Below are 144,179 nucleotides of genomic sequence, written 5' to 3'. Positions count from 1 at the left end.
TATCATGCCTAAGGGGAATAGGAGTAGTGCAGCAACGGGGGCCACACCCGGATACCGGACCCCAAAACCTGGGGTCCCTAGGAACAACATTAGCCACAGCCCTAGGCCTGGTACATCCAGTGCCCTGGCCACACCTCCCCCAGCTCCTGTTGTCAGTGGCAGTCCCAGCTCAGTCATGGGCGCAGGTGGTGGCTGCAGGCGTTGACCCCTGCAACAACAATGCTGGGGCCATGCCCTGTGTGAGCAGGAAACTTGGGGTGAGGTGCCCAATGTCACCTGGCCTGAACATGGAGATCTATGTGAGGGCTGTGGCTGATGTGGTAGGTGCCTCTGCTGTGGTGACAGCCAGCAATATGTATGGGAGGGGCGTTTTCTTCCTCCATACGCTGGGTGCCACCCACACCATAGTGCAGAAAGGCATTGTGGTAGGAGGGACCTACATCCCCATAGAACCCATGGAGGGGTTAGGCACCAGGGTCATTCTCTCCAATGTGCCCCCCTTCCTCCCAGACAGCCTCATACGCCCACCCCTGCAAGCCCTGGGAGACATTAAGTCTCCTATAACAAAATTACCTTTGGGCTGCAGGGATAGAGCGCTGAGGCATGTGCTCGCATTTAGGCGGCAGGTACAACTGCTGCTGCCGGGGAGCGCAGAATCTGTGGAAGGTTCTTTTGGGGTGCCCTACGAGGGCATAACATACACCGTGTACTATGGCACGGAGGGGGTTAGGTGCTATCTGTGCAAGGAGCGGTGGCACACTCTTAGGAGTTGCCCCAAAGGGAACAGAGGACCCATCCCAGCTCCTGCACCTGCCCCTCCCTCTGCCAAGACACCCGGTGCCGCTGTGCCCACCACAGCGGGGCCCTCGAGGGCCCAAGTCCCTCCAGGGACCGGAGGAGATGTTGCTGTCCCATCTCGAACAGTGACATCTGCGCCCACCACAGCGGGGCCCTCGGGGGCCCAGGCCCCCCCTGGGACCGCAGGAGATGTCGCTGTCCCATCTCGAACAGTGACATCTGCGCCCACCACAGCGAGACCCTCAAGGGCCCAGGTCCCCCTCAAGACCCCTAAGACCTCTAAGACCCCTAAGACCCCTGGGACTGCGGGAGATTTCACTGCCCCGTCTCGAGCAGTGGCATCTGCACCTCTCTCTGGGGAGCGGAGGGAGGGGGTCGCCCTGGAGTGGCCACCCTCTGCTGTCGCTGTCTCCCCCTGGGAGAGGACACCCTGTGCCGCTGCGCCCACCGCGGCGGAGCCCTCGGGGGCCCAGGTCCCCCATGGGACGGCAGGAGATGTCGCTGCCCCGTCTCGAGCAGTGACATCTGCACCTCTCCCCGGGGAGCAGAGAGAGGGGGAGGGGGTTGCCCTGGAGCGGCCACCCTCTGTTGTCACTGTCCCCCCCCGGAGGAGACAACCTGTGCCGCTGTGCCCACCGGGGCGGGGCCCCCCCTGGGACCGCAGGAGATATCACTGCCCCATCTTGGGCGGTGATTTCGGCACTTCTCCGCAAAAAAAAGAGGGAGAAGAAAAAAGTCACCCTGAAGAAGTCACCCTCTGTTGTCGCTGTCTCCCCCCAGGAGCACCCTACCCCCAATGTAAGCACCGTGCGGGGAAGCGGTGGGAGGCTCCTGCTGAGGAGGTAGCGGTACCCTTTTTTGGGGAATCAATCCCCAGGAAGAGGAAATCAAAAACTAAGAACAAGAGGGTGATTGAGGAGGGCGAGGAGGGTGAACCGTATTATGTTCACCCTCAGAAGTCTCCGAAGCGGAATGCAACATCAATTCCGCACAGGGTGGCAATGTCCGGCCCACAGGTAAGGATTAGCCAGTGTGAGCCGGACCCCATAAATATGCAGCACCCCCCCCCCCCTCGAAGATCTGGAGACAGTGCAAGGGGAAGAGGAGGTACCCGGCGTCCCTGGGGTGGAAGATCAAAGTGCTCAACAACATGAGGCTTTACCCCTAGAAATGGACGTTGGGGAGCCTTCCAACACCCCTCCCAGTTGGAGAACATCCCCCGGGGACTTGTGCTTCGGTGAACCTGTCACACCGAAATTCGCTGTCTTCAGAGACTTGGGGGTCGACCAGAATCCGCCTCCGGCTGTACCGCCTTCGGAGGCACACCTGGGGCTAAAAAGCCCCGGTTTGTGTCACCGGAGGGAGGAGATGGGCTAGGGCTGACACCTTGGTTGGGGGTTTGAAAGATGGAGCGGGGGAGGCGGGTGTGGGTGAGGGTGTTTTAGCGAGCACTTCACTTTGCATCTGGGAGATGCCAGATGTGAACTCTCCTGGTGAGGAGTTTTGGTCGGGCACTTTGTTGGAGGCGACTGCTGGGCTGGACCCTCCCTTTTTGGTACTTGCTGAAAAGTGCCCTCCCGCGATTAATACGAACATCCGTGGCATCCCGTTAGTTCGCATGGCGGTAGAGGAGACCAGGAGGGCACTGTGTGCCTTGTTGGCCCCCGAGGACAATAGGGAGACCGCTACCTCCGCCATACCGCCACCAGCTACCCCTGAACATCCTACCCCGGGGTTGGATGTGGAGGATATAGTGGACCATCTCGTGGAAACACCGAAGAGGGGGCCCACTCTAAGGCTGAGAAAGGCCCCCGCAGGGAAGGGCGAGGGTCTTGAGTTTTTCAGTCAAGAGGAGCTCAGGGAGTTGGGGCTCAGTGAGGAGTCCTCTGGCACCGCGGAGGCGGTGGACTCTTTGACCAACGTTATCCCTGCCCAGGAGCTAGATGGTTTCCTGGAGGATACCCTCTGCAAACACGGAACCACGAAGGTGCAGTTGGCCCTTGGAAGGTGGAAGGATGCCTTGGTCATTCTCCACTCTCTCTTGGTATACATCAGGGCTAACCACAAGGCCAAAATCTCTGGGCCTATCCATCTTCGTGTCCTGAAATTTCATAAATTGATGCGAGACCACATAAAGGCTTCTCGGGGTGTAGCTCCCTGAGCGCCTGTGGAAAGCAAAACTCCTGATTACCAATGGCTTTGAGCATCGGTACACTTAACGTGAATGGCTGTAAGGACGGGTTTCGCAGGTTCCAGGTACTCTCCTTTTTACAGAAGGGAAAGTATTCTGTGAGTTTCCTGCAGGAACCCCATACCACTCCAGAGGCTGAAGCCAGCTGGCATTTGGAGTGGCGAGGCAGTGTCTTCTTCAGCCACCTCACTTTATCATCTAGAGGGGTGGTGACCCTGTTCTCTGAGTCCTTTCAACCAGAGCTACTGCTTGCCAAAACCGTTGTTCCAGGTCGCCTGTTACATCTCAGGGTCCGGCACGAGGATTACACGGTTAATTTTTTAATGTGTATGCTCCTGCCACCGGAACCCTGAGAAGGCAGTTCTTCGTCAGAATGTCTGAATACCTGGAGACAGGTGACGCGGACGAAAACGTGGTGCTCGGGGGTGATTTTAACTGCACCCTAGAGGCTCTGAAAGACCGGAATGGCCCGGAGCCACACCCGTGTTCTGCGTCGGCCTTGCAGGAGGTCATCACCCGCTACTCCTTGGTAGACATCTGGCGAGAACAACATCCCGAGGCATCAACTGAGTTCACCCATGTTAGGGTGTTTAGGGGTGAACGGATGTCCTGGTCCCGGATCGACAGGCTGTATATATCTAGCCACAGCCTGTCACGAGCCCAGTCCAGTGCCATTAGGCTGGCGCCGTTTACGGACCACAATTGTGCGTCCGTGACGGTGGCGCTACTACCAGCAGCGCCCTCGGCCGCTTATTGGCACTTCAACAATACGTTGTTGGAGGACAAGGGGTTTGCGACGTCGGTCCGAGGCTTTTGGATGGCCTGGAGAGGTTGCAGGTCAGACTTTGCCACGTTAGAGCAGTGGTGGGACGTAGGCAAGGTTCATCTGAGCCTCGTTTGTCAGGAGTACACCAAAGGTGACAGCAGGCAGCGCGATGCTGAGATCGAGGCCCTTAGAGAAGATGTGCTCGATCTCGAGAAGCGGCTGTCTATGGCAGGAGACCAATACCTGCAGTGTGTGTACGTGTAGAGGAAGTGCGCTCTCCGGGACTTGGAAGATCGGAGAGCTCGGGGGGCGTATGTGCGATCCTGCATCCACTTCCTTCGGGAGATGGGTCGCGGGTCGCGTCTCTTCTACGCGCTGGAGAAAAAGAGGGGAAACCATAAACATATCACCTGCTTGCTAGCAGAAGACAGTACCCCTCTGACTGACCCGGAGAGCATCCGGGACAGAACCCGGAGATTCTACGTAGACCTTTTCTCTCCGGAGTCCATCCAGCCAGACGCATGCAGGGTCTTATGGGAGGGGCTTCCCACGGTCGGCGAGGGTGGAAGGGAGCAGCTTGAGTTACCTTTGACTCTGGCCGAGCTCTCTGAAGCCCTCAGTCTCATGTCCCGCGAAAAAACGCCGGGACTAGACAAGCTGACTGTGGAGTTCTTCTGGTTTTTCTCGGAGATGCTGGGACCTGATTTCACCCAGGTCCTGGCCGAAGCCCTGGAGACCGGTGAGATGCCCCTTTCGTGTCGGCGGGCAATACTGTCTTTGCTGCCGAATAAGGTGGATCTCCGCCAGATCTCTAACTTGTGACCAGTCTCACTGCTAAGCACGGACTATAAGATCATAGCCAAAGCGCTGTCGCTGAGGCTCAAGTCAGTGCTGGCAGAGGTGATTCACCCCGACCAGTCCTATACTGTCCCGGGCCGGAGTATTCATGACAACATTTTTCTGGTCTAGGACCTGCTACATCATGCGCAGAGGACTGGTCTGTTACTCGCCCTCCTGTCCCTAGATCAGGAGAAGGCGTTTGACAGGGTGGATCACCGTTACCTCATGCAGACCCTGCGGGAGTTTGGCTGTGGCCCACAATTTGTGGGCTTTCTCCAGATGCTGTACGCCTCTGCAGAGTGTCTGGTGAAGATCAATTGGTCCCTGATGGCACCTTTTGTGTTTGGTTGGGGAGTACGTCAAGGGTACCCCCTCTCTGGGCAACTGTACGCACTGGCCATTGAGCCCTTCATCTGCCTACTGAGGAGGAGGATCACCGGGCTGGTGCTGCGGGAGCCCGACATGTGGGTAGTCCTGTCGGCTTATGCCGATGACGTGCTCCTCGTGGCCCAGGACCTAGATGATCTAGAGTGGGTGCAAGCATGCCAAGAGGTCTACACCGCGGCCTCTTCTGCTCGGATCAACTGGTCCAAGTGCTCCGGCATTTTGGTGGGTCCCTTACAGGTAGACTCTTTGCCCCCCACGTTTCGTAATGTCTCGTGGGGGAGCGATACTCTCAAATATCTGGGAGTCTACCTGTCTGCTGCGGAGAACCCGGCCCCAGAAAACTTCAGTGATCTTGAGGAACGAGTCATTGCTCGTCTGGGGTCTTGGGTGTATCTGTCGAGAATGCTTTCCCTCAGGGGAAGAACCGTGGTGATCAACCAGCTGGTGGCCAGTCAGCTATGGCACCGGCTGATAGCCATGGGTCCGACCCCCGAATTTATCAACAAGATCCAGAGGAGGTTGATGGATTTTCTCTGGATGGGGAAGCATTGGGTCTCTGTGGGAGTTGCGTTCCTCCCTTTGGAGGAGGGTGGACAGGGAGTGGTGTGTGTCCGCTCCCAGTTACACACTTTCCGCCTCCAATACCTGCAGAGATACCTATTCGCAGATCCGTCTCCACAGTGGTTCCAGCTGGCAACCAGTTTCTTTCGCCAGCTGCACAATATGAGGTATGACCAGCAACTGTTTATCATCAGGCCCGAGGGTTTAGGTAGAGACCTCTCGGTGCTGCCGGCATACTACCGGGACTTACTTAAGGCCTGGAAACTGGTCTCCGCGACCAGGATGGAACAGGCGGTGGGGGTTTATTTCCTCGCCGAGCCCCTGCTGTATAATCCGGAAGTGGGGGCTCGGATGTTGGATTCACCCTCTATTTGCCGCCTGCTAATCCTGGCGCAGGTGACCAGAGTCGGGGATCTCCTGGACTATGAGCGGCGAGACTGGGTAAGGGCAGAGGTGCTCGTGCCCTGTATGGGTCTGCGTACTGCCCGCGTCCCTCATCGTTTGATCCGGGAGATTAAAGATGCCATCCACCCCGACTCACGCACCTTCATTGAGGGGGTATTGCAGACCGGAGAGCCTTGTCAACCTATCAACTTCAGCTCTCCAGATCTTTGCGTGGAATGAGGGCGAGAGACCCCGGTGGAAGGAACTCTATTCAGGTTTGGTTCCCCGCCCGCCGGGGATTTGAGTTGGAGGGTCCTCCATGGTGCACTGAGCACAGGAGAGTACTTGGCACACTTCACGGACTCCCCCGCCGCCTGTCCCTTCTGTGGCGAGCGGGAGTCCGTATATCACATTTATCTGAGCTGCGCCAGACTGCAGCCCCTCTTATCCACTTTGAGGAGCCTTCTCCTGCATTTCTGGCTGCATTTTTCCCCTCATCATTTTATTTTTGGGTGCCCAGTGTCCCAAGACAATAAGCCTAGGGATCTCCTAGTCAACCTACTCCTGGCATTGGCTAAGGTAGCCATTTGTAGTACCAGGAAGCAGTGTTTGGAGGGGGTTGTCCCAACGAACATCGTGGTCATGTTCCGGGCGCTGGTGCAATCCCGTATTCGGGCAGAGTATTCGTACGCCGAGTCCACTGGGACGGTTTCAGAGTTTGCCTCCCAGTGGGCGTTAGGCGGGGTGCTCTGCTTGGTATACCCCTTCATGGGTTCTTTTAAATTAACCCTTCTGTTTTAAGTGCACATTTTACAGTGCACTTGTCGGTTTCATTTATATATTTGTTTGACTGGTTTTTCTTTGCTTTGCTTCGCCGGCCAATCAGTTTTAAACCAGATCAAAATAGACCCACTTCTGTCTCTACTCCTCCCCTCTCTGTCATTGGTGCACCTTCCTTTATAATCCCTGGCTGTCAACCTCTTCCTCGCTCTGCATAGTTCCTGTTTCACTGTGTGTACCTGTCCTATGCTGTGCTCCCTCTGTGCTCCTGTGAATACCTGCTCCTGTGTTACTTTGGATTTCCCTGGCTTTGACCCATGCTCTCACTAGACTTCTCTGCTCTCTGGTAACCCCTTGAACCCTGCTACGCATACGACTTCACTGACCTCTGGCTTCCTAGGACCTGGCTTGCTCTCTGACGACTCTACCCTCTGGACCCCTGAACATTGGCAAACGGACACGACTATTCTCACGGACACTCCCCAAGCGTTGTAAGTATATACTAACAACTCTTCCAACAGGCCTAGCAACGCTATACCACACTCCGGGCTTGCTCCCACTGCTGTGGGTGTTTGGTATCATACCGTTCCCACCTCAGTTCTGGGGTCTAGCTTGGTCTATGGGTATACAGGCGTGACATTATGCAGAGCCCAACAAATGCAGACCCCCCTGAGGTGGGTACAAGTATTACCATAGAGGCCTTACGCTTTGTTAGCGATCAGCTGTCCACGGTTTCCCAGCAATTAGCCACCTTCACCCATCAGGAGGGTTCCACGGCTTCTGCGCCAACAATGGCCAATACTTACGCCAGCCCTGGCCCACGGATTCCCTCCCCGAATCGCTATGATGGGAACCCCCTCAACTGCCGCGGTTTCTTAAATCAATGTGAGGTGCAGTTTGAGATGTCTCCCTCCCTGTTTCCTAATGGTCGTGCTAAGATTGCTTATATTTACGCCCTATTCACCGGAGACGCCCTTGCCTGGGCCTCTCCCCTATGGGAGCGTGGAAGTGAAAGAACGCAAGATTATACTTTATTCAGACGTGAATTCCAATTTGTGTTTGATACCCCTGCACGGCACGAGACAGCCGCCTTATCCCTCTTCCATGTTTCTCAGGGTCGAAATTCAGCTGCCAAATACGCCATCGTGTTCCGTACGCTGGCCGCCGAAGTCCAATGGAATGATGAGGTGCTCACAGCTGCGTACTGGCATGGACTCTCAGATACATTGAAAGACGATTTGGCTACTCACAAACCCGACCTACGTCCCTGGAGGAACTCATCACCCTGAGCGTATGCATGGATCAGCGCACGCAAGAGCGACAACACGAGAGACACTGTACCCGTTCTTCCCCCTCTGTTGTTTCTCACAGGTCAGTCGCTACTCCTCTCCTGGCCCTGGAGGCCTCAGAACCTATGCAGGTCGGCAGTCAACAACTCCAGGCAACCGAGAGAGCGCGGCGGTGCCAGAACAGGCTGTGTTTCTACTGTGCTTCCTCGGAACATCGTCTCCAGAATTGTCCCTTGAAGCCGGGAAACGGGCACACCCAGTAAAGGTAGAGGGGCTTCTACTGGGTACGGTCTCTTCTAACCCCTCTCCTTTCAAAGCTCTCCCAAAGAAGCTGATGCTACCAGCCACACTGGAGGGTCCCAACCTTGTCGTAAAGGTCGAAGCGTTCATAGATTCCGGATCGGGCGGTAATTTCCTGTGCCAGAAGTTTGCAGAGGAGAATGAAATCCCCATGGTCAGAAGGAAGAGCCCAGTTGGCCTTGAGGCCATCGACGGACGACCACTCCAGCCGGCTTTCATCATCTGGGAGTCTATTCCTCTTACCTTGACCCTGGCTGATGGTCACAAGGAGGTAATTGTCTTTGACGTTTTCCAGTCCCCTTCAGTACAAATTATATTAGAATTGCCTTGGCTTCAACTCCACAATCCGCGCATTGATTTGTCCGGTACCTTGCCCATCCAGTGGCCCTCGCCCACAGATACTACGCCAGCGGATCCTCCCGTGGTTGTACTTGCTGGTCTGGACTCCATACCTGCCGACCGTTCTTCCCTGCCTGCCGTGTACCATGAGTACCTAGACCTGTTCAACAAGGTACAAGCAGAGGTTCTCCCTCCTCATCGCCCGTACGATTGCCCGGTCGACCTCATCCCTGGGACTGTTCTGCCGAAGTCTAAGTCTTACCCACTCTCCATCCCGGAGACCGAGGCCATGACTACTTATATTCAAGAAAACCTGGAAAAAGGTTTCATCCGCAACTCTACCTCTCCTGCCGGTGCTGGGTTTTTTTTTTGTGAAGAAGAAGGATGGATCTCTAAGGCCTTGCATAGACTTCCGCGGACTCAATAAGATCACGGTGAAAAACAGGTATCCGCTCCCGCTCATTTCTGAACTGTTCGATTGTCTCCAAGGGGCCTCTATCTTTTCAAAACTTGACTTAAGGGGTGCCTATAATCTCATTCGCATAAGGGAGGGAGACGAGTGGAAAACAGCATTTAACACACATTCGGGACACTATGAATACCTTGTTATGCCCTTTGGGCTGTGTAACGCCCGGCCGTGTTTCAGGAATTTATGAACGACATCTTCCGTAACGTTTTGGGAACCTTTGTCATTGTCTATCTAGACGACATCCTCATTTTTTCTAAAAATCTGGAGGAACACATTCAGCTTACCAAACTTGTGCTCTCCAGGCTGCGTTCTAACCGTCTTTACGCCAAGATGGAAAAGTGTTTGTTTCACCTGGCTTCCATGGCCTTCCTAAGCTATGTTATCTCCAACCAAGTTTTCTCCATGGACCCAGAGAAGCTGAAGGCGGTTCTCGATTGGCCGCTCCCTAATTCGCTCAAAGCTTTGCAACGTTTTCTTGGCTTCGCTAATTATTACAGGAAGTTTATCCAAAAAAATTCTTCCATTGCCCTTCCCATCACCGCCTTGACCAAGAAAAGCACCGATGTCTCATCCTGGTCACCAGAGGCCATCACAGCCTTTGAGACTCTCAAGAAGGCATTCGTCTCTGCCCCCATCCTGCGTCATCCGGATACCTCCCTCCCCTTTACTTTGGAGGTTGACGCCTCAGACGTAGGAGCTGGCGCAGTTCTGTCCCAGAGAACTTCTCCCCAAGAGAAACTGCATCCTTGTGGGTTTTTTTCACGGAATTTTCAGCAGCAGAAAAGAATTATGATGTCGGTAATCGTGAACTTATGGCCATTAAGTTGGCTCTCCAGGAATGGAGACATCTTTTAGAGGGTTCCAAAGAACCAATCGCCATTCTCACCGACCACAAAAATTTGTTACATATTGAGGGTGCTCGCTGCTTGGGCTCCCGCCAGGCTCGCTGGTCACTCTTCTTTTCCCACTTCAACTACACCATCTCTTATATCCCTGGTACCAAAAATGTTAAAGCGGACGCCCTTTCTCGTCAGTTTGCCTCCGAGACCGAGGTTAAAGAAATCTCTGAACCTATTCTCCCGGCCAAGTGCATAGTCTCGGCTAACAACTTTGATGTATTGGACGAGATTCACAAGGCACAAGCACATATCCCCAGCAGGTTCAGGGTACCAGAAGGACGCCTCTACGCGGCTCCACGTTTCCGCCATAAAGTGTTACTTTGGGGTCATTCCTCCAGAGCAGTTGGTCATCCAGGCTTCAAGAAGACAGCTGATCTCATTAAACGGACTTTTTGGTGGCCCAAGATGAATCAAGATATTCTCAATTTTACTTCCGCCTGTCCTGTTTGTGCCCAGAGTAAAACCCTCCATCATAAGCCTTCTGGACTTCTGCTACCTCTTCCCATCCCTCAACAATCCTGGAAACACATTTCAATGGACTTTATCGTTGAACTGCCAGTGTCCAAAGGGATGAACACTATTTTGGTCGTAGTTGATAGATTTTCAAAGCAGGCTCACTTTATTCCCCTCAAGGGTCTTCCCAACTCGGCTACCTTGGCAGATGTCTTCTCCAAAGAAATCTTTAGGCTACATGGCGTTCCTATTTCTATCGTCTCAGACCGGGGGTCCCAGTTCATCTCGAAATTCTGGCGAGCGTTCTCTCAAAGATTGGGTATCTCCCTCCTGTTCTCCTCGGGATATCATCCACAAGCCAACGGTCAAACTGAAAGGATGAACCAAACTCTAGAACAGTATCTGAGAGGCTTCATTTCCGACTCACAAGATAACTGGGTGAATCTTCTACCATGGGCCGAATTTGCCATTAATTCCTTAAAGAACGAGTCCACTCAGGAGTCTCCTTTCTTCATCAACTGTGGTTTTCACTCCAGTAGTCTCCCTCTCTCACCTTCTCCTTCTGGAGTTCCTGCAGCCGACTCTCATATCACCAACTAACAAGAATTCTGGAAAAAGATTCTCAACTCCTTACGGACTGCGGTGGCCAAGCAAAAGATCAAAGCTGATCGTCACCGCCAAAAAGGTCCTTCATTCAGGCCTGGTAATCTGGTCTGGCTCTCATCCAAGAATATTCAATATCAAGTCTCCTTCACCCAAACTGTCCCCTAGATTCTTGGGACCTTTTAAAATCCTAGAAAATGTTAATCCTGTAGCCTATCGCCTCGAGCTTCCCCCCTCAATGAAAATTCCGTCAGTTTTTCACGTTTCCCTCCTTAAGGAATTTGTGTCCAGCCCTCATTTCCAGGATCCCTCTCGGAGACCTAATCCAGTGTCCACCCTGGGTCAACAGGAGTATGAGATACAGTCTCTCATAGACTCGCGTATCTCCAAGAAAGGACTCCAGTTTCTGGTACACTGGAAGGGCTATGGTCCTGAGGAACGGTCCTGGGTACCGGCACATCACGTCCACGCCCCAAGGTTGCTTTCCCAGTTTCACCAGAAATTCCCCCTTAAGCCATGGTTGGATCACTCGGAGATTGATTCTCAAGGGGGGGATACTGTGATGACTCAGGAGATTCCTTCCTCTCCCTCATCTCCTGTTATCCTTTCTGCCCCTTCCCACTCCTCTCCTTCACCGTCTACCTCTCTCCCGTTGCCGCAGCGCGTTCCCCGCAGGTATCGCATACCCACACGCTCCCTTAGCCCCTGCTGTAATCCTCCCCGCTCCCTCTCCCCCGCGGTAGCTCCTTTACCTTCCCCTGTGGTGCCATCCGTCCCGTTGCCTCCTCGCGTGATGCCTGCGGCGCGGCATTCCGCGCGCCTGGTGACGCGTCCGATGCGCGTGGCCCCTCAGCCCACGGGGGACGCGCGTGCATGCTCCTCTCTACCCTTGCTGGCCATCGCACGAGCACAGGCCTCGCCCGCATTCCCTCCGCTTGGCTCCGTCCCCCTCCGGCTGTCTTTCCCTGCTCCGTGCGGGCCGCGCCTGTGTCGCAGTCTGTGCGCGCGCATCCCCAGCTTACAGGGGACGCGCGCACAGACTCTTTTTATCAGGATTCCCCTGTCTCCGCCTCCCAAGCTGTTCAGGCCATTCCCCTGACTGCCCCTTCTGTCTCCTCCTCTTCTCTCCATGACCTATCTCTAGCTTCTCACTCAGAAGCGTGTGTGAAGAGCTCCCAGGCATTTGGTAAGGAATCAGCATTATTCTTTCTTTATTTGTTATATTTTGCTGTGGATCTGTGGGGGAGTATACTGTGAGTATAATGTGAGTTTTTAGAGGGTTTTGGGTGCTTTTTCAGGTTTAAAAACCTTTTTTGGTTTTCACCAAGAGGCTGCAGTGATTCAACCCAGCAAAGCTACACTGTGGCTGGCTGGAAACTGTAGTCTCAACCCCTCTCACATCACCCACCCCTGGTTGTTTCTTTTTCTTCTAATTTCCCCTTAATTTAAGCCTGATTTCCTTTTGTCATTTGCATTTTTGGGAGCTCTGTGTCTTACTTTAAGACCTTCAATATTGTGGTGTGGTTTCTTGTAAGAGAGAGTTAAATAATAAGGGGAGAAAAGAGAAGATTACAGCAGGTTTTAAAAAGCTGTTTTTCTTCCCCTCCCTGTGCAGAGATAGTTAATTGGTTCTGTGAAAGCTGTGAATAACAAAACACAAGTCTGAGGATATATTTTGCAGAATAGACAAATAAGTTTATTGCTTGTGCGGTGCACACGCAGAGGAGAGTTTCAAAATAAAACCCTCCCAAAGACATGGTAGCATACAGGCATTATTTATACACAAAATACTAAACCCACGCCCCCTCTACAAGGTTGCGTGTCGTCACTACGTAAGCGTAAAAGGTAAACAAACTTATGCACACGAACACATCGAGTTAAAGCATTATTATGGGATGCATAAATGAAATGAAATGACTCAGCTAATATTCCTTATACAAGCCGGTGACTTTTACTCTACATACACAACACATTGAGCCCCCCCCCCCCTTCGGAATGAGACACTGTGCTATCAGTCTGGCATTTCCATAACATTGACACTGTGCTCTTCTTCTCAAGGTTTTGTCAGTTAGCTGCTTGGTTTATTATCACTTTAAAATTTGAAAGCAAAAACCTCATTCAAAAACGTCCATCTCATAACCCGTTCACTCAGACAAAACCTAATATGGATACTGACTTAAAATGGTTGCATAGATCCCAGTGCTGTTATGTCAGACCCCCCCCCCCTTACGTCATATTCTCACTTTGTCACTCCCTCCTTTTTTATTCTTAAAACATAGCTTTTGAGAATTAAGTTCATGATGATAGTCCAGGGATAACTCAAAGGACAAGGGCGCGTGCCCTTCATTGTCATAGTCTCGTAAGGCGCTGCGGCCAATATGTCTTTTGGAGTTAAATAACTGTGATCGGCATCTTCTTTCTTCAAGGGACTGCTGTTTTCTGGCATCTGCAAAGAGTGGCATCCGATTGGGGGAGGGGGTCGCACACCTGTGGATCATACCTTTGCAACACGTGACACACACATGACAACAAGTAACACTCTAAACCCATCAAAGCATTCAAAAGTTTTTGCTCCAAGTGATCTAAGCCATTCACCTAACCCCAAGGGTGATAATCTGTCACTTCTCTTTGTAACCCTCTTTTGAATCTCTTGTATTTCATCTAGTTCATGCTGCACATTGCTACACTGATCTGGAATAAAAACACAACATTGTCTTTAATCAAACACATACCCCTCATGTTGAAGATAAAACATAGTCTAAAGCAATTATGTTTTGTAAGGCCATAAGGCTAATCTGAACCTGTTCTTATTTTAATGAAATTAAAAACTGCAAAATTAAGGCCACATCCTTCCTGTAAATTGTTTTCTGACTAAACATACATTTTTACACAGGTTTCATTGGTTGGTGGAGACACTTGACCCATAAATTGATTCTTGTTCCTAGTGTGTGATACACCCTTTAAAGAGGTTCCCTTAAAAAATTGGAAAAATACAGAAATTATACACATATTACTAAAAACCTTATTTTATGCAAGCAACCTTTCTTTGGATATGCAGTTGCTAGATAAAGGAAATGGCATCTATCGCTATCATCATATATTTTCAGAATCATCACAACATTCTATTACTGAGAATTGAGGGGGTTTGGTATCTGTGGAAGCGAATGCATGATCCTCACCCTGCACGCATTGTATACATCATTCACTCAGAATATCAGAACAGACGATGTCTGCGATGGGTCAAAATGGCTGACTTATGATCCTTTCCTTGTGGCTGACACATGCCCCTGGGTGACCCCCTCCTTTCGGTGGAGGTGCAACACACTTATGGATCAAAGTTTTGCTGCACATGACACATACATAGAGAGTGAAGAGTACTGCCAAAACACATACAAGAGCTTTCACAAGCCACGCTTCCAGGAAACCAATCCTCCCATCAAGGCTCAATTGTACATACACCTTAAATTTCTAACTTAACACACTCTAAAGAATAAAAATATTGAGTCTCTGAAAAAATGAAATGTTCTGATAAAACCTGGCCTTAGCCTGGTGTCTTAGTTTCCTCGTTGGTTAACGGTTAGAGTTTTGACTCGGCAAGACGTTAACTTGATGCGGCTGTGCTTTAGGTGACTTTGGTCTTTGGTGGTGCTGGAACGTTTGGTGGAGCTGGAACGAGCTTTACGTGGTTTGGGTCCAGGAAAATGACTCTGCCGCTTTAATTGCTGTATTGGTGATTACTTTAGGCCTTTTCACCTGGGATGAAGAGCATGCTTGCGCAGGAAATATGTGACTATTAACCCCATCTCGAGTAGGTGCACTTTCAACTTTGCCTAGAGAGACTCAAAAAATGTATTAGTTGCATACAACTTATTGTTTTATTACCAATAACATGGTCCTTAATTCGTTCCTTTGGACTGCTGATAGTCACAAGTCATCCCATATGTGTCTCATAGGGAGATAATTTATACCTAGGACTAAATTCTTGTATCAATGTGTTTACTCCTGTCTTAGCATCCGCATATAGACAGAGGTATTCCCTATTAATGTTCCTAATTAAAACTAAGTAGCCAATGTGAACCTGACTTTGATATAATCTAAGTTCCTGAAACTTTGGGGCCTCATCCCTTGCCAAACCCACTTGCTTCCATAATTAATTCTATCCTGTCTGCAGGCCATATCCCTAAGACCTGGGAAACTGCCAGAGGTTGTCCCAATCTTCAAAAGTGGGGACAAAAAAACACTGTCTCAAACTACAGGCCAATCTCTCCTCTTCCAATACTATCCACTGTTATGGAAAAATATTCCCTCCCAATTAAACCATTATTTTAACCATATAAATTTCCCTAGCCAATCCCTATCTGGCTTTTACCCCAAACACTCCACTGTAACTATTCTGTTAAAAAATTGAAATACCTTCTATATAATGCATACCTTATTCACTTATGTAACTGCTTTTGCACTTTTGACCCTATATTTAACCCTATACACACGACACACCCACAAATGAGAGGTGACTCCCAAATTCACCCCTTCCTGGCAAACCCATTCTAGATTACACAGCAATTTTTGACAATAACCACTGCTTGCGGACACCTTTGGAAAAAATAAATGGTTAAAAGTTATAACATACATCACATATTCAGTTAATAGACAAATGATTTTGTATAAGACTTCACACTAATGTCTTGCTTTATATAATCTCTTTGCACTGTGCCGAGCACATGGTCAGATTTATAATTTTAAAGACACTCTGCATATTCATCTGACTAAAGAAAAAATATTTTCTATAAGACTTGTTTCCGGGCAAAGAGCCATTTTGTTTCTGGGCGTTTCGCCAATTGACCCTGAAAAGATAAGATAACGGCACACCATGGCTTCTTCCTGAAAAATAATAATTATTGGATTGGAACTTTTGCTTAAAGTTTAAATACATGGAGCTTTATCCAGAGCCCTAAGAACTACATTTTTTATGGCCTCTCAAAAATTAACCAACGGGCTTTTATATAGCTATGGTTTATATAACTTCTTAACACACAAATAACTCCACACACTCATGCTATCTTCCTCCACTCAGTTCTTTTTAATGCCTTCTGTTTGAACTTTTATAGTTTCACTGACTTCATTCACTACAAATTTATGCTATCTTGTTGCAATTCTGTCCTTTCTCAAGCTACACACACCTATTTCTCTCCATTAGTCAACACTCACAAGTCTAACCCTCACTAACTCTTCCTTCATCTCACCTCAGGACTTTTCTGACTATTTTAAGCAAGAGGTTGAATCCATACACCAGAATATTCCCTCTTTTTCCTCCTATCCTACTTTGCTTCCTACTCTCTTACTGCTTTCCTTGACTCTTTTTCCACTGTCTCAAAAGAGTGTCAACATCACTGTTGATCTCCTCTTCTCCCTCTACTCTGCTACATTTCCATTCTCCTTAAAACATGTAATAGTTATACCATGACTCAAAAATAGCAAGCTTGACCCTACCTGTCTTTCTACTTTAAGTACTGAACTTGTCTTGTATTCTCTTGCTTGCTCCATTTTCTCAACACCCATTCTCTCCTTAACCCTCTACAATCTGACTTCTGCACTTCTCCCTCCATGGAGACAATTCTCACTAAAATAACTGATGACCTATATGCTGCCCCAGACAGAGGTCATTGCACTCTGCTCCTATTACTCCACCTCTCTGAAGCATTTGCCTCTGTGGACCACACTCTTCTCTTTTCTCTGTATACACTCTCTCTCTAGGTGACCTAATAACATCTCTTGGGTTTAAATATCACCACTATGCTGACAACACCCTCATTTACTTTTCAACCCCTGACCTTACACCTGCCATACAAACCTACGTTTCTGAATGTCTCTCTGTTATCTCATCCTGGAAGGGCCTCTTTTGCCTTAAATTTAACATGGCAAAAACAGAGTTCCTCATACTTCCTCCCAAACCTGACCCTATTATCTCCTTTCACATTACTCTTGAATCTTCCATCCAGTAGCTCAAGCACGCTGCTTAGGGGTCACTCCCAACTCCTCTCTCATATTGTCCTCTTTTATTCCAAACATTTCTATAACTGTCGCTTTTTCCTCCACAATATCACAAAGATACACCTGTTCCTCTGTTGCTCAACTATTAAAAACTCTGATTCAGACCCTCATTCTCTCCCATCTTGATTACTGTAATTCCCTGCTATCCCAGCTTCCTGACTTTCACCTGTCTTCCCTACTATCTCTCCCAAATGCTGCTGCCAGAATCACTCTATTCTTAAAACTCTGATTCTGCGTTTCCCCTCCTGAAATTCCTCTCCTGGCTTCTAATCAAATCCTACTGTTTCTGTATGCTCTCCCTACCTACCAATTAGATTGTAAGCTCCTCAGAGCAGTGACTTCTCTTTGCTCAACTTTTACTTTTATGTCTGGATCACTTATTCCATGACCTCTTACCTTTACCCTTTGCTACCTATATGATTACGACGTGCATCACTTCTGTGAAGCGCTTTGCATATTAATGGCGTTATATACATAAAAACATACAATACAATATATACTTCAAACAATGCTTATGATCTTTTCCCCACATTTTTAAACACAAAATATTCCCAAACATGTCCTTATCCCATAGAAATAAAATTGAAATGTGTTTTTACTAGTTAAACACAATACAGAACACACACAATACAAAAAACTTCTCTCATACACAGCCAAACAACATCACAAAAATAACGAACAAATAACAGAAAAACATTTCTCCCCTATTACCCCACAATTTCACCCTGCAACTATATTAATAAAAGTTCCCTTCTCTTTCTTTATTCTCATAAATAACCTGATTTTAAAACTACTCTGATGCTCCGGAGCTTTCTGAGTTAACTTTCGTATCTTAGCACATTCCTCGCGCTGGAGAAAAAAGTGGGGGGCACGCTCTGTGCTGCTGCGATTTTGATCCTCTTTCTTTCAGACCTTTGATTTCATTGTGAGCAAAAAATATTCATGTTTTTGTACGTACTTGCAAGTTTTTGGATGGTGATTTCTGCACACATGTGATACTTAGCATGGTTTATCTTTCACACAGGTAATCATTCAGGAAAAATTTATTAGGGTATCAAATCCATCTAGCCACTCTCCATTAAGGGCGCAACAATTTTACTTGCCGGCACCGAAACTTGAGTTTATATCAGGAAATGATTTATAACCACTTATTGCATGTGGGGAAATGGAAGGAAAAGCTTATACGTTCATAACTGATTTCTACAGCATTAGGTCAGCCGGGCTTGCCATGCATGACTTTTGCCACAAAAACCTCATAAAATTCAAAGATTTATACTACCACAGACACACAGGGATTACTGAAAGTTAGAAGGTTCCACTATGAGCCCTTGCGTTCGCATTCTTACGAATAAGAAAACCGGTGCGGCTGCTCATAGGTTCACGCTTCCTTCCATAGTAATTTATTGCAAACAAACTTTTTTCATTGGGGTGGCATGTTTTTCACTGGGACTTGCATGTGTATTTTCATTTGAACTTGCATGTATTTTCATTTGAACTTGCATGTATTTTCATTGGCCAACAAAACATATTTATATTGTCTCTTCTTGTTCTCTGTATCCATTCCTTATTATTTTTGTCTGCAGACACACAACCTCTAACGGCAAATTTTTAGAACTTTGGTTTCCCATTATTCTCCTGTTACAGTAATCACATTTAATTGACCTGTACAATACACCTGATACAATAATCAGCGCAAGCTGATTACGTACAACTCTTTTGGCATGTTATTGTTCTGATTTTTTCACCATAACTATACCCAAGAAAACACTTGAATTACTTCAGCGGGTCCAACCCAGTCCTGATAAACCTTATACTTTTATAACACGTGTAACGGGTATTCCCCCACCCAATCGCAAATAGGGTCTCCTAGGGGAAATGCTACTCTGGTTACAAGGCATAATAGTGTGGCGCACCTGCTGGCTTACAGGACTCCTGAGTCTCCCGCTTGATGGTATTATGGGGAAGGTCAGGACAGGCTTCTGGGGACATACCCAGTACGTACTCACGGTGACAGTGCCTCCATCTATTGCAGGCCCCAGGATATGGGGTGGAATCCCTGGAATAGAACGTCCCACTCAGGGATGAGAGATTCCAGTCTCACAACCGCTTCTTTATAAATCAGGAACACTTTATTGCACCAACAGCATTCACTGGAACAGCAGTACAGGAACACAGTAACACAGCAGTACTTCTCAGAATGACCCTGGCCTTTCACTCCCAGTCAGGGCCCTGGAAGCAGGCCTAGCTCTTCCACTACCCCCTATCAGAGTAGTGGGAACAGTCTACCAGCCTCTCCCAGGGGGAGGGCCTCAAGTCTGCCAGGTCCCTGACAGCTCGGTTAGGTAAGACTCAGCTCCTCTCAGGGTAGGAGCAACTGACTCAATACAGGAAATGCAGATCATTAAGACAGATACAACAAGAGCCCGCCCCCGTCCCTTATTGGACACAGGCCTGACTGCACTGCTTTCTCTGCCTCACTGATCTGCAGTGAGTGGGGAGAACCCACCTTAACTCCTGGCAAACCTGCCCTTACCAGGTATTATTGCACAGAAGGAGGACAGAATAATAGCCCAAACCTACCAGGGCTATACTCTCCCTCTGGTGGAATGCAATGGTCCCCACTTGGACCTAAATTTGCGTGTCCATCCTGCAGGTGAACAACCTATACAAAACAAAATAACATGACATATTATTTACCAAAATACAGTGTTATTACAGTACATTTGCAGGTTATACACCCTCCTCTGGTGGTGACACAAAATAACTAGGATTACTCCCAACGTGGGGAATCCGCTACTAACAGTAATGCCTGGGGTCAGGTTCCTTTACTACCCTACCCTCAGGATATATATTTACTTGTACTAGCTATACCCTTTTTGGGTGGCCTGCGCACAGCATGGTCCACTGGGTTTAGATCAGAAGTACCATAACACTCTGGGTGGCATACTGGACACCTACAATCATCCCATAATTTAGACATGGGTGCTAATGGTCGGAGAGGATCATGTCCATACACTTTCTCAAGGCATCTCCTGGAGATGTAAGGCACAATATGAACAACATCATTACCCAAATCCCCAGAGTCCTGAACCAAACCCACCCAGTCCTTGTAATCAGTGAATGGCTTGGGGACCCCATGTTCACCCAGTGACCCGTGGTGACTGTATCTGAAATCCGACCCAGATGGGACAGGGACAGGGGCAATGGCAGGGGTAATGGGGCCACAGACTGGGGCATAGGAAGCAACAGTGTCCGGGGCAAAGTCCTTGGCTTCAGCTAGGCCACGGCCTACCGCAGGGGACGTTGGCTGCTTGGACGCAGCCACGACAGGCCAGCGTTTCCCTCGGTCTACCACCCTGTAAATGTAGTGGTCCATTTCTCGCCTGGAGAGGGCGCTACTCACCGGAGCGGTCGCAGCACAGTCCCAGCCCGCTCCGGAGGTCGCCTTGTAAGTGATGTCATCCTCTCGCGAGGTCGCCTCATCTTGTGTCAGGTCCCGCACAGGAAGTACGCCATCCGCAGGACGGGGTACCGGGAGGTCAAAGATGTCCTTCATGCGGAAGTAGGCACTAGGATGGGCCTTGTCTCCGGACTCCTCCAACGCAGCCTTGGTCGGGGCCTCTTCTAAGGCCTCCTCCATCGGAGCCTGCTCCACATCACAGATAAGTGGCTCTCTTCTTGCAGCACCGCTGTAGGGGTCCGCCGGTAGGCGCATCACCCCCGCTGAACTGCTATCACACTCGTCGGCCAACGAGGCAGGTAGGGACATCTCCGCAGGGGAATAACATTGGGGCCCCTCGCCGTCACTAGTGGCAATCGGCGCGAAGCGGTCCCGCTTCTGCACCACCAGCGATAGCGATCCCCATCCTCCCTGGGCAGTCACAGTCTCTTCCGTGGGTTCCACCATCGTGAGTTCCGCCTCTGGAACCGGGGTGCACGGACCCCCTGGAACGTTTGTTGGGGCGCACGGGCCCTCCACATGGGTAGCATCGACATGGCCCACATTGCATAGCATAACCGCTGGTTCATCAGGCTTTGCTGACACCAGAGGACCGTCTCTGGCCTCGTCAGGTTCGATCACCTCACCTGGTAGCATTTGGGTTGCGGTCTCTGGAACTGGCTCGGGCCTTGTCTCAGCCATCGGGGCTTGGTACACCCCAATGGTAGACATTAGCGGGCTAGACACAAGATGGCTTGCCCCATTCACAAAGAAAATAGCCCCCCAAACAAGGTCTTCTCCCAGGCATACACAGTCAGGGCCCAAACACCGCAAGCTTGTGATCCCATCAGTGAGTACATCCAGGAAACCTTCTGGCAGCGAGTAATAGGCAAAGTCCATATCGCCTGCTCTTACTTTATGTATACACGGGCACAAAAGAAAGGGGTAACTCACTCCTCTGGCCCTCCATGTTCCATCAGTCTGAGATTGCGGAAGCTCGCATCCAGCTCCTCCTTCAGTTTGGGTAAAGCTCTGGGATTGTCTCTCATTGTGCCCCCTCCCTCTGGTGGAGATTAGAGGAGGGGCACTCGGTAGTAAGGCGTGACTCTGGCTTTCACTGTGACCCCTCCCTCTGGTGGAGATTAGAGGAGGGTCACTGGGTGTTACCTCATGATGTAGACTCTTCGCTGAGCCAGTCACTGGGCAGGGGGCCACGGCTCCTGCTTTCGTGCCACTTCCTGCACATAGGCGGGGCTCTAGCTTTCGCGCCAGACCCGGCCAAATCTCTGCAATTACTCTGCTCACAGTCTTTTTGCACGCAGCACGTGCGCCATCCAGACTCGGCGGGAACCGCCATTTTAGCTTCTTCGCACCGCGCGGTGCACTATCGCATATAGCAGCCGCCATCTTAGGTGAATCCACAATTTTCACTGTAGTGCAACCCTCACTGCTTGGCAGGGAACTCGCTCTCTTGTGAATACTGCAATACATGTAGCTTCTGGCAAGTGGTAAACTCAGCATACCCCAGGCTAGGCAAAACTCTTTCTTTGTATACTGCACACGATGACAGTCCATACACGTGCTCTGCGGTTCATAGTCTGGCTACTGGCTAGTAGTACTCTGGGCTCTTCCCTGTGCAGTACTCGTGTCTCCCCCTCTTGGCTGCCAGTATCGTGGATCCTATCCAGGGGTTCCTCTTAACTGCGTTAACCAGGCCACCCCCTAGGCATCCTGACTACCCGCCTCAGGTTTGACTAGAACAGCAATAGCCTTGTCTCCAGACCTATTCACCCTTTAGGGCAGTCTAGGGCATTCTCTGCGAGGTTTGTCGTTCTCCTGACTACCCCTAGACTTCCCCCTTTCAGCAGCACTTGTTCTGGAAGCATACTTTCAATCTTTCTGTTTTGTGTCGCTGAAAGCCTGTCCTGATTATCTCAGCAGTGCCTCCAATTGTAACGGGTATTCCCCCACCCAATCGCAAATAGGGTCTCCTAGGGGAAATGCTACTCTGGTTACAAGGCATAATAGTGTGGCGCACCTGCTGGCTTACAGGACTCCTGAGTCTCCCGCTTGATGGTATTATGGGGAAGGTCAGGACAGGCTTCTGGGGACATACCCAGTACGTACTCACGGTGACAGTGCCTCCATCTATTGCAGGCCCCAGGATATGGGGTGGAATCCCTGGAATAGAACGTCCCACTCAGGGATGAGAGATTCCAGTCTCACAACCGCTTCTTTATAAATCAGGAACACTTTATTGCACCAACAGCATTCACTGGAACAGCAGTACAGGAACACAGTAACACAGCAGTACTTCTCAGAATGACCCTGGCCTTTCACTCCCAGTCAGGGCCCTGGAAGCAGGCCTAGCTCTTCCACTACCCCCTATCAGAGTAGTGGGAACAGTCTACCAGCCTCTCCCAGGGGGAGGGCCTCAAGTCTGCCAGGTCCCTGACAGCTCGGTTAGGTAAGACTCAGCTCCTCTCAGGGTAGGAGCAACTGACTCAATACAGGAAATGCAGATCATTAAGACAGATACAACAAGAGCCCGCCCCCGTCCCTTATTGGACACAGGCCTGACTGCACTGCTTTCTCTGCCTCACTGATCTGCAGTGAGTGGGGAGAACCCACCTTAACTCCTGGCAAACCTGCCCTTACCAGGTATTATTGCACAGAAGGAGGACAGAATAATAGCCCAAACCTACCAGGGCTATACATGGATACAGATAAGACCTTCTAAACAGATATCCATAAATAACCTCATTTGGTATGTTAATGACAAAACAGAGCAAATGTACAATCAGGGACCCTTCCTGCTCAGACAACAAAAATATTTATCACAACCCAGGACAGTCTGAAAAACAATCCCTTAAGCATACAAACTCACCTTCATCACCAAAACACCAAAACTTTTAACGGGACTCTCACCTTAATCCCAATAAAACGTAACATCTACTGTATAACACTTTAAAATGGATACAGGAACAGACAAATAAACTTATTTGACACTGCTAGGTTAACCCGTCAACACAGAATGAGACAGCCTTCAAAACACATCTCTCTACACATCACTCAAAACAACTTTTTATACTCAGGCTTTCCTCAAAAGGTGCCTTTTACCTTGATTCTTACGAGCGCTCAGATTTGAGTGACCGAGGAGTGTTTTTTTCAGGTGCTCAGCTTCCGGTATTTCTGGGTTTCTATTCGGAGCGCCATACTGTGGAAGCTGTGAATAACAAAACACAAGTCTGAGGATATATTTTGCAGAATAGACAAATAAGTTTATTGCTTGTGCGGTGCACACGCAGAGGAGAGTTTCAAAATAAAACCTCCCAAAGACATGGTAGCATACAGGCATTATTTATACACAAAATACTAAACCCACGCCCCCTCTACAAGGTTGCGTGTCGTCACTACGTAAGCGTAAAAGGTAAACAAACTTATGCACACGAACACATCGAGTTAAAGCATTATTATGGGATGCATAAATGAAATTAAATGACTCAGCTAATATTCCTTATACAAGCCGGTGACTTTTACTCTACATACATAACACATTGAGCCCCCCCCCCTTCGGAATGAGACACTGTGCTATCAGTCTGGCATTTCCATAACATTGACACTGTGCTCTTCTTCTCAAGGTTTTGTCAGTTAGCTGCTTGGTTTATTATCACTTTAAAATTTGAAAGCAAAAACCTCATTCAAAAACGTCCATCTCATAACCCGTTCACTCAGACAAAACCTAAGATGGATGCTGACTTAAAATGGTTGCATAGATCCCAGTGCTGTTATGTCAGACCCCCCCCCCCCCCTTACGTCATATTCTCACTTTGTCAGTTCTTAAAGGGACAGTTTCCTCTCTGTATCTCTCTCCCTAAGCACTATTTCCTCCCCTTACTTAGAGGCTTATTTTATCATGCCTGGGGGGAATAGGACTAGTGCAACAACGGGGGCCACACCTGAACATCGGACCCCAAAAACTGGGGCCCCTAGGATCAATAACCACAGCCGTAGGCCTGGTACATCCAGTGCCCTGGCCACACCTCCCCCGGCTTCTGTTGTCAGTTTAACCCCTGCAGTCCCAGTTCAGTCATGGGCGCAGGTGGCAGCTGCAGGCGTTGACCCCAGCAACAACAACGCTGGGGCCACGCCCGGTGTGAGCAGGAAGCTTGGGGTGAAGTGCCCAATGTCACCTGGCCTCAACATGGAGATCTATGTGAGGGCTGTGGCAGACGTTGTGGGTCCCTCTGCTGTGGTGGCGGCCAGCAAGATGTATGGGAGGGGCATTTTCTTCCTCCGTACGCTGGCTGCCACCCACAGCCTGATGCAGAAAGGCATCAGTGTAGGGGGGACCTACATCCCCATAGAACCCATGGAGGGGTTAGGCACAAAAATCATCCTATCCAATGTGCCCCCCTTCATCCCAGACAGCCTCATGCGCCCACGCCTGCAAGCCCTGGGAGATATTAAATCTCCCATAACAAAAATTCCGCTGGGCTGCAGGGATAGACCGGTGAGGCATGTGCTCTCATTTAGGCGGCAGGTACAAGTGCTGCTGCCGGGGAGCACAGAATCTGTGGAGGGGTCCTTTAGGGTGCCCTATGAGGGCATTCAATACACTGTGTTCTATGGCACGGAGGGGGTTAGGTGTTATTTGTGCAAGGAGCTGGGCCACACTCGTAGTTGTTGCCCCAAAGGAAATAGAAATCCCACTTCAGCTCCTGCACCCGCCCCTCCCTCTGCGAAGACACCCGGTGCCACTGTGCCCACCACAGCAGGGCCCTCGAGGGCCCAGGTCCCTCCAGGGACCGCAAGAGATGTCGCTGTCCCATCCCGAACAGTGACGTCTGCACCTCTCCCCAAAGAACAGAGGGAGAAGGAAAAACCCTCGAGGGCCCAAGTCCCCTCTGGGACCGCAGGAGATGTCGCTGTCCCATCTCGAACAGTGATGTCTGCGCCCACCACAGCGAGGCCCTCGGGGGCCCAGGCCCCCCCCTGGGACCGCAGGAGATGTCACTGCCCCATCTCGAGCAGTGACATCTGCACCTCTCCCCGGGGAGCGGAGGGAGGGGGTCACCCTGGAGCGGCCACCCTCTGTTGTCGCTGTCCCCCCCCCGGGAGGAGACACCCTGTGCCGCTGCACCCACCGGGGCGGGGCCCTCGGGGGCCCAGGTCCCCCCTGGGACTGCAGGAGATGTCGCTGCCCCGTCTCAAGCAGTGACATCTGCACCTCTCCCCGGGGAGAGGAGGGAGGGGGTCACCCTGGAGCGGCCACCCTCTGTTTTCACTGTCCCCCCCAGGAGGAGACACCCTGTACCACTGCGCCCACCGCAGCGGAGCCCCCAGAGGCCCAGGTCCCCCCTGGGACCGCAGGAGATGTCGCTGCCCCATCTCGGGCGGTGACGTCTGCACTTCTCCCCAGGAAAAAGAGGGGGAAGAAAAGAGTGACCCTGAAGAAGTCACCCTCTGTTGTCGCTGTCTCCCCCCAGGAGCACCCTACCCCCAATGTAAGCACCGTACAGTGTGCGGGGAAGCGGTGGGAGGCTCCCGCTGAGGAGTTGGCGGTACCCTTTTTTGGGGAATCAATCCCCAGGAAGAGGAAAGCAAAAACTAAGAACAAGAGGGTGATTGAGGAGGGTGAATCGTATTATGTTCACCCTCAGAAGTCTCCGAAGCGGAATGCAACATCAATTCCGCAAAGGGTGGCCCTGTCCGGCCCACAGGTTAGGATTAGCCCGTGTAAGCCGGACCCCATAAATATGCAGTCCCCCCCTCAAAGATCTGGAGGGAATGCAGGAGGAGGTACCCGGCGTCCCTGGGGTGGAAGATCAACGTGCTCAACAACATGAGGCTTTGCTCCTAGAAATGGACGTTGGGGAGTCTTCCAACACCCCTCCCAGTTGGAGAACATCCCCCGGGGACTTGTGTTTCGGTGAATCTGCCGCGCCGGACACAGTTGTCTTCGGGGACTCGGAGGTCGGCCAGGATCCCCCTCCGGCTTTGCCGCCTTCGGGTGGCACACTTGAGGCTGAGCCCCGGTTTGTGTCACTGGAAGAAGGGGATGGGCTAGGGCTGACCCCTGTGGTTGGGGGTTTGGAGGATGGAGCGGGGGAGGCGGGTGTGGGTGAGGGTGTTTTAGCGAGCACTTCATTTTGCATCTGGGAGATGCCAGATGTGAGCTCTCCTGGTGAGGAGTTTTGGTCGGGCACTTTGTTGGAGGCGACTGCTGGGCTGGACCTTCCCTATGAGGTACTTGCTGAAAAGTGCCCTCCCGCGATTAATGCGAATGCCCGTGGCATCCCGTTTGTTCGCATGGTGGTAGAGGAGAATAGGAGGGCACTGTGTGCCTCGTTGGCCTCCGAGGACACTAGGGAGACCGCTACCTCCGCCATACCGCCACCAGCTACCCTTGAACATCCCACCCCAGGGTTGGATGTGGAGGATATAGTGGACCACCTTGTGGAAACACCAAAGAGGGGGCCCACTCTAAGGCTGAGAAAGGCCCCCGCAGGGAAGGGCGGGGGTCTTGAGTTTTTCAGTCAAGAGGAGCTCAGGGAGTTGGGGCTCAGTGAGGAGTCCTCTGGCACCGCGGAGGCGGTGGACTCTTTGACCAACGTTATCCCTGCCCAGGAGCTAGATGGTTTCCTGGAGGATACCCTCTGCAAACACGGAACCACGAAGGTGCAGTTGGCCCTTGGAAGGTGGAAGGATGCCTTGGTCATTCTCCACTCTCTCTTGGTATACATCAGGGCTAACCACAAGGCCAAAATCTCTGGGCCTATCCATCTTCGTGTCCTGAAATTTCATAAATTGATGTGAGACCACATAAAGGCTTCTCGGGGTGTAGCACCCTGAGCGCCTGTGGAAAGCACAAGAAAAACTCCTGATTACCAATGGCTTTGAGCATCGGTACACTTAACGTGAATGGCTGTAAGGACGGGTTTCGCAGGTTCCAGGTACTCTCCTTTTTACAGAAGGGAAAGTATTCTGTGAGTTTCCTGCAGGAAACCCATACCACTCCAGAGGCTGAAGCCAGCTGGCATCTGGAGTGGCGAGGCAAGGTCTTCTTCAGCCACCTCACTTCGTCATCTAGTGGGTTGGTGACACTGTTCTCTGAGTCCTTTCAACCAGATCTACTGCTTGCCAAAACTGTTGTTCCAGGTCGCCTGTTGCATCTCAGGGTCCGGCACGAGGACTACACGTTTCATTTCTTGAACGTGTACTGCACCGACACACTTTATTCGAGCAAATACCCGGTATGTACCTGGCAGATACCTGGAATGCGCCGCTCCTCACCTCTGACAAGCCCCGTTGCATTTGCCTTCCCAGCCTGGGTTCATGCCTGGCTGATGGGCGGCTGATCTGTTAAATGATAATGATTAGGATTTAATAGGCTGCAATGCTTCGCGTGTCTACCAGATGGCATAAATTCATGAATTGTAATGCAGTATATATATATGTACTGTGCAGTATTGCAGCCAACGGGAATAAAATGCTTCAATCCCTGCCGGAAAATAACTCAATGCACTCGGGCAGAAAACAGTCACAAACCTCAATACACCCGGGTATACCCGAATTCGTGGGACTAGCCGAGCTCGAATAAAGTGTGTCGCCAGTGTATGCTCCTGCCACAGGACCCCTGAGAAGGCAGTTCTTCGTCAGAATGTCTGAATACCTGGAGACAGTGGACGTGGACGAACACGTGGTGCTCGGAGGTGATTTCAACTGCACCCTCGAGGCTCTGAAAGACCGGAATGGCCCGGAGCCACACCCGTGTTCTGCGTCGGCCTTGCGGGAGGTCATCACCCGCTACTCCTTGGTAGACGTCTGGCGAGAACAACATCCCGAGGCATCCACTGAGTTCACCCATGTTAGGGTGTTTAGGGGTGAATGGATGTCCTGGTCCCGGATCGACAGGCTGTATATATCCAGCCACAGCCTGTCACAAGCCCAGTCCAGTACCATTAGGCTGGCGCCGTTTTCGGACCACAATTGTGCGTCCATGACGGTGGCGCTACTACCAGCAGCGCTCTCGGCCGCCTATTGGCACTTCAACAATACGTTGTTGGAAGACAAGGGGTTTGCAACGTCGGTCCGAGACTTTTGGATGGCCTGGAGAGGTTGCAGATCAGACTTTGCCACGTTAGAGCAGTGGTGGGACGTGGGCAAGGTTCATCTGCGCCTCGTTTGTCAGGAGTACACCAAAGGTGCCAGCAGGCGGCGCGATGCTGAGATCGAGGCCCTTAGGGAAGAGGTGCTCGATCTCGAGAAGCGGCTGTGTGTGGCAGGAGACCAATACCTGCAGTGTGCGTACGTGGAGAGGAAGTGCGCTCTCCGGGACTTGGAAGATTGGAGAGCTCGGGGGGAGTATGTGCGATCCCGCATCCACTTCCTTCGGGAGATGGGTCGCGGGTCGCGTCTCTTCTATGCGCTGGAGAAAAAGAGGGGATACCATAAACATATCACCTGCTTGCTAGCAGAAGACGGTACCCCTCTGACTGACCCGGAGAGCACCCGGGACAGAACCCGGAGATTCTACGTAGACCTTTTCTCTCCGGAGTCCATCCAGCCAGACGCATGCAGGGTCTTATGGGAGGGGCTTGCCACGGTCGGCGAGGGTGGAAGGGAGCGGCTTGAGTTACCTTTGACTCTGGCCGAGCTCTCTGAAGCCCTCAGTCTCATGTCCCGGTTTTTCTGGGAGATGCTGGGACCTGATTTCACCGAGGTCCTGGCCGAAGCCCTGGAGACCGGTGAGATGCCCCTTTCGTGTCGGCAGGCAATACTGTCTTTGCTGCCGAAGGGGGATCTCCGCCAAATCTCTAACTGGCGACCGGTCTCACTGCTAAGCACGGACTATAAGATCGTAGCCAAAGTGCTCTCGCTGTGACTCAAGTCAGTGCTGGCAGAGGTGATTCACCCCGACCAGTCCTATACTGTCCCGGGCCGGAGTATTCATGACAACATTTTTCTGGTCCGGGACCTGCTACATCATGCGCAGAGGACTGGTCTGTCACTCGCCCTCCTGTCCCTAGATCAGGAGAAGGCGTTTGACAGGGTGGATCACCGTTACCTCATGCAGACCCTGCAGGAGTTTGGCTTCGGCCCAGATGCTGGGTTGGGCTTTCTCCAGATGCTGTACACCTCTTCAGAGTGTCTGGTGAAGATCAATTGGTCCCTGACGGCACCTTTTGTGTTTGGTCAGGGAGTACGTCAAGGGTGCCCCCTGTCTGGGCAACTGTACGCGCTGGCCATTGAGCCCTTCCTCTGCCTACTGAGGAGGAGGCTCACCGGGCTGGTGCTGTGGGAGCCCGACATGCGGGTAGTCCTGTCGGCTTATGCCGATGACGTGCTCCTCGTGGCCAAGGACCTAGATGATCTAGAGTGGGCGCAAGCGTGCCAAGAGGTCTACACCGCGGCCTCTTCTTCTCGGATCAACTGGTCTAAGTTCTCCGGCATTTTGGTGGGTCCCTTACAGGTGGACTCTTTGCCCCCCACGTTTCATAATGTCTCGTGGGGGAGCAATACTCTCAAATATCTGGGAGTCTACCTGTCTGCTGCGGAGAACCCGGCCCCAGAAAAATTCAGTGATCTTGAGGAACGAGTCATTGCTCGTCTGGGGTCTTGGGTGTATCTGTCGAGAATGCTTTCCCTCAGGGGAAGAACCCTGGGGATCAACCAGCTGGTGGCCAGTCAACTATGGCATCGGCTGATAGCCATGGGTCCGACCCCCGAATTTATCAACAAGATCCAGAGGAGGTTGATGGAATTTCTCTGGATGGGGAAGCATTGGGTCTCTGCGGGAGTTGCGTGCCTTCCTTTGGAGGTAGGTGGACAGGGAGTGGTGTGTGTCCTCTCCCAGTTACACACTTTCCGCCTCCAATACCTGCAGAGATACCTATTCGTAGATCTGTCTCCACAGTGGTGCCAGCTGGCAACCAGTTTCTTTCACCAGCTGCGCAATATGAGGTATGACCGGCAACTGTTTATCATCAGGCCCGAGGGTTTAGGTAGAGACCTCTCGGAGCTGCCGGCATACTACCGGGACTTACTTAAGGCCTGGAAACTGGTCTCCGCGACCAGGAAGGAACAGGCGGTGGGGGTTGATTTCCTCGCCGAGCCCCTGCTGTATTATCCGGCAGTGGGGGCTCGGATGTTGGATTCACCCTCTATTTGCCGGCTAATCCTGGGGCAGGTGACCAGAGTCGGGGATCTCCTGGACTTTGAGCGGCGAGACTGGGTTAGGGCAGAGGTGCTCGAGCCCCGTATGGGTCTGCGTACAGCCCGCGTCCCTCATCGTTTGATCCGGGAGATTAAAGATGCCATCCACCCCGACTCACGCACCTTCATTGAGGGGGTATTGCAGACCGGAGAGCCTTGTCAACCTATCAACTTCAGCTCTCCGGATCTTTGCGTGGAACCAAAGCCACGGCAACCCCCTCGGGCTCCTCTCTCCCCCAACCTCAGCAGGTTGGGGGATATGTCCCCGGCATGTTTCCGCGGCATGCAGAGGAAAGTCCTGTATTCTCTAGTGCTCCATATAGTGCACTACCTCGCCCTTGTCACCCGCCCTGATACTATCTGGAGGCGGGTATTTCCTGCGAACGAGGGCGAGAGACCCCGGTGGAAGGAACTCTATTCAGGTTTGGTTCCCCGTCCCGCCCGCGATTTGAGTTGGAGGGTCCTCCACGGTGCACTGAGCACAGGAGAGTACTTGGCACACTTCACGGACTCCCTCGCCGCCTGTCCCTTTTGTGGCAAGCGGAAGTCCGTATATCACATTTATTTGAGTTGCGCCAGACTGCAGCCCCTCTTTTCCTTCTTGAAGAGCCTTCTCCTGCAGTTCTGGCTACATTTCTCCCCCCATCTTTTTATTTTTTGGTGCCCAGTGTCCCGGAACGATAAGCCTAGGGATCTCCTGGTCAACCTGCTCCTGGCATTGGCTAAGGTAGCCATTTGTAAAACCAGGAAGCAGGTTTTGGAGGGGGGGGGGGTCCCAACAAACATCGTGGCCATGTTCCGGGCGCTGGTGCACTCCCGTATTCGGGCAGAGTACTCGTACGCCGAGTCTACTGGGACGGTTTCAGAGTTTGCCTCCCAGTGGGCGTTAGGCGGGGTGCTCTGCTCGGTATCCCCATCAAGGGTTCTTTAGTGTTAACCCTTCTGCTTTAAGTGCACTTCAACAGTGCACTTGTTGGTCTTCTTTTGAATATTTGTTTGACTAGTTTTTCTTTGTTCTACTTGGCAACAAGTAGAATTGCTGTTATATTTTTGTGGGGGAGTATACTGTGAGTTTTGTAGAGGGTTTTGGGTGTATTTTGAGGTTTAAAAAACGTTTTTGGGAGGCGCATGCGTGACGGGAAAGAGCATGGACGTGTAGGTACACTGCTCCGTGCCCCGCTCGTGAAATTAAAGCCAAAAAAAACACAAAAACGAGTGCAAAATAACACACATAGCACAGAGAGAGAGATTGCACAATAGCCAAGGATGTCCAAGCGAGGAGTAAAAGTCACAAGAAAGAAGGGGCTGCCAGAATATTTCGGCAGAGCTCGGCCGGGCAGAGCAGAGACAGAAATGGCGCCGATTTCAAACGCAGGCTCAGATATGGAGCTGGATGGAGAAGGGGAAGAAATCGGCAGTCAGGCCCTGATGCCGGTTCGGCAGTGTGATTTCATGCGGTTGTATAATGATTTACGATCCATGCTACAATCTGAGATGAGGGATCTCAAAAACGAAGTAACAGGCCTGGGAGAGAGGACCGGCTCCCTCGAGACTAAGGTGGATCAATCCATTAAAGCCATCAAAAGGCAGGAAAAAAAGACTGGGGACTTACAGGCACAAATAAACAAAATCAGGGACAGACAAGAGGACGCAGAGAACCGCGACAGAAGAAACAACCTGAGAATCAGAGGAGTGCCAGAGACAGTCCTGGACTGTGATGAATACATCACACGATGGATGGCATCGATATTACCGGAGATGCAGCAAAACTTGCTGGCCATGGATCGCTGCCACAGGGCACTCAGGGCCAAACCGCTACAGAATGAACAGCCGAGGGATATAGTGATTAGGCTGCACCACTATAGAACGAAGGAGGCAGTGCTCCAGCAAACGAGACCTCTACCAGCAGTGGAGTTTGAAGGGGCCCGGTTACTAATATTCCAGGATCTCTCCCCGGTAATGTTGGCCAGGCGGAGGAACTTGGGCCCCCTAACCAAAACTCTGAGAGACAATGGGGTGAGATACCGGTGGACCTTCCCCTTTGGACTATCGGTAACAAAGGGTGGCAAGACCATGTTCATAAGAGAGCCGGAGGAAGGCCCTGCCTTCATGCATAAGCTTGGATTGGGAGAGGCCCCCACACGCCCAAGCCCCAGTGAATCAACCCCGGACCCAATATGGTCACAAAGCCCCAAATCCTCACGAGTGAGAAGAGACAATTAAAGACTCAGTAAATAAAACATAAGCAAGTTAAAAAAGTTACTCGGTTTACAAGTTTCTTATCTGACCCCAGCAGCCACAGACGCTGTGCCACAAATCAGCTAGTTTTAAGCTGATAATTACACGCCACCAAGGACACAACAAAGGCGACCTGCAAAGGAAATATAAATACCTGAAACCGCTGGCCCGCAGCCCCCAGGTGGAGAAAGCATGGTCCGAAAAGATGGCGGTGTAGATGGCGGCATCTGGAGATCCACGGTGAACCGCAGGAGCAGAGGTACAGGAAGGCGGGAACCAGGAAAGAGCACGAACACCTCCGTCTAGCTGAGAATCGAGATTCAAAATGGCGGCGGAGCGGAAGGACGTCACCATCCGGAGCCGGAAGTTCGGACGCCATCTTGGAGGTGGAACTCACGGACACACAAGGTGAGCGCAAGCGACGTCAGCCGGGGAGAAGCAAGGGCGCGAAGGACCCCAGAGGCGACCGGAGCTTGCCGGACCGGCTTTTAAGCATTTCGAAAAAGAAAGAAGTGGGAAAGCGAGCGAAGCGGAGAGAAGAGGAAAGGAAGGGACAGGGAAAGAGGCGCTTAACAGTAGGAAGAGGGGCGATGGGAGATAAGGGGAGGGGGAAGATAAGACAAGGGTATAGCAGGTGCACTGTAAGGTTAAGCAGGTAGACAGAAGGGCAGCGCAGGGGTTGAGGTAGGGGTAGGTATCATTGGAGGGGAGGAGGAGGGACGAGTTAGAGGGATACAGGGGAACTGGAAAGTATGAACGGCAGAAGGGAAGTTAGACAAAGTGTAGAACGACGGCGTAAGAAGGGCAGAGTAGGTTAGACGGAAAGAGGGGTGATGGTAGGGTTGGGTAAGCATAAGGATAATGAGGTGAGGGAGCAAGGAAGCAAGAGTTAGGTAAGTGATGTAGAAGGACGGTGGAAGGTAAGAGGTGGAGGAAGGTAAGAAGAGGGAGCAACGGGTGCATAGCAGGACCAAATAGGTAGACAGAAGGGAAGTGCAAGTGATGAGGGTAGGGGTAGGTAACGCTGGAGGAGAGGAGGCTGGAAGAATTAGGGGGACACAAAGGAGCTAGAAAGTAAGAACGGCAGTAGGGAAGGTCGACAAAGTATAGAAAGTCAGAAGTAATACGGAACACAACAATGCGCACAAAAGTAGTAGGGGGTCCAGGCAAAAAAGAGGAAGGAGCAGGACGCAGGAACGCTGGTGGCGAGCCAAGAAGGTGGGGAGAGGGTCATTAAGTTTATTGATGGTTTTAGTTTAAAGTTTAAGTTGTAGAGCGGGGCGGGAGTAGGAGGAGGTCCTGCTCTTAAGTCCGTTTGGGCCGCACGTTAGGAGTGGGGAGGGAAGATCTTCGCTGGCCTAACGAAGACCTTTGAGCCAGAGCAACTGGAGAGCTCAAAGGCATCAGACTCGGAGCCGGAGGAGGAAAGAAGAGGCGCAGAGAAATGTTATTTGGTGTTGCATGTGGTCTTGTCTTTATGTTCCCCCAGGTTTCCCCAATTGTGTGTTCCCCACTCATTGTTTCCTCAGGGGTACGGGCCGGGTGGAGCGAAGAAAGAGGAAGTGGAGCAGATCAGTGGCAGGCGAGCATAGCAAGAATACGACAGAACAACTGGCTGAAGATCATAAATGAGTAAGGAAATAGTCTTAATTTCACATAATGTGAAGGGGTTCAATAGCCCTGCTAAAAGAAGGGTTGCATTTAGGGACTACAAACAGAAGGGAGCAGAAATTTTGTTTATACAAGAGAAGCATTTTTCAAAGAATAACAGACCAAACTTTTTAGATAAAGATTTCAAGACGTATTTCTTGTCCTCTGCACATGTTAAAAAAAGAGGGGTAGCCATCTTAATCCATCACAGATTACCATTTATAGCTGACAGAACATTCACGGACAGAGAGGGACGTTACATAATAGTAACCGGAACTATTCAAGCCCACCCCATTACTCTGGCGACAGTATATGCCCCATGCGAATCCTCCATTGACTTCTTTAATGTATTCTTTACCAAGTTATAAAGTAGCGACAGGCAATATCATACTGGCTGGAGACCTGAACCGAGCACTTAACACTGACCTGGACAGATGCTCTAACACTAACAAGGCCCACAGACAGGACGTATTAACAATATCAAAAGGGCTGAAACAGTGCCAACTCCTGGATATCTGGAGGGAACAACATCAGGGAGTGAGGGAATATACGTTCTACTCACATCCTCACAACAGTTACAGCAGGATAGATTACTTCCTTGTGTCAAATAGATTGGTTCCTGGGTAGGGTGACCAGATTTTGAAAATGAAAAACTGGGACACAAAAAAAATTATTAATACAACAAAAAACATTACTAAAAAAGAATATTATAATGATATTTATCTAATAGTGTCACCATTGATGCTGTATTATTCATTCTACCTCTTCCCATTCTCTCTCTACCTTCTCCCCCATCACTGCCGCCAACAGAAATCATGTGCGCCCCCCCAAAGGGAGGGAGGGAGAGAGGTGACAGGGAGGGAGGGAGGTGACAGGGAGGGAGGGAGGGAGAGAGGTGACAGGGAGGGAGGGAGAGAGGTGACTAGGAGGGAGGGAGAGAGGTGACAGGGAGGGAGGAAGGTGACAGGGAGGGAGGGAGGTGACAGGGAGGGAGGGAGGTGACAGGGAGGGAGGGAGGTGACAGGGAGGGAGGGAGGGAGAGAGATGACAGGGAGGGAGGGAGAGAGGTGACTAGGAGGGAGGGAGAGAGGTGACAGGGAGGGAGGTGACAGGGAGGGAGGGAGGTGACAGGGATGGAGGGAGGTGACGCAGGGAGGCAGAGAGGGGTGACAGGGAGGGAGGGAGAGAGGGGTGACAGGGAGGGAGGGAGGTGACAGGGAGGGAGGGAGGGAGATGACAGGGAGGGAGGGAGGGAGTGACAGGGAGGGAGGGAGAGAGGTGACAGGGAGGGAGGGAGAGAGGTGACAGGGAGGGAGGGAGAGAGGTGACAGGGAGGGAGGGAGAGAGGTGACAGGGAGGGAGGGAGAGAGGTGACTGGGAGGGAGGGAGAGAGGTGACTGGGAGGGAGGGAGAGAGGTGACTGGGAGGGAGGGAGGGATAGAGGTGACTGGGAGAGAGGGAGGGAGAGAGGTGACTGGGAGGGAGGGAGGGAGAGAGGTGACTGGGAGGGAGGGAGGGAGAGAGGTGACTGGGAGGGAGAGATAGAGGTGACTGGGAGGGAGGGAGAGATAGAGGTGACTGGGAGGGAGGGAGAGATAGAGGTGACTGGGAGGGAGGGAGAGATAGAGGTGACTGGGAGGGAGAGATAGAGGTGACTGGGAGGGAGGGAGAGATAGAGGTGACTGGGAGGGAGGGAGAGATAGAGGTGACTGGGAGGGAAAGATAGAGGTGGCTGGGAGGGAGGAAGAGATAGAGGTGACTGGGAGGGAGGAAGAGAGAGAGGTGACAGGGAGGGAGGGAGGGCGGGAGAGAGGTGACAGGGAGGGAGGGAGGGCGGGAGAGAGGTGACTGGGAGGGAGAGATAGAGGTGACTGGGAGGGAGAGATAGAGGTGACTGGGAGGGAGAGATAGAGGTGACTGGGAGGGAGAGATAGAGGTGACAGGGAGGGAGAGATAGAGGTGACAGGGAGGGAGGGAGGTGAAAGGGAGGGAGGGAGGGAGGTAGGGAGGTGACAGGGAGGGGGGAGGTGACAGGGAGGGAGAGGTGACGGAGGGAGGGGTGGCGAGAGGTGACAGGGAGGGAGAGAGGTGACCCGGAGGGAGGTGACAGGGAGGAAGGGAGAGAGGTGACAGGGAGGGAGGGAGGGAGAGAGAGAGGGAGAGAGGCGACAGGGAGGGAGGGAGAGATAGAGGTGACTGGGAGGGAGGGAGAGATAGAGGTGACTGGGAGGGAGGGAGAGATAGAGGTGACTGGGAGGGAGAGAGGTGACAGGGAGGGAGGGAGGGAGAGATAGAGGTGACAGGGAGGGAGGGAGAGATAGGTGACAGGGAGGGAGATAGAGGTGACAGGGAGGGAGGGAGGCAGGTAGGGAGGTGACAGGGAGGGGGAGGGGGAGGGAGGTGACGGAGGGAGGGAGAGAGGTGACGGAGGGAGGGGGGGGGCGAGAGGTGACAGGGAGGGAGAGAGGTGACAGGAAGGGAGGGAGAGAGGTGACAGGGAGGGAGGGAGAGAGGTGACAGGGAGGGAGGTGACAGGGAGGGAGGGAGAAAGGTGACAGGGAGGGAGGTGACAGGGAGGGAGAGAGGTGACAGGGAGGGAGAGAGAGAGAGAGAGAGAGAGAGAGGGAGAGAGGTGACAGGGAGAGAGGTGACAGGGAGGGAGAGGTGACAGGGAGGGAGAGGTGACAGGGAGGGAGAGGGGTGAAAGGGAGAGAGATGACAGGGAGGGAGAGAGGTGACAGGGAGGGTGGGAGAGAGGTGACAGGGAGGGTGGGAGAGAGGTGACAGGGAGGGTGGGAGGGTGGGAGGGAGGTGACAGGGAGGGAGGGAGGTGACAGGGGGGGAGGGAGGTGACAGGGAGGGAGAGATAGAGGTGACAGGGAGGGAGGGAGGTGAAAGGGAGGGAGGGAGGTAGGGAGGTGACAGGGAGGGGGGAGGTGACAGTGAGGGAGGGAGAGGTGACGGAGGGAGGGGTGGCGAGAGGTGACAGGGAGGGAGAGAGGTGACACGGAGGGAGGTGACAGGGAGGAAGGGAGAGAGGTGACAGGGAGGGAGGGAGGGAGAGAGAGAGGGAGAGATAGAGGCGACAGGGAGGGAGAGATAGAGGTGACTGGGAGGGAGGGAGAGATAGAGGTGACTGGGAGGGAGGAAGAGATAGAGGTGACTGGGAGGGAGAGAGGTGACAGGGAGGGAGGGAGGGAGAGATAGAGGTGACAGGGAGGGAGATAGAGGTGACAGGGAGGGAGGGAGGCAGGTAGGGAGGTGACAGGGAGGGGGAGGGGGAGGGAGGTGACAGGGAGGGAGGGAGAGAGGTGACGGAGGGAGGGGGGGCGAGAGGTGACAGGGAGGGAGAGAGGTGACAGGAAGGGAGGGAGAGAGGTGACAGGGAGGAAGGGAGAGAGGTGACAGGGAGGGAGGTGACAGGGAGGGAGGGAGAAAGGTGACAGGGAGGGAGGTGACAGGGAGGGAGAGAGGTGACAGGGAGGGAGGGAGAGAGAGAGAGAGAGAGAGAGAGAGGGAGAGAGGTGACAGGGAGAGAGGTGACAGGGAGGGAGAGGTGACAGGGAGGGAGAGGTGACAGGGAGGGAGAGGTGACAGGGAGGGAGAGGGGTGAAAGGGAGAGAGATGACAGGGAGGGAGAGAGGTGACAGGGAGGGTGGGAGAGAGGTGACAGGGAGGGTGGGAGAGAGGTGACAGGGAGGATGGGAGGGTGGGAGGGAGGTGACAGGGAGGGAGGGAGGTGACAGGGAGGGAGGGAGGTGACAGGGAGGGAGAGATAGAGGTGACAGGGAGGGAGGGAGGTGAAAGGGAGGGAGGGAGGGAGGTAGGGAGGTGACAGGGAGGGGGGAGGTGACAGGGAGGGAGGGAGAGGTGACGGAGGGAGGGGTGGCGAGAGGTGACAGGGAGGGTGGGAGAGAGGTGACAGGGAGGGTGGGAGAGAGGTGACAGGGAGGGTGGGAGGGTGGGAGGGAGGTGACAGGGAGGGAGGGAGGTGACAGGGAGGGAGGGAGGTGACAGGGAGGGAGGTGACAGGGAGGGAGAGAGAGAGGGGGAGAGGTGACAGGGAGGTGGAGAGAGAGGGAGAGGTGACAGGTATGGAGAGGATGACAGGGAGGGGGAGAGAGAGACACACACACACACACACACAGACACACACACAGAGACACACACACACACACACACACACAGAGACACACACCCAGACAGAGACACACCCAGACAGAGACACACCCAGAAAATTATATAAATAATTTATTGACATTAATTAAAATTAAATAAAAAATGAAGACATTAATTGGACATTCCTCATTGTCATTCCTGACCTGACCTTGGGGCTTGTATATATAATATAAAAATGTGCTAAATAAATAGCAGGGGAAAGCAGAAATATGGTTGTGCATTATTATAAATATATATGTTGCTACTTACAGTACTTATTGTACAGACTGTGTCACACGTGCAGCAGCTCTGCCTCTGAGCAGCTCCAGACTGTCTGACACATCGTCTCCTGTGCTCCTCGTGGCAGTCACTGTCACAGGTCAGTGACATCACTGCCATCCCATGGATCACTGCGGCCCCTCCCACCCGGCATCTGTCCAATCCCCTGCAGTTTTCCTGAGCTGCTTCCATCCTCCTCAAATGGCCACCAATCTCCTGCACCGTTACTCCCTGGTAGTGTAGTGTGGTGTGCTCTGTTCATACTCTGCCCCCGCCCCTCGGCATTCTCACCCAGTCCCCTGCAGCCTAGCATTCTACTATGAAGGAGTATGCCGGGGCGGGGCTTTGTAGAACGCCGGCCGGCACGCAGGGGATTGGTTGAAGGATGTCTAAAGCCCCACCCCCCGGCAGCATTCTATTCTATAAGTGAAAAAACTCACCAGCTGAGTCCCGCATCCTCCTCGCGCAACTCCGCTGCCGCAGACTAGCGCACCGCCGCCCGCTCCACATCACATCTAAGTACCGGGGCAAAGGCCACAACCCGGGACATTTCCGGGACAGGCAGGCAACCGGGACAGTAATGAAAAAAACGGGACTGTCCCGGCAAAATCGGTACAAGTGGTCACCCTATTCCTGGGGTCACTCGTTCAGAGATACATGACATTTCATGGTCTGACCATGCATCTATAGAGCTGCTGTGCACTTTAATTCCACTAGACAGACCCAGAGCGAATTGGAAACTTAATGAGATCCTTTTAAAAATACCGGCTTTAGAAAAGGAGGTAGGGGAAAAAATCAAAGAGTATTTTCGGGAGAATAAGGGGAGTGTGAACGCACACTCCACACTGTGGGAGGCCCATAAGGCGGTCCCTCAGGGGGATATTAATGAATCTGGCCGCCAAACGAAGAAGGGAAAGGGAAAAAAAAATAAAAGAGTTAGAACAACAATTAGCCGAATGTTAGTTGCTCGTCTGGGGTCTTGGGTGTATCTGTCGAGAATGCTTTCCCTCAGGGGAAGAACCCTGGGGATCAACCAGCTGGTGGCCAGTCAACTATGGCACCGGCTGATAGCCATGGGTCCGACCCCCGAATTTATCAACAAGATCCAGAGGAGGTTGATGGATTTTCTCTGGATGGGGAAGCATTGGGTCTCTGCGGGAGTTGCGTGCCTTCCTTTGGAGGAAGGTGGACAGGGAGTGGTGTGTGTCCTCTCCCAGTTACACACTTTCCGCCTCCAATACCTGCAGAGATACCTATTCGCAGATCCGTCTCCGCAGTGGTGCCAGCTGGCAACCAGTTTCTTTCGCCAGCTGCGCAATATGAGGTATGACCGGCAACTGTTTATCATCAGGCCCGAGGGTTTAGGTAGAGACCTCTCGGAGCTGCCGGCATACTACCGGGACTTACTTAAGGCCTGGAAACTGGTCTCCGCGACCAGGAAGGAACAGGCGGTGGGGGTTGATTTCCTCGCCGAGCCCCTGCTGTATTATCCCGCAGTGGGGGCTCGGATGTTGGATTCACCCTCTATTTGCCGCCGGCTAATCCTGGGGCAGGTGACCAGAGTCGGGGATCTCCTGGACTTTGAGCGGCGAGACTGGGTTAGGGCAGAGGTGCTCGCGCCCCGTATGGGTCTGCGTACAGCCCGCGTCCCTCATCGTTTGATCCGGGAGATTAAAGATGCCATCCACCCCGACTCACGCACCTTCATTGAGGGGGTATTGCAGACCGGAGAGCCTTGTCAACCTATCAACTTCAGCTCTCCGGATCTTTGCGTGGAACGAGGGCGAGAGACCCCGGTGGAAGGAACTCTATTCAGGTTTGGTTCCCCGTCCCGCCGGGGATTTGAGTTGGAGGGTCCTCCACGGTGCACTGAGCACAGGAGAATACTTGGCACACTTCACGGACTCCCCCGCTGCCTGTCCCTTCTGTGGCGAGCGGGAGTCCGTATATCACATTTATCTGAGCTGCGCCAGACTGCAGCCCCTCTTATCCACCTTGAGGAGCCTTCTCCTGCAGTTCTGGCTGCATTTTTCCCCTCATCTTTTTATTTTTGGGTGCCCAGTGTCCCAAGACAATAAGCCTAGGGATCTCCTAGTCAACCTACTCCTGGCATTGGCTAAGGTAGCCATTTGTAGAACCAGGAAGCAGTGTTTAGAGGGGGGGTCCCAATGAACATCGTGGTCATGTTCCGGGCGCTGGTGCAATCCCGTATTCGGGCAGAGTATTCGTACGCCGAGTCCACTGAGACGGTTTCAGAGTTTGCCTCCCAGTGGGCGTTAGGCGGGGTGCTCTGCTCGGTATCCCCCTTCATGGGTTTTTTTTAATTAACCCTTCTGTTTTAAGTGCACTTTTTACAGTGCACTTGTCGGTTTCATTTATATATTTGTTTGACTGGTTTTTCTTTGTTCTACTTGGCAACAAGAAGAATTGCTGTTCAACTGAATTGGCCGGCTTTGCCGGCCAATCAGATTTTAAACCAGATCAAAATAGACCCACTTCTGTCTCTACTCCTCCCCTCTCTGTCATTGGTGCACCTTCCTTTATAATCCCTGTCTGTCCACCTCTTCCTCGCTCTGCATAGTTCCTGTTTCCCTGTGTGTACCTGTCCTATGCTGTGCTCCCTCTGTGCTCCTGTGAATACCTGCTCCTGTGTTACTTTGGATTTCCCTGGCTTTGACCCCTGGACTACTCTGCTCTCTGGTAACCCCTTGAACCCTGCTATGCATACGACTTCGCTGACCTCTGGCTTCCTAGGACCTGGCTTGCTCTCTGACGACTCTACCCTCTGGACCCCTGAACATTGGCAAACGGACACGACTATTCTCACGGACACTCCCCAAGCGTTGCAAGTATATACTAACAACTCTTCCAACAGGCCCAGCAACTCTATACCACACTCCGGGCTTGCTCCCACTGCTGTAGGTGTGTGGTATCATACTGTTCCCACCTCAGTACTGGGGTCTAGTTTGGTCTCCGGGCATACAGGCGTGACACTAAGAAATGACTGTATATATATTTTTTATATTTATATTACAACGGTATATATAATTTGTATATTTATATTACAACAGTATATATATTTATATTTATATTACAACAGTATATATAATTTGTATATTTATATTACAACAGTATATATATTTTTTATATTTATATTACAACAGTATATATAATTTTTATACTGCTGCATATTAATAAAACAATATATTTTCTTTACATTGTAGGGAGACAACTCTTCTGGTGGACAAAATAAGTGAGGAGAATGATGAGAAGAGTGCATTAAGGGTATCTGAGATAGTGCAATATATCACACGCGAGTTCCCAGATGGTCACCGCTTCTACCAAGACAACGATCCGAAGCACACCGTGCCAACAGCGCATATCCTTGAGCGCGGTATCAACTGGGTGAAGACGCCAGCGGAGTAAGTGCGGTAACCGTGTCTCATTTTTTTCCCACAGTTTTTACTGTGTACTGTATCTCTTAAACTAATTGTCCTTTTTTTCCAATGACAGATCGCCAGACTTCAATCCGATCTAAATGGTCTGGCATCAGCTGAAGGACCATATCCGGAAAGTGGTGAAACCCTCCAAAAAGGACGAGTTGTTAAAAGGCATAATTAGTTTTTGGAACGATGTACTCACCGTGGAACGCTGCAATAAATATATAGACCATATTGCGACTGTGTTGCCCATTGTCATCGCGCGTAATGGGCAAGCATCAGGAAAGTAGTACTTTGCTGTAGTATTGTAAGTACAGTATGATACAGGTAAGTATGGCACAGATTTTTTCTTTCCCAATAGTCACAGTATACAGTAGTTACAGTTTTTTCTTTACAGAGAGAGCAGCACAAGCCATCAGGTTAAATAGTATTTAACAGTAGTCAGAGTATACAGTACAGTAGTTACAGTTTTTTCTTTACAGAGAGAGCAGCACCAGCCATCAGGTTAAATAGTATTTAACAGTGGTCAGAGTATACAGTACAGTAGTTACAGTTTTTTCTTTACAGAGAGAGCAACACCAGCCATCAGGTCCCATAGTATTTAACAGTGGTCAGAGTATACAGTACAGTAGTTACAGTTTTTTCTTTACAGAGAGAGCAGCACCAGCCATCAGGTTCCATAGTATTTAACAGTGGTCAGAGTATACAGTAGTTCCAGTATACTGTAGACTAGTTTGACAGTAGTACAGTAACTGCGTACTAACTGCTCAATTTTTTTATTTCCAGAGAAAGCAGCACCAGCCATCTACAGTAGTACTACATATCACACAATGCCATAATACAGTACGCACATAACTGCACTAATTTTTTGTTTTCTTGTCGTTTCAGGAAAAAAGGGTGGCCTGGGGGGAGGTGGGGTGTTGTGTCAAGTCTAATCTGTTTGTACAGTCAAATGTACAGTATATAAACAGCAGTATTGATGTACACAAAACCTCTCCTCTCTCAATGAACTACGGAATGAGGAACAAGATAAAGAAGGAAAAAATAATATTACTATATTATATATATATTATACATTACAGTATATATATATATATATATTATTAAATAATATTCTTATAAATGTGCAGTATTCATGTTTCTCCATGTTTTACAAATGTTTTCTAAATGTTTATCCAATTTCAATCTACCAGAAGAACTTAATAAAGACTGCATTATGTATTATTCATGATTATTTTTATATTTGTATTTTTTGTTCCTGATAAAATAAAATAAATATTTATTTACATTCCTGATAATCATAATCATTGACAACAACCACCCCCCACCCTTACAGTACACCCACCAATGAATAAGAATGAATGACAAAACAACATGAATCAGTTAATGTTTTTTTTCACTCAATTCTCACAATGCACAATGCCGATTTACATTTCAAATTCGAGAAGGGATTTTCCAAAGCGTTACCATAAACAAAGCCTCAAAGGGTTGGGGGGGGGGGGTTGGGTGAGTCATGTGCAGTAATCAGCTAGCTCCCATCTGAGAAAGGATTACACGCAGGCACTGTGAGGCTTTGTAGCTCGGCTATGGACGGATTAAGAACACAATGGCAAGACTCAGAAAATTAACGACGCTGTGGAGAGGGGGGGTTGGGTGACTCATGCACAGTAAAGAGCTAAGCAGCTAACTAGCTCCCATCTGAAAAAGGATTACACGCAGGTGCAGTGAGGCGATTGACGCTCGGCTAGGGACGGATTAAAAACACAATGACTAACTTCAGAAAATTAATGACTGTGGAGGTGTCTGTCGAAAAGAGTTTGTGTGTGCGTGGGGGAGGGATGAAGGATTAGTTGTGCAGCAGTACAAAGAAATTACATACTGTAGAGTACAGTAATTTCAAAAGGCAGTTCATCATAATAATTTGATCAATAAACCCCCAAATACAACCCCCAAATACAGTACATAAAAAGCAAGTCACTTTATCTCCCTGTGCCTCAGGCACCAAAAACATAGATTGTGAGCTCCACAGGGCAGGGACCTGTGCCTGCAAAATGTCTATAGAAAGCGCTACGTATACTGTAACTAGCAGCGCTATACAAAAACATGCTATTATTATAATATTAAGGTGATGCTCTGTGCAAATCAAATTCGAGAAGGGATTTTCCAAAACTTTGCCGTAGACAAAGCCTCAAAGCTCCCGTCTCAAAGAGAATTACACGCAGGCGCAGTGAGTCTTTGTACTGTAGCTCGGCTATGGACGGATTAAGAACACAATGGCAAGATTCAGAAAATTAACGACTCTGTGGAGAGGGGGGGTGGTTTGGGTGACTCATGCGCAGTAAGAAGCTTAGCAGCTAACTAGCTCCCATCTGAAAAAGGATTACACGCAGGCGCAGTGAGGCTTTGAAGCTCGACTATGGACGGATTAAGAACACAATGGCAAGATTCAGAAAATTATTGACTCTGTGGAGAGGGGGGGATGGGTGACTCATGCTTAGTAAGCAGCTAAGCAGCTAACTAGCTCCCATCTGAAAAAGGATTACACGCAGGCGCAGTGAGGCTTTGAAGTTCGGCTATGGACGGATTAAGAACACAATGGCAAGATTCAGAAAATTAAAGACAGCCGCATGAAGTTCAAAGCTAAAGACATACTTTAATTTCAAAAGGCAGTTCATCATAATAATACACCCCCAAATACAGTACGTAAAAAGCACACAAATCAACCATGTGCAGTCAAACGCACAGGGTCGCAGTCAAAAGCTACAGCACAGATTGAATATCGTAATACAGTAAGATGGTTATTGCAAGCTTGTGGAGAAAAAAAAATTACAATAAAAAAAAATTACAATAAAAAAAAATTACAATAAAAAAAAATTACAATAAAAAAAAATTACAATAAAAAATTTTTTTTCACTCAAGCAAGCAGTGGTGGGCGAAGTTACAGGCGCATGCGCAGTAAATTCCTGCTGTCAAGCAGGAATGTGATTGAAACCAGACACACGTTCAAAGGAATGGTGTGGGAGAGATGGACTGCATTGTAGATAAAAGTTGAAATACCCTGCAGTGCAGTAAATTATCCTGAGCGAGGGGAGAGCGCTGTATACTGTATGCCGAAATGTGACACTGTTACAGTACCGTACACGCCTATGCGGTTCAACAATTTTCAAATGAGACATACTGTACAGCAGCACATCACTGCAAATGCATGTATACTTTTAATATGCAAATTTACAATTACTGCGCGCGCACACACAGACTGTGTACTGACGTAGGTTGAACCGCGAAGGTATTAGACTTCCAAGACAACAGCTCGCAAACGCCCCCCTGAGTTTTTACACAGCATTGCAGTATTGCAGACAGCGAGAATAAAATGCTAATATCACGAGCGCGAAAATAACGCAGTTCACTCCGGGCGAAAACGACAAAAAAAACGCACCTAACCGGGATAATCTGAGAACCGCGGATCTAGCCGACTTAGACTTAGGTCGGCCGCCAGTGTAATCAGCAATATCTAAATGCATAACTCCACATAGATAGACATGAAACAATACAAAAATGGTACAAAAGTATATATTTGTAGACCCAATTAGAAACAAAGACAGCATAAACAGTGATTGGTAGAGCATTAATAATCAAGAAAAATAAAATATAACAATACTGAATAACTATATAAATAAATTTAATAAATTCATTTAATATCGTATAATTAAAATAATAAACGGAATAAGATGAATAACTTTCTCAAGATAATCAGTATTACAAAAACTAATCAGTATTACAAAAAATGACTTAAGTCCCAATCAATGTTTATACCAAGCGGTGCTCTAGTTCATAGAGTGAAGATCCAATAAGCTTCACGTTTGTCTAATAGCTTAGTTCTATCTCCACCTCTTGGGGATAAAGGGATCTGTTCAATACCTTTAAATGTGAAAAGATCCTAGCCACCATTGGGACAATTTGAGAAATGTTTTAGTACTGGGTGATTTTGATCTTTATTACGAATGAGCCTAAGATGCTCCATTATCCTGAATTTTAAACGTCTAGTGGTTCTGCCGACGTACTGACGTCCGCATCCACATTTTAACAAATAAACAATGAAAGTAGAATTACAGTTGATATAGTTCTGTACATTGTAAGTCATTCTTGTCACAGATGACGAAAAGGTTTTATTTTGATTCATTCTCGGACATATTTTGCAATGAGTACAAGAGTATGATCCCTTGGGTAGTGGAGGTCTCCCCTCATCTCTGGGTCTAAAAAGACTGGGTGATAATGTATTAGCCAATGTTTTGGCACGTTTAAAAATAACATTAGGGCCTGCTGACACATAGGGCTTTAACACCGGATCCAATGATAAAACACGCCAATGTTTTTTAAAGATTGATTTAATGGTTCCGCCTGTCTACTGAAAGAGGTAATAAAAGAAGGGCTATCGTTAGATCTAGTTTTATTGATTGTATGTCTCAACAAGGATTTCCTATCCATAGCTGAGACCTCTTTGATGGATCTATCTAAATCCCTTCAATTATATCCCCTCTGCAGGAGGCGTCCATAAAGATCATTCGATTTGAGTTTAAATTCATCATCATTGGAGCAATTGCGGCGCGCTCTCATAAACTGGCTCTTAGGTATCCCCCTGAACATGGCACGTGGATGACAGCGGCACGCTCATAGGAACGTATTACGAGAATTTGGTTTCCGAGAAAGAGTGGTCTGTATAGAAAGTGCTGTGTCAATATATAAACCTAAATCTAAATAGTGTATGTGTTGTAAATGATAAGAATAAGTGAAAGAGAGATTAAACTCATTGGTATTAAGTGCAGAAATGAAATCAAGTAGTGTTGTGATATCACGCTCCCAAATAAACAGAAGATCATTAATATACTGTAATGCTTGTAAAATAGAATGTGCTCCCTATGTTTGGAGAAATGAACAAACACGTGGAACGACTCCCACCACCCCATAAAGAGATTGGCCTGTAGTTTGAGACAGTGTTTTCGTCCCCACTTTTAAAGATTGGGACTACTCTGGCAGTTTTTCAGGTCTTAGGGATATGGCCTGCAGACAGGATAGAGTTGACTATGGAAGCAATTGGTTTGGCAGTGGCTGGGGCACCAAGTCGTAGGAACCTAGATTTTAGTAAGTCAGGTCCACATTGGCTGCTTAGTTTTAATTTGAGGAGCGCTTGCGTAATCTCCTCTTCGGATACTGGGCCAAATTGGAAATTGTGGGCAGTGTTGGGAGGGAGTGGGGCTATATGGGTACTCCCAGGATGAGATTCAGGTTTGTGGTTTGGGCTGCGTGTCGCTAATAAGTTAGTGGCACACCCCACAAAGTAATCGTTGAATGCATTTGCAATGTCAGTGGGGTTTGTCAGAGTAATATCCCCCTTAGTGATGTTACTTGGTTGTTGATAGTCAGAAGGCTGGAATATATTGTTGATAACCTTCCAGAAGTTAGCTGGGTTTGATGTATTCTGGAGGAGATTGTCAGAGTAATATTGTGCTTTTGCATGCCTTGTGCACATGTTTCGCAGGCATCTGTAGTGATTGAGATCCTTGGTAGTGCCAGTTACTTTGTAGCTTTTCCACAAGGTATCCCTGAACTGGTAGAGGAAGGTTAGTTGTAACCCACGGAAGGTGGGCCCCCATACCCTTATTTTGCATAGTGGAGCATAGGTATCACAGAGTTTTAAGAACTCGGATTGGAAATAGTCGAGCGCAGAATCAGGGTCAGGAATTAAATCGATTCTGTGCCGAGGACAGTTGGTAAGGTTAGCCAGAAACTGTTGTGGGTTAAAGTTTCTAAATGTTCTAGTGAGGAGAACTTTAGGGCTTGAATGGGGCAGTATAATTTTCCTTACATAGTACACTATTGCATGGTCACTGAAAATGTCAGGAAGGATGCCAGAGGATTGGATTCTGCTGGGATTTGAGGAGAGAATCCAGTCTAGCAAGGAATGGTTGTGCGATTTCAGGTTTGTTCGTGTGGGTTTGGAGATGAGTTGCGTTAGGTTAAGTGACTTGAATTGTGTCTGAATTTTGTGGTTTTTAGGGTCGAGCCAATTGAAGTTGAAATCCCCAAGAACTTGCAGCTCACTCTTCTCATTCAGAGAGGAAATGGAGCCAAGAAACTGGGTGATATCAGTCTGGGATTGTAGAGGGGCTTTAGGGGGGCGGTAGATGCCAGCAAGCAAGATGGGCTTAGAAAAGGGGAGGCAGATTCTGCCAACTAGGATTTCAAAAGAGGGTGGGCTTGGGGGGGCAATTTAACAGTGTAAATTGTAATGTGTCTGCAATATAAAATAACACCCATCCTCCTCTTTTTGACCTCTCTCTCCTAGAAATGGAGTATCCCTGAATGGCGATAATTGCATCGGGAGTTTTAGGGGTTAGCCATGTGTGTTGTGACGTCTGTTGATATACTCTGTGCCGTGTGTGTAGTGACGTCTGGTGATATACTCTGTGCTGTGTGTGTAGTGACGTCTGGTGATATACTCTGTGCCTGTGTGTGTAGTGAGGTCTGGTGATATACTCTGTGCCCGTGTGTGTAGTGACGTCTGATGATATACTCTGTGCCATGTGTGTAGTGATGTCTGGTGATATACTCTGTGCCCGTGTGTGCAGTGACGTCTGGTGATATACTCTGTGCCCCTGCTAGCTGATCTTCTTTCTGTGTTCACGTCTCCCCCTCCTGCCTCTTACAGTATTTCCTCTTTCTGCTTCAGCTCGAAAGGTGCTTCCTCTTTTACATGTCAACCTCACACAGAGAAGCTATAGCCCATAACACACACACGATTTATTTATTTATAACATGTGTTACCAGGAAGTAATACATTGAGAGTTACCTCTCGTTTTCACGTACGTCCTGGGCACAGAGTTAAGACAAATAATACATTGTTACAAATACAGTTACATAAATAAACAGGGTATACATTATATACAAGACATTGCATGCACATGTAGCGGGTATTCCCTGTGAATACAGACGCTACGACTGCTGTGTATACCTGTGTGGTTCTCAGGAGCCTAAGCCTCCGCTCGGGGAGCCTAGGGTACATACATATAATAACAATCTCGTGGTGCAACGCCTCCACCTGGGAGGGATCCCAATGGAGTGGGAGGAGGCCCTCACAGGAAACAATCACGGTAAGCAAACGGTTGTTATGCTGTGGAGAAATAAAGCCACTGAACGTTTTCATTTATCCTGAAACTACACGTGTGGACTGTTCCCTGACCTCGGCTACAGGCCGTCCTGCCACAGGTGGTGTCTGAAGTGGGATGTCGGACGGCCCCTGTATCTGAAGGGCCACACAAAAAAAAATGGAGAAAATGTTTTCTCAGTTCCTTGAGCAACAGCTCCGGCTAGCAGAGAAACAAGCTGAGCAACAGGCCCATCAAATAGAATGGCAGGCCAAGCAAGCAGAACATCAATATCAGCAAGCTGAGCGACAAGTCCAGCAAGATGAGCAACAGGCCCGGCGAGAGAAAAAGCTACTCCAACTGCTTGTCGAAGGCCCAGCCCCAGGCAGACCAGAAATTCCAAATAACTCACCGGTGATGCTGCCTAAAATGAAGCCAACCGACGACCCAGAGGCTATTCTCCTCACTTTTGAAACGGTAGCCACGGCCCATGGCTGGACAGTTGATCGCTGGGTAACGACTCTGGCTCCACTCCTCATAGGAGAAGCTCAGGCAGCCTACCAGGCTCTTCCAGCAGACGAGGCCATGGACTATCAGCAACTAAAGGCTGCCATTCTGGATCGCCTAGGCCTCACTCCAGAGACCTACCGACAGCGATTGCGGACAGTCAAATATACAAACAGAGACAGACCCCGGGTCGTAGCCCACCGCTTAGTAGACTTATGTACCAGGTGGATACAACCGGAGAAGCATACCAAGGCAGAGATCCTTGAACAGTTTGTGCTCGAGCAGTTCATACAGATACTGCCCCCCTCCTCCCGCTCCTGGGTAAAAAGACACGCTGCATTTTCCCTGGATTCAGCAGTCCGCTTGGTGGAAAACTTCCTTAGTGACGACACCCAACAGGATAGCTGGGAACGGTCCGTGCAAACACCAGTTGCTTCCAGTGATGCCAAAGGCAGGAGAGCAGACAATCAAGGGGTCTAAAACCCGCCAGCTCGGGAGATCCAGTCAACCCGATCGGAAGACCCTTTCCCATCTCGGAGGGTTCCTGGTACAAACTCCCGCAGAGACGCCCGTCCCGGGTCCGAGGCCATTGGATCACTCAAGGGAGGCCGCCACCCACAGTATTCCCCAAGAACCTGGACTCCCGTCACCCATCCGGTGGAGAGGATACCACCACCAACCAGAAGGGAGGATCCCATCCAACAGCGGAGAGGTCCAAACACCGAACCCCTTCGAGAGCTTCCGCTGACGACCGAGTTTGCGGACTCAGGAGATGATGAGATGGACTGTTCATATGGCAGAACCACTGCCACAGCTTCTCTCCGAGGGGACCACAATCCGTGGTTAGTCCCAGCACCTCTGGAGGGGAAAATAGTAAAAGCCATGCTGGACTCGGGATCTGGAAAAACCCTGATCCTGGAGGGCCTAATTCCAAGCAACAGACTATCCTATGACTCTCCGTGGAATATCGAGTGTATCCATAGGGATATAAAGAGATACCCGACGGCGAACATTATACTGCGTATCAAGGTTCAAGAGGCTAGCCTGCTAGTGGGAGTTGCTCCCTGGCTACCTGCTCTACTTGGCCGAGACTGGCCCTACTTCGAAACATTGTTGGCCCCTACTCCTACGGAGCCTACTTCTCTGGCACCGGAGAAGCCCGGAGACTTGTTTCCTTTTTCCCCATAGATTTTTCCCCGTAGACACCACGTCCCAAAGACACGTAAACAGAGATGTGTGGAAAAAGAGGACTGGTTAAGAAAAGGCTGAGACTCTTGGTAACATTAGTCAGCCCAAAGGACTGCAGGTCATGGCCGGAGATGACCAGGGTGGGGAACCGATAGATACGGGAATTTTGCCAGACCTGGATCTTCCTGACTTCCATCAGAGGCAGAGGGAAGACCCAGCTCTGGCTAGACAATATGAGAAGGTGGTACAGGTCAACAACAAGATAATGGATGAACAAGGTGTAAGAGTGTTTCCACATTTTGAACTATTGAATTACATCCTATATCTTGTGAATAAGGTTACACAAACAGGGGAGGTCATTCGACAGATGCTAGTCCCTAAAGGGTTGATTAAAACAGTGTTCACCCTAGCCCATACTCTCCCATGGGGTGGTCATTTGGGCAGGGATAAGACCACGGACCGCATCTCGTCCCGGTTTTACTGGCCAGGCATACATGGTGACATCATGAAACTATGTGAGACATGTCCTGAATGCCAGTTAACTAGCCAAAAAGGACAGAAGCCGGCTCCCTTGGTCCCTCTACCCTTGGTAGCCGTCCCATTCGAGAGAATTTGGGTAGATTTGGTCGGACCTTTAGAACCCTCTGCGAAGGGACATAAATTTATACTTGTTGTTGTAGATTATGCCACCAGATATCCTGAGGCCTTCCCGCTGAGATCAGCCACTGCTAAACAGGTTGCTCACAGGCTGTTAGAACTGTTCTCTAGGGTAGGACTTCCCCAAGTAATGTTAACTGACCAGGGAACAAATTTCATGGCAAAGTTAATGCAGGATGTCCTGAAGTTATTGGAGGTAAAATCCATCCGGACCTCAGTCTACCATCCTCAGATTGATGGATTGGTAGAGAGTTTTAACCGTACTTTAAAAACCATGCTTATGAAGTTTGTGGACACTGAAAAGCGAGCTTGGGATGAACTTCTCCCTTTCCTATTGTTTGCGGTACGAGAAGTTCCCCAATCATCCACAGGCTTCTCCCCGTTTGAGCTCCTATATGGACGCCAACCTCTGTGTATTCTCGACCTACTGAAGGAATCCTGGGAGGAGGACCCCTCCCCCTCCAAGAATACCCTTCAGTATGTCATAGACCTTAGAAACCGCCTAGACATGATAGGTCGGTTTGCTAAGGAAAACCTCAAATCTGCTCAAGAACGTCAAGAGAGGCAGTACAACCAAAATGCCCGCTTGAGGGTCTTCCAACCTGGGGACCAAGTGATGCTATTACTACCGACATCAGAGAGTAAACTCCTTGCAAAGTGGCAGGGTCCTTTCCAAGTTCTCCGCCGCACCGGGGAGGTGAACTATGAGATCTCTCAACCAGGGTCCGGGAAGGATAAACAAATCTACCACGTAAACCTCCTGAAACCCTGGAAAACGATGAAATCACTGTTCATCCACCCTCGGGAAGGAGAGACAGATTTGTGTCCACAGCCTCCAAAGGGTAGTACGTACAATGACCATCAGGTTCCCATGGGAGGGCAGTTAACAACGGAACAAAGCTCAGACCTACTAGAATTATGTGACCAGTTCCCAGATGTTTTTTCTGAGCTGCCAGGGCAGACTGATATAGTGTCACCATAGGATTGAGACAGAACCGGGCGTAAAAGTACGGTCCCGTCCCTATAGATTGCCAGAGGGCCGAAAAGACCTGGTAGAGAGGGAGATAATAGACATGTTGGAATTGGGCGTGATCGAGGAGTCCCACAGCGAATGGTGTAGTCCTATAGTGTTGGTCCCTAAACCAGATGGGAAGGTGAGGTTATGCGTGGATCTGCGAAAGGTAAATGCTGTATCCAGATTCGATGCATACCCAATGACTAGGGTGGATGAATTGCTTGACTCTCTTGGTAAAGCAGAGTATATCTCCCCCCTAGATCTCACGAAAGGATATTGGCAGATACCTCTAGCGGAAGAATCCAAATGCAAAACTGCCTTCGCCACCCCTCTCGGTTTATACCAATTCGTCACTATGCCATTTGGGTTACATGGGACTCCAGCCACGTTCCAAAGGTTAATGGACAAGGTACTACGACCCCATAGGACATATGCCGCGGCCTACTTGGATGACATTGTCATCAATAGCAGACACTGGCAGTCTCATATAAAAAGGTTAAGGGCAGTCCTAACGTCCTTAAGAGAAGCAGGGCTCACTGCAAATCCAAAAAAATGTGCCCTGGGTAAATCCACTACAAAATACTTGGGCTATGCCGTTGGGGGAGGGATAGTAAGGCCACTAGCTAGCAAGGTGGCCGCCATAAAGGAAGTCCCCACGCCACAGACAAAGACACAGGTCCGCTCCCTTTTGGGGTTAGCAGGGTATTACAGGCGGTTTATCCCCAATTTTTTTAGAAATTTCTTCACCCCTAACAGATCTGACAAAAAAGAGTGCCCAACCCAAGTTAAATAGTCTTGGGAGTGCCAAGACGCCTTTGACATGCTAAAAAAGTGCCTGTCAGAGGGCCCCGCTCTTCGGAGCCCAGATTTTAAAGAGCCCTTCATCATCCAGATGTATGCCTCAGAGGTAGGACTGGGAGCAGTGCTGTCCCAGCAATTTGATGGCGTTTTTAACATCCCATACTGTTCATCAGCCGGAAGCTGTTCCCAAGGGAAGTGAGGTATTCCGTCATTGAGAAGGAGTGCCTCGCTGTAAAATGGGCAATTGAGGCATTGAGACATTATGTCGCCGGAGTACACTTCACCCTGGTCACTGACCATGCACCCTTGAAATGGTTAAACACCATGAAGGACACAAATTCAAGGTTGACCAGGTGGTATATGGCCCTCCAACCCTTCTCTTTTGATATACAGCATAGACCTGGAAAGGACCATGGAAATGCTGATTTTTTTATCAAGAGAAGGAGTGGAGGGTCGGGCATCAGCCATGTGGGACCCTAGCCACACACAAACAGGGGAGGTATGTGACAGGGTGAAGTCAACCCCTATCAGTTATGCCTGGGAAACGTATGTCTGAGTGCTTCATCCAGCACTCAGAAGGTTAACTCAAGAGGAAGCTAGGTAATCAGGAGGTAAGCTGACACCTGTTAACCAGCAAGGTATAAAAGGATGTTGTTACTGGCAGTAGCTGGCTGCCTTATACCAGAGAACTCTGCTATGTGAGCTGCTAGCCAGACGGATTCACCAAACTAACTACTTCAACCAAAGTAAGGCTTGTTCATTTGTTTTCCTGACTGCTTAAAATACACTTACGGTTTTGTAAATGGTTTAGCCAGCCAGACTGCTAGATAGGCCTGGAGTGTTAGTCAGTTCTCCCATTGTGGAGCAGGATTTGTTTTTGTTTAAAGGGACAGTGTACCCACATTTTATGTTATGCTGTGGAGAAATAAAGCCACTGAACGTTTTCATATATCCTGAAACTACACGTGTGGACTGTTCCCTGAGCTCGGATACAGGCCGTCCTGTCACAATCACATTAAAGGTTAGCACTGCATAAGGATATCACATAATCCCCACACCCACCACCATGTACCCCCACACAATGTCCACAGTATAACCCCCTTGTCCCGTGGTCAGCGCTGCCACTATGTGAGAGTACTCGTGTGTGCACGTGCGTAACGTTACTTGCCCAGTGCGACGGCACCTGGGCATTAAAGATTCTTCGCAAAGGATCAGACGAGCTTTCGGGTGATGTCCGGTTCCTTCGGTGAGAAGATCTGTGAGGGCGGTCCACCCTTGGTACAGTTCCGCTCTCTGCTGAGCAGGCTTGATCCCAAGCCGCTGTGTCCCTAACTAGCACTTGATAGGGCAGGGTCCCTAACCTGGGGCCTGTCCCTGAAGCAACACAAGCTACTAGATGGCTCAGGGATAACTGGGGCCTAGGGGGTTGCTGGCCTAGTGCAGGGAGTCACTGACTCCTGCACCCTCACCTCCTTCCCCTAGCGCCGACTAACGTGCTTCTAAACCCCGCGAAATGTATTCCTGAGCAGGGAGATACTGTAGCCCTATTGGCTCCCTGGAGTCCTGGAGGCGCTCCTGAGGCTCATGGGACATGTAGTCCCCTCCAAGAGTCCTCTTCTGATTGGCCCACGTTCGCGCACTTGTACTGCGCATGCGCGAGCTTCAGAAGCCTCCCGTCGCCTCGGTTCTTATTGCACATGTGCAAGGCAATGAACAATGGCGGCACCCTGCAATGGGAGCCGCCGGGAGCCTCGCAACGCGACCGCGGCCCTAACAACCAGCCGCATGCATCCCCGGCAGCCACGCATACATGCTCCTATCCGACCCCACTCCAGCGACCGGCCGACGGGTCCGCCATGGGGCTCGGCGGCACCCCCAATTGTCAGCAAGGATAGGGGGGGGTGACAGGCAGAGGGGGACCTGGCTACATCCTCCCCCTGGTAAAAACCCCAACGACTTCACTTTGGACACATAACTTGGATAACTATATACAGCAGTTATATAATGAAAATGGCACAACATCGTTATATAATAAACATGCAACAACCAAATGCAATCTTACACTTTTCAGCTCTAGAGCAGATTGTACATTTCATTGAACATCACAATGACGGACTGCACTTTGCTGCGAGCCCACTGCTGAGCCTCACAATGGGGTGCCCCAGTTTGACCATAGGTTACCCGATTTGGAGGGTACCTGACTCTTTGGCTCCTACGGAGCTGTTCTTCAGCAACTCCCTCTGGGGAGTAATAAGTACAGTCCTGAGGCTCAGCCTCTTCCCTTGAAGGGAGAAATGTCTCTGAACAGTCTCTGTTTGGCACAAAGCACGGGCTCTGTGGATCCAAAGGCTGGCCTGTTGGTGCCACCTTAGCAGGCGTTGGCCTATGGGGCCCTTTACCCGTAGCTCCTCCGGGAGATGCCCCTTCAGTGGGATAGTCCCATTGAGAGGGTCCTTCCATAGGGTCTTCAGGAGTTTCAGAGTTGGGGTAATTAGTTACAGTCTCTTGACCACTCTCTGATAAGTCAGACTCACCGTTTAGCGGTGTGGCCAGGATTTCTGTTTCTTCGTCTCCCACTTGTGGGATGGGGATAAGGTGATTACGATGCCAAACCTTTACCCGGCGGATCACTTGTGCACTTCTGACGCTCCAGAGTACCCTCTACACTGCACAGCTCCTCTGATTACCAGCTACACGGACAGTTCACAGTCCCCAGCCGCATACAGATCTTTTGCTGGATTCATCTGCCGCGGAGTGGCGCTGAGATGTGCCTGCGTCCCATGCTGTCGCTGCTCACGTGGTGACGCTTGTTCCGGTAACACGCGGTCCGGCGTGCCTGCCCAGCTGAGATCTGCGCGGAGAAGGGGAAGGAGAAACCCGGTTGGAGGCCCCTGTGTACCGTGGGATCGCTGCTGAGTTGGGGAGCTGACATCCACCATCACGAGAGGGGATACTCTCTGAATTATCCACTGCTCATTTACCATCTTAGTCTGGTAAACGGCTAGCTTAGCCAGCGTTGGTGTGCACAAGTATACTTTTTAGTGTTTATTATTATATATTGAATTGTTTTATTAAATGTTTTATTGCTCATCAATCATCTGTTTGTCTCAGCCTTCGTTGTCCACATGTGTTAGTATGTCTGTCTATTAGGAGGTTTTATTGTATTACACTATGTTTGTTTTTATATCTTTTACATGATTTGACCGTCTTCGTGAGGAGAGCCCCAGAGGACATCCACTTCCATCTGGTTGTATATTTTATTTAAGGCTTAGCACCACAGATATAACGTTTTCCTTCATCTACCTCATATACGCCATCTCTCCATCGGTACACCAATTTATGTTTTCCGGGGACTCCCAGATTACGAAGCAACACAGCGTCCCCAGGACGTAGCTCCCGATACTTGACTTTATGGTCATATCGTCTCTTGTTGCCAACATTCAGATTAGCTGTAGACTTCTCAGCCTGTTGATAAGCTTGCTGCAAACTGTCCTTTAGTCTTTGCACATACTTGAAATGGGTAGCATTGTGTATCCCATCAGTTGATACTCGAAGACGTACATCTACTGGCAGTCTTGCCTCTCGCCCAAACATGAGGAAGTATGGGGAGAATCCAGTGGACTCATGGCGGGTACAGTTGTACATGTGTACCAAAGCCTCTACGTGTCATCTCCATTACGTTTTCTGCGCACCCTTCAGGGTTCCGAGCATGTCCAACAAGGTCCTGTTGAATCGTTCTGGCAAAGCGTCTCCTTTGGGGTGGTATGAGTCGTCCGTGATTTGGCAATGTTCAGCATTTTGAGTAATTCTCGGATCAGAGTGCTCTCAAAATCTCGCCATTGGTCTGAGTGAAGTCGGTTAAGAAGACCGTAGTGAACGAAGTACTTCTCCCATAGTACTTTTGCTACTGTGATGGCCTTCTGGTCTTTCGTGGGGAAGGCCTGAGAATACGAGGTGTAATGGTCCATGATGACCAGCACGTTACAGATTCCTCGGGTATCGGGTTCAATACACAAAAAGTCCATACACACCAGGTCCATTGGGCCAGAACTCTTGAGATGGGCCATGGGTGCGGCTCTGGTCGGCAACGTCTTGCGTTGTATACACCGGGAACAACGGCGGCAGTGTTATTCCACCGCTTCCCGCATCTTGGGCCAGAAGAAGCAGTCTCAGACTAACCCAAAAGTCTTCTCTATACCGAGGTGCCCATGTTCATCATGTAGAGACCTCAACACCATATATCTCAAGTTTTGGGGTAGAACCAGTTGTCGCCTATCAGGGTGGTTGTGATATTGGACTACCCTTTAGAGCAAGGAATTGTCAATCTCGAACTTGTCCACCTCACGCATTAGCAATGCGACCAGGTCTCTGTGAGCACTTTTCAGTAGAGCTGGATTCTTTCTTTGAACAGCTTTCCGAATTATGCTGATTACTGGATCTCTCATTTGGTAGTCCACTAGGTCCTTCCATCGTATGACCTTGTTGTGGGTTATGTTCATTCCCTTTGGATCGCAGTAGGCGGCTGGGATAGCCTACGACTGGCATCCTAATGAATCTGCAACTCGTAGTTCGGAAAAGGTCACCTGATCCTTGATGACGGCCGCTATGCTACACGTTGCTCGCATCCCTGGCCCTGGGATCTCTTCCCATTTATCATCATCGGGAGTAGCACTTAGTCCTGGTCGTCGTGATAGAGCGTCAGCTCCAATGTTCAAAGGCCCCGGCTTGTACTTCAGAGAGAATCTGTAGTTACATAGGGTTGCCAGCCATCGGTGCCCTGCTGCATCCAACTTGGCAGAAGTATTGATGTACGTGAGGGGATTGTTATCCGTCCTTACCTCAAACATAACACCATAGAGGTAATCATGAAGTTTCTCTGTGATCGCCCATTTCAGAGCCAGGAACTCTAGCTTGTGTACAGGGTATTTTTGTTCACTGGGTGTCAGACTGCGGCTGATGTAGGCTACAGGCTGAAGAACCTCTGGGTGCTTCTGATGTAAGACAGCGCCCAGTTCAGGAAGGCTCGTTCACACTCGGACGTCCACTTATCACCAAACGGTTGACGGGCCGACGTGGCCTTCCTTCCGGTATCTTCGGGGTATATCTTCAAAAGATTGTTCAGGGGTTTAGCTCGACTAGAGTACCCTTCCATGAAGCGATGGTAATACCCACAGAAACCCTGCAATGATCGCAGTTCCGTGACATTCTCGGGACGAGGCCAGTTCACTACCGCTTCTACTTTGGCCGCATCGGTAGCAATCCCTTGAGCAAACACGATGTGACCCTCGTAAGTCACCGAGGTGTGACAGAACCGACACTTGTCGAGGGACAACTTAAATCCTTCTTTTCCAAGACTGTCTATCACCTTAAGAAGCCTCTCTTCGTGCTCCTCCAGGGTCTTTCCAAAGACAATGATGTCGTCCAGGTAGACCAGACACTCCCGAGGATTCATGTCTCCGATGGTTTTCTCCATCAGTCGCTGGAAGGTAGCATGGGCTCCGCATATACCTTGGGGCATACGCGTAAATTGGTAGAAACCCAAGGGGCAGACGAAGGCTGTATTTCCTGGTCTTCTGCACTCATAGGTACCTGGTAGTACCCAGATCGTAAGTCGAGCACATTAAACTATTGGCTCCCGGTTAGAGCATTCAGGATCTCTTCAATGCGAGGAATGTTGTATTGATGGGGTACTGTACTGCACCGACACACTTTATTCGAGCAAATACCCGGTATGTACCTGGCAGATACCTGGAATGCGCCGCTCCTCACCTCTGACAAGCCCCGTTGCGTTTGCCTGCCCAGCCTGGGTTCATGCCTGGCTGATGGGCGGCTGATCTGTTAAATGATAATGATTAGAATTTAATAGGCTGCAATGCTTCCCGTGTCTACCAGATGGCATAAATTCATGAATTGTAATGCAGTATATATATATATACTGTGCAGTATTGCAGCCAGCGGGAATAAAATGCTTCAATCCCTGCTTGGAAAATACCTCAATGCACTCGGGCAGAAAACAGTCACAAACCTCAATACACCCGGGTATACCCGAATTCGTGGGACTAGCCAAGCTCGAATAAAGTGTGTCGCCAGTGTACGATTATTCAGAGTTCGATAATTGACGCACAATCTTACAGATCCGTTCTTCTTCCTTACCACCACTATGGGTGATGCATAAGGACTCAGAGACTCCGTCAATATCCCAGTGGTCTCCATTTCTTTCAGGACGTTCCTTACATCGTCCACATCCCTGGGGGCGATGCGACGAGAGCGTTCACGGAACGGAGTCGCTCAACCTAATGGTGTGTTGGGTGCTGAGACTGCGGCCCACATCCATCTTGCTGGTGGAAAATACCGTCCTTCTTTCATTCAGCTTGGCCATCCGTCGATCCTTCCACTCAGTTGGCAGCGTCGAGTCTCCGAAGTTGAAATCCAGATCGACTAACTGCTCACCCACTGCAGCGGCGTTCACCTGGGGCACTGTTTCCACCGGGCTGACCGGATATATGCTGCCCAAACTTTGTCCTGCATCAATGTCCATCGGGAATGGAGAGATATTTTGAACATACAAGTAGGTTCGTAGAGGAATTTTGGTCATCCACTCTCTCACTTCGGGTATTACCCTATACCCTCTCTGAATCTCTTCCTCAGGGGTACTCTCCAGAGAGAAAAGATGGCCATGCGTTGCACTCCCCCTGGTAAAATGGTCGTCAGTCCGCGTTGACGATTGTAGAGGTCCCTGTGACGCTCTAAGGCATATACTCTGTTGCACTCCTCTCTCAGTACAGGGTCAAGGAGTGGATTGGCTATTGGCAATTCATTGGTCTTGTAACAGGGTAAATAAAAGCCACCAGCTATATGCCTGGCAGACATATGTTTAGTCTGCAGTGCAGCAGTGATGAGGTAAACTACAGCTGGGAAGCTCATGGCAATTAGTTGAATCCCAGCTCCCTAATCAAGGTGTGTTAAAAACCCCAGGATGTGCACACATGCCTGGCTGGTCAGGAGAGAGGAGTGAGTTACTGAAGAGATTACTGATACAAGGTCTGTTAGCAAAGTACATGGTATATGAACTGTCTGTCTCCTGCATAGAAAAGAGTAGCTGCCTTATTTTTACTCTGTCTGCTAAAGAGAAAGTATTTTGTTTTGTCTGCTGAAGAAAAGGCCATTTTTCTTTTGTTTGCTGATGAGAAGCTATTTGTTTTGGTGTGCTGTATGTTTTAAGGCTAAAATAAATAAGCCTTATCCAAAGAAACCGCATGTGTAGTTGCATGTACGCTGCAACATATGGTGTCAGAAGTGACGGGATTTTGAAAGGCCCCTGCAGTTAAAGGGCCACACACACAAAAGAATGAGAAAAATGGAAGAATTTTTTTAAGAGTTTCTGTGCGAGCAGACCAGACAGCGGGGACAGTTAATGCAGGAGCAGGCCTGGCTACAAGCAGAGAGAGATGAAAGACTATTGCAGCAGCAAACCCAGCTCCTAAGCCAGCAGCAGGCAGCACAGGAGGAGCGGATGGCCAAGCTGCTGACCCAATTCCAGGGGTCTGCCAGTCCAGAACTTGCAAGCAAACCCCGATACTCCTGAGAAAAATGGCTCCGAACGAGGATCCAGAGGCTTTTTTACTGACATTTGAAAGAGTTGCCGAAGCTCAGGGCTGGGCTACAGATCGCTGGGCAACTGCTTTGGCCCCGCTCCTCATAGGAGAAGCCCAGGCCTCATGTCAGGGCCTCCCAGCAGATCAGGCAATGGACTACCGACAAGTAAAAGCCGCCATATTGGATCGCTTAGGTCTGACCCCAGAGACCTACCGGCAGCAGTTCCGGAACATGAAGTACACTGCTAAGATGAGACCCCGGGTCCTCGCTCAGCGGTTATTGGACTTGTGTATGCGCTGGATACAACCCGATGAGTGCACTAAGGAGGCAATTCTTGAGCAGGTGGTTTTGGAACAATTTCTACAAATAATACCCCCTTCCGCACGCTCGTGGGTAAAACGCCACGCTGCTGAAACCCTAGCTTTGGCGGTCCGACTCGTGGAGAACTTCCTTGGGGCTGAGGAGCAGGCGAGTGTCCTGGACTCGACGGATCCGACTCCACTGGCACCTGCGGATGCCCAAAGAGGGAGGTCGGATCAACGGGGAACATACGGCCCGTTCACGCGCAACCGCACACTTCAACGGAAGGAGCAGTCGTTCCAGCAAGGGCGGAGTACAAATGCTGGTCCCCGCCGAGACCCTCATCTCCTTCCTGATGTCGGCTCGTCACAAAATGAGAGGAACTTCCGAGGACGTCACCCACAAGACCCACCAGATGCCTTGTCCCCAGTATTTGGTCCAGCGGAGTGCTATCCACGGCCCCTGAGGGAACCCTCTCCATGTTCCTCCTGCGGAGAACAAGGCCACCGGCAGGTGGACTGTCCACAGATGGATTGTTCATTCAGCAGGACCGTCGCCTCGGCCTTCACTGGAGAAAATTACAAGCCCTGGCTACTTCCAGCCCAGGTTGGGGGAAAACTGTACAGGCCCTTGTAGATTCGGGCTCTGGGAAAACTCTGGTCCTCCAGGAACTGTTACCGCCTAACGTGTGTTCTTTTGACTCCCCATGGAGTATAGAATGTATACACGGCGATGTAAAACGGTATCCAACTGCCAAAATCCGGCTACAGGTAAAAGGCCAGGAGGCCTACCTCGAAGTAGGAGTCGCTCCTTGGCTCCCTGCCCCCATTGTGCTCGGCCGAGACTGGCCTTTCTTTTCGGACCTAATGGCTCCAGTCTCTCACGAGGAGCCTTATTCTATGGCTCAGGAGAACCCTGGCAAACTGTTCCCCTTCTCGGCAGACCTTTTTCCCAGTAGACAACGGGTTCAAAAGACTCGGAAGCAAAGACGCTCTGACAAACAGGACTGGTTGCAGAAATCTGGGTCTCAAGGTGACCATTCTAATAGCCAGAAGGCACAAGTGATGACTGGGGATGGCCAGAGGGAGGGGGATATGAGCCCTGGAGATTTACTAGATCTATACCTCCCTGATTTTAGCCAGAGGCAAAGGGAAGACCCCATCCTTGCTAGACAGTATGACAAGGTGGTAAAAATTGATGAGCAAATTTTGAATGTACAGGGGGTGATAGTATTCCCCCATTTTGAGTTATCAAATGATATCCTGTATAGGGTGAATAGGCAGACACAAACAGGGGAGGTCACCAGACAGATATTGGTTCCCAAGGCGTTTGTTAAATCTGTGTTCTCTAGCCCATACTGTCCCTTGGGGTGGTCACCTGGGCAGGGATAAAACATTGGACCGTATTTCGTCCCGATTCTATTGGCCAGGGATGCATAGTGATATTGCTAAGTTATGTGCGGCATGTTCGGAGTGCCAGCTAACTAGTCCAAAGGGACAAAAACCAGCCCCTTTGGTTCCTCTACCCTTGGTGTCAGTTCCCTTTGAGAGGATTGGGGTAGACTTGGTAGGACCTTTAAAACCTTCTTCGAAAGGACACAGGTTTATTCTTGTAATAGTTGATTATGCAACAAGATATCCTGAGGCGTTCCCCCTGAGAACAGCAACGGCGAAGCAAGTAGCCAACAAGTTGTTGGAGCTGTTCTCACGGGTTGGACTTCCCCAGGTTATGTTGACAGACCAAGGTACAAATTTTATGGCTAAATTGATGCAGGATGTCTTAAAATTACTAGAGGTCAAGTCTGTTCGGACATCGGTCTACCATCCACAGACTGACGGATTGGTGGAAAGATTTAACCGAACTCTAAACCGAACGCTGCGAGCGCCAAGCTACGAGTTAATTGGGTAAGCGTGGCGCTGTCTCTTTGTTCCAGTGAGAGGTATAGGTATCCATTTCTGAGGCTGGAAGCCGTAACCGCAGAGTCAATTGAATAAAAGGGCTGCGGTTTTCAGTCTCAAATGGTTCTCAGATACAATGTATCTCCGTCCCGGTTAATGGCGTAACTTGAAAGGCAACCGGCAATTGGCGTGGAAAGTCCGTAACCGCAAGTCAATTTACGTGAGAAGCCCATAGCCCAGCATTGCCAGCTCAAGGAGAAGCCATAATTAGGGAATGGAAAGGGCTAGCAATCTGAAATTTGGTGTGCAGCCCCAGAGTAACAACCCCAAGCACACACATATTAAAAATGATCATTTTAGGACAAGTGCAACATGTATTTTTAATAAAGTGCATTTTTTGCTGCAGTTTTAAATGTACAGGCAGGATGAAGTTTTTCTACTGTCAGTGTAATGCACCCAGGGACCAAATGCTTTAACACCTATGAGCTGGGTCACTTTCCTATGCAGACTTCATAGTCCCCACGCTGAGGCAGTGCCTTTGAGTCTAGGGAAGTGTTGCATATGAAATCCCCAGAGTAAGGATTTGTGAATTAGTTAATTAATACAGAATTGACCGTATTCTTAATTCTTACAGAATTGACCGGTGCAGGGGGCTATTGGTAACTTACCTCACCTGCATCTCCGGTCTGGGGCCTGCTCACCTCGGCTGCTCCTGCGTGCCACCGTCAGAAGAGACTCTTGATGGGGGCCCAGCCGAGAGGATATGGAAAATAGAATAGAGGATGGACACTCTTAGGGCCTAGAAGAGCTCAGAACCTAAAACACTCACTCCGCGGGGCCGGTGGTCTTAGGCCATAACCGCACGGATGGTAGATGTTTGATCCACAGAGATGGAAATAACCTTGCATTAAGGGGCAGACCTGCGCCACATCCCCCCACCCCCCCTCTTGTCTTCACTTCCCCCCTCTACCCATTGTTGACTGGTGACTGGTGTTAATGCTAGAACAACTTCAATGTAAAAACTGTACTGGATGTCATAACCATTCCTGTATTGCATAAAAAAAACAATAAAACCAACGTTATATAAAAAAAAAAAAAAAAAACATTTGGGTTGCACATTGCTACCCTGACATCCAAAACCTTTGCCAAACTAGGTGTACTTTACAGGAACAAATCCTCCCTAAGTCTGCAGGTCAGAAAGTGTATCACACAGCAGATGCTAATGCCAATTATCGACTATGAAGACATAGTATACGGCTCGGCACCCCAAACACACCTTAGCAAACTTGACACCCTCTACAATTCAATATGCTGTTTTGTTCTCCAATGCAACTACAACACACATCACTGCGAAATGCTCAAAGAACATGTTGGTCATCACTCGAGTGCTCCCCAAAACTGGAACAACCTACTGGAGACTCACATCCACCACCAGTTTAAGTTCTTTCAAAACTAAAGCTGTCTCACATTCTAATCTGGTCTGTAACTGTTACATGCGCCTATAATATATATTATCTCTAACTGTGCATGCAATGTCTTGTATATAATGTATACCCTGCTCACTTATGTAACTGTATTTGTAACCATGTATTATTTGTCTTAACTCTGTGCCCAGGACATACGTGAAAACGAGAGGTAACTCTCAATGTATTACTTCCTGGTAACACATTTTATAAATAAATAAATCATGTGTGTGTTATGGGCTATAGCAGGCCTGCACAACTTGTAAAATGAGAAGTGCCGAAATGCTCCAAGGAAAACAGATTTGGGCCGCACGGGTAAAATTATTCAAAATTATACATATAGCCTGGCCTTCGGCAGCTATGTATTCTTCTGGGCCTTTCCTCTGTCAGTCCTGTTAGAACAGGCAGTGGAAAGGTTAATTCCTTCAGTTGGTCTGTTTTGCATTTCAGCTCTGAGTATGTAGCAATATTCAGAGGCAGGCCTAAGCAACCTTTTGAGCATGTTAATCCAAAGGGTGGATATGGGTTGGAACACCCCCTGATGTGTGTGTGAGCCAATCGGTATCCAGCTTGGAGTTGTAATGATTCAAAGCTAGAGACACTCCCTGAGGATATTCAAATTGAGACATGTTCCCAAATTCAGTTACTTAGTCAGTTGAGAGTCTTCAGAGAGAGAACAGCACAGAGAATAGTTCTCTCCCTCCTACCCCACCTGGGTGGAGAGGGAGGGGAATCGTCCTGCCCTAATGCAGAGGGAAGAGTAAAGAGAGAGACGCCTATGATGCTGTGCTGATGTGATGCTGTGCTGTGTATGCTGATCTGCTCTGCTATTAAAGAACCACCAAAGAAGCTGCTGTGTGTGTATCACTGTCACTGTTCCTGTCATGAGAAGGAGAGAGTGTCAGTGCGGGTCTCTCCTCTGGAGACCCCAGGGGCTCCCTACTGGCTGGATTCACTCCACCACCTGAGGAGAACAAGGTAACCTGTCCCAACCTCCCGTCTCTGTCCTGGGCTCTCCGCACACCCCCGCGCAGCGCGGCACACCGCTGGAGCGCACTCCTTCCCTACCAAGGAAGGGAAGGGGGGATGGAGGGGGCCATCGGGGCCGTATGTTGTGCAGGCCTGGGCTATAGCTTCTCTGTGTGAGGCTGACATGTAAAAGAGGAAGTACAGTACCTAAAGCTGTCTCACATTTTTTTTTTATATCACTTTTTTTTTATTGAGAACAACATACATCCAAATGATAATGACAATGTCATAGGCACATGACAAGATTTTTCAACTGAGTTAAACAACATGTTGTCCCAAAATGGGTATTTTTCAGTTGGTGGGGGGGGGGGAAGGTCTAAGGGGGGAGGGGGGGAAGACATACTGGGGGTGTGTGGGGGGAGGATGGGGGAACTATGTTTCCTTCCTCCCTTTCCATCAGTACGAGGACGGCCTAATGCAGGCCTAGTCCTAGCGGGCCGCTCCAGGGGTCCCAGGTATTCTGAAACTGTGGCATTTTTTTATTGAGCATTGCTGTAAGTTTATCCATGGCCATGACCTCGTCTATTCGTCTCAACACCGTGTTTCTCGCTGGGGCTTTGGTGTGTTTCCACGCCACCGCTATTGAGCATCTGGCTGCGGTTAGGATAGCTGATACTAGTCTACTCAGGGGGGGAGGGGGGGCAGGTCGTCTATAGGTTTGCTCAGCACGAAGGTCAAGGGGTCCAGGGGGAAAAGAAGCCCCATAGTTTCTTGTAGAAGCTTCTGGATCTTTGTCCAGTACCTCTGAATCTCCGGACATGACCACCAAATGTGGGCCATGTCCCCCTTTTGGCCACATCCCCTCCAGCACAGGTCGGGAGTGCCGGGGAAGATCTGGCTCAGCCTAGCCGGGGTCAGGTACCACTGGAATAGTATTTTATATATGTTCTCTTTTGTCACTGTACAGATTGAGGTCTTTGTGGCCAATTCCCAGATATCCTCCCACTCGTCCATATCTATCTGTACATTGAGGTCCTCTGACCATTTTTGCATATACTTGTGGATTGGGGGGCTGGTTGCCGACTCCATCCCCCTATAGATCTCTCAGATCAGATCTCTCTGGTAGGAGCCCTTGCTGCAAAGGGATTTAAACCTGGTTAATGGGGGGAATTTAGCGTTTGGGGCTAGGAATAGAAGGAAGTGCCTAATTTGCAAAAATTTGAACAGATGGAGACCTTGGTGTTTATGGAAGGAGTTCTTGGAAGGAGAGGATCTCCTCGTTTTTCAGCAGATCGGCAATCAGCCTTATTCCTAGACCTTGGAATTGGTCGAATTGTTTTTTGGAGCACCCAGGCGGGAAGTGTGGGTTTCCAAAGATGGGGGTAAGTTGGGATGGGGTAGCTAGCAGGCCATATTTCCCTTTGTTCTTGAGCCAGACATCCCATGTGCATCTCATTGCCCCCAGAGCAAATCGCCTTGGTCCTCCCTCCCTTCCCACAGGAGACCAGAGATGGACCTGGAGGGTGGCAGGTGCAGCATGATGTGATTCGATCGCTAGCCAGCAGGTGGAGGCCGGGTCGTAGTTCCAAACCACAGCCTGCTTCAACTGGGCCGCCGAATAGTATCTGATCACGTCGGGGACCCCCACACCTCTTCTTGTCTTGGGGGACAACATCACAGACCTTGGTACTCTTGGCCGTTTATCATTCCAAATGAATTGGAACATAAGGGCCTGGATATGTTTCAGGGCTGCAATTGGGACGGGGACAGGGAGTGTTTGGAAGAAATAAAGTAGTCTCGGCAGGACATTCATTTTTATTGATGTAATTCTTCCAAACCAGGAGATTTGGAGCTTTTTCCATTTCTCTAGGTCTTTTTTGATTTGGTCAAACAAGGGGGGGTAGTTGGATTGGTATAGGGAGCTATAGGTGCTTGAGATTCTGACTCCTAGGTATTTAATATGGGTAGTGCTCCATCGATATTTATAGTTAGCTTGTAGGAGTCTCCATTCCTGGTCTAATAGGGATACGTTTAGAGCTTCTGACTTGTCCATATTGACCTTGTAGTCAGATACAGTGCCGAATTGGGATAGCACTCTTTGGAGATTGGGGAGGGAGACGTGGGGGTCCGCGAGGGTCAGGATCACATCATCAGCAAATAAAGAGATTTTGTATTCTGTTTCGCCAATTCTAATACCTTTAATGCTCTGATCTTCCCTAATTGTGGCCGCTAATGGTTCAATTGTTAGGGCGAATAACAGAGGGGAAAGGGGGCAACCCTGCCTGGTTCCATTTCTGATCTTAATGGGGTCCGAGAAGCCCCCTGAAATTTTTACATGTGCTGTTGGGTTTTAGTAGAGGGCTCTAACCCCCTGCAGGAAGGGGCCACTGAATCCAAATTTCAGCATAGTTTGATCTAGGAAGGACCATTTGATTCTGTCAAACGCTTTTTCTGCGTCAAGACTGAGGATCATCGCTCTGGTTCTTGTGAGGCGCACATGGTCTATTATATCCACAATTTTGCGGGTGTTGTCAGAGGCCTGTCTACCTTACACAAATCCTACTAGAGGAAGTACAGTACCTAAAGCTGTCTCACCTTTTAATCTGGTCTGTAACTGTTACATACGCCTATAATATATATTTTCTCTAACTGTGCATGCAATGTCTTGTGTATAATGTATACCCTGATCATTTATGTAACTATTTGTAACCATGTATTATTTCTCTTAACTCTGTGCCCAGGACATACTAGAAAACGAGAGGTAACTCTCAATGTAATACTTCCTGGTAACACGTTATAAATAAATCATGTGTATGTTATGGGCTATAGCAGGCCTGCACAACTTGTAAAGTGAGAAGGGCCGAAATGCTCAAAGAACTAGTTGGTCATCACTCGAGTGCTCCCCAAAACTGGAACAATCTACCGGAGACTCTCACATACACCACCAGTTTAAGTTCTTTCAAAACTAAAGCTGTCTCACATTTTAATCTGGTCTGTAACTGTTTCATACGCCCATAATATATATGATCTCTAACTGTGCATGCAATGTCTTGTATATAATGTATAACCTGTTCACTTATGTAACTGTATTTGAAACCATGTATTATTTCTCTTAACTCTGTGTCCAGGACATACGTGAAAACGAGAGGTAACTCTCAATGTATTACTTCCTGGTAACACATTTTATAAATAAATAAATCATGTGTGTGTTACAGGCTATAGCTTCTCTGTGTGAGGCTGACATGTAAAAGAGGAAGTACCTTCCAAGTGTAGCCCTGTTTCTGACGCCTCCCAAAGGGACTACTGGTCACTGTACACCACCTGCGGCTCCAGGAGATCTGAGCCTCCGCTAGCTGGGAGCCTGTGTCAGGGGAATTTCATGCCACTGGGCCCACTTGCGCACCTCGGGCTGCGAGGGCACAAACATGGTGAAAAAACTTGTTGCACAATTGAGAAAAATATATGGGGCACCCCAGGTCTAAGATCTCAGCAGCGCCTCCCAATGTAGCCCTTTTTGTGACGCCTCCCAAAGGGACTACTAGTCACTGTACACCACCTGCGGCTCCAGGAGATCTGAGCCTCCGCTAGCTGGGAGCCTGTGTCAGGGGAATTTCATGCCACTGGGCCCACTTGCGCACCTCGGGCTGGGAGGGCACAAACATGGTGAAAAAACTTGTTGCACAATTGAGAAAAATATATGGGGCACCCCAGGTCTAAGATCTCAGCAGCGCCTCCAAATGTAGCCCTTTTTGTGACGCCTCCCAAAGGGACTACTAGTTACTGTACACCACCTGTGGCTCCAGGAGATCTGAGCCTCCGCTAGCTGGGAGCCTGGGGTAACTATTCTAGTGCAGCGCCTCCACTTACCCAGGATCCCCGTCATGCAAGATTCCCCTGGGCAAGAAATACACACACACATGCTAGCAGGGGCACAGAGTATATCACCAGACGTCACTACATACACTTCACAGAGTATATCACCAGACGTCACTACACACACGGCACAGAGTATATCACCAGACGTCACTACACACACGGCACAGAGTATATCACCAGACGTCACTACACACACGGGCACAGAGTATATCACCAGACGGCGCTACACACACGGGCACAGAGTATATATCCAGACGGCGCTACACACACGGGCACAGAGTATATCACCAGACGGCGCTACACACACGGGCACAGAGTATATCACCAGACGTCACTACACACACGGGTACAGAGTATATCACCAGACCTCACTACACACATGGGCACAGAGTATATCACCAGACGTCACTACACACACGGGTACAGAGTATATCACCAGACCTCACTACACACGGGCACAGAGTATATCACCAGACCTCACTACACATACAGCACAGAGTATATCACCAGACGTCACTACACACACAGCACAGAGTATATCACCAGGCCACACTACACACACGGGCACAGAGTATATCACCAGACCTCACTGCACACACGGCACAGAGTATATCACCAGACATCACTACACACGGGCACAGAGTATATCACCAGACCTCACTACACACTACAGCACAGAGTATATCACCAGACGTCACTACACACACGGCACAGAGTATATCACCAGACGTCACTACACACGGACACAGAGTATATCACCAGACACATGGCACAGAGTATATCACCAGACACACAGCACAGAGTATATCTCCAGACCGCACTATATACGGTGGGAGATGGGGGTGAGATTGTCACTATGTTTCTCACCAGCCCACAGCCAGCACCATGTGCAGCTCTCACCAGTGGGCGCTCACCGCACCTTGCTTGGGAGCCCACCAGGGGTCCCTGTTCCATATGAGGTCAGGAGGAGCTGAATAGAGGCGCTCTGGCCTCCCCTCTTCCCTCTCTATGGTCCCGCTGCTGCAGCCGGATGTCCTGGTGTGTGAGGTTTGATTCCGGCAGCAAACACTGATCCTGAGCACAGACTGTCCCACATCCTGAGGGGGGAATCCAGGTCACTCCCACAGGGAAGGACTGAGAGATCACAGGGGCTCCCCCCACCCTCCATAGGAAGTACACACACAGTGAGGGGGGGATAAAGTGCACATCTCAGGCACTGAGGGGGGGACACACTGAGGAATAGGCTCTGAAGCCTCTAAGTCCCTTTTCCTGTGTCCCCCTCACATTGCCCACCCCCTGCTGCACAGAGATCTTCAGCCTGTGTTATTGGGTAAGTGCTTTCCTCCTCCTCCCTTCCCCTCCCTTGTGTGACCTGTGCACATTATCCCAGTGCTGCTCTGAGCTTCCTTACACACAGGAGCCTGAGAGGCTGAGCCTCTGATAGTGAGGGGGAGCCTCTGGCACTGGGGGGGTTACTCCTCCTGTATCACAGGGACTGGGAGATAATGGGGGTTATTTTACATTGGGAATTAACATTAGGAATCAGTGAGGATAAGATTGGGAAAGTTATTAAATAAAGTTAGAAAGTAATTAGATTGAGGGAGTATTGGTTGGAGTTTAACTCCTTCATTATCACAGGGGCCAGCATCCTGTGTGAGTTATGGGCTATAGCTTCTCTGTGTGAGGCTGACACGTTTGCCCGGGGACAGTCCTGGTCTGACAGTATGTTCTGATGTCCCAAATATCTGCTGCATTCTCTCATGTCCTAGTTTTAAATCATGTGTCTGGGACAGGGGAGGTCAGTGCAGAGGACAGTCCTGGTTTGTATGTATCAAGGGGAGAGGAAAAACAAAAGGCGCAGACCACTGACCACAATGCTTGTGTGTAACGGGTGTTCCCTGTGAACACAGACGCTACTGATGCTGTATATCACCTGTGTGGCCCTCAGGAGCCTAACCCTCCGCTCGGGGAGCCTGGGGTACATATATATCTCTCTCATGGTGCAACGCCTCCACCTGGGAGGGATCCCGACAGGGCGGGAGGGGCCCCCCCCTCACAGGACTCAAACCAAAAACAGCCACTTGGTATGAATAAACAAAAGTAACCTTTACTGAACATGCTCTATTCCTTATACTCTATAAGTCCCAATGTCATTCACTCCCACTTCTGAGTGTATACCCCTTGCCCACTACCGTGTACCCCAACACCGTGTCCACAGTATAACCCCCTTGTCCTTGTCTTGCATATACAGGTAGTCCTCGTTTTACAACGCTTCGCTTTACAACGAATGGCTTATCCAACGCTATGCAATGCATACCTATGTTCATTTTTACAACGCCAAAATAGCTTATCCAACGCTCTTACGACGCTTTGCAACGTTGTGTATGTGTGTGTATATATATATATATATATATATATATATAAATTCACATAAACAACGTTGCAAAGCGTCGTAAGAGCGTATATATATAATATTATACTATATAATATTATATTATACTATATAATATATTATTTATTATGTTATATTATATATATAATACAGTATATGCACTATATAATTTATGTGTGTGCTGCATATCTTACTGCCTGCATAAAATATTTTGTGTATTTTAGCATTAAAAATGCCTTCAGGAACGGAACCTTTCATTTAAACAGTGTTCCTATGGGAAAACGTGTTTCGCTTTACAACGCCATTTTGAGTAACGCATTGTGTCGGATAACCGAGGACTGCCTGTATTCCTTATACTCTATAAGTCCCAATGTCATTCACTCCCACGTCTGAGTGTATACCCCTTGCCCACCACCGTGTACCCCCACACCGCGTCCACAGTATAACCCCCTTGTCCCGTGGTCAGCGCTGCCACTATGTGTGAGTACTCTGTAGGTGGTGCTCGTGAGTAACAATACCTGCCCAGTGCGACGGCACCCGGGCGTTCAAAAGATCTTCAAAAAGGGTCCGACGACCTCCTGTTCCACCAGCGGGATGATCGGTCAGGGTCGTCCACCCTGGGTACAGTTCCGCTCTCTCTGCGGAGTAAGCCTGATCCCAGGCCTCTGGGTAGGAAGTGCAGCGTCCACTGTGTCCCTGACTGGCACTGTATATGCTAAAGGGGCAGGTTCCCTAACCTCGGGCCTGTCCCTGCAGTAACACAATCTACTGAGTGGCTCAGGTGCTAACTGGGGCATAAGGGGCTGCTGGCCTAGTGCAGTGGGTCACTGACCCCTGCACTCTCACCTCCTTCCCCTAGACTCTCCTGGCGCCGACTGACGTGTTTCCCAGCGCGCAAAATGTATCAATCCCTGAGAGCAGGGAGATACTGCAGCCCTATTGGCTCCCTGGCGTCATGTGGGGCGCTCCTGAGGCTCATGTGACATGTAGTCCCTGCCCATAGCCTCTCCTGATTGGTGGGGGGTTCACGCGCTATAACTGCGCATGCGCGAGCTAGCCGAAGGCCTCCGCAACTACTGCCTCACTGCTCATGCGCCAGGCAAAAGAAGATGGCGCCCTGCAATGGGAGCCGCCGGGAGTACCTGGCTACGCGATCGCTGCTGCACCAGCACCCAGCAACCGCCCGCACCCACTCTTGCGGCCAGCTGACGGGTCAGTTGCTGTGTTCGGCGGCACCCGCGACTCCCGCCAAGGTGACGGGGGGTACTGGAAAGCCCAAGGGGACCGGGATATATATATATGTATGTATGTATGCATGCATGTGTATATATATATGTGTACTTTTGTCAAGTCCATTATTACATGGAAAACCCTTAAGCCAATGCTTGCTGCTTTAAACACAGCTTTTAAACATAGCCTGGGATGAGATGCAAAGCCAATAAACCCACTCACAGACAGACTGTCTTATTGTGTTTACAATACTTGTATTATACGTGTGGATACGTTCCACAGATATAACACAGAGAATAGAGCTTTTGATTCAGTATCAGAATATAACTATTCCGGTGGAAATGATCTGGGTCGGGAAGCAGTGATCCCGTCATAATAGGACGGGCTGATAAGGGTGTGAGCAGGTCAGAAGTCTGTGTCCTACCTTCAGATGGGCAGAGCCTATTCCCTCATGTCATGTGCTGACATTGAGAGACCATGGGAAAATAAATAATCAGTGAGTAAAATGTCAGTGTTTCCGCAGGCATTCCTTTATATAAGCATGTCCTGCCAGGTACAAATGTGCTGAATGTGAGAAACTGGAGGTGATCGAGGAACAAATTAATGAGGGTGTGAGGGATTAAACCCCCCTATTTATTATGGTGGGGTAAGGTGAGGGGAAGTTACTGCACTGGTTCCTCTGCATTACCCACTTCTCACCGTATGAAATAGGAAAGTGAGACTGTGTCAGTATGGAGCAGAACTGCTGGACCTGAGAGAGTATCGGGAGCATTTATCAAAGTCTCACTCATGTACTGTATCTGCTTTTTATTCATACTATGGAACAGTACAGTATGTTACTATGTTACACTATGAGGACTTTACTGGTCGTTTGGCTGCTAATCTCCCACTATCTTTATACTTTTCTAGATGGTTATGTTGTGACACAATCCTGAGCCATTAAAGTTTTGCAGTGTTTGAAATGAAGTTCCTGTTTGCGAATGGACCATGTGTGTTTTTTGGTGCCCCTGTCTTCTCTGACTCCTTTGGGGTTAATGATTTAGGTTTGAAAGAGCTGATACTAAATGCTGTATATTTGTCCAAATAAACTGATCATTCCAATTCTGTTTTATATACAGGCTCATTCTAAAACCCAACACATATGGATTAACCTCCAGAGGACCACTGCCCACTGCCAGCACCTCCCAGAGCAGCGCTGCCCACTCCCAGCATGGATCCACGCTTGTTAAGTGAGTAGGGGAGACATTTTAGTGTCTTTGCAATATGCAAGGGGGGAATATCTGATTATTTGGCAGTTATGTGAGTCAAACACCCAAACTAATCTTGTTTGCTTATGGAACCACCAGCAGGTAAGAAGATATCTTCACCTCTGTCATTTTATGCCAGAAGGGCTAGTAATACATTTCTAATAAAAAAAAAAAAAAAAAATGATTTGTCTAAGGTTATATTGGGAATATTATTGTTATTGAGGTTTGAACATTGGTAGCTCCAAATGTTTTCAGCACTCGGGGGTAAAAACTTCTTCAGCACTCAAAGGGTTAATAACAAAGTAAAATCAATCACTTCACCCCTCCCCCATAGGAATCAGTATAGAGTATTTCTGTATACTGATATCACAGTATATATCACATTTGCTCGCTCCCTTTTAAATCTCCATCTCTCCTTCCTTCACCACTTCTCTGTTCACATAAACTCCTTTCTTACCTGCGCCTTCTGACACCACACAGCTATACCCCCAGCAATAAAGCACACCCCTACAAATCATCCTCACACATTCTCTTTCTATCCATGCTTCTCCTCCTTGCTTCTGGGGATATCTCTCCCAATCCTGGTCCCTGCCTTATTCCTACATGCGCTCGTCCTCGCCTGCCAATTGCAACCTCTACTTCTTCTGGTGTCAACCCCTCCAACCTTATACCCATCCCCTGCCACCCTCCCTCCTCTCTCCCTTTCTCGTGTGCCCTTTGGAATGCTCGCTCCCGTTCTAACAAGTTCCTTTCTGTGCATGGCTTTTTTCTCTCTCGGTCTCTGCTCCTATTTGCTATAACTGAGACCTGGCTCACCCAGTCTGACTCTGCTCTGTAATATTCAAATTCTGTTTTATATACAGGCACATTCTAAAACCCAACACATATAGATTAAGTAACCTCCGGTCAGAACCTACAGAGCAGCACTGCCCACTGCCAGCACATCCAGAGGACCACTGCCCACTGCCAGCACCTCCAGAGCAGCACTGCTCACTGCCAGCACCTCCCAGAGCAGCACTGCCCACTGCCAGCACCTCCAGAGGACCACTGCCCACTGCCAGCACCTCCAGAGCAGCACTGCTCACTGCCAGCACCTCCCAGAGCAGCACCGCCCACTCCCAGCATGGATCCACACTTGTTAAGTTAGTAGAGGAGATGTTTTGGTCTCTTTGAAATCTGCAAGGAGGGAATATGTGATTATTTGGCAGTTATGTGAGTCAAACACCCAAACTAATCTTGTTTTCCTATAGAACTATCAGCAGGTAAGAAGATTATATATCTTCACCTCTGTCATGTTCTGCCAGAAGGGCTAGTAATACATTTCTTTACAAGAGGTATTATATTATACCAATATCAGGAGGAGGTGAAATCACAAGAAGCGCCCCCACTCCCAGCTTTACATGATGGGTTTTCCTTTTCTTGTTGCCAGGTTTCCCTGTGGTTGTACCGGAGAGGTTAGAGATTAAGTCAGAGAAAGAAGAACCGAACACAGAGGAACATCTGACCCCAATAAAGGAAGAAATAGATGCATTTCCTGTTTGTGGTAAGTACCCTTACATCCTCACTTGTCTTTATTCAGTATGTTTAAAAATGGACTGAATTGTCTGCAATATTTTGGTAAATATTAAAGCGTGCATAGAATAATAAGATACCTGTCCTAATGAAAAAAATGATTTATCTAAGGTTATATTGGGAATATTATTGTTATTGAGGTTTGAACATTGGTAGCTCCAAAATGTTTTCAGCACTCGGGGGTAAAAACTTCTTCAGCAGTCAAAGGGTTAATAATAAAGTAAAATCAATCACTTCACCCCTCCCCCATAGGAATCAGTATAGAGTATTTCTGTATACTGATATCACAAGAAGCGCCCCCACTCCCAGCTTTACAGGATGGATTTCCCTTTTCTTGTTGCCAGGTTTCCCAGTGGTTGTGCTGGAGAGTTTAGAGATTAAGTCAGAGAAGGAAGAGCCGAACACAGAGGAACATCTGACCCCAATAAAGAGTGAAACTGTTCCATTTCCTGTCTCTGGTGAGTACCTTTTCCCCTTTGTCTGCACAAAGGGGTGTTATCTTGTTACAAGACACATGGTCACATTTAGTGAATATTCATGGTTCATCGCCTCTCATACTGTAGGAAGTCCCCAGGCCTGTTGGGTGTTCTGGGACAAGCCACATGCAGCAGAGTTAGAAGTGCAATATGGCTCTCAAACACGTATAAAGGTTGGAAATGCAGAGTTATGGGTATCTGATCATCAATAGATACGATATAACGCATTTTTTTAAAACAAATTCAAGGGACCCTACCCTAACTAACCTGGTTCCCCAGCTTAACAATACCCTCTCATTTAGGGTCATTAGATACGCAATAATAGCCACAGTCTTTAGACATAGCTTAGCTGATAGATGGAGACAGCGTCCCAAGAGTCCCGGCAATTCTTCCGGACAGTGAAAGTCATGATGGGGGCGTCCTCCCTGTACTGCCAACAGCGTAGCAGCGTGCTCCCAGCCTCCTGGCTCTAGGAGAAAAAATGAAGCAGCAAACCTAGCTGCCATACATGCCTGTTCCTTTATTAGGATAGCAGGTGAGGGAGAACTAGATGATTAAACTGACCAGTTTTCATCCCTCTGTAGGCAGCCTGTAGGACGATAGTTGAGGTGCGTATACGCCGATCATTTTCTCTTTCCCTTCTTCCTTTGGATAAGAGCTTTGCAGTGCTTCTGAATAATTTGAATGCTTTTCTCCCTTTTCAATACGTTTAGTCCACTTGTGAGAGAATTATTTTCCTTGCGTACATCTCGCAATTCTGCTCTCAGAGCCTCCATCTCTTCCTGGCGCTGGCTCTCAGTGTGCATGAACGCATCCCTCATTACGTTTAGGAACTCTGCCTTCATTACGTCTAGGGCCTCTACAAATCTCGTTGCTAGGGTCCCATCAGCTTGTCTTTCCCAGGTTTCTTACTCCTGGTCTTCCTGACTGTTGGGGATGGCGCAGCGGCTCTGCTCTTCTAGCTCATTCTTCAGTTTCTGGACCTTCTTGTGCTCCCTCTCATACTGCTCTGCGGGGACACACTGGGTACTCAGACGCTCATTCCTGAAAGGACACACCTTTATGTGGTCAGACACATGACGCATTAAACACATTTTTTCTTCCATTTTTGCACTTTCAGGTGTATTCTTCACCCTGACCTCTGGGGGTGCTATTGCGTCAATACTTTTCACACACTTCCCTGTGTATGCTGTATGCAGAACTGGTTGTCATACACAGTAGGACAGACTTTACTCAGTCTATACTTTACTTTGGCTGGGCGGCCATTTTAAACCCCCGCATTTATTTGCATACCCACTGAGATTAGTGTTGTAGCCACAGGGTTATAATATACACCAAATAAACTGGGTTGAATTGAATACGACTGTGATATAATAAAGAGATTTTATTCCTTAAAAGACAGGTGGACACACAATGTTGGACAAATAACAAACGGAATATATACACTTAGGGAAGGGACAATGAAATAACCAGGATTCAGGTTAGCAGTTCATCAGGCATCATGTATCATTCAGGTAGAATCACGAAGAACACTGGGCATAGAGCTTACAATCGTTTATATGTTGTTTGGGCTCTATCCCTATGTGACGGTAGCTTGTCCAGGGTTATAATAATACACACAAATAAAAATATCACTGGGTTGAATCGCATACGGCTAAGATATGATAAATTAAGTTTATTCCTTGAAAAAGGTGAACACACAAGATTATACAAATAACAGAGAATATGGACACTTACGTTAGATGGGGCAATGAAGTAATCTGGATTAGCAATTCATTCATCAACACAGGATAAAAAACGAGACATGATCGAAGACAATGGGCATAGAGCTTACAATCAGTTATATAGGACTTAAGCCCTATACCATAGCATTGGGTGCCAGGTATTGGTTATCAATTACCTCTACCCAATAACCCTTTGCCACCTCACGTGGGACGCAAGGGAATACCTGCCCCCAGGGGTGGGCATTATTCTAATCAGGGGCTCATTTCCCTAGCCCTCTTCCCAACAGACCGGTGTCCCCTAGTCTGCTTTGGGCAGGAAAACATTTGTCTGAAGGTGTGATTTATTACCCCTACAGAACAACTCAAGTCCTGCTCTACTCCGCCCCAGCATATACAATCAGGGTGGGGGAGCCTTTGACCAGGGGGCCTGTTGTAGACCTACAGTCGCCCCCTGAACATTAACATACTGCAGAGTCGGTATCCTTCCCGGGCTTTTATGCCAGACACCAAATACAGTACATTTCCACAATTATAGTTATATTAAAATAATCCGTTCGGCTGGGCCGAGCGGGCTACAAATTGCCAGATCCTCATGCCGGAGGGGATTCTACACGTTGGCCAATTTTCAGCTCGCTGGGACCCACCGAGCCGGAGTTACAGAAATACACTTTAAATGCACATTTACAGAAATTGCATTTCTCTGCCATTGATGTCAATGGCAGAAACCCAAACTAAACAATTAACCTGACTCCGTCCTTTTGCTCAGAGATGGTCGTTATTTGCCATGCCGGAAAGAGGACTACATGGTGGCCAAATCCCAGCTCTCTATTCCGCACAGAACCGGAGTTATGGACTTCAGTTTTTTTCAGTTTTTAACTTAGCTGTTTACCTTTCGGCTTCTACCTCCATTGGAATCAATAGGGCCTCCGCTACTATTGGAGTCAATGGGCAACTCACACTTTTCACAGTTAACCCTACTCCATTTGGTTGAGGAGAGAGGGCTGGAAATTGCCATGCAGTCATGCCGGAACAGTGATATATATTCTGGCCAAATCCCAGCTCTCTGGTCCCCACGGAACCGGAGTTATGAGTTTTCAGTTTACACTGTTTCATACTTACTGTTTAAAAGCCACGCGGCTTCCCTCCGCCATTGCGGTCAACGGTAGGACTCTCATGGCCGGCGCGACCCTTTCTCGTCGCCATTAATTGTCGGACCCGATTGGGGTCGAGTGAGGGGGTTCCTAGGGGCTAGGGGCAAAAATAATTTTATTTCGTAATGCCCTAGAACAAAAGTTTCCCACGCTAATTGGTGGTGAACTGGACCGAAGCTATATTCCCACGCCAATTGTGTGATAAAAGCTCCTCATTGACATTGTATCCGCTTCTGCAGTTTTGCGGTCTGGCTGGCTGCCAGCTCGTTCCTGGAGGTCGGCTTCGAGGAATCCCATTGAAATACATTACTCCAGTCACTTTCAATGGGGAAGCTCCGCTCCTCCTCTCGGGCGCAACCTGCAGGTCTTCTATGATATCGGGCCCAAACCACTGAAATTTCCATTAACTTGCATGGGGCTTCAATGGCGGCCTATGGACAGGCTGCAAAATGGAGCCTGAAAAGGCGGGAAAGGGGTCAAAGGGCCATAAACCTGCAAATCCAATTAACACTTTCCCTCCCGGCCTGATCCCAGTGTATGTGGTTGATGCATACACTGTACAGCAGGCATGTCAAACATGCGGCCCGCAACGGATATTTTTGCGGCCCGCTCACAACCAGCGCGGCGGTCGTGTGTGTCGGCGAGCGCGTGGGCGGCGGTTAAAAGTTTTGGCCGCGGGAGAAGCGAGCGCGGGTGTGGGGGAAGCGAGTAGCACGGGCGGAAGTAAAATCTGGCCTGCAGGGGCTGGAGGCGTACGGTGGCCGGGTGCAGTCAATCTGCACTCGTGCCGTATGTGGGAGGACACGGGGGCGGAGTCAAAACCCCGGCGGAGATACTGCATTCTCCTTGAAGCCTGGTAAACCTGGGGTGTGTGTGTGTGTGTTTGTGTGTCTGTCTGTGTGTGTGTCTGTGTGTGTGTCTGAGTGTGTGTCTGAGTGTGTGTCTGAGTGTGTGTCTGAGTGTGTGTCTGAGTGTGTGTCTGAGTGTGTGTCTGAGTGTGTGTCTGAGTGTGTGTCTGAGTGTGTGTGTGTGTGTGTGTGTGTCTGAGTGTGTGTGTGTGTGTGTGTGTCTGAGTGTGTGTGTGTGTGTGTGTGTCTGAGTGTGTGTGTGTGTGTGTGTCTGAGTGTGTGTGTGTGTGTCTGAGTGTGTGTGTGTGTGTGTGTCTGAGTGTGTGTGTGTGTGTGTCTGAGTGTGTGTGTGTGTGTGTCTGAGTGTGTGTGTGTGTGTGTCTGAGTGTGTGTGTGTGTGTGTCTGAGTGTGTGTGTGTGTGTCTGAGTGTGTGTGTGTGTGTCTGAGTGTGTGTGTGTGTCTGAGTGTGTGTGTGTGTCTGAGTGTGTGTGTGTGTCTGAGTGTGTGTGTGTGTCTGAGTGTGTGTGTCTGAGTGTGTGTGTGTGTCTGAGTGTGTGTGTGTGTCTGAGTGTGTGTGTGTCAGAGAGAGAGAGTGTCAGGGAGAGGGAGAGAGAGAGTGTCAGGGAGAGGGAGAGAGAGAGTGTCAGGGAGAGGGAGAGAGAGAGTGTCAGGGAGAGGGAGAGAGAGAGTGTCAGGGAGAGGGAGAGAGAGAGTGTCAGGGAGAGGGAGAGAGAGAGTGTCAGGGAGAGGGAGAGAGAGAGAGTGTGTCAGGGAGAGGGAGAGAGAGAGTGTCAGGGAGAGGGAGAGAGAGAGTGTCAGGCAGAGGGAGAGAGAGAGTGTCAGGCAGAGGGAGAGAGTGTCAGGGAGAGGGAGAGAGAGAGAGTGTGTCAGGGAGAGGGAGAGGGAGAGTGTCAGGGAGATCCTCTGTCCCTGTGCCTCTGTCCCTGTGCCCCTGCCCCGGTGCCCCTGCCCCTGTGTGCCTGTATCCCTGTCCCTCTGCCTCTGTCCCTGTGCCCCTGTGCATCTGTCCCTCTGTCCTTGTGCATCTGTCCCTCTGTCCCTGTGCTTCTGTGTCCCTGTCCCTGTGCTCCTGTCCCTCTGTCCCTGTCCCTCTGTCCCTGTCCCTCTGTCCCTGTGCCTCTGTCCCTGTGCCTCTGTCCCCCTGTCCCTGTGCCTCTGTCCCTGTGCCTCTGTCCCTGTGCCTCTGTCCCTGTGCCTCTGTCCCTGTGCCTCTGTCCCTGTGCCTCTGTCCCTGTGCCTCTGTCCCTGTGCCTCTGTCCCTGTGCCCCTGTCCCTGTGCCCCTGTCCCTGTGCCCCTGTCCCTGTGCCCCTGTCCCTGTGCCCCTGTCCCTGTGCCCCTGTCCCTGTGCCCCTGTGTCCCTGTCCCTGTGTCCCTGTGTCCCTGTCCCTGTGTCCCTGTGCCTGTGTCCCTCTGTCCCTGTGCCTGTGTCCCTGTGCCTGTGTCCCTGTGCCTGTGTCCCTGTGCCTGTGGCCACCCTCGCAGCGGGCCCGGCGCCATTGAGGGGAGGGCTCTCGTCCGTGCGGACGCTGTAGTAGGCAGCGGGGTCAAGCCCTAAGACGGCCCATTGTTGCTAGCATTGGATCTTTGGGACATGGTTTGTTGCGATATGTTGATGGTTTGTTACAACCGATAGTTAAACATTTACCATCCTTTTTGAGAGACTCTACAGATCTGTTATGTGCTAAAAAAGCTGTTAAATGGCATAAGAACTATAGATGGGTTACGATGGACGTTATGTCGTTATACTTCATTGATCATGACCAGGGTATTAAAGCTACTCAATTTTTCCTTCAGTCCTCCTCATTATCTATTTCACTTCGCACTTTTCTTTTAGATTCCATCACATTTTTATTGACTCACAATTATTTTTTATTTGATGCACAGTTTTACTTGCAGACACGGGGTATGGATATGGGTACCTCTTTGCCCCGTCGTATGCTAATCTTTTTATTGGTCTCTGGGTGTTAGGTCCAATCTACCAGGTACCTAGGGCAGGTAACCTTACTCGACCCGGGGAGCTTTCATCACGGCACCTGCTATATTCTTTTGGTCTCAGATATGATAGTTACGAGCCCGGAGTGCGAGAAAGCAGTAACACAGGGATGCTGAGTTCTCACAACTGATTTAATATGTGGACGGGGCGGTCTTTTATATATAAGACAAGGACAAAAAAAAACGTTGTCAGTTGTATTGTATGTCTTTATTTATATAGTGCCAAAAGTGGACTCAGCGTCTCACAAAGAATACAGTACAGGGAATTATAATAATACAATAAGTGCAGCAAAAATCAGACAATAGGAAAGGAAAACCCTGCCCCGAAGAGCTTACAATCTAAGAAGTTCATTACATCTGTTACAAATTGAGTTCCCACATATAGATCACACATCTAAATTTACATGTAACCTTTAAAAATGCCTTTACTTAAACATTTTACTGCTGAGCAACTGGTATTTAATGGGGTCATATAAAGCTTTGGTGGTCGTACTTCTTGTGTCGATGACATGTTGAGCCAGCTGATCTAAAACTTAACGGAGACTAAAATATGTAACTATTTAAGTCCCTGAGTAGAATGAAGCTGACACACATTGCTTTAACCTTTTCAGTCCCTGATGGGAACAAAACTGACATATACAATTTTTAACCTTACACTGGGGATCCACATTTATTTTTGGGGATTCTAATCCTTTTCGGTATCATATTATTTTTTACAAGCGTTATATTGATGACCTGATTATGATTTGGGAAGGGGATTCACATTCACTGGACACTTTCATTAATCCACTTAATTCCAATATGTTGAATCTTAACTTTACTTATGAGCAACATATTCATCACATTATTTAGATATCACTTTATTTATTGGCATTACAGGAGAAATACAGACTGACATTTATAGGAAACAATTCCAGGAATACCTTTCTTAAAGCGGATAGCAATCACCCCAGGTCACTCATCCGTGGTATACCCAAGGGGCAATTCCTCCGCATAATGCGGCTTTGCTCTAACGAGGATTCTTTCGATCAACCGGCCACCGAATTGTCAAACAGATTTTCTGTCAGGGGCTGCAGAATAGGGGTTACAGAGGAGGCTTACATGAATGCCAAACTCTGTACTCCTGCTGAGTTACTGTCTTATGGTTCGACTGGTTCTAGGAAGGGGGTTTAAATCAAGGAGACCAGGGCACTCCCGAAGGGTCCAATCCGCTGTTTATTACACGGCATAGATCAAATCCGCTCAATCCAGAAACTTTGGGAAGTGCTCACCTTGGAGGAAGACCTTAAAGAGTCAATTGAACCAGGACCAAAAATTGCATTTAGAAAGGCTAAATCCTTGCCAAACTATATTTCGCCTAGTTTATTTACCTCCAGGTCAGACAGTGTTCATCAATCAAATTTAATACTTTTTTTTTTTTTTTTTCAAATGAGGTAAATGTGTATTTGTTGCTATGCCAATCCTATAAAATCTATTGATATTGTACACAGTAAAAAAACACACACAATTCCAGTTTTTATTTATTGTAATTGTAATTTTATGATTTATTACTTAACCGGCGGTTGTGGTCGAGGATTTGTTGGGCGGACAATCAGACCAGTAAAGGTCAGAATTATGGAGCACATTTGGGTTCGATGAAAAAATAACATCAGCCATCTTAGCTCTCTACGCGAACTCTGCAGCCAGGGTGGTACACCAGGGCTTCTCTTCCAATCCCTTAAAGTTTAAAAGTGGGGCAAGACTAGGCTGTCCCTTCTCGCCCCTCCTATTCGCCCTGTGTATAAAGCTGCTGGCGGCCCAGATTTGTGACCATAAGGATATTACAGGCCTAGAGTTTGGGAACCAAACACATAAATTAGCCCTATATGCAGATGATGTCCTCCTGGTGTTGTCCAGGCCACTGATGTCGCTTCCCAATCTCTGAGTTGCTTGGTCAATTTAATAAAATCTCAGGGTTCAAGATTAACCAATCTAAATCAGAATCCCTAAACATAAATTTACCGAAAACTTTAGAAAAACTTATCCATCAATTTCAACTTCAATTGGCAGAATAAAGCGATTAAGTACCTGGGAATATATATTACCAAAGATTATAATTCGGTCTATCAGGCAAACTACCCCAGGCTAATCAGGACCCTATGGGTGGATATAGGTTGCTGGTCAAAATTTAACATATCTTGGATTGGTAAAATAAATAGCGTGAAGATGAATTTGCCTTCAATCTTCAATCTCCAAATTTATATGGGGCGGTAGAAAAGCAAGACTGAATAAACAAACCCTCCAGAGACAAACTGCGGAAGGGGGGCTAGTGGTACCTTGCTTGTTATCATACTACAAGGCGGCACAATTATGCCAAATCTCTCAATGGCACACAACCCCGGATTTGAGACGTTGGGTAGCATTAGAGAGCGCTGCCTGCTCACCATTGGAGCTAGTGGTTTGGAAAGATACCCGGGCGCTATCTCAATGAAGCGTACATGAATATGTCAAATAAAGAAATATAATACAGCCTGGAAGGAATGTCTTTCAAGTTGTTCTCCTGTGACTCAAACCCCAGCAGGATCTATCCAGGATCCTTATTGACAAGGTGATACAAAAAGAAGATGGGGGAGCACAGTTAGTGGTATGTCCGATACACTAATGATCAATATAGTGAAACACACCTCTATTGTGGACGCCAGTCTATGTGGCAGGCTCCATATAGTGATGGTGTACAGACGATGATATGTATAGGTGGGTGGGAAGAATATAAATAAATGGAAAACTTACACGGCCTTGTGTAAGTTCTATCCCAACAAGGTTTCTTTAAAATCGTTTTCTTCTTTGTGGCGTCTTTTCCTCTGCGGTCGTTGCTGCTCTTCTTCTTTATTCCTCCAACTTTCAAGGTATTTATCCTCGTAAAAATGGAAAGGTGATACAGTCAATACATATATGCAGCAGTTATAATATAAAGGGGGGATAATGGAACAATATAGCGATAAACCACTGCAATGCAATGGTCTGAACAAACACTCACACGGGCCGGTGTGAGTGGTTTCGTTTCAAGGTGTCTTGGTGTTCCTGATTAGGGGGGTAGTTCAAAGTGTCAGATGTCTGTAAACAACTGGCAAGGATGATGTTAATGCAGCCTGTTTTTTCAAGGTACATAGGGGTTAACAAAAACACAATATAGCTTAATACTCACACGGGCCAGTGTGAGTACACACTTGTAGTGGTTCCTTTTCTCTTCTGGTCTCTCCCTTGGATTCTTCCTGCAAAACTGAATTAAAAGGATGGATGCCGACTATGGAGTCTAAAGGGTTAAACTTTATTGAAGGGGTTACAGATGAATTAAAAAGAAACCAATGGTCTCTAGGGTAAATAAAAACTGGGGGAAGGTAGGGCAATAGTGATAGGGGATCTCTCACTCCGCGTCCGGATAGAGAGCTAAAACTGAGCCTCTAGTCCCAATGGATATGCCAATAAAAAAGTTCCCATCCGGTATGTGGAGCAACGCGTTTCGTCCTTAGCAGGACTTCCTCAGGCTCAAAAGATCCTTTGAGCCTGAGGAAGTCCTGCTAAGGACGAAACGCGTTGCTCCACATACCGGATTGGGACTTTTTTTATTGGCATATCCATTGGGACTAGAGGCTCAGTTTTAGCTCTCTATCCGGACGCGGAGTGAGAGATCCCCTATCACTATTGCCCTACCTTCCCCCAGTTTTTATTTACCCTAGAGACCATTGGTTTCTTTTTAATTCATCTGTAACCCCTTCAATAAAGTTTAACCCTTTAGACTCCATAGTCGGCATCCATCCTTTTAATTCAGTTTTGCAGGAAGAATCCAAGGAAGAGACCAGAAGAGAAAAGGAACCACTACAAGTGTGTACTCACACTGGCCCGTGTGAGTATTAAGCTATATTGTGTTTTTGTTAACCCCTATGTACCTTGAAAAAACAGGCTGCATTAACATCATCCTTGCCAGTTGTTTACAGACATCTGACACTTTGAACTACCCCCCTAATCAGGAACACCAAGACACCTTGATACGAAACCACTCACACCGGCCCGTGTGAGTGTTTGTTCAGACCATTGCATTGCAGTGGTTTATCGCTATATTGTTCCATTATCCCCCCTTTATATTATAACTGCTGCATATATGTATTGACTGTATCACCTTTCCATTTTTACGAGGATAAATACCTTGAAAGTTGGAGGAATAAAGAAGAAGAGCAGCAACGACCGCAGAGGAAAAGACGCCACAAAGAAGAAAACGATTTTAAAGAAACCTTGTTGGGATAGAACTTACACAAGGCCGTGTAAGTTTTCCATTTATTTATATTCTTCCCACCCACCTATACATATCATCGTCTGTACACCATCACTATATGGAGCCTGCCACATAGACTGGCGTCCACAATAGAGGTGTGTTTCACTATATTGATCATTAGTGTATCGGACATACCACTAACTGTGCTCCCCCATCTTATTTTTGTATCACCATTGGAGCTAGGCAACTTAATTTGGAGCCCAAAAATAGCTAGGAAAGCTATACCATCACCGCTATCCTCAATGACCAATTCGTTGTCGATCTGGGAGGCAACTAAATTCAAATGTAATCTAACTACCAAAAACACCTTGATGACCCCTCTCTGGGATAATCCATCTTTTGCTCCTGTCTTAGTTAGGGCAAACTTTGCAATTTGGAAACGAAAGGGTATAGTACGACTTAGAGATCAGGAAGGTAACAACAACATTTTGCCATTTGCACAAATCAACTCAGATAAAAATATCCCACAATCGGAGCTGTATAGATACCTTCAGATCAGAGCTTTCTATAATAAATTTAACCCACACCCCCCACTGACATCATTTGAAAGGCTCTGTCTTAGTGCGACGTCAACAAAAGGACTCACATCGCAAATGTATAGAGAGAGATAGTCGGTTCTGCTGTCAAGGTAACAAGCAAATTAAGCTATACAGTATGTTGAATTGGGAAAAAGATCTAGGTGAGAGCCCACCACGAATGGTCACAGATGGGGACGGCAGCCTCTAAAAGTTCGATATGCGTAACATTAAAGGAGAACGCATATAAGACCCTGATGAGATGGTATCATACCCCACTAAAATTATCGAAATTTATTCTAGGACGCTCCTTGTTGTGCCCGTGACAATGTGGAGAGTCTGCAGATTTGTTACACATGCTGTGGTCTTGCCCACACTTAGTTCCAATCTGGACCAAAATTAAGGATTGGCTACAGAGGATATTGGGCCTTGAAATTCCAATGGATCCCTGGCTCTTTCTATTGAACAGAGCAATCCCAGGACTAGCAAAAGTTGAACTCAAACAAATTTCCCATTTCGCAACGGCAGTGAGGAGCACGATTGCAGCATCCTGGAACCAGAATGCACTCCCTACAATCCCCAAAATTCGGAATAAAATCTGGTATATATGTCAGATGGAAAAGCTGACGAGCCTTATTAATGATTCGGGCGAAAAATTTCTAAAAGTATGGACACCCTGGTTAGCCCAGACAGACATCCCGGGAGTAGAGATAACCACAATAATAATTTAATAATTGCAGATGCGTTCTCCTGTGATGATATCTTTGGTCGACCGGCTGTCAGTCACTATCAGGTAGATTAAGTTGGAGAGGCAAATAATCGTAAACACAACCCCGATTCAGGAAGCTAAAACACAGGCAACATAGGTTCGAATGGATCATCGGCCGTCCTCCTCCCCACCCACCTCCCCTGTCTATCCTTTCCCTTCTTTCCCACCGACCCAGTTAGGTCATAAACAATGTTTATACACTGTACTCAGTTATCTTATGTATGGAATGTAAAAAACTCACGAACCTGTAATGGATACCTGTTGTACTTTCTCTGAGCTTTGAAAACCAATAAAATACAAGTTATAAAAAAAAAAAAAACTAGATCAGTTGCTCCCAGTTTCCAAACATATTTTACAAATTGTACATTGGGAAACTTGTCCACCTTTCATTTTTCGGCGATTGAATCTATACCTGTCCCTACACGAGGGGATTGAATCTATACCTGTTACTACACGAGGGGATTGAATTTATACCTGTTGCTTCATGAGGGGATTGAATCTATACATGTTCCTACACGAGGGGATTGAATCTATACCTGTTCCTACACGAGGGGGTGATAGAATTAAACATCTTAATCAGCGTGAGATGTTTTGGATCCACTCACTTAATACTCTATCCCCTTTTGGGATAAATACAGACTGGGACCTAAAACATTTTCTCTAAGCTATATTATTCCTTTGCCCATTCTCAGGTTATATAATACTGTGTGTGTTTCATATACATTTGTTTCTATCATTGAGATACATATCTGTGTCTCTCTAGTCACATTTGATGAGTAGTATTGTATCCTTAATGTGGCAATTTTCTCAGTGTGGTTTGTTTATTTACATCTTATTCATTATGTACAGTTAGGTCTGGAAATAATTGGACAATGACACCATTTTCATCATTTTGGCTCTGTACGCTACCACAATGGATTTTAAATTAAACAACTTTAAATGAACTTTCAGCTTTAATTCAAGTGGTTGAACAAAAATATCGTATGTAACGTTTAGGAATTGCAACCATTTTCATTCACAGTCCCCTTATTTCAGGGGCTCAAATGTAATTGGACAAATTAACACAATCATAAAGAAAATGTTCATTTTTAATACTTTGTCGAGAATCCTTTGCATGCAAAACTCTTCTCGCCCATTTGTCCATTTCTCCTTTTCCTTTCTCTGACCATCACCTCATCTCATTTTCTCTCTCTCTCGCTTCTCTCCATCTCCATCTAGCCCTCGTTTTTGCAGAAACCTGCGCTCTATTAACCTACCAGCTTTTGATTCCACTTTACGCTCCTTCCTCTCCTCGCTCAGTTCTGCCTCGGATCCTGACAACCTGGTCAGGAACTACAACTCTGCCTTATCATCGTCTCTTGATCTACATGCCCCGCTTTCTCTCTGCCGTCCTCGCCCTTCTAACCCCAGACCCTGGCTAAATTCCCACACGCGCTTGCTGCGTTCCTCCACTCGTTCCTCTGAACGTTTCTGGAGGAAATCTCATACGCTCGCAGACTTCCTTCACTACAAATTTATGCTGTCCTGTTTCAACTCTGCCCTCTCTCAGGCTAAACAAACCTACTTATAATTACCAATCAACACGCACAAGTCTAACCCACGCCGACTCTTTTCTGTCTTTGACTCTCTACTCAGACCACCCTTGGCTGCTTCCTCTTCTTCTTCCATCTGACCTCAGGACTTTTTTAAGGAAAAGGTGGAATCCATACATCAGAACATCCCATCTGTTGCCTCCTTCCATCCCACACCGCTTCCTAACTCTCCTCCTACTTTTCTTGACACTCTTTCTGCTATCTCAGAGGAGGATGTGTCACTACTGATTCTACTGATCCTCTTCTCCCTCTACCACCTGCCCTCTTGATCCCATTCCTTCCCATATCCTGAAACCTATTGCTTCTTCTACAATCCCTATGCTCACACAGATTTTTAACTCTTCCCTCTACTCTGGTACCTTTCCATCCTCCTTCAAGCATGCAACCGTTATACCATTACTCAAAAACAGCAAGCTTGACCCGACCTGTCCTAACTATAGACCTGTCTCCCTCCTGCTTTTTGCATCCAAACTCCTTGAACGTCTTGTATTCTCTCGATTGCTACACTTTCTCAACACCTAGTCTCTTCTAGACTCTACAATCTGGCTTCCGCACTGCTCACTCGACTGAAACAGCCCTCACTAAAATAACCAATGACCTTCATGCTGCCAAAGACAGAGGTCATTACACTCTGCTCATATTACTCGACCTCTCTGCAGCATTTGACACAGTGGACCACCCTCTTCTCCTCCACATTCTCCATACTCTTGGTATTCGTAACAAAGCTCTATCCTGTATCTCCTCTTACCTCTCCCATCGTACTTTCAGTGTCTCTTTTGCTAACACCTCCTCTATCGATCTCTCTGTGGGGGTACCCCAGGGCTCTGTCCTGGGACCCCTTCTCTTTTCTCTTTACACACTCTCTCTAGGTGACCTAATCACATCTTTTGGGTTTAAATATCGCCTCTATGCTGACGACACACAAATTTACATTTCAACCCCTGACCTTACACCTGCTATACAGACCAAAGTTTCTGAATGTCTCTCTGCTATATCATCCTGGATAGCCATCCGCCGACTGAAACTTAACATGGCAAAAACAGAGCTCCTTATACTTCCTCCCAAACCTTGCCTTACTACCTCCTTCCACATTACTGTTGAAAATACGATCATTCACCCAGTAGCCCAAGCACGCTGCCTAGGGGTCACACTCGATTCCTCTCTCACATTCTCCTCTCACATTCAAAACGTTTCTAAAACTTGTTGCTTTTTCCTCTGCAATATCACAAAAATACGCCCTTTTCTCTGTTACTCGACTTCTAAAACTCTGACTCAGGCCCTCGAGTCAGATCGCGTCTCGATTACCTCAACCTCCTGTTGTCCGGCCTTCCTGCCTCTCACCTGTCTCCCCTACAATCTATCCTAAACGCTGCTGCCAGAATCACTCTACTCTTTCCTAAATCTGTCTCCGCGTCTCCCCTCCTGAAATCCCTCTCCTGGCTTCTAATCAAATCCTGCATCTCTCACTCAATTCTCCTCCTCACTTTTAAAGCTTTACACTCTTCTGCCCCGCCTTACATCTCAGCCTTAATTTCTCGCTATGCACCATCCCGACTCCTGCGTTCTTCTCAAGGATGTCTTCTTTCTACCCCCTTTGTATCTAAAGCCCTCGCCCGCCTTAAACCTTTTTCACGGACTGCCCCACACCTCTGGAATGCCCTTCACCTCAATACCCGACTAGCACCCTCTCTATCCACCTTTAAGACTCACCTTAAGACACATTTGCTTAAAGAAGCATATGAATAGCACTGTGGATAATCCTCGACACAAAGCTTGGCCCTCTGCAGACGCACTTACTGGAATTCCCTCCTACTGTCTCTGTACGTTCTCCCTACCTACCAATTAGATTGTTAGCACCTCGGAGCAGGGACTCCTCTTCCTTAAGGTTACTTTTATGTCTAAAGCACTTATTCCCATGACCTGTTATTTATATATTATTTGTGATTTTATATGATTACAAAACGTATTACTACTGTGAAGCGCTATGTACATTTTTGGCGCTATATAAATAAAGATATACAATACATGCAATGACTGCTTGAAGTCTGGAACGCATGGACATCACCAAACGCTGGATTTCCTTCTTTGTGATGCTTTTCCCGGCCTTTACTGCAGCTGTCTTCAGTTGTTGTTTGTTCGTGGGTCTTTCTGCCGTAAGTTTTGTCTTCAGCACGTGAAATGCATGCTCGATCGGGTTGAGATCAGGTGATTGACTCGGCCATTGCAGAATATTCCACTTCTTTGCCTTAAACTCCTGGGTTGCTTTCGCAGTATGTTTTGGGTCATTGTCCATCTGTAAAATGAAGCGCCGTCCAATCAACTTCGCTGAATTTGGCTGAATCTAAGAAGACAATATATCCCTATACCCTTCAGAATTCACCCGGCTGCTTCTGTCTTCTGTCACATCATCATCAAGAAACACTAGTGACCCAGTGCCATTTGAAGCCATGCATGCCCATGCCATCACATTGCCTCCACCGTGTTTTACAGATTATGTGGTATTCTTCGGATCATTAGCCGTTCCAAACCTTCTCCATACTTTTTTCTTCCCATCATTCTGGTACAGGTTGATCTTGGTTTCATCTGTCCAAAGAATGCTGTTCTAGAACTGGGCTGGCTTTTTTAGATATTTTTTGACAAAGTCTAATCTGGCCTTTCTATTCTTGAGGCTTATGAATGGTTTGCACCTTGTGGTGAACCCTGTTTATTTGCTCTCGTGTAGTCTTCTCTTTATGATAGACTTGGATAATGATATGCTACCTCCTGGAGAGTGTTCTTCACTTGGCTGGATGTTGTGAAGGGGTTTTTCTTTACCATGGAAAGGATCCTACGATCATCCCCCACTGTTGTGTTCCGTGGACGTCCAGGCCTTTTTGTGTTGCAGAGCTCACCAGTGCGTTCTTTTTTTCTCAGAATGTACCAAACTGTTGATTTGGCCACTCCTAATTTTCCTGCTATCTCTCTGATGGATTTTCTTTTTTTTTTTTGCAGCCTAAGGATGCCCTGTTTCACTTGCATTGAGAGCTCCTTTGACCGCATGTTGTGGGTTCACAGCAACAGCTTCCAAATGCGAATGCCATGCCTGGAATCAACTCTAGACCTTTTACCTGCTTAATTGATGATGAAATAACGAAGGAATAGCCCACACCTGTCCATGAAACAGCTTTTGGGTCAATTGGAGAAACGAAAAAAGAACAAGGCGCACAACGCACATAGTGAAGCACAATTAAAAAAATTAATTTTACTAAAGGATAATAAGTTCTGCGTACATCAGAATAAATAAAATCAAGCAATGGATTAGTGGGGTTACCACACAGGGGCACAGCTGGAATCGTCACTCTTCACCCGATGTAGGGGAGGAAACAGGAGACCAGCGGTCATCTATCCAGGCAGGAGGGCCCTCTGAGTCCGTGGAGTACACTCACTCCGTTTCCAGGTGATAGGATGGTATGTCCACAGTGTAAAGTCCCACACACAGGTCCCGTAACAAGGTACAGCAGCCTCCGTCAGTACCACCGCTGCCAAACGCCAACAGCACGCTGCTTCGCCTCGAAGGGCGCCCGCCGATGACGTCACTGACTTCTCCTCTATTGCAATGCCCAGAGGAGCGTCCACAGCAGCGCACAGGGCGGCACAGAGTATGCAAAACGGAATAGGCTGTCACAGGGGTAGGGAGGGATAAACCAAGGATAGTCTTGGTCACAAATGGATAAAAAATGAGCAGAAACACATTCCAACACGTTTCGTAACAAACAGTTACTTCTTCAGGGATTACAGGCAGCTGGGGGAGTATACATACTTATATACCAAACAACCCCCAATCCAAAATAAGGTGTCATATTACTGCACCAATCCGTGAAGGTGCATCAGATTGCTCATTAAAGTACTGCAAATACTGTGTCAATTAAAAGAAACAGAACATATAAAAAATACAATAAAAGCAATACGAATACATATTATTTAGCCGACAGAATTCTGAAAGAGAAAAGCCACAATTAGAGCCATACAGGTGCGAAAACAAAGGCAGACATGCATATATATGGATGATTAAAGATCAATACAGGGACCAAATATCTATATCTTCGTTTAAACCCCTTAGGGGTCAACGAACTCCTTTGGTAAATCCAAAAGGTTTCTTGGTAGGAGAGGCTTTTAATTCTATCGCCTCCCGTCCTCTCTTTAGGAACCACTTTAATGCCCTTAAACATTAGTTTGGAAGGGTCTTTATTACGATGTAATGCATAGTGGCGGGAAAGGCTATGTTTTTCATAACCAATTTTGATGTTCCTGATATGTTCCTGTATATGGATCTTTAAGCATCTTTTCGTGCGACCTATATATTGAAGGCCGCACTCACAGTTAACCAAATAAACCACACTGGTTGAATTGCAATTAATAAAGGAATCAACGGCGAAGCTCTCACCGGTAGCGAAGATTTGAATGTTTTCCTCTCGGGGTGTAGGTGCTTACATATTGAACACCTCCCACACTGGAAGTTACCAACTGGTCTATCACCAATCCAGGTGATAGGGGCAGGTTTAACACGAACGTTACCCACATCACTGGGGGCCAATGAATTTTTAAGATTTTTTGCCCTCCCATATATGAATTTTGGGGCATCTGGAAGGCGGTCAAGATTATCAAGATTCAAATTGTTCTTTGCCTTGGTAGTTGAGTTTACATTTATTATATGCAGTGCTCGACAAACCCGGTCGCCAACTCGCCAGCCGCGATCGGATATTGGCTCGTGGCCAGTAACTTTTCCCCTGTTCTGCCAAAAATAAATAAATCCCCTGCTCGAAAAAAAAAAAAAATCCCCTGCTCGGAAAAAAAAAAAAAATCCCTCTAGCTGATTGGCTGTGACGCGGGATGGAGTTGCCAGGACTTTAAACCGCCCTTCCTTCTCTGCATGGGTAAGTAATGGGGGGGGGGGGCTTGTAGTAGCAGCAGAATGTTTCTCTCCCCCCCCCCCCCCATCTGAACCCCCCGTTGCAGCCCGGACGTGGTACCAGGATGTTTCTCTCTCCCCCTTCCCCCGGCGCTCCCGCTGCCCGCACGGGTCAGGAAGTGGTACCATGATGCTTATCTCTCCCACTTTCCCCGGCGCTCCCACTGCCCGCACGGGTCAGGAAGTGGTACCAGGATGTTTCTCTCTCCCACTTTCCCCGGCGCTCCTGCTGCCCGCGCGGGTCAGGAAGTGTTACCAGGATGTTTCTCTCTCCCACTTTCCCCGGCGCTCCCGTTGCCCGCACGGGTCAGGAAGTGGTACCAGGATGTTTCTCTCTCCCACTTCCCCCGGCGCTCCTGCTGCCCGCGCGGGTCAGGGAGTGTTACCAGGATGTTTCTCTCTCCCCCTTCCCCCAGCGCTCCCGTTGCCCGCACGGGTCAGGAAGTGGTACCAGGATGTTTCTTTCTCCCACTTTCCCCGGCGCTCCCGCTGCCCGCGCGGGTCAGGAAGTGGTACCAGGATGTTTCTCTCTCCTCCGGCGCTCCCGCTGCCCATGCGGGTCAGGAAGTGGTACCAGGATGTTTATCTCCTCCTTCCCCCGGCGCTCCCGCTGCCCATGCGGGTCAGGAAGTGGTACCAGGATGTTTATCTCCCCCTTTCCCTGGCGCTCCCGCTGCCCGCGCGGGTCAGGAGGTAGCGGGGGTTTTCTCCGTCCCGTGTGTGTGTATTTATATATATCTACTATATATTTCTGAGTTCACTGTATGTCTGCGTCCCTAGCGGCAATCTCATTGGTCCCTTGGCCTGCCCGCCCCCGCACCTCTCATTGGCCTGAGGCAGAGTGACGGGCCAAAAAAAAAAAAAAAACCACACACACACCCTCCTCCCCCCCCCCCCTCCTCTCCCGGTGCCCCTCACTCTCTCCCCCCTCCCCACCTCCCCCAAATCCCCACGCTCCGCAACATCCCCAGCAGCACCATCACCCTCACCGTGCGCCGCGGAGAGCAGCAAACTCCAGCCTCCTCCTCCCTCGCGGCGCGGCCCGGGCCTCCTGCTCTCCCCCTCACGTGCGCCGCTACCGGATAGGGGAAGCGCGGCCCGGGCCTCCTGCTCTCCCCCTCACGTGCGCCGCTACCGGATAGGGGAAGCGCGGCCCGGGCCTCCTGCTCTCCCCCTCACGTGCGCCGCTACCGGATAGGGGAAGCGCGGCCCGGGCCTCCTGCTCTCCCCCTCACGTGCGCCGCTACCGGATAGGGGAAGCGCGGGCCTCCTGCCTCAGGGAGCGGCCGGACGAGTGAGTGAGCGGCCTTCACCTCCCCTCACCCCCCTTCACCCAACCCTCACCCCCCTTCACCTCCCCTCACCCCCCTCCACCCCCCCCCCCCGGCGCCGCTACAGTCAGTGAGGGAGCGAGCGCCCGGGACACAGCGGGGGAGCGGCCACAACACGGGTGAGGGAGCTGCCGGACGGGTGAGTGAGCGGCCGGACGGGTGAGGGAGCTGCCGGACGGGTGAGTGAGCGGCCGGACGGGTGACTGAGCGGCCTTCACCTACCCTCACCCCCCCTTCACCTCCCCTCACCCACCCCTCACCTCCCCCTCACCTCCCCCTCACCTCCCCTCCCTTCCACCCCCCTCCACCTCCCCTTCACCCCCCCTCCCCTTCACCCCCCCTCCCCTTCACCCCCCCTCCCCTTCACCCCCCCTCCACCTCCCCTTCACCCCCCCTCCACCTCCCCTTCACCCCCCCTCCACCTCCCCTTCACCTCCCCTCCACCCCCCCTTCACCCCCCCCCTTCACCTCCCCTCCACCCCCCCCCTTCACCTCCCCTCAACCCCCCCCCTTCACCTCTCCTCCACCCCCCCTTCACCTCCCCCTCCACCTCACCCCCTTCCCCCCTCTTCCCCCCCCTTCCCCCCCCCTTCCCCCTCATCCCCCCTCTTCCCCCCTCCTTCCCCCCTTCACCCCCCCTTCACCCCTCCACCCCCCCCTCCTTCACCTCCCCTCCACCCCCCCCTTCACCTCCCCTCCACCCCCCCCCTTCACCTCCCCTCCACCCCCCCCCCTTCACCTCCCCTCCACCCCCCCCCCTTCACCTCCCCTCCACCCCCCCCCTTCACCTCCCCACCCCCCTTCACCTCCCCACCCCCCCCTTCACCTCCCCCCCCCTTCACCTCCCCTCCACCCCCCCCTCCACCCCCCCCCCCTTCACCTCCCCTCCACCCCCCCCTTCCCACCTCCTCCCCTCCACCCCCCCCCCCCCTTCCCACCTCCTCCCCCCCCTTCCCACCTCCTCTCCCCCCCTTCACACCTCCTCCCCCCCCTTCCCACCTCCTTTCCCCCCCCCTTCCCACCTCCCCCCCTTCCCACCTCCTCCCCCCCTTCCCACCTCCTCCCCCCCCCCCTTCCCACCTCCTCCCCCCCCCTTCCCACCTCCTCCCCCCCCCCCTTCCCACCTCCTCCCCCCCCCCCTTCCCACCTCCTCCCCCCCCCCTTCCCACCTCCTCCCCCCCCTTCCCACCTCCTCCCCCCCCCTTCCCACCTCCTCCCCCCCCCTTCCCACCTCCTCCCCCCCCCTTCCCACCTCCTCCCCCCCACCTTCCCACCTCCTCCCCCCCCCTTCCCACCTCCTCCCCCCCTTCCCACCTCCTCCCCCCCCTTCCCACCTCCTCCCCCCCCCTTCCCACCTCCTCCCCCCCCCTTCCCACCTCCTCCCCCCCCCCTTCCCACCTCCCCCCCTTCCCACCTCCTCCCCCCCTTCCCACCTCCTCCCCCCCCTTCCCACCTCCTCCCCCCCCATCCCACCTCCTCCCCCCCCCTTCCCACCTCCTCCTCCCCCCTTCCCACCTCCTCCTCCCCCCCCCCTTCCCACCTCCTCCTCCCCCCCCTTCCCACCTCCTCCCCCCCCCTTCCCACCTCCTCCCCCCCCCCCTTCCCACCTCCTCCCCCCCCCCTTCCCACCTCCTCCCCCCCCCCTTCCCACCTCCTTCCCTCCCCCTTCCCACCTCCTTCCCTCCCCCCCTTCCCACCTCCTTCCCTCCCCCCCTTCCCACCTCCTTCCCTCCCCCCCTTCCCACCTCCTTCCCTCCCCCCCCTTCCCACCTCATTGGTCCCTTGGCCCGCCCCCGCACACCTCTCATTGGCCTGAGGCGGAGTGACGGGCCAAAGGACACGTAGACACACACACACACACACGTAGACACACACACACACACACGTAGACACACACACACACGTAGACACACACACACGTAGACACACACACACACACACGTAGACACACACACACACACGTAGACACACACACACACACACGTAGACACACACACACACACACGTAGACACACACACACACACGTAGACACACACACACACACACACGTAGACACACACACACACACGTAGACACACACACACACACGTAGACACACACACACGTATACACAAACACACACGTATACACAAACACACACACGTATACACACACAGACACACACACGTAGATACACACACACACACACACACGTACACACACGTAGACACACACATGTACACGTAGACACACACATGTACACGTAGACACACACATGTACACGTACACACACACATGTACACGTAGACACACACACACATGTACACGTACACACACACACACACAGAGACATACACACACACATATGGAGACATACACACACACGTATACACTCACACACGTATACACACAGGTATACACACACATAATGTACACACACACGTATATACACACACACACACACGTATACACACACACACTTATACACACACACACACACACACACACAATGTATACACACACACAAACATGTATACATGTGTATACACACACATGTATACACACACACAATGTATACACACACACACATGTGTATACACACACACATGTGTATACACACACACATGTATACACACACACGTACACATACACACACATGTATACACACACACACACACACATACAATGTATACACACACACGTATACACACACACACACACACACACACTATCCCCAGCACCACCACATCAGCACACCGGTATCCCATGCCCCCCTAGCACACTAGCATTCTCGGCTCCCCGCCATTCCCAGCCCCCATCAACACCATCAGCACTCACACATCGCCACCTTTGCACCTCCCCCATCGGCACACCCACATCCGCACCCCCACATCAGCACCAAACCCTCCCAAATCAGCACACCGATACAATCACCATAAGTACAGCCACAGCAGCACTACCACCGCACATGGGCCGCGTGGACCACTCCCCACCCAAATGCCACCCCCACACCACAAACATCCCGGGCAACGCCGGGGCTCTCAGCTAGTATATATATATATATATATGAGTGTGTGTGTCTGTGTGTATATGTATGAGAGAGCTGTGTGTGTGTGAGAGTATGTGTGTGTATGAGAGTGTGTGCAGGACACCACAGGTACCCCCCCAGTCAGTCACCCCCCCACCCCCCCACCCAGTCATAAGTCATTCCACCCCCCCACCCACCCAGTCATTCCACCCACCCAGTCATTCCAAAGTCATTCCACCCCCCCACCCACCCAGTCGTTCCACCCACCCACCCAGTCGTTCCACCCACCCAGTCGTTCCAAAGTCGTTCCACCCCCCCCACCCACCCCGTCGTTCCACCCCCCCACCCACCCCGTCGTTCCACCCCCCCACCCACCCCGTCGTTCCACCCCCCCACCCACCCCGTCGCTCCACCCCACCCCCACCCAGTCGTTCCACCCCACCCCCACCCAGTCGTTCCACCCCACCCCCACCCACTCGTTCCACCCCACCCCCACCCAGTCGTTCCCCCCACCCCCACCCAGTCGTTCCACCCCACCCACACCCAGTCGTTCCACCCTACCCCCACCCACCCAGTCGTTCCACCCTACCCCCACCCACCCAGTCGTTCCACCCCACCCACCCAGTCGTTCCACCCCCCCCACCCACCCAGTCGTTCCACCCCCCCCCACCCACCCAGTCGTTCCACCCCCCCCACCCACCCAGTCGTTCCACCCCACCCACCCACCCAGTCGTTCCACCCCCCCCCCCCACCCACCCAGTCGTTCCACCCCCCCCCACCCACCCAGTCGTTTCACCCCCCCCCCACCCACCCAGTCGTTTCACCCCCCCCCCCACCCAATCAGTCGTTCCAGTCGTTCCAACCCAGTCGTTCCACGCCCCACCACCCACCCAATCGTTCCACCCCCCCCACCCACCCAATCGTTCCACCCCCCCCACCCACCCAGTCGTTCCATAGTCGTTACACCCCCCCACCCACCCAGTCGTTACACCCCCCCACCCACCCAGTCGTTCCGAAGTCGTTCCACCCACCCAGTCGTTCCACCCCCCCACCCACCCAGTCGTTCCACCCCCCCCCACCCACCCAGTCGTTCCACCCCCCCCACCGTCCCTGTCGTTCCACCCCCCCCACCCACCCACCCAGTCATTCCAACCCACCCACCCAGTCATTCCACCCCCAACCCACCCAGTCATTCCAACCCAGTCATTCCACCCCCCACCGCCCCACCCAGTCATTCCACCCCCCCACCCACCCAGTCATTCCACCCCCCCACCCACCCAGTCATTCCACCCCCCCACCCACCCAGTCATTCCACCACCCAGTCATTCCACCCCCCACCCAACCAGTCATTCCAACCCCCCACCCACCCACCCAGTCATTCCACCCCCCCACCCACCCACCCAGTCATTCCACCCCCCAACCCACCCAGTCATTCCACCCCCCAACCCACCCAGTCATTCCACCCACCCCCACCCACCCAGTCATTCCACCCACCCCCACCCAGTCATTCCACCACCCCCACCCACCCATTCCACCACCCCCACCCACCCATTGCACCACCCCCACCCACCCATTCCACCACCCACCCAGTCATTTCACCACCCACCCAATCATTTCACCCCCCACCCACCCAGTCATTTCACCCCCCACCCACCCAGTCATTTCACCCCCCACCCACCCAGTCATTTCACCCCCCACCCACCCAGTCATTTCACCCCCCACCAACCCAGTCATTCCGCCCCCCCCACCCACCCAGTCATTTCACCCCCCACCCACCCAGTCATTCCGCCCCCCCCCACCCACCCAGTCATTTCACCCCCCCCACCCACCCAGTCGTTCCACCCCCCCCACCCACCCACCCAGTTGTTCCACCCCCCCCCCCACCCACCCAGTCGTTCCACCCCCCCCCCCACCCACCCAGTCGTTCCACCCCCCCCCCATCCACCCAGTCGTTCTTCCCCCCCCACCCACCCAGTCGTTCCACCCCACCCACCCAGTCGTTCCACACCCCCCCCCACCCACCCAGTCGTTCCACCCCCCCCACCCACCCAGTCGTTTCACCCCCCCCACCCACCCAGTCGTTTCACCCCCCCCACCCACCCAGTCGTTCCACCCCCCCCACCCACCCAGTCGTTCCACCCCCCCACCCACCCAGTCGTTCCACCCCCCCCACCCACCCAGTCGTTCCACCCCCCCCAACCACCCACCCACCCAGTCGTTCCATACCCCCCCAACCACCCAGTCGTTCCACCCCCCCCCACCCACCCAGTCGTTCCACCCCCCCCCACCCACCAGTCGTTCCACCCCCCCCCACCCACCCAGTCGTTTCACCCCCCCCCACCCACCCAGTCGTTCCACCCCCCCACCCACCCAGGTCGTTCCACCCCCCCCACCCACCCAGTCGTTCCACCCCCCCCACCCACCCAGTCATTTCACACACCCCCACCCAGTCATTTCACACACCCCCACCCACCCAGTCATTTCACACCCCCCACCCAGTCATTTCACACCCCCCACCCACCCAGTCATTTCACACCCCCCACCCACCCAGTCATTTCACACCCCCCACCCACCCAGTCATTTCACCCCCACCCACCCACCCACCCAGTCATTTCACACACCCCCACCCACCCAGTCATTTCACACACCCCCACCCACCCAGTCATTTCACACCCCCCACCCACCCAGTCATTTCACACCCCCCACCCACCCAGTCATTTCACACCCCACCCACCCAGTCATTTCACACACCCACCCACCCAGTCATTTCACCCCCACCCACCCCACCCAGTCATTTCACCCCACCCACCCACCCAGTCATTTCACCCCCACCCACCCATCCACCCAGTCATTTCACCCCCCCACCCACCCAGTCATTCCACCCCCCCACCCACCCAGTCATTCCACCCCCCACCCACCCAGTCATTCCACCCCCCCCCCCACCCAGTCATTCCACCCCCCCCCACCCAGTCATTCCACCCCCTTCACCACCCACCCAGTCATTCCCCCACCCACCCACCCAGTCATTCCACCCCCACCCCACCCAGTCATTCCACCCCCCCTACCCAGTCATTCCACCCCCCCGCCCACCCAGTCATTCCACCCACCCAGTCATTCCACCCCCCAGTCATTCCACCCCCACCCACCCACCCAGTCATTCCACCCCCATCCACCCACCCAGTCATTTCACCCCCCCACCCACCCATCCACCCAGTCATTTCAAAGTCATTTCACCCCCCCACCCACCCAGTCATTTCACCCCCCACCCACCCAGTCATTCCACCCCCCCACCCACCCAGTCATTCCACCCCCCCCCCACCCACACAGTCATTTCACCCCCCCCACCAGTCATTTCACACACCCCCACCCACCCAGTCATTCCGCCCCCCACCCACCCAGTCATTCCGCCCCCCCACCCACCCAGTCATTACACCCCCCCACCCACCCAGTCATTACACCCACCCACCCACCCATTCCACCCACCCACCCATTCCACCCCCCCACCCACCCACCCAATCCACCCCCCACCCACCCAGTCATTCCACCCCCCCACCCACCCAGTCATTCCGAGTCATTCCACCCCCCCACCCACCCAGTCATTCCACCCCCCACCCAGTCATTTCACCCCCCCACCCACCCAGTCATTCCACCCCCACCCACCCAGTCATTCCACCACCCCCACCCACCCATTCCACCACCCACCCAGTCATCCACCACCCACCCAGTCATTTCACCCCCCACCCACCCAGTCATTTCACACCCCCCCCCACCCACCCAGTCATTTCACACACCCCCACCCACCCAGTCATTTCACACACCCCCACCCAACCAGTCATTTCACCCCCCCCACCCACCCAGTCATTCCACCCCCCCCCACCCACCCACCCAGTCATTCCAACCCACCCACCCAGTCATTCCACCCCCAACCCACCCACCCAGTCATTCCAACCCAGTCATTCCACCCCCCCACCCAGTCATTACACCCCCCACCCACCCAGTCATTCCACCCCCCCGCCCACCCAGTCATTCCACCCCCCGCCCACCCAGTCATTCCACCCCCCCACCCACCCACCCAATCCACCCCCCCACCCACCCAGTCATTCCACCCCCCCACCCACCCACCCAGTCATTACACCCACCCACCCAGTCATTCCACCCCCCCACCCACCCAGTCATTACCCCAATCCACCCCCCCACCCACCCAGTCATTCCACCCCCCCACCCACCCACCCAGTCATTCCACCCACCCACCCAGACATTCCACCCCCCACCCACCCAGTCATTACACCCCCAGACACCACCCAGTCATTCCACCCCCCCCCCCCACCCACCCAGGTCATTCCACCCCCCAACCCACCCAGTCATTCCACCCACCCCCACCCACCCAGTCATTCCACCCCCACCCACCCAGTCATTCCACCCCCACCCACCCAGTCATTCCACCCCAACCCACCCAGTCATTCCACCACCCCCACCCACCCATTCCACCACCCACCCAGTCATTCCACCACCCACCCAGTCATTTCACCCCCCACCCACCCAGTCATTCCGCCCCCCACCCACCCAGTCATTCCGCCCCCCACCCACCCAGTCATTTCACACACCCCCACCCACCCAGTCATTTCACACCCACCCAGTCATTTCACACACCCCCACCCACCCAGTCATTTCACACACCCCCACCCACCCAGTCATTTCACCCCACCCACCCATCCACCCAGTCATTTCACCCCCACCCACCCATCCACCCAGTCATTTCACCCCCCACCCACCCATCCACCCAGTCATTTCACCCCCCCACCCACCCATCCACCCAGTCATTTCACCCCCCCACCCACCCACCCAGTCATTCCACCCCCCCCACCCAGTCATTCCACCCCCCCCACCCAGTCATTCCACCCCCCCCACCCACCCAGTCATTCCCCACCCACCCAGTCATTCCACCCCCACCCACCCAGTCATTCCACCCCCCCCCACCCAGTCATTCCACCCCCCCGCCCACCCAGTCATTCCACCCACCCAGTCATTCCACCCACCCAGTCATTCCACCCCCAAGTCATTCCACCCCCACCCACCCAGTCATTCCACAACCACCCACCCACCCAGTCACTCCACCCCCACCCACCCAGTCATTCCACAAGCCATTCCACCCCCACCCACCCACCCAGTCATTTCCCCCCCCCCCCCACCCACCCAGTCATTTCACCCCCCCCCCCCCACCCACCCAGTCATTTCACCCCCCCCCCCCCCACCCACCCAGTCATTTCACCCCCCCCCACCCACCCAGTCATTTCACCCCCCCCACCCACCCAGTCATTTCACCCCCCCCACCCACCCAGTCATTTCACCCCCCCCCACCCACCCAGACATTTCACCCCCCCCCACCCACCCAGTCATTTCACCCCCCCCCCACCCACCCAGTCATTTCACCCCCCCCCCACCCACCCAGTCATTTCACCCCCCACCCACCCAGTCATTTCACCCCCCCCCCCACCCACCCAGTCATTTCACCCCCCCCCCACCCACCCAGTCATTTCACCCCCCCCCCACCCACCCAGTCATTTCACACCCCCCCACCCACCCAGTCATTTCACCCCCCCCCACCCACCCAGTCATTTCACCCCCCCCCACCCAGTCATTTCACCCCCCCCCACCCAGTCATTTCACCCCCCCCACCCAGTCATTTCACCCCCCCCCCCACCCAGTCATTTCACCCCCCCCCACCCAGTCATTTCACCCCCCCCCCACCCAGTCATTTCACCCCCCCCCCACCCAGTCATTTCACCCCACCCCCACCCAGTCATTTCACCCCCCCCCCACCCAGTCATTTCACCCCCCCCCCCACCCAGTCATTTCACCCCCCCCCCCACCCAGTCATTTCACCCCCCCACCCAGTCATTTCACACCCCCCCCACCCAGTCATTTCACCCCCCCCCCACCCAGTCATTTCACCCCCCCCACCCAGTCATTTCACCCCCCCCCACCCAGTCATTCCACCCCCCCACCCACCCAGTCATTTCACCCCCCCACCCACCCAGTCATTTCACCCCCCCACCCACCCAGTCATTTCACCCCCCCACCCACCCAGTCATTTCACCCCCCCACCCACCCAGTCATTTCACCCCCCACCCACCCAGTCATTTCACCCCCCCACCCACCCAGTCATTTCACCCCCCCACCCACCCAGTCATTTCACCCCCCCACCCACCCAGTCATTTCACCCCCCCACCCACCCAGTCATTTCACCCCCCCACCCACCCAGTCATTTCACCCCCCCAGTCATTTCACCCCCCCAGTCATTTCACCCCCCCACCCACCCAGTCATTTCACCCCCCCACCCACCCAGTCATTTCACCCCCCCACCCACCCAGTCATTTCACCCCCCCACCCACCCAGTCATTTCACCCCCCCACCCACCCAGTCATTTCACCCCCCCACCCACCCAGTCATTTCACCCCCCCACCCACCCAGTCATTTCACCCCCCCCACCCACCCAGTCATTTCACCCCCCCCACCCACCCAGTCATTTCACCCCCCCCACCCACCCAGTCATTTCACCCCCCCCCCACCCACCCAGTCATTTCACCCCCCCCACCCACCCAGTCACTTCACCCCCCCCCACCCACCCAGTCATTTCACCCCCCCCCCCCCCACCCACCCAGTCATTTCACCCCCCCCCCACCCACCCAGTCATTTCACCCCCCCCACCCAGTCATTTCACCCCCCCCACCCAGTCATTTCACCCCCCCCCCACCCAGTCATTTCACCCCCCCCCACCCACCCAGTCATTTCACCCCCCCCCCACCCACCCAGTCATTTCACCACCCCCCCACCCACCCAGTCATTTCACCCCCCCCCCACCCACCCAGTCATTTCACCCCCCCCACCCACCCAGTCATTTCACCCCCCCCACCCACCCAGTCATTTCACCCCCCCCCACCCACCCAGTCATTTCACCCCCCCCCCACCCACCCAGTCATTTCACCCCCCCCCCACCCACCCAGTCATTCCACCCCCCCCCAACCCACCCAGTCATTCCACCCCCCCACCCACCCAGTCATTCCACCCCCCCACCCACCCAGTCATTCCACCCCCCCACCCACCCAGTCATTCCCCCCCCCCACCCAGTCATTCCCCCCCCCACCTACCCAGTCATTCCCCCCCCACCCACCCACCCAGTCATTCCACCCCCACCCACCCAGTAATTCCACCCCCCCCCCCACCCAGTCATTTCACACACCCCCACCCACCCAGTCATTTCACACACCCCCACCCAACCAGTCATTTCACCCCCCCCACCCACCCAGTCATTCCACCCTCCCCCCACCCACCCACCCAGTCATTCCAACCCACCCACCCAGTCATTCCACCCCCAACCCACCCACCCAGTCATTCCAACCCAGTCATTCCACCCCCCCACCCAGTCATTACACCCCCCCACCCACCCAGTCATTCCACCCCCCCGCCCACCCAGTCATTCCACACCCCGCCCACCCAGTCATTCCACCCCCCCACCCACCCACCCAATCCACCCCCCCACCCACCCAGTCATTCCACCCCCCCACCCACCCACCCAGTCATTACACCCACCCACCCAGTCATTCCACCCCCCCACCCACCCAGTCATTACCCCAATCCACCCCCCCACCCACCCAGTCATTCCACCCCCCCACCCACCCACCCAGTCATTCCACCCACCCACCCAGACATTCCACCCCCCCACCCACCCAGTCATTACACCCCCCAGACACCACCCAGTCATTCCACCCCCCCCCCCACCCACCCAGTCATTCCACCCCCCAACCCACCCAGTCATTCCACCCACCCCCACCCACCCAGTCATTCCACCCCCACCCACCCAGTCATTCCACCCCCACCCACCCAGTCATTCCACCCCCACCCACCCAGTCATTCCACCCCAACCCACCCAGTCATTCCACCACCCCCACCCACCCATTCCACCACCCACCCAGTCATTCCACCACCCACCCAGTCATTTCACCCCCCACCCACCCAGTCATTCCGCCCCCCACCCACCCAGTCATTCCGCCCCCCACCCACCCAGTCATTTCACACACCCCCACCCACCCAGTCATTTCACACCCACCCAGTCATTTCACACACCCCCACCCACCCAGTCATTTCACACACCCCCACCCACCCAGTCATTTCACCCCACCCACCCATCCACCCAGTCATTTCACCCCCACCCACCCATCCACCCAGTCATTTCACCCCCCACCCACCCATCCACCCAGTCATTTCACCCCCCCACCCACCCATCCACCCAGTCATTTCACCCCCCCACCCACCCACCCAGTCATTCCACCCCCCCCACCCAGTCATTCCACCCCCCCCACCCAGTCATTCCACCCCCCCCACCCACCCAGTCATTCCCCACCCACCCAGTCATTCCACCCCCACCCACCCAGTCATTCCACCCCCCCCCACCCAGTCATTCCACCCCCCCGCCCACCCAGTCATTCCACCCACCCAGTCATTCCACCCACCCAGTCATTCCACCCCCAAGTCATTCCACCCCCACCCACCCAGTCATTCCACAACCACCCACCCACCCAGTCATTCCACCCCCACCCACCCAGTCATTCCACAAGCCATTCCACCCCCACCCACCCACCCAGTCATTTCCCCCCCCCCCCACCCACCCAGTCATTTCACCCCCCCCCCCACCCACCCAGTCATTTCACCCCCCCCACCCACCCAGTCATTTCACCCCCCCCACCCACCCAGTCATTTCACCCCCCCCCACCCACCCAGACATTTCACCCCCCCCCACCCACCCAGTCATTTCACCCCCCCCCCACCCACCCAGTCATTTCACCCCCCACCCACCCAGTCATTTCACCCCCCACCCACCCAGTCATTTCACCCCCCCCCCCACCCACCCAGTCATTTCACCCCCCCCCCCCACCCACCCAGTCATTTCACCCCCCCCCCACCCACCCAGTCATTTCACCCCCCCCCACCCACCCAGTCATTTCACCCCCCCCCACCCACCCAGTCATTTCACCCCCCCCCACCCAGTCATTTCACCCCCCCCCACCCAGTCATTTCACCCCCCCCCCACCCAGTCATTTCACCCCCCCCCCCCCACCCAGTCATTTCACCCCCCCCCCACCCAGTCATTTCACCCCCCCCCCCACCCAGTCATTTCACCCCCCCCCCACCCAGTCATTTCACCCCACCCCCACCCAGTCATTTCACCCCCCCCCCCACCCAGTCATTTCACCCCCCCCCCCCACCCAGTCATTTCACCCCCCCCCCACCCAGTCATTTCACCCCCCCACCCAGTCATTTCACACCCCCCCCACCCAGTCATTTCACCCCCCCCCCACCCAGTCATTTCACCCCCCCCACCCAGTCATTTCACCCCCCCCCACCCAGTCATTCCACCCCCCCACCCACCCAGTCATTTCACCCCCCCACCCACCCAGTCATTTCACCCCCCCACCCACCCAGTCATTTCACCCCCCCACCCACCCAGTCATTTCACCCCCCCACCCACCCAGTCATTTCACCCCCCACCCACCCAGTCATTTCACCCCCCCACCCACCCAGTCATTTCACCCCCCCACCCACCCAGTCATTTCACCCCCCCACCCACCCAGTCATTTCACCCCCCCACCCACCCAGTCATTTCACCCCCCCACCCACCCAGTCATTTCACCCCCCCAGTCATTTCACCCCCCCAGTCATTTCACCCCCCCACCCACCCAGTCATTTCACCCCCCCACCCACCCAGTCATTTCACCCCCCCACCCACCCAGTCATTTCACCCCCCCACCCACCCAGTCATTTCACCCCCCCACCCACCCAGTCATTTCACCCCCCCACCCACCCAGTCATTTCACCCCCCCACCCACCCAGTCATTTCACCCCCCCCACCCACCCAGTCATTTCACCCCCCCCACCCACCCAGTCATTTCACCCCCCCCACCCACCCAGTCATTTCACCCCCCCCCCCACCCACCCAGTCATTTCACCCCCCCCACCCACCCAGTCACTTCACCCCCCCCCACCCACCCAGTCATTTCACCCCCCACCCCCCCACCCACCCAGTCATTTCACCCCCCCCCCCCCCCACCCAGTCATTTCACCCCCCCCCACCCAGTCATTTCACCCCCCCCCACCCACCCAGTCATTTCACCCCCCCCCCACCCACCCAGTCATTTCACCACCCCCCCACCCACCCAGTCATTTCACCCCCCCCCACCCACCCAGTCATTTCACCCCCCCCACCCACCCAGTCATTTCACCCCCCCCACCCACCCAGTCATTTCACCCCCCCCCACCCACCCAGTCATTTCACCCCCCCCCACCCACCCAGTCATTTCACCCCCCCCCCACCCACCCAGTCATTCCACCCCCCCCCAACCCACCCAGTCATTCCACCCCCCCACCCACCCAGTCATTCCACCCCCCCACCCACCCAGTCATTCCACCCCCCCACCCACCCAGTCATTCCCCCCCCCCACCCAGTCATTCCCCCCCCCACCTACCCAGTCATTCCCCCCCCACCCACCCACCCAGTCATTCCACCCCCACCCACCCAGTAATTCCACCCCCCCCCCCACCCAGTCATTCCACCCCCCCGCCCACCCAGTCATTCCACCCACCCAGTCATTCCACCCCCAAGTCGTTCCACCCCCACCCACCCAGTCATTCCACCCCCACCCACCCACCCAGTCATTTCACCCCCCCACCCACCAGTCATTTCACCCCCCCCACCCACCCAGTCATTTCACCCCCCCCACCCACCCAGACATTTCACCCCCCCCCACCCACCCAGTCATTTCACCCCCCCCCCCACCCACCCAGTCATTTCACCCCCCCCCACCCACCCAGTCATTTCACCCCCCCCCACCCACCCAGTCATTTCACCCCCCCCCCCACCCACACAGTCATTTCACCCCCACCCACCCAGTCATTTCGAACCCAGTCATTTCACCCCCCCCACCCACCCAGTCATTTCACCCCCCCACCCAGTCATTTCACCCCCCCCACCCAGTCATTCCACCCCCCCACCCACCCAGTCATTCCACCCCCCCCACCCAGTCATTCCCCCACCCACCCAGTCATTCCCCCCCCACCCACCCACCCAGTCATTCCACCCCCACCCACCCAGTCATTCCACCCCCCCCACCCACCCAGTCATTCCACCCCCCCCCCCACCCAGTCATTCCACCCCCCCCGCCCACCCAGTCATTCCACCCACCCAGTCATTCCACCCCCAAGTCGTTCCACCCCCACCCACCCAGTCATTCCACCCCACCCACCCACCCAGTCATTTCACCCCCCCCACCCACCCAGTCATTTCACCCCCCCCCACCCACCCATTTCACCCCCCCCCCACCCACCCAGTCATTTCACCCCCCCCCCACCCACCCAGTCATTTCACCCCCCCCCACCCACCCAGTCATTTCACCCCCCCCCACCCACCCAGTCATTTCACCCCCCACACCCACCCAGACATTTCACCCCCCACACCCACCCAGACATTTCACCCCCCCCCACCCACCCAGTCATTTCACCCCCCCCACCCACCCAGTCATTTCACCCCCCCCCCCACCCACACAGTCATTTCACCCCCCCCCCCCACCCACCCAGTCATTTCGAACCCAGTCATTTCACCCCCCCCACCCACCCAGTCATTTCACCCCCCCACCCAGTCATTTCACCCCCCCACCCAGTCATTTCACCCCCCCCACCCAGTCATTTCACCCCCCCCCCACCCAGTCATTTCACCCCCCCCACCCAGTCATTTCACCCCCCCCCCCCACCCAGTCATTTCACCCCCCACCCACCCAGTCATTTCACCCCCCCACCCACCCAGTCATTTCACCCCCCAGTCATTTCACCCCCCACCCACCAGTCATTTCACCCCCCCACCCACCCACCCAGTCATTTCACCCCCCCACCCACCCAGTCATTTCACCCCCCCCACCCACCAGTCATTTCACCCCCCCCCCACCCACCCAGTCATTTCACCCCCCCCCCACCCACCCAGTCATTTCACCCCCCCCCACCCACCCAGTCATTTCACCCCCCCCCCCCACCCACCCAGTCATTTCACCCCCCCCCCCCACCCACCCAGTCATTTCACCCCCCCCCCACCCACCCAGTCATTTCACCCCCCCCACCCACCCAGTCATTTCACCCCCCCCCACCCACCCAGTCATTTCACCCCCCCCCCCACCCACCCAGTCATTTCACCCCCCCCCACCCACCCAGTCATTTCACCCCCCCCCCCACCCCCCAGTCATTTCACCACCCCCACCCACCCAGTCATTTCACCCCCCCCACCCACCCAGTCATTTCACCCCCCCCACCCACCAGTTATTTCACCCCCCCCACCCACCCAGTTATTTCACCCCCCCCCCCACCCACCCAGTCATTTCACCCCCCCCCCACCCACCCAGTCATTTCACCCCCCCCCCCCACCCACCCAGTCATTTCACCCCCCCCCCACCCACCCAGTCATTTCACCCCCCCCCCCCACCCACCCAGTCATTTCACCCCCCCCCACCCACCCAGTCATTTCACCCCCCCCCCACCCACCCAGTCATTTCACCCCCCCCCCCACCCACCCAGTCATTTCACCCCCCACCCCACCCACCCAGTCATTTCACCCCCCCCCACCCACCCAGTCATTTCACCCCCCCCCCCAACCACCCAGTTATTTCACCCCCCCCACACCCACCCAGTCATTTCACCCCCCCCACACCCACCCAGTCATTTCACCCCACCCACCCAGTCATTTCACCCCCCCCACCCAGTCATTTCACCCCCCCCACCCAGTCATTTCACCCCCCCCACCCACCCAGTCATTCCACCCCCCCCCCACCCACCCAGTCATTCCACCCCCCACCCACCCAGTCATTCCACCCCCCCCACCCACCCAGTCATTCCACCCCCCCCCACCCAGTCATTCCCCCCCCCACCCACCCAGTCATTCCCCCCCCCACCCACCCACCCAGTCATTCCACCCCCACCCACCCAGTCATTCCACCCCCCCCCACCCAGTCATTCCACCCCCCGCCCACCCAGTCATTCCACCCACCCAGTCATTCCACCCCAAGTCGTTCCACCACCCCACCCACCCAGTCATTCCACCCCCACCCACCCACCCAGTCATTTCACCCCCCCCACCCACCCAGTCATTTCACCCCCCCCACCCACCCAGTCATTTCACCCCCCCCCCACCCACCCAGTCATTTCACCCCCCCCCACCCACCCAGTCATTTCACCCCCCCCACCCAGTCATTCCACCCCCACCCACCCAGTCATTTCACCCCCCACCCACCCAGTCATTTCAACCCCCCACCCACCCAGTTATTTCACCCCCCCCCACCCACCCAGTCATTTCACACCCCCCCCCCCCACCCACCCAGTCATTTCACCCCCCCCCCCACCCACCCAGTCATTTCACCCCCCCCACCCACCCAGTCATTTCACCCCCCCCCCAACCACCCAGTTATTTCACCCCACCCAGTCATTTCACCCCACCCACCCAGTCATTTCACCCCCCCACCCAGTCATTTTCACCCCCCCCACCCAGTCATTTCACCCCCCCCCACCCAGTCATTTCACCCCACCCACCCAGTCATTTCACCCCCCCCCCCCCCCACCCACCCAGTCATTTCACCCCCCCCCCACCCACCCAGTCATTTCCCCCCCCCCCCACCCACCCAGTCATTTCACCCCCCCCCCCCCACCACCCAGTCATTTCACCCCACCCACCCAGTCATTTCACCCCCCCCCACCCAGTCATTTCACCCCCCCCCCCACCCAGTCATTTCACCCCCCCCCCCCCCACCCAGTCATTTCACCCCCCCCACCCACCCAGTCATTTCCCCCCCCCCCCACCCACCCAGTCATTTCACCCCCCCCCCCACCCACCCAGTCATTTCACCCCACCCACCCAGTCATTTCACCCCCCCCCACCCAGTCATTTCACCCCCCCCCCCACCCAGTCATTTCACCCCCCCCCACCCAGTCATTTCACCCCCCCCCCCACCCACCCAGTCATTTCACCCCCCCCCACCCACCCAGTCATTTCACCCCCCCCACCCACCCAGTCATTTCACCCCCCCCACCCACCCAGTCATTTCACCCCCCCCCCCACCCACCCAGTCATTTCACCCCCTCCCCCACCCACCCAGTCATTTCACCCCCTCCCACCCAGTCATTTCACCCCCTCCCACCCACCCAGTCATTTCACCCCCCACCCACCCAGTCATTTCACCCCCCACCCACCCAGTCATTTCACCCCCCCCCCCACCCACCCAGTCATTTCACCCCCCCCACCCACCCAGTCATTTCACCCCCCCCCCCCACCCACCCAGTCATTTCACCCCCCCCCACCCACCCAGTCATTTCACCCCCCCCCACCCACCCAGTCATTTCACACACCCCCACCCACCCAGTCATTTCACCCCCCCACCCACCCAGTCATTTCACCCCCCCACCCACCCAGTCATTTCACCCCCCCCCCACCCACCCAGTCATTTCACCCCCACCCACCCAGTCATTTCACCCCCCCCACCCACCCAGTCATTTCACCACACCCACCCAGTCATTTCATCCACCCCACCCCCACCCACCCAGTCGTTCCACCCCACCCCCACCCACCCAGTTGTTCCACCCCACCCCCACCCACCCAGTCGTTCCACCCCACCCCCACCCACCCAGTCGTTCCACCCCACCCCCACCCACCCAGTCGTTCCACCCCACCCCCACCCACCCAGTCGTTCCACCCCCACCCACCCAGTCGTTCCACCCCCACCCACCCAGTCGTTCCACCCCCACCCACCCAGTCGTTCCACCCCACCCCCACCCACCCAGTCGTTCCACCCCCACCCACCCAGTCGTTCCACCCCCACCCACCCAGTCGTTCCACCCCACCCCCACCCACCCAGTCGTTCCACCCCACCCCCACCCACCCAGTCGTTCCACCCCACCCCCACCCACCCAGTCGTTCCACCCCACCCCCACCCACCCAGTCGTTCCACCCCACCCCCACCCACCCAGTCGTTCCACCCCACCCCCACCCACCCAGTCGTTCCACCCCACCCCCACCCACCCAGTCGTTCCACCCCACCCCCACCCACCCAGTCGTTCCACCCCACCCCCACCCACCCAGTCGTTCCACCCCCCCACCCACCCACCCAGTCGTTCCACCCCCCCACCCACCCAGTTGCTCCACCCACCCAGTTGCTCCAAGTCGTTCCACCCCCCCACCCACCCAGTCGCTCCAAGTCGCTCCACCCCACCCACCCACCCAGTCGCTCCAAGTCGCTCCACCCCCCCACCCACCCAGTCGTTCCAAGTCGTTCCACCCCCCCCACCCACCCAGTCGTTCCACCCCCCCCACCCACCCAGTCGTTCCACCCACCCAGTCGTTCCACCCCCCCCCCACCCACCGTGTCGTTCCACCCCCCCCACCCACCCAGTCGTTCCACCCACCCCCACCCACCCAGTCGTTCCACCCACCCCCACCCACCCAGTCGTTCCACCCCCCCACCCACCCAATCGTTCCACCCCCCCACCCACCCAGTCGTTCCACCCCCCCCCCACCCACCCAGTCGTTCCACCCACCCCCACCCACCCAGTCGTTCCACCCACCCCCACCCACCCAGTCGTTCCACCCCCCCACCCACCCAATCGTTCCACCCACCCAGTCGTTCCACCCCCCCCCACCCACCCAGTCGTTCCACCCCCCCCCACCCACCCAGTCGTTCCACCCCCCCACCCAATGGCGTTCCACCCCCCCACCCAATGGCGTTCCACCCCCCCCACCCACCCAGTCGTTCCACCCCCCCCCCACCCACCCAGTCGTTCCACCCCCCCCCCACCCACCCAGTCGTTCCACCCCCCCCCCACCCACCCAGTCGTTCCACCCCCCCACCCACCCAGTCGTTCCACCCACCCAGTCGTTCCACCCACCCACCCAGTCGTTCCACCCCCCCACCCACCCAGTCGTTCCACCCTCCCCACCCACCCAGTCGTTCCACCCACCCACAAATTCCACCCACCCACAAATTCCACCCACCCACAAATTCCACCCACCCACAAATTCCACCCACCCACAAATTCCACCCACCCAGTCATTCCACCCACCCACAAATTCCACCCACCCACAAATTCCACCCACCCACAAATTCCACCCACCCAGTCATTTCACCCACCCAGTCATTTCACCCCCCCCCCACCCAGTCATTTCACCCCTCCCCCACCCACCCAGTCATTTCAGCCCCCACCCACTCAAACATTTCACCCCCCCCCCACCCACCCAGTCGTTCCACCAAGTTATCCATCCCACCCCCTACCCAGTCACCCAGTCAGTAATCTCACCTAGTCAGTAATCCCCCCAGTCACCCAGTCAGTAATCCCACCCAGTCAGACACCCCCCCACCCAATACCCCAGTCAGTCACCCCTGTCAGTCAGTCTCTGTCTCTCTCCCACTATCTCCAACTCTCTCCCACTCTCTCTCTCTCCCACTCTCTCTCTCTCCCAGTCTCTGTCTCTCTCCCAGTCTCTGTCTCTCTCCCAGTCTCTGTGTCTGTGTCTCTGTCTCTCTGTCTGTGTGTCTCTTTCTCTGTCTGCCTGTCTCTCTCTGTCTCGTCTCTCCCACACTGGATCTGGATCTCTTATTTACCCTATATATATCTTAACTGCCCTATACTACACCAAAATAACCGATACTGCTTTCTTCCAGATCTGACTCTGGAGCTTCACACGGGAGACATCGGAATATTCCCCTATCCCAGAAGACGGGTAGGGAACACCTCACCTCCAATGTATAACATTGCGGGAATGAGGTTACCTGGACATTGAGGGACTGCGGATCAGGTAAGATCCCAGACGGGATTGCTGCTTTAGATATTGTGAAGCGGGGGCATCCAGACACTGGTTAATGGGTGCAGGAAACTAGTAACACACACGTAACAAGGACTAATTGTAGTAAAGTATAAATGTAATACAATAAATAAACTTATGTCAAAAACAAATGTTGTTCTTACTAGGAATTTATTTTTAAAAAAAATAAGCAAAGCTAGGGGAGGGGCTAGGGGCGGGGCTAGGCGGCTAGTAGAATTTTTGATTCGGCGAGTAGATTTTTGGGTGATTTGTCAAGCACTGATTATATGTATATTATTACATGATTATATTATATTATTTGGTGTTACAGTTAATTTAATTTAAATAATTTTATTCTCTCCACATCTTATCCATTTTTAAATTTGATGCTTTTTCATTTAATTTGTATTGTCCTTATGAGTTTATTTAAGTTTATTGTTATTGTATTCTTTATTGTGTCCTTTTGCTGGATTTCTCCCCCACAGTTATACTGCCTTCTTTCCGTGGTTACATTTTCCCCGGACTGTTTTGTTCCCATGGTACGTTTCTACCTGGGATACAGGTAGGCAGTGTTTCTGGATGGGAGTGCCTATAACGTGACACTCTCTAGACCAGTGATTCCCAACATGGGTTCCGTGGAACCCTAGTTCTCCTTGAAGCAGTCTCAGGGGTTCCTCCTATGGACCACAGCCCCCCCCCCCCTGGGGGTGGAGTTTTTTGGTATGTATTTTGTAGGGTGGATTGAGTGAGAGTGGGGTAATTGATGGAAGGTAGGAGTGAGAGTAAGCAAGTGAGAGAGGGGCAGGAGGGAGTGAGTGACGAAGAGAGAGTAAGACGCAGGGGATAAATACATGCGAGGCGTGAGGGTGGGAGAGTGACTGAGTGAGACAGATGGGAAGAGAAATACATAGGTAGAGTTTGAGAAATAGAGGTGTCTCGTGTGGTGTGAAATTTTGTGATTTACCCCAATCGAACCTAATATGTGTCAGCCAGATAGGGGTTCCCCGAGATTTTTCAAAATACTTCAGGGGTTCCTCCAAATAAAAAAGGTTGGGATACACTGCTCTAGACTCAGGAAACCACTCTTTGATAAAGCGCCCACGGCGAGAAACGCGTTGGAGGTTTCTTTTTTAACTTAGGCTGTGTCTCAGTAACTCTTTTATTTTTTCTACTTTTGCCTCCAGTTCTTCTTTTCTGCAGTGCTCCTTTTTTTCTTTGTTTTGAATGTGAGAGGAGAAGGAAAGAGAGGAGTCAAATATTACACCAAGGCCGCGTGCTTGGGAAATGATAAGAATAGTATTTTTGACTGACAAAATATGACACAAAATGGAGCAGTTTAGTTTGTGGGTCTTATGGCAGAAGATTACATGGGCAGTGTAGTCACTGCATCACTTAGATTGTAAGCTCTCCAGGGCAGGGATTTCCGTTCCTATTGTCTGATTTTGTTTGTTGCACTTATTGTATTATAATTCCCTGTACTGCATTGTTTCTGCTGTAAAGCGCTGAGTACACTGCGGGCCTTATATAAATAAAGACATACATGGGCATCTACAGTATCTTTACACTATAGGTTGCTGTCTGATTAAGTTGATGTTATTAACGCACTAATATGATAGACCAGGAGTTCCTTAACTTTACATCTCATGGGCATTTTTTTTTTTCCAATGTTTTTATTAGGCATTTTTAGAAAATACAACATTTCTAACATATATCGTAGCCTTATATTTTCCAAAACATATTTTTTAAGGGGGGAAAAAGAAAGGCAACCTAAGTTGTCCAGGAAAGAGAGGGGGAGCCTTCATAGAGAGAAGGTAAGAGGGAGGGTGATGGGGTAGATGAAGGGGTGTGAGGGAGGGGAGGGGGAGGGGGCTGGGGAGGGTTGTTGTCGACCCACTTGGCTGTTAGGGTGTTTCTGGTGAGATTCGTGTGAGTTTTTTCTTATGGAGGGGGAGTTGGTCTCCCTCTCACCTGGGATGGTCGGGGCGCTCTGGTAAAGTGGAACCAGGGTTCCCGGATATCCTCAAAGGCCGGGGTTTTTTGTCTGATGTTGGCTGTGAGCCTTTCCATAGTCATTACATCCCCAATCCTTTTCTTTATCGTGTTGAGCGCCGGCGTAGTCGTTTTCCTCCAGGAGGCCGCAATACAGCATCTCGCCGCAGTGAGAATGAAGGATATTAATTTCCTGGTGGGCCGAATTATATTCGGCATGGGTGCAGCCAACAGGAAGGTCAGTGGTTCAATAGGAAGTTCTAGGTCGGTGACCTCTTTTATAAGAATTTGGACCTTGGCCCAGTATTTCACAATTTCTGGACAGGTCCACCAGATGTGGGCCATGTCCCCTCTATTACCACAGCCTCTCCAACATTGGTCTGATGCCAGAGGGTAGATCTGGTTTAATCGTGCTGGGGTAAGATACCAGCCAAACATAATTTTGTAGATGTTTTCCTTAATTGTGGTGCAAAGGGAAGTTTCTGAGGCTGCCTGCCAGATTTCCTCCCATGTCTCTCTTTCTATGTTAACGTTTAGATCAGCTGACCATCGTAACATATAGTCGTGCTGTGTCGGGGACGTTGAGCGCATTAGGATATTGTATATGTCCGAGATAAGTCCCTTCTGGTAAGACTGGTCCTCACATAGATGTTCAAACGTAGTGAGAGCGGGGTATTCTGGATGAGGGCACGTAGCTCTAACAAAATTTCTAATTTTTAGATATTTAAAGGTGTCCAATTCTGTAATTTTAAATTTGTTCCTCAGTTCTTGGTAGGTCAGGAGCTTCCCTAGGCTCAGTACGTCGGCAATCGCCTCTATACCCCGTGTGTGAAAGTGGGTGAACAGCTTAGATCCGCATCCTGGAGGGAATTTAGGGTTATTAACGAGGGGAGTGAGTTGTGAGTTTGTGGATGAGAGATTAAATTTAAGTTTGCATCTGGACCAGGTGTCCCACGTGAATCGTGAGGCCTGTAGTTTAAGATTGTGTAAGTGGCCCTCTCCTCTGTTCAGGCTCCAGAGGGAGGCTTGCAGAGAAGGCAATTTGGCACACCGAGTTTCCATTCCCACCCAGCAACATCGGGTCGGGTCTGAGTTCCACATTACTACCTGCCTGAGCTGAGCGGCTAGATAGTATTTGTATAGGTCAGGCACCCCCATCCCTCCTCTGGATCTCGTGGTCATCAGGACTGATCTGGCGACCCTGGGCCGCTTACCCTGCCAAATGAAGTGGAGTAGTCTATTCTGTATATATTTTAGATCGGCGGCCGGGACCTGGATTGGGAGCGTCTGGAATAGGTACAACATTCTTGGGAGTATATTCATTTTGGTAGAGATCATCCTCCCAATCCATGAGATCTGATAACCTTCCCACCGATCTAGATCCCTTTTGATCTGCTCCCATAGTTTCGGGTAGTTATCCCTATATAGGTCCCGATAGTGCCTAGATACATTAATTCCCAGATACTTAATGCATGAGGGGCACCATCGGTAGCTGAAATTTAGCTTAAGGAGTTTGACTGTGGGGTCGGGAAGACTAAGATTTAGGGCCTCAGATTTGTTGCTGTTTATTTTATACCCTGATACCTTTCCAAACTCCGTCAGTTCCATCTGGAGGTTGGGGAGGGAAGTTAGGGGTCTGGTCAAGGTCAGGATAATATCGTCAGCGAATAGGGAAATTTTGTATTGTTCAGTGGCCATGGGTATACCCTGGATGTTTGGGTTTTGTCTTATTTTGGCCGCCAGTGGTTCAATCGTGAGAGCGAAAAGGAGAGGGGAGAGGGGGCAACCCTGTCGGGTGCCATTTCTAATGTGAATTTGTTCCGCTCCTCCACCCGATAGTCTAACTGAGGCGGATGGAGTTTGGTAGAGCGCCTGGACACCCTTAAGAAAGGAGTCCCTGAATCCGAATTTTTTTAATGTTTGGTCTAGGAACAGCCAGTCAATTCTGTCAAATGCCTTCTCTGCGTCTAAGCTTAGTAACATAGCTTGTGAATCTGTAAGGTGGGCATGGTCAACTAAGTTAATGATTTTACGGGTATTGTCTGAGGCCTGGCGGCCCAAGACAAACCCGACCTGGTCCATGTGTACTAGTCTCGGGAGAATTGGATTAAGTCTGTTCGCCAGTATTTTACTGTATAGTTTTAGATCATTGTTCAACAGCGAGATTGGTCTATAGCTACCGCATTGTGTGGGGTCCTTCCCTTCTTTGAGGATTATGGCCAAATTGGCGGACGACATTGAAGATGGGATAGGACATCCTTCTAGAAATGAGTTGAACAATTGTAAAAGGTGGGTGGACAGAATGGGGAGAAACTTCTTATAGTAGGCATTTGTGAAACCATCAGGGCCCGGTGCTTTAGAAATTTTGGAGGCCTTAACGGCCCATTCTAGTTCTTCCCTTATCAAGATACAAATTGTTCTTTACCTTGGTAGTTGAGTTTACATTTATTATATGTATATTATCACGTGATTATATTATTTGGTGTTACAGTTAATTTAATCTAAGATAATTTTATTCCCTCCACATCTTATCCACTTTCAAATTTGATTCTTTTTCATTTCATTTGTATTGTCCTTATGAGTCTATGTAAGTTTATTGTTATTGTATTCTTTATTGTGTCCTTTTGCTGGATTTCTCCCCCACAGTTATACTGCCTTCTTTCCATGGTTACATTTTCCCCGGACTGTTTTCTTCCCATGGGACGTTTTTACTTGGGATACAGGTAGGCAGTGTTTCCGGAGGGGAGTGCCTATAATGTGACACTCTCTAGACTCAGGAAACCACTCTGTGATAAAGCGCCCATGCGAGAAACGCGTTGGAGGTTTCTCTTGTAACTTAGGCTGTCTCAATAACTCTTTTATTTTTTCTACTTTTGCCTCCAGTTCTTCGTTTCTGCAGTGCTCCTTTTTTCTTTATTTTGAATGTGAGAGGAGAAGGAAAGAGAGGAGTCAAATATTACACCAAGGCCGCGTGCTCGGGAAATTATATGAATAGTATTTGTGACTGACAAAATATGACACAAAATGGAGCAATCTAGTTTATGTGGGTCTTATGGCAGAAGATTACATGGACAGTGTAGTCGCTGCATCCCTTAGATTGTAAGCTCTCCAGGGCAGGGATTTCCGTTCCTATTGTCTGATTTTGTTTGTTGCACTTATTGTATTATAATTCCCTGTACTGTATTGTTTCTGCTGTAAAGCGCTGAGTACACTGCGGGCCTTATATAAATAAAGACATGCATACATGGGCATCTACAGTATCTTTACACTATAGGTTGCTGTCTGGTTTAGTTGATATTATTAACGCACTAATATGATAGACCAGGAGTTCCTTAACTTTACATCTCATGGGCATTTTAATGTTAATTATTTGGAGGATGTACATGTATCCTTAAATAATGAATACAGTAATAAATACAAGTTATATATGTATCAATGATTTCAGTGTGAGAGCTGCTACAAATACATTTCAGGCCTTCGGGGACAACCACCACAGTCATTAGGGGCCACTGGATGTCCATGTGCAACAATTTTAAAACCCTGGGTGATGAGAATATTTTGTTAACTAAGTATCGGTGAAATAAATTCTTCAGTGTTTTGGATTTGTAATTTGCGTTCAGTAATTTGATTGAAAACATTTGTTCTGTCTTTTTTGTTGACTTCTGTTAGAGATCGGCCTGAATGAGGAACAGAACTTGAGCTCCGATACATCCAGAAGCTGTCTGACTCCTCGCAGCCCAGAAGTGCCAAAAAACAATGATTCCTGTAACATTTTAGACACTTGCAAGGAACCAGTGCCACATGATGGTGAATTTACAGACCTTGTACAGCACACAGCAGAGACGGACTCTAAATATGGGTCCAGCAAAAGGTATGCGAGAGATGCAAGAAGAAGCCATGGTGCTCAGCCTTTTCTCTGTTGTCAGTGTGGCAAAAGCTTCTCACTGGACAGGGACCTGCTCACACACCTTTGTGTCCCCGCTAGAGAGCAAACCTTTACATGTACAGATGGTGGGAGCGGTTTCTCACTGAAGGGGAAACTTCTTCCGCACCAGATGATTCAGACAGCAGTGACTCCTTTTACTTGTACAGTGTGTGGGAAACAATTAGGTACTAAGAGGACCCTCCTCAATCACCAGAGGGTTCATACAGGGGAGAAACCATTCACATGTACAGAGTGTGGGAAACATTTCACAGTTAAGAGCAGTCTCCTCATACACCAGATGACTCATACAGGAGAGAAACCATTCACATGTGCAGAGTGTAGTAAAAGCTTTTCTCGGAAGACAGAACTCCTCATCCATGAGCGGCGGATTCATACAAGGGAGAAACCATTCACATGTACAGAGTGTGGGAAACAATTCACAGTTAAGAGCAACCTCCTCAGACACCAGATGACTCATACTGGAGAGAAACCATTCACATGTACAGAGTGTGGGAAACAATTCAGTACTAAGAGTAGTCTCCTCCTACACCAGATGACTCATACAGGAGAAAAACCATTCACATGTACAGAGTGTGGGAAACAATTCACAGCTAAGAACAGTCTCCTCAGTCACCAGATGACTCATACAGGGGAGAAACCATTCACATGTACAGAGTGTGGGAAACAATTCACAGCTAAGAACGGTCTCCTCAGTCACCAGGTAACTCATACAGGGGAGAAACCATTCACATGTACAGAGTGTGGGAAACAATTCACAGTTAAGAGCAGTCTCCTCAGACACCATATGACTCATACAGGAGAAAAACCATTCACATGTACAGAATGTGGGAAGCAATTCAATACTAAGAGCAACTTCCTCAAACACCAGATGACTCATACAGGGGTGAAACCATTCACGTGTGCAGAGTGTGGGAAACAATTTAGTATTAAGAACCAACTCCTCAAACATGAGCAGACTCATACAGGGGAGAAACCATTCCCCTGTTCAGAGTGTGGGAAACAATTCAGTACTAAGGGCGACCTCCGCAGACACCAAATGACTCATACAGGGGAGAAACCATTCACATGTGCAGAGTGTAGTAAAAGCTTTTCTCAGAAGGCGGAGCTCCTCATCCATGAGCGGATTCATACAGGGGAGAAACCATTCACATGTACAGAGTGTGGTAAACAATTTAGTAAAAAGAGCCACCTCCTCAGACACCACAGGATTCATACACGGGAGAAACCATTTCCATGTACATTGTGTGGGGAAAGCTTTTCACAGAGGATCAGCCTCCTTACACACATGAGGATTCATACAGGAGATAAAATATGTGATTGTTCAAATTAGGGTTGGGCAATATACCAGTAGCATAGTAATACTGTGTCATGGTAGGGCAAACCAAATACACCTTTATATTTAAGTGATCAGTCACAAGGCAAAACAGGCAGTAAAATAAATTGCGGTTTATTCAGATAAGACCTCGAAAACACACAGAAATACAAGAAACAGAGAATATACACACTTACTGGGGTCTGGGGAAGGAGATCTACCCTTTAGTAGTTGCAAGGCGCCTGCATCCACAAAGGCTTACCTTGATAGGGCCCTGGTTCTGGGATCCTGGACCGTAATCCAGCCTGTGGCTAGGCCTCCCCATGCTTCCCTGTGTGAATAGCTCTTTCACAGAAGCACCTTTGAGAGGCCCGCCAGCAGCCGCTTGTCTTCAGATCTCCAACAGGAAAAAGAGAGAGAGAGCTGCTTTTACTGCACGCTCTTATATAGGCTGGATTCCTATCTAAATCATTGAGGAGTGTAATAGCCAATTACAGCAGGGATTGAAATTACGCATTCACTGATAGGAGGAATACATTCAAAACTTGCCAATAGAAACCTTGCTTATCATTTTTGACATACAGGGCCGTTTTTCCCTGGCTCCGCGGTGTCTACGTAAAATAAAAACATCCTAATCTGAATATTCTGCTCACCAAATGGTTTTCCCCCCTCTGCCATTCCTCTCCTCTTTGAACTATGGATTCTATGCAAACTAGCTAGCATCTTCCATATGCCTGTGCTTAATGTATAGAACCTTATACAGTAGTAAACATTAAAACACAATATAAAGTACACTTCCTTACAGAATATACTTTGGGGGACCTTATACTTATAAGGGAAATAAATTGGGGAGATTTGCGCTTGGAATCCCTATCTGAGCTGGGGCATTGAAATGCTAATTCACACTGCCTTTTGTCACCAACCTGGGTTTAAATCACAGGACAAACACAATGCATTGCAGTTTTAAATACAGAGAACCAACATTTAGACACAAGAGCTTGCATTCCACCATCTGCACCTATCATGTGGGGTTCTAAAACCTTCTCTTCTCTAAGACACCAGCTAAGAATACCTTGCTGGCAGGTAAGACAGGTTAAAATATACACCCCCTTTTCCCTCATGTTCCAGAAGCCCCTGCCCTGCAGCTATTTCTCATAAGAGGCCACCCATACAAGGCAACCCACTTACAGTTTGCACAGGCAGTCGCAGGCCCATGAGGCAAAGGGAATACACAGATAATGCATTAAGTGGCCCACTGGGCTTACACAGGTAGCACCACATACACAGTTCCTAGTTTATAACCCTATGGGGGGACAGTATAACAGAGGAACAAAATTACAATCAACACAGTAAGGTATAATATTAGATCCAAGAGCTGACACTCTCAGCCCATACCATATGGTTTCAGGGGCAGCCAGCCGGGCTCCACCTTTATTAATGAAGGCCGGCTACGCCTACCGCCACATACTGCAGTAATAAAAATGGACGGTAACGCAATACTTGCCATGGCATTCCTATCAGCAGCTGCAGAGTGGGGGTGGGTCTGGCAGAGAGGTGTGGGGATGGGGATTGTGTCAGAGAGAGGACAGAGTGTGGGTCTGGTAGAGACAGTGGAGTGGGAGCGAGTCTGGGAGCTCCTTGACTATCACATGCTGCAGCTATAAGGAATCCTCCTGCTGGTAATCTCACCCCTCCATATTAACCACTTCCCCTCTGCCTTGCCTCTTACCCCTTCCCTTCCACCATAACTCAACCCCTTTCTCTCTTCCCCCGTATTTCTCTCGGCTCTCAACCATGCCTCTTGACCCCCTCCTTCCCCATGCCCATTAACCCACGCCTTCCCATGCCCTATTAATGTGTACTGGAGAAGGGGTCGAGGGGATAATTATAAACTTTCTTACCATGCACCCCAAAACTGGAATAACCTACTGGAGACTCTCGTATCCACCACCAGTTTAAGTTCTTTCAAAACTAAGGCAGTCTCACATTTAATCTGGTCTGTAACTGTTACATACGCCTATAATATATTATCTTTAACTGTGCATGCAATGTCTTGAATATAATGTATACCCTGTTCACTTATTTAACTGTATTTGTAACCATGTATTATTTGTCATCTTAACTCTATGCCCAGGACATACATGAAAACGAGAGGTAACTCTCAATGTATTACTTCCTGGTAACATATTTTATAAATAAATAAAAATAAATGGTGAAGAAAGGGGCTTTAGTGTGGGTGTAGTTTGTGTAACATTTTTATGGAATCATTTGCTGTTCTTAAAATATACTAAAATGTATTTGCTTTTTTACATTTTATTAAGAATGAAATGCATTTGTATAAGAAATATGTTTCACAATAAATGACCTTGAACATTTTGAGGACTTTTGCTTTTTTGCTTTCTATTGGGTGTTAATATATTGCTGAATATTATCACGATAAATTACTTAATACTCTTATGGTGGGAAGTATTTTTTGTTATTGTCTATCCCTAGTTCAGGGTGTTGGAAACAATTTAGTACAAAGTGTGACCTCCTGTCACACCCAAGTATTTACATGGGAGAAACCATTTGCTTGTTCAGTGTGGGAAACAATTCAATGTTAGGGTCACCTCTTCAGAAACCTACAAATTCATGCAGGGAGAGGCCTTTCACGTGGACAGAGTATAGGAAAAACGTATCTTGGATGAATGACCTCACACTACATGATTCTCACAGGGGAAAGAATTTGCTTGTTCAAAGTGTGGTAAACCATTTTATACAAAGTGGGACCTCTTGTTACACCAGCAGATTTACACAAGCGAGCAATGTTTTAATTGTACAGAATTCGGGAAACATTTCAGCCCTGAGAGGCACCTCAACACACACCAGACAATTCATAAAAGGGGATTACATCATAATCAATTCTGTAATAGGAGGACAGTCCACAGACACCAGAGCATTTACACAGGGGAGAAACCTTTCCCATGTGCAGAGTGTATAAAATGTTTCTCAGTAAGAAAACCTTGTCACCCAAGTGTTTACACAGGGTAGATATCTATGTGGCTAAGTCAGAATGAGCAGAAACCTGGAACCCACAACTCCGGTTCTGTTCAACCTAGAGGGCTCAGATTCGGTCACCATGTAGTTCTAGTTGCGGCAGGATTGCATGGCAAATTGTGACCCTCTCGTGGCAACAGAATGGAGTCAGGGTAATGTTAAAATTTAGGTTTCTGTCATTGACTTGCATGGCAGAAAAAAAAGCCACTTTGATAATGTGCTTTTAAACTGTCTTTTGGTATCTCCGGTTCCGGGGGTCGTGGAAGGCTGATATTTTGCCACTATGGCAAGGGTCCTTCCGCATGAGGACCAGGTGAATTTCAACCCGCTCAGACCCACAGAACGGATTATTTTACATTATATTCGCGCAATTGGCGTGGGAACTACTTAGGACCTCGGTTAAGTTCACGGACAATTGGCGTGGGAACTTCTGTTCTAGGGCACCTAGAAATAAAATTCATTTTGCCCATAGATGTTGGGCACTGTATACCACTGTAGAGTATACTGTAGAAGACACATAATGAAACGATACTGAACATGTAGAATAAATGCATAGTTTTATTTTTTCGGGTTTATTACACAGTATACTGTACGGCCGGAAAACATCAGCATACAGTACAATATTATCCATCGAAATCCCCCTATTAGCCGTTTTCTTTTCTGAGGAAAAACAAAAAGAAAAGTTTTAATGTACAGTAATGGTCAGCCCCCTAAAGAAGTACCCAGCCAGTCCCACCAAAATAATACAGCAAAAATACAGTATTCACCATAGAATTTCCCATTCAGCTGGCGCCGGCGCCGGTCCACTGCCAGTCCAGCGTTCTTGATCATCCACGTCGATAGTTTGCAGCGGGACTAGTCCACCTGTAGTCAGCTGGTGAGGCTGGAAATCGCTTAGGTACATGCAAGCTTCATCAAAACTGCACGCAAAATCCGACTCAGGCTCAGGGATGTCACTGACGGTGGGACCGTCATTGGAAGCCGGTGCTGGTGCTAGTGCATTGCTTGGCAGCGACTGTCGCTTCTTAGTTTGTTTTAACACGACCCTTCGCCTTTTGCCGCCTTCATGATCATAGATACGGGAAAAATCCGGTGATACACACCAATACCCTCCAACAAATTGTGGCTCAATACGATGAAAACGGATCGCTACATAACCTTTTCCTTACTGCACGCTTCCACGTATGAGGAGTTGGCGAAAAATTGTAAAAGTCATAGTTTTTGATAAAATACTGAAATTTGAGCAACTGTTGCCATCTTATCTGTTGCATTAATTGCGGCCCATATCAAATACGCGTAACTTCTGTCGGGTTTTTGGAAAGCGGGCTGCACTTGAACACTCATGGCGGGCGTGTCTCTGGAGAATACTGTAACCGAAACTGGTCTTTGTCTTTCTTTAATATGAAAGCCTAAATTGATACATTTTTGCAACCTCTTCCTTCAGTCTCAAGGCCAAGGCCAAGTTACAATAGCACACTGTGGTACAGTATCTTTTTTAAACGAAACACCTACAAGCCGACACATTACTGATTCGGCGCATTACAATTCATGAAGATCTGCCATCTGGCGGACACGCGAAGCATTGCAGCCTATTAAAATCCGAACAATTATCAATAAACGCATCAGCCGGGCATGACCCGTGGCTGGGAACGCAAGGTGAACGCGGCATGCGCCAGCTGAACAGTGTCGCATTCCAGGAACAAGCCAGGTAAAAAGCGGTGATTTGTTAGAATAAAAGCTGCCGCAGCAGTATGTATCTATGTCTTTATTTACATAGTGCCATTAGTGTACATAGACTTCACAGCACTAATACACGTGACAGTCATATAAATAACAAATAATACAAATAAAACAATGGGAAGAAGTGCTTCAGACATAAAAGTAACATTTAGGAAAAGGAGTCCCTGCTCCAAAGAGCTTACAATCTAACTGTTTGGTAGGAAGCACGTATAGAGACAGTAGGAGGGCGTTCTGTTAAGTGTGTCTGCAGGTTGTAAATTATCAGCCATGGAGCTACTCATATGCTTCCTTAAGCAAGGTGGGTCTTAAAGGTGGATAGAGATGGTGCTAGTCGGATACTGCGGGGAAGGGCATTCCAGAGGTGTGGGGCAGTCAGTGAGAAAGCTTTAAGGCAGGAGAGGACTTTAGATACGAAAGGGGTAGAGAGAAGACATCCTTGAGCAGAATGCAAGAGTTGGGATGGTGTATAGCAAGAAATTAGGGCTGAGATGTAAGGAGAAGCAGAAGAGTGTAAAGCTTTAACAGTGTGGAGGAGAATTGTGTGTGATACGGCATTTGATATGAAGCTAGGAGAGGGATTTCAGCAGGGGAGACGCTGAGACAGATCTAGGAAAGAGTAGAGTGATTCTGGCAGCAGCGTTTAGGATAGATTATAGGGGAGGCAGGAAGGCCAGAGAGCAGGAGGTTACAGTAATTGAGACGGGAGAGAATGAGGGTCTGTCAGAATTTTAGCAGTCGAGCAACAGAGGAAAGGGTGTATCGTTGTGTAAGAGATGTGTGCAGAGGTGCATAGCATGGGGCTCCCTCTGGGCTCCCGTTGACCCTGTTGGTTCCTCCCGGGTTCCCCTTCATTCCCTTACCTGCCGCTGCGGCTGTGACCGACAACAGAGAATGGGGAGGGTGTGGGGAGGGCTGTGGGTGGGAACTGAGGCACGGAACAGGTTGCAATGGCGATCACATCGCTGACAGCTACCTTTGCAGGCACCGCCATCTTAGAGGCAATTGCATGTGTGCGAGACGCTGCGAATTCGCAGGACAATCGCGCAAATGGCAGCCAATAGGTAGAGGCTCCAAGCAGGGACTACATATCCCATGAGCCTCTGGGACAAAGTCACATAGCGCGTATCAGCCAATAAGACTCCTGAATCCTCCTGCTCTACAGATAGATACTTTTTGTTCGCTGCAAGCCATGCCAGTTATAGCTGGGACAAGGAAGGGGTAAGAGGCCAGATCTCCCCTATTGGGCCCCAGCTAGGCCATGACTCCCCTGTGTAGCTTGTGGTTGCTGCAGGGACACTGCCCAGTAGAACCAGAGCATAGGGACAAAGCTAGGACGTGGCTGCATCCTGGACCAGGGTGATCTGGGATCAGATCATCCATCTATGCCCACAGAGACTCTAAGGTGGTACAATCGAAGCAGGACCCACCCAACGTAGAGGCGGAGGGGTCGCGGTTCATCGCTTCAGATCTGTGTATCCCATATTCATAATGAGCGCACAGATGTGGACACATCCGGCAGGTATTTCATCTCACCAAGTGCACCAACCATACATGGGGTAGTGGGGCAGCGATGTCACACACACGTCGGAGGGTGATTGACTCCGTGGACAACAGAGTGTTGGGTGCTCGGGCATTTTAGTTCTTGTGATTAAACCCCACGAGGGTGAGATCACAGTGCAAAGGGGAGCACGGTGAAGGGGTACGACCCTGCAAGGCGTGTATGTTTTTTAATGTTATTTGTCTGCAGTAAAACTGTTATACCTATACAAGTGTGTTTTTTGTTTCAAACTTTTTTATTGGTTGTCACAGGGATAAACAAATTAGTAATATAACAGCGTTCCAAGGGGCTATATTTACAGCATTTTTGATATACAGTACAAAGTCCCAGAACCTTGTACTCAGAGTACTCTGTACTAATTCCAGAGATTCCTTAAACCATGAACCCTTTTTCAAATTTTCTTTGAAAGGCAGAGTCCCCTTGCATATCCCTGTAGAGATAAATGAAAGAATAGAGGGAGGAAAGGACAGAAGGAGAAGAGATAAGGGGGAGAAGAGGGAGGAGGAGGGAAGGTAAAGAGGGGAGGGGGGATACACATGGGACCGGGATAGAGAGTCCCCCCATCCCAACCTGTTAAAAAAAATGTTCTTGTTCCAGGAATCATGAATAAAGTATTTCTCCAAGAGAAAATAGTGCCAGAGATTGTTGAATACATTACTCGTGATTTCCCATCTGGTCACCGTTTCTTCCAGGACAATGATCTGAAACACACCACGCCTTCTGCCCATATTCTTGCCAGCAGTATAAACTGGGTTAAGATGTCACAGGAGTAAGTTCGGTAACCGTTTCTCATTGTTTTAAGTCACCTTTTTCCCCCTCCAATTTAAGATCTCCAGACTTGAATCCCATTGAATTGGTATGGCATCAGTTGAAGGATTATATCAGAAAAGTGGTGAAACCGTCCAAAAAGGATGAATTAGCTGAAGGAATAATGAGTTTCTGGAACAACATACTCACCGTACAAAGATGCAATAAATATATCTATCATCTTGCGACCGTATTGCTTATACTTTTAAAGCATAATGGGCAGGCCACAGGAAAATAGTAAGGTACTGTACTGTAGTATGGTAAGTTCAGGTAAGTATGGCATTCAAAATAACCATTTTATATCAGCCCTTCCTCTCCACTTTCTACTGTACAGTATACAGTATAAAGTATTTTAATCTGGTCTGTAACTGTTTCATACGCCCATAATATATATTTTCTTTAACTGTACATGCAGTGTCTTGTATACAATGTATACCCTGTTCATATATGTAACTGTATTTGTAACCATGTATTATTTGTCTTAACTTTGTGCCCAGGACATACTTGAAAACAAGAGGTAACTCTCAATGTATTACTTCCTGGTAAAATATTTTATACATACATTAAATCCAGTACAGGATGTGTCTAACCTACAGTAGTATAGTTATACAGTAGTTACAATACAGTATACTGTATAAATAAGTGACTTACAGTACAGCAGTTTGGCCTACAGTAGTTTTACAGTTATACAGTAGTTATACAGTAGTTATACTGTTTATAGTTTGTCTTGCTAACATGTACCAGGCACTTTTGATATTATGAGTATCCTTTCTTCAAACAAGATCCATATTGTTTCAACATATACATATTGGAACTTTTCATTATCTATTGGTAGCACCGATTCATAGAACATTGTTCTTTTTTTTCTCTCTAGCTGGAAGGCGGAGAGGGAGGGGAGGCTGTGTAAAAGTCACGGAACACAGCATGTCCCGCCCGGGAGGAAGGCTATGATCGGGACAGTACATAGGGGTGTTTGGGGGGGGGACATGGGTGTTTGGGGGGGACATGGGGGTGTTTGGGGGACATGGGAGGGCATATGTTGTGTATGGGGGGGCATATAGGGTGAGGCATAGGGGGACACAGGGAGGTATCAGCCATGGGGTCACTCTCCCATAAACCTTATCATAGGAAACACACGGACTGATGAAACAAGGAAGGTTACACGGCGTTGAGCACAGTTGTAGTTAAGTTAGTAAATATAGCTAGTTAAGTTACAGGGTATAGGCTAAAGGATCATACGCTCAGATTTATTAGTCTTAGTCGCTTATGGGGAATTAGAGATTAGGGATGGAGATGTTGTATAGTTTCTAGTTATATCGGTAAGTTGCTAAAGAAAGTTCGGAGATCTCGGGAAGATAAGTTATACAATATAAGTTATGTCACATAAATTGTATGTTGTTACAGACGATGCTATATAATGTGAGTTTGCAAATAATGTAAATAATAATATATAAATAATGTTTATGGGGTATAAGGGCAGGCACAGGTAGGCGTTAAATACATGTGTAGCCCCGGTAAGAAATGGGGGCTATATATCTTTCTCCTACTGGTGTAAGTCCTGTTAAGGGCAGGCCACCAGTAGTTATCATGGGTTTTTCCCCCACATCAAGCCCTGCCTTGAGTGATAGAGGCAGGCCCCTGATTCTGTATGCAGGCCTGATGCAGAGGGGAGGGTCCTGCTGACATCATGAGGGGTGGGGCTGTCTAAATTTAGTGGGCTGTTCCTGTAAGTGACTGGTCTGTTATGTCCTGGGAGCTGAGGAGTGAACTCTAGTCTGTTGGAGTTGAGTTCTGTTCTGTCCTGGGAGCAGAGAGTGCGGCTGTTGCCTGGGACAGGAGGCACGTGCGGGGGAACCTGGGTTGGCGCACACGCGCGGTGGATGCTGGGTTGGGTCCCCACCCTCCGTCCCACGTTGGGAGGGGGAGCAGGCCCACAGGCAGCAGGCCGGACACCCTGCTTGCCCTGCGGGATCTCGGGGCTGCGAGTGATCCAGGGGGGGGCAAGCGCCCCCCCTTGCCCCCTCCTGCGGACACCCATGCCCCTCACCCGGCTGAGGGGGGGAGATCTACCCTCACCCAGAGAGTACATCCTGGAGGTGGGGGTTGGGGTATTGAAGCCCCAAACAGCCCATCCTGCTAGGGTACAGCCTGGAGGAGAGGAGTGGAGGAATATACCTGTACATTTGGAAGCACTGCTGCACATGACTTGCTGCTGTGAAATGAACTGCTGCTGTGTGCGATATTAAGGACAATAAAGACATTGCTGTTTTACATAAAGACTGTATGAGATTGGGCTTTCTCTGGGAAGATTCCAACCTATCCCCTAGGTTTCGCCAGAGAATGGAGGCACTGCACCACCACCACCACTAAAGATGAAGGCATATACCCCAGAAGCCTGTCCCTGTTATCCCCAATACCAACGCGGGAGACTCAGGCCCTCCTGTTCCAAGCAGGTATGCACCACCATAGTACACGTAGCCAGCCCTCACTACACCCTAGAGTCCAATCTGCGACCGGGGGGGGGGGGGGGACATGGGTTACACACGCTTGGCATGTAACACATATCTGTAATACATATAGTAGATGAGAGTTAGGTAAGAGATATGAACTAGGTAACTAACGTTAGATAAGTAATAAAATCAGGGTTAGGCAATAAGTAAACAGAAAAAAGAGATACCTCGCTCTAACTCAAAATGTGCCTATTGTGTGCTGCCAGGGAGTGGGACTGAAATGGACATATAGTATATGGAATGTGTCAAAGAGACACAATCCACATAAAGACTCCCTTTACAAAGCGCACCACAGACCAAAAGTTTATAATATAATGTTCGGTCTTACCAGGGTTATACACTAACAATTAATACTAAAAATAAAATAAAAAAGGCTTTATTTATATTATTATAATGAAATCTAAATGTGTCATGAATGTTTAACTAAAAGTAGCAAGTAGGTGAATCACATCTACAGACAATAATGTGTATTCTCGTAGTTCAGATGATAGAAAATCCCCATTTAATTAGAATAGGGGTGAGGAGGACAAAGACTCGTGGTCATATAGTCAATGATTAGAGTATTCTCTGAGTCTTAGCATATAGGTGTCCTACAAGCTATGTCGACCTAGGGCTTTTGATCTGCATGGACATACAGTGTTGCCCATATACCGTATGAATTGTTAATACAATGGCAAATTAATGCTCCAGAAAGACCCCTCTCATGGTTCAGATATTATGCTGTTGCAGATCACAGTATATCATGGGCCCTGTATATTCAGATAAATATGGTGTAGTAACAAATTAAATGTACATTCAATATTGCCCCTTTATCCTGTAAATTAATATTACAGTGGCAAATCCGAGCTCCAGAGAGCCCCCCTCACAATGTAGGTGGTGTGTTCATATATTTCACATTATATCATAGGACCGTATGTTGTAGTAACGGTGTACTGCTGTGCCTGTCTTGGCAATGAAAGCTGAGTCATATATTGCACCGCTTCATAGTGGCGTCCATACTGCCAAACGGGTACTCATAAGAACTACTACGTCTGTATATCAAAAGTATCGGATGGATAGACCTTAAAAGCTTGCTGCCACACATTGTATAAACTTAAAAACAGCCGGCTAACCTGACGTGCGTTTCGTCGCTAAACCAGCGGCGACTTCTTCCGGCGTGGACGTTTCCACTTCTATGTCTGACCCTTTATACTTAGCGGTTGTCATAGCAACCGGATAGACGCTTTTTACGAGCCGTGCTCCCTAGCGGTTGTACTGAGGGAGCTGCTGAATAATGGTTAGTGATTGGACCCATAGATTTTGTACTTCTAAGTATCTCTAGAGTGTTTCTTTTCACTTATAAGTGTCACCTCATATTGAATCATATGGCAAAGGCTGCAATTTGATCTTATGTTTACAATGAGATAAAAAATAGGGACTTCTGGGGAGTGATCCTGTATTCAGAGGAAAGGGGTCTATACAAAGCCCTCATTAATTCCTGAGGGGTATTGAGTGTGCAATAAATAGATCCACTTAGCCTCACGCTGGAGAAGTCATCTATCCCAATTCCCCTTACGGATGTTTGGGGCAATATGATCAATGCCTTGAAAAGTTAAGGTGTTAACATTTCCTGCATGTTTCTCACGAACATGCCTAGAGATTGGGGTATCCAGTGTAACGCTCGGCCTGCCCACAAGCCAGACGAGACCCCGGGACTGAGATGGAAAGGAGAAATACCACACACCTAACAGTAAATGGGGGCACGGCCGGAGTGTGGAAGTAGCGTAGATGGTTTAGGGAACAAAAATAGAAAGAGTTCAGTACATGCCAACTCCAGCGTCGAAGGGTAAAGTCCGTAAGCCAATGGTCAAGGTGTAGGGAGAGCAGCGTGGTAGAGTGTCCTGGGTCATGGAGTGGAGAGAGCAGCGTAGTAGGGGTCCGTAAGCCGTGTCCAGGGAGATAAGGAAGTCTGCAAGGTAGAGAGTCCAAAGCCAAATCCAAGGGGTTCCAGAGAGCAGCCCAAAGCCAAGGGTCAAAATCCAGGGATGTCAGCAGAGTATTCAGGGACTGGAACAGAGACTGAAAGACAAGACAGCCAGGCAAAAGCAGACAGCACCAAGGTACAGAAGCTATGCAGAGCAAAGTGGTAACGGTGAGGGGAGACTAAATAGTAGGCTGGGGCCTATCAGAGGAAGGGGAGGAGCAGAGATGCGGCCCGAGGGAGGCCCTGATAGAGGAGAAGAGCCTGGGGGGCGGACCTGGTGGAGCAGGGGCAGGGAAATGTGCTGATGCGCGCACCGCACCTGAGGAGGCGGGGTCAGGCTCCCGGCGCTGGTAAAGGAAAGCCTGGGTCCGCGCGTGCCCCGGATGTGCGGGAGCAGCCATAGGGGAGTCTGCGAGGACCGAGGCACGCCGCTGGGGAGCCAGAGCAGCGGGGAGAAGAGGTTAGGAGGCGCAGGAAGCGGGAGTACCCGCAGCGTGGATCCTTACAGTACCCCCCCTCGAGGGTTGGACTCCGGACGATTCATCCAAGGTCTGAGGGGAAATTTTTGGTGGAATCGTTTGAGTAGAGACGGGGCGTGAAGATCCGCATGCGCGAACCAAGAAAGATCCTGAGGTCCGTATCCTTTCCAGTGGACCAAAAACTGGAGTTTGCCCCTGGCGATGCGAGAGTCAATGATGGACTGAATTTCAAACTCCTGTTGTTCTGGTAAAATGGGGGGAGAAGGCTGCAGTGAAAGATGAGCAAATCATGTGCCTTGGATGAACAGTTTCAAGAGTGAAACATGGAAGATGGGTGAAATCTTCACAGAGGGAGGCAAGCAAAGCTGATAGGCCACAGGATTAATTTGTCTCAGAATAGAGAAAGGACCCAGAAACCTGGGAGACAGTTTAGGGGTTGGAGCCTTCAGTTTGATATTTTTAGAAGAAAGCCAGACCTTCTCTCCAGGTACGAACTTATGGGCCTCCCGACGAAGCCTATCCGCTTTTCTCTTCTGTCTTAGAACGGACTCCTGTAAAGCTGTTTGAATCCTCCTCCATGACCCCTGTAAGGTGGATATCCTATCATCTGCTGCAGGAACTCCGGACCTGGAAGAATGCATGGGTAGGTGGGTAGGATGAAATCCATAGTTTACAAAAAACGGTGATTCTTGAGTGGACTCATTCTTGAGAGAGTTAATCACAAATTCCGCCCAAGGAAGTAACTCTGCCCAATTATCCTGAGAATCGGAAGAAAAACAACGCATATACTGTTTGAGGGACTGGTTCATGCGTTCAGTCTGCCCATTCGTTTGGGGATGATAGCCTGAGGAATAAAGAAGGGTAATGCCCAGCCTCTGGGAAAATGCACGCCAGAACTTTGAAACAAATTGAGTACCACGATCCGAAACAATGGACCACGAAACGCCATGAATACGGAAAATTTATTTTACAAAAATTTCAGCCAAAGTACTAGAATTGGGTAGACCCCTTAGGGGAACAAAATGAGCTTGCTTGGAGAATCTGTCGACATCTACTAGAATAGTAGTCATACCATTAGATGGGGGAAGATCCACAATGAAGTAGATAGCAATGTGACACCAAGGACGGTCCGGGACCGGGGGAGGTTGTTGAAGACCAGAAGGCTTTTGACGGACTTATTTTGTGCGCAGTCTGGGCAAGAGGAGGTGAAAGCTCTAATGTCCTTTATCATATTGGGCCACCAGAAGGTTCGCCGAATCAGATCCGTAGTCTTCTTAAAACCGGGATGGCCGGCAGATCTGGAGGAGTGACCCCATTCAAGAATTTTGAGATGAAAACATGGGGCTGCGTAAAGACGACCATCAGGGACCTCAAGCTCTTCGGGGACCTGTGCATGAGACTCCAAAATCTTATCCAGTATGTCAAAGGACGCGGCAGAGCTATACAATTGGGTGGACAGAAGGCGAAATAAGCCTGCATACCAACGTCAAGGTATAACCAAAATAATGCAGGTCCTACACTATACTACACTGTGAAACCTTCCTTTTACCTCTGTAAGAGGGGAAGAACCATTATAGGTCTTGTTCCTGCAGCAAGTGAAATGACCTCCCAAGTTAAAAAGGTGAAGGAGGAGGAGTGAGCTCTGGGGGGAGGTGCCACAGCCTCCAATTGACTGCTACCAGTCAGACATTGATTAACACACATTCCCAAGGACGGTCCGGGATCGGAAGAGGTTGTTGAAGACCAGAAGGCTTTTGACGGACTTATTTTGTGCGCAGTCTGGGCAAGAGGAGGTGAAAGCTCTAATGTCCTTTGTCATATTGGGCCACCAGAAGGTTCGCTGAATCAGATCCGTAGTCTTCTTTTTTTTATTTTTATTTTTATAACTTTTTTATTAGAAAACAGGCAATTTTACAGGCATATATCACGTCACAATATCCTAATACACTTTGGTTTTCTGATTTTCCGTGTTGGAAGGGGGGGGGGGTGTACCGCCAAGGGTGGCGCGACCTCTGGGTCACCGGGTGACATGGGGAGCGAGAGGTCTGAAAAAGAGAGGGGGGGTCTGGGGGGTGGGGAGGGTATGGGGGGGAGGGGGTGTGGAGGTGGGGGGGGGGGGGTGAGAGGGTGAGACTTCCCCGCCCGCTGACCCTAACATCCTTCAGGCTGTGGTCTGGGTGATCATGGTGTCTCCTTTCGGGTTCGCTTAAGTGTCAGTGAACCTCCCAGGGTTCCCATATTTTGTAATGACTTGCAGTCTTGCGTTTGAGAAACGCCGTCAGACGTTCCATAAGCATTACGTCATCTATTCTTCTCTTAACCATCTGAATGGAGGGGGGAGAGATCTTTTTCCAGGAGAATGCCACAGCACACCTAGTCGCGGTAAGGATGGAGGAGATTAATTTTCCTACCGGGCGGTCAATTTCCTCTATTGGCCTGCCCAGGAGGAAGGTCAGTGGATCAGGGTCTAATGTGAGGCTAGTTACCTCTCGGATTAACGTTTGAATAGAAAGCCAAAATTTTGGGATTTTTGGGCATGACCACCAAATGTGGGCCATGTCTCCTCTCTGTCCACAGCCTCTCCAACATAGATCTGAGGCCAGGGGGTAGATTTGCTTCAATCTAACTGGGGTAAGATACCAGTAGAACATGATTTTGTTGATATTCTCTTTTGTTGTGGTACAGATGGAAGTTCCTGAAGCAGCGTCCCATATATCCTCCCAGTCTTCTCTATCTATGTCTATACTCAGTTCCGCCACCCACTTGGACATGTAGTCGTGAGTGCAGGGGCCTGCTGTTCTCTCCATACCAGCGTATATATTAGAGATCAAGGCTGTTTGATGTGTGCCAGTTCGGCAGAGTCTCTCAAAGTTGGTGAGGGGAGGATACTCAAATTTTGGGGACAATTTTTGGAGATAATGTCTAATTTGGAGATACTTAAATGGGCTCAGTTCTGGGGCCTCGTATTTTGCTCGTAATTCTTGAAAGTTCAGCAGCCTTCCATCGCTCAGTAGGTCGGCGACCACCCTAACCCCCTTCAGACGGAAGTAGTCGAACTGTTTTGGTTCGCATCCTGGGGGGAAATGGGGATTGTTGTGGATCGGAGTAAGCAGCTAGCCTGGAGCAGTTAGTTTAAACTTTGATCTGCATTTCCGCCAAACTTCCCAGGTGTGTCTAGTGGCACCAAGGTCAAACCTACGGGGCGGTTTATCCCCTTGTCTATGCACCAAAGGTGGGCCTCCAGAGAAGGCGTTTTTACGTAGTGGGATTCAATATCTCGCCAGCAATAGAGACCCGGGTCTGCGTTCCACACTACGGCTTTGCGCTTTGTCAAGGTAGGAGAGAGTATAGAGACAGTCACTTCCCTGGTGTTTTGTAATGATCGGCCGGGGGAGTGGCTTTGCAGATAGGCCAATCACCACCAGGGGAGGTGAATATATTAGCTGGATCGTGGCTATGAGTGGGCTGAGTTAACCCTGTAAATGCCAGTATTGATCCTTAAATAGGGTAAATATACCACACGTGTCCCTCTTGCTGTTAGCACTTCAGGGGGCAGTAATGAGGCTCATATTGATCTCATTATTATTAACGAAGGCATTATGCCATAAAAATGAAAAAAATCCTGCGGGGTGCAGGTGTAGGTCACTCCCTAGAAGTAGTAATAGTATATAAGGTAGTTATATATATGCCCATGCGATTAAGGTAAGTACCCTCTTGTTGTTCCCATAGACCAAATGCTATGGATATATGGGGATGTAGGAGTGTGTGGACCTTAGATGACCGCCTCTACAAGTCAAAACGGTCATGGGGAGTATAGGACCCCCACTGTATACCCGGATCCCCATGATAACACTGTTAGCCTAGATACTCCTGATGGCCAGACTGAGAAGGGCACAAAAGATGATAGTGACAATGATGGAAAATGACAGGAGTGTTCACGCCTAGCAATATAGGGGGTTTAGGAGGATAAAAGTATCACAAAAAGGGGGAATAAATGTACCCCTCATTAAGTCCTTTAGGGGAAAGGGTCTGGAGCGTAAATATCCATCTGCACTCACATTGCATCAGACGCTTATCCCAGTCCCCTTTGCGTGGCCCCCATGGTAGATGCTCTATGCCGCAGAATGTGAGATATTGGGGATCACCGTTGTGTTCAGCATGGATGTGGCGTGTGACTGGGGTATCCAAGGTGTTTCTAATGGATCCCAGGTGTTCAAGGATCCTCACCTTTAGTGCCCGGTGTGTCTTACCCACATATTGCACGCCACATCTGCAGGTGATAAGATATATCACCCCAACTGTGAGACAATTGATATAGTCTTTGATAGTGAATACAGTAGTCTCTGCTTGATCTGTAAAGTTTTTAATTGTCTTCATAAAGGGGCACGCTTTGCAGCGACCACATGGGTAAGACCCCAGCGGTCGCCTATCACCTAACCATGTTCTCTGTTTTTGTATTGCAAAATGGCTGTGAACTAATCTGTCTTTGAGGTTTCTCGCCCTTCTACAGGTCATGGTCGGTCTCTCCTGAAGCACCTGTCTAAAATTGGGATTGTTCATTAGGATATGCCAGTGTGTGTTGAAAATGCCACGCAAACCATCCCACTGGTTGTTGTAATCACCAATAAATCTGATGATTTGTTTCTCTTGTGACGCTATTTGTTGTCTATCCCCCAACAATGTTGTGTGTGATGCCGAGCGTGGCTACTCCAAAAACTCCATCAAAAAGGCATTTAGAAGAGCAAGGGATACATCACGCACAACACTGTTGGGGGTCTTACCCATGTGGTCGCTGCAAAGCGTGCCCCTTTATGAAGACAACTAAAAACTTTACAGATCAAGCAGAGACTACTGTATTCACTATCAAAGACTATATCAATTGTCTCACAGTTGGGGTGATATATCTTATCACCTGCAGATGTGGTGTGCAATATGTGGGTAAGACACACCGGGCACTAAAGGTGAGGATCCTTGAACACCTGGGATCCATTAGAAACACCTTGGATACCCCAGTCACATGCCACATCCATGCTGAACACAACGGTGATCCCCAATATCTCACATTCTGCGGCATAGAGCATCTACCATGGGGGCCACGCAAAGGGGACTGGGATAAGCGTCTGATGCAACGTGAGTGCAGATGGATATTTACGCTCCAGACCCTTTCCCCTAAAGGACTTAATGAGGGGTACATTTATTCCCCCTTTTTGTGATACTTTTATCCTCCTAAACCCCCTATATTGCTAGACGTGAACACTCCTGTCATTTTCCATCATTGTCACTATCATCTTTTGTGCCCTTCTCAGTCTGGCCATCAGGAGTATCTAGGCTAACAGTGTTATCATGGGGATCCGGGTATACAGTGGGGGTCCTATACTCCCCATGACCGTTTTGACTTGTAGAGGCGGTCATCTAAGGTCCACACACTCCTACATCCCCATATATCCATAGCATTTGGTCTATGGGAACAACAATAGGGTACTTACCTTAATCGCATGGGCATATATATAACTACCTTATATACTATTACTACTTCTAGGGAGTGACCTACACCTGCACCCCGCAGGATCTTTTTCATTTTTATGGCATAATGCCTTCGTTAATAATAATGAGATCAATATGAGCCTCATTACTGCCCCCTGAAGTGCTAACAGCAAGAGGGACGCGTGTGGTATATTTACCCTATTTAAGGATCAATACTGGCATTTACAGGGTTAACTCAGCCCACTCATAGCCACGATCCAGCTAATATATTCACCTCCCCTGGTGGTGATTGGCCTATCTGCAAAGCCACTCCCCCGGCCGATCATTACAAAACACCAGGGAAGTGACTGTCTCTATACTCTCTCCTACCTTGACAAAGTGCAAGCGCGCGAAACGATCGTCGGTTTTAATGACGTCATACCTGTGACGTCATCAGAGAGTGCGGAGCGGAGAGTAACGTGGGAGCTGCCTTCTGCCTAAGATACCAGGTCGTATATCACTGAGCTAAGACTGCAGCAGTGAATAGCAGACTTCCACACTGTACTGCAGAGCTGGTTTGCTGCCCGACTGACAAACACTGTTGATGGTTTGTCTCCGCTTTGGGAGCTTGTATGTCGGGACTCCATATGGGGGGAATCTGAGACAATAGATTGGGTACTTCTAAGGGAGATCCACTATACATTCCCTGACTAAGGAGGCAGTGATTATGTATCTCAGTGACTTAGGGATACTGGCAGAACACATGTCCTAACTACTGGTGCAGTACAGCACAATTTTCATTGAGATAGGACACAAGTGCTAGCAGTTTACACACACAGGCTAACATGCTTGAGGTTTTTTCCATGACTATGCTATGCCTACACCGCTTGTAGCAGGCCAGAGTGTGTGCACGATAGGAGGGTTTATGCAGTAGTCCGACATGATATACCAATAAGCATTTGCGTCTGTTAGGCCTTGGCCATGTTTGGCGCTTGCTTGCTCTCGCTTGCTGCCGCTCGCTCTACCAGGAGCTTTTTGCTGTCCTTACAGAGGAGACAGCAAGCGCTTGGTGTGTATCACTGTGTGTGTGTGTCACTTGGTAGCTGTCAGTGTGTGTGTCACTGGGGAACGTGTGTGTGTGTGTGTGTGTGTGTGTGTGTGTGTGTGTGTGTGTGTGTGTGTGTGTGTGTGTGTGTGTGTGTGTGTGTGTGTGTGTGTGTGTGTGTGTGTGTGTGTGTGTATATTATATAATATTTTAAAAATTAAAAAAAAGACATGTTGTGAGAATAAATTATTTATTAACATTGTGCAACGTTGATAAATATATTCACATTCACACACACACACACACACACACACAAAGGCACACACACACACACACACACGCACGCACACACAAAGGCACACGCACGCACGCACGCACACACACACACTCACACATGCATGCATACACACACACGCATGCATACACACACACATGCATACGCACACACACACACACACACACACATGCATACACACACACATGCATACACACACACACACACACACACACACAAACACAGACACACAGACACACACACACACACAGGAGACATAGATCGGGGCAGAAGGGGGACAGGGATCGGGCAGAAGGGGGACAGGGATCGGGCAGAAGGGGGGCAGGGATCGGGCAGAAGGGGGGCAGGGATCGGGCAGAAGGGGGGCAGGGATCGGGCAGAAGGGGGATAAGGATCGGGCAGAAGGGGGGCAGGAAACGGGCAGAAGGGGGGCAGGAATCGGGCAGAAGGGGGGCAGGGATCGGGCAGAAGGGGGACAGACCGTCAGGGGGTGGGCCGGGAGCGGGCGCGTCACTGACCGGGGGCGGGCAGTGACGTCACGGAGCTGGTTCGCCCTCATTGGGCGAACCGCTCACGTGACCGGCCTGTCTCGCCGGCAAGCGGGGGAATTTTAAATTCCCCTAAGACCTGCGCTTCCGCAAGCGCGCGGAAGCGCAGGTGAGCCCCTACTAAAGCCGCTCTAATTGCGGCTGTAGGGGCTCAGTGCTGAGCGGGAGCGCGCGTCAGCACGCTTCCGCAAGCACGCAGGGAACATGTCCGGGGCCTTAGCTGTGTGCTGACTATACAAGGTCAGATTGCCCACTCCACTCTCTGCACCCACCCCCTGTTTCTTTTAACAAATGTATTTGTCTTTGCATAATTGTCTATTAAATGATTTTATTGTATATCACTAAATGGTGTATGGGTTTTTACCCAGGGATTGAATCTCTCCTAACCATTTATTAGTATAGGTGAGTGCAAATAGGAATTCTTTTGTTTTTTTCTCCTTTAACCCTCCCCTGCCTCCAGTCTTCCCATTTGTCCAGATCTTTTTTGATTTTCCCGAATAAAGCCGGGTAATTGTATTTGTACAATGACTGGTAGTTGCCTGATACATTCACTCCCAGGTATTTCATGTATGAGGAACTCCATCTATATTTAAAGTTCAGTTTCAGTAAGTTAATTTATGATTCTGATACATTTAAGTGTAGGGCTTCTGATTTGTCATTATTAATTTTGTAGTCCGAAATTTGTCAGAACTCCACCAATTCTTTATGAAGATTGGGAAGCAATGTTTGGGGGTGAGTTAGGGACAGTATTATGTCGTCAGCAAAGAGCGAGATTTTGTAATTTGTATCGCCAATTGGTACGCCCTGGATGTTTGTGCTCTCGCGTATTTTGGCTGCCAGGGGTTCGATCGTCAGGGCGAAGAGGAGAGGGGACAAAGGACAGCCCTGCCTTGTACCATTTGTTATTGGAAATCTTTGCGCTGTACCTCTCGGGAGTTTAATTGCTGCTGATGGATTTTGGTACAGTGCACGGACCCCTCTAGGAATGAGTCCCTGAAGCCAAATTTTTGTAAGGTTTTGTCTAGAAATAGCCAATTGATTCTGTCAAACGCCTTCTCTGCATCTAAGCTCAGGAGAACTGCCTTGGTGTTTGTGAGGTTAATGTGGTCTATTATATTTATAATTTTGCGGGTGTTGTCCGAGGCCTGACGGCCCGAGACAAATCCCACTTGGTCGTTATGGATAAGTCTGGGTAGGATGGGGTTTAATCTGTTAGCTAGTATTTTGCTGTATAGCTTTAGGTTGTTGTTCAACAGCGATATGGGGCGGTAACTCCCACATTGCATTGGATCTCTCCCCTCTTTGTGGATTATTGCTAGGTTAGCCAATGACATTGATGCTGGTATGGGGTCACCTTCCATAAAGGAGTTGAACAAGTCCAGCAGGTAGGGAGATAGGGATGGGAGAAACCTCTTGTAGTAGGCGTTTGTGAATCCATCAAAGCCGGGGGCTTTGGATAGTTTTAGAGCCTTTACCGCATCTGCCAATTCCTCTTTTGTAATTTTCCCATTAAGTGTCTCGTTCTCCTTCTCAGTTAA

General features: G+C 50.4%; 1 protein-coding gene across 3 annotated transcripts; it reads left to right on the top strand.

Moving 5' to 3' along the window:
• Positions 1–70,990: 70,990 nt before the first annotated feature.
• LOC142488058 (uncharacterized) lies at positions 70,991–125,531 on the top strand. 3 transcript variants are annotated; one of them, XM_075588427.1, is made up of 6 exons: positions 70,991–71,274; positions 74,685–74,795; positions 75,677–75,955; positions 76,243–76,356; positions 76,730–76,843; positions 121,609–125,530. In XM_075588427.1, the coding sequence occupies exons 3-6, from the start codon at positions 75,937–75,939 to the stop codon at positions 123,213–123,215; spliced, it is 1,854 nt and encodes a 617-aa protein (XP_075444542.1). In that variant the 5' UTR covers positions 70,991–71,274; positions 74,685–74,795; positions 75,677–75,936; the 3' UTR covers positions 123,216–125,530. The 3 variants fall into 3 exon arrangements, with proteins under 3 accessions (XP_075444542.1, XP_075444541.1, XP_075444543.1); XM_075588426.1 differs by lacking the exon at positions 75,677–75,955 and having other exon boundaries at positions 121,609–125,529; XM_075588428.1 differs by lacking the exons at positions 70,991–71,274; positions 75,677–75,955 and having other exon boundaries at positions 74,762–74,795; positions 121,609–125,531.
• Positions 125,532–144,179: the final 18,648 nt, after the last annotated feature.

This window comes from Ascaphus truei, chromosome 2 (genome assembly GCF_040206685.1).
Source record: "Ascaphus truei isolate aAscTru1 chromosome 2, aAscTru1.hap1, whole genome shotgun sequence".
Classification (NCBI taxonomy): domain Eukaryota; kingdom Metazoa; phylum Chordata; class Amphibia; order Anura; family Ascaphidae; genus Ascaphus; species Ascaphus truei.
The sequence above is the reverse complement of the archived record's forward strand: the minus strand, read 5'-3'. Positions and strand labels throughout refer to the sequence as shown.

Bases quoted from the DNA above. Each gene is read 5' to 3' on its own strand.
- LOC142488058 (XM_075588428.1), top strand. The intron at 76,357-76,729 runs GTAAGTACCCTT...TCTTGTTGCCAG, and splicing joins AGATGCATTTCCTGTTTGTG to GTTTCCCAGTGGTTGTGCTG. The intron at 76,844-121,608 runs GTGAGTACCTTT...GACTTCTGTTAG, and splicing joins TGTTCCATTTCCTGTCTCTG to AGATCGGCCTGAATGAGGAA.